Genomic DNA, 144,179 nt, shown 5'->3' with positions numbered 1-144,179 from the left:
TGTTAAATTGCTGCTCACTTGCAGAGACAATGACCTCTATTCTGTGGCACCCACTTAATAGCTAACGTGAGTAAAACTTTGCGATCACAGTCAAGAGTTCGTCCTGTTTGCGAAGCCATTATGATCATTATTCTAATTACCTATCAAGTCCAATTCTTGTGTGTGGTGCTGCACAAAGACAAAGGGAATATTGTTTTTGTCTCCCAAAGTTTGCATTCTTAACCAAAGAAGGAAAGCATTCAGGCACCTAGCAAATTGTGTAAGTCAGGGAAGGGTATAACTTACCCAATAAATTAATAGACAATGTTTGTAAGAAAAATGTCTAGATGAAAAACTAATGTACTCCTGTCAATCTAAACCCCCTATATCCTAGCAAAGCAGAGTGCAGGAAGGATGAGTATCTAATAGCCTGATTCATAGGCAGTAATTTCTTTGGAATATTGTGACGGATTTACTTGACATTTCCTCATGGCATTGACAGCATTAGAATGATCAGACAATTTCTGCTACGTTACGGCAGGAAGCTAATTTGTTCTTCTCCACTATATGTTGATAAGGAACAAAAAGAGGTTAAGTGCTTGAATCTCTCTAAAATCCAACAGGATTTAGATGCAAATCTCAGGCATCTTTTCTATAGTGTAATGTAAGAATTTAAACAATACCCTTTTCTATTTTATTAACCAAGTTTCCTGCTGACAGCATCCAAAATGAATTTGAAATCTGGTATAACGTAGAGATGACTCTATAGAAAAATATTCTTTAATTTAATTGACAGTATATCTTTACATGGAAATCTTATCAAAATAAAATTATATATCCAAATTAATGTATTGCTGCATACTTCTTAATAAGACTCTCGCTGAGCAAAGCTGTGTGTTGAAAACGAATTGAGAGGCTTCAGATACCCAAAATAATCTACAGTCCCTGTGCAGATGAAATTCCCAGTGTTAATGTGGCAGGACTAGAAAGTCATGGTAGCTCTTGTTTGACATAAGCAGCTATTTGGAAAATAAAGGCTTTTTTGGGTTGTGGCTGAATGTGTGCCAATTGCCACCGATATATCAAATTCACTGGACAGCAATATGTTGGCTTGGGTTCCAACACGTCTGTATTGAATTAGATGGCTTGGCCCCATGGACTGATCTACTCGTCTTTGTTTATATGCTTAATCTTTCTGTTCCTGCTGCCACTTCTCGTCATCCATAGAGCTCTTCAGAGCCAGTACTTCTCCCGTGTTTATCATGTGTGCTTATCAATCCTCAGCTTGGCTATTCTCAGTGTTTCTGCTATATAGATAATGACTATTCATCACAACAGCCCTCTTGAGAGCCCACTGCCTTCTGTCCATGGCCCAATAGCCCTTTTCCTGATCTGATGGAGTTGGAGTAAAATAGGAGATTGCTGCTCCCTTTGCAGAAATATTTGTGCTTTTATGGTTATGTGCCTTCTCTTCTTCTGCTTCTACCATCTATTGTTACTTCTCTTATACCTAGATCTCAGGTACAGAGCTAATTTTCCCTGTTACAACCAACCCTCCATTATATGGGGTGGTTTAGCCAAGGCACAGGTTAATTGCCCCATAGATTCGCACCAGCCCCTTCCTACATGCAGGACCCATTTGGGCTCGTTAGCTCATGTGAGAATGGCCGAAGGACTTTCAAGGTCAGCTCAGAGCTGAGAATTGCTTTTGTGCTACATAAAGAGCAAATCCTGAAGCAGAGTATCCCATATTCTACCCATATTCTCTGGATTTTTCCATTATTCACGGAACCCAAGTCCCTTGTTATGCTGCATAATGGACAGGTGACCTCACTCATTCTTCAGGCTTAATGGAATGAAAAAGTCAGGCCTGGAGTCCTAAGGTATCGCTGAAACACAAGCAGCAGAAGTAATGAGCATATTGCCTGCTTTGCTATTTGCTGCAAGCTGGAGATCAGTCGGTCAAATTAGTTCCTTGTGGAAGCCCTGGGAAGAATTCAGCTCATTCAGGTCTGAAAAGCTACTTGCTGCTTACTAATACAAGCATTTCACAGCGTGCGACTCTCTAAAATATGATGTATTTTCTCTTTAATGGTTTAAAGAAAGGAAACAAAATATCCTAAAAAGAATAAATTAGTGAGAAAAGACTGAGCCCCAGGTGTAATTTGATCTGACCCAGACTTTGCTTACACTTACAGTGGTACAAGTTACTGCATTAGACAGAGTGTGCCAGCTCTTGCTCTCTCTCGCTCGCAGGGCTACAGCTTGGAGGATCTTGAAAGGCATGCACTGAATGCTAAAAAAGTTGGCAGTTTATTAATGACGGTTCTGCTAATATGTTTATGCAAAACTTATCCTTTGATTCTCTCAAGGCAAATGCACGCAAAAAATGTTAATGATCGGCTACAAAAAGTATCAGTGACTGGGAGCTCTTATTTTACTAATAGCGCTGCATGCGTAGGCAGATGTAAAGTTTAACCGTGTCACTGGGGAAGGCCAAAGGGCTCAGGCCCGCACAGGTGTTTTGGCACTGCTATCCCATGCTGGCGCCGAGACCCAGACCTTCCCCACCTAACGTGAGGGGTGTAATAGAAGTGCTTACAACTTAGTCACCTGAGCCACTGGGAAAAATAGGCAGTGATCGGGCAGTGATTCAGACCTTGACCGCCCTTCAGAGCACCAGGTCGCTGTGCACTCCCTGCGGGGGAGCCTGCTTCGAGTCACCTCCCCGGTCAGATACCTTCAGTGCTGAACCAGTGGGACCAGCTCTGCTACGCTACTGGACTGCAAATGAAGATAATCGGCGTCCTGGTGAATGAAGTCCACAGGCAAACCTGGAGAGAAATTATGTGTGAAATGTTGAAAAACACTTTTGTTAACAGCTAAAACATTAAAAAAAACTAGTGCGTTACTCTCTGTGAGTGGTGGATCGAGACATTGGCGTAACCTGGATCGAAGACATTGGTGTAACCTGGATCTGGTAGCTGAGTGGCTGTTGACTGTTTATGCCACTCAAACTATTTTCACTTCAGTGTTCATACGTCTCCTTAGGATGCTGTTTTTTTTTTTTTTTTTTTGGTTAATGCTCTGAAGAAATATTCGGTTACATCTATTTCTTGAAAGACCACTGGCTCATGTGCTGTGTTCATTCAGTTTTTCTTTCTGTAAGCTATTGAACACAGAGAGGATGCAAAACAAACAGAAGAAGTTATCTGCAGATAATTAAAAAAAAAAAACCTAAAAGGTTTAACCGTTGATAAAGTATAATTGTCTAACACCTACAGTTCAATTAACTTATACCTAGAATGGTGCTATCTGGTTTTAGAACATACCGATACAAAAATTTATTTGTGGCTGCCTGCAATGAGGTTACAAATAAAATAATTATATATTTCCTTTTGGAATCTATTTTATGAAGATGATTCATGTCGGACAGCTAAATGCTATCAGTGTTGTGTCAGATTTTACTGGCTAAAGTATTTTTCCATATGGGATAGTGGACTGCTCTCATTAATGGCTGAGCTGTAAAATCTTGCTTTCCCTCTTATTATATTGGAAAACATCCAATGTAGCACACAGTACATGTGTAAGTCATTACTCTCTTTTTAAGCTCCCCCCCCAAGTATGGAATGTTACTGTATTTTAATATATTGCAGAAATAAACAAATGCTATACATGTGGGGAAGGAATATAAATCAGACCTTACTCAAAGGGCAAAATGGCTAAACAGAGTTTACTGGGCCTGGAAATCTCCAGAACATGAAGGATGCAGTGCGATGGGGAGAGGCTGTGCTGCTGCACTGTGCTCCCGCCTCACCATTTTGGCCAAATCCAACCAGGTTTCCAGGTCACGCAGGGTTTTGTAGGCTAGTTTTTAAAGGGCTGAGTATATCTGATATGATTTGGGTCGCAGCGTACGTTTACAGGAGATGGACAGGAAATTTGGCACCGTGAGGTGAACCCTCAACCTGCGGCTCGGGAAGCCGCAGCAGTGTTGCAGGCTGTGCCCATGTGCCGAGTGCTGCTCGGTTCGGCGGAGGTGGCCTCTTTCTCAGAAGGAGACGTGGCACTGATTTCTGGCAATGCTTCACGTGATTTAGCAAGGCAGGTTCTGGCAAAAAGGCAAGGGAGCCTGCGGATGCCACGGGGACACGTTAGGCATCAGTGTCTGAAGATAGCCCTGCTTCAGCAGCCACTGACTGCCACGGTGCCTCTCTGAGGCCGAGGCGGGTGGTGGGCTGTGGGGAGATGACCAGCCATGTCACCAAGGAGGTGACTCTGCTAGGCCAGTGTGAGCGAGCAGCATCCATCATGGTGGGACAGGGTCACCCAGACCCGCTCCCTACTTTCAAAGTTGCATTTGTATGTTTTTTATATGGAAGAGTAAAGGCTAGTGAAGGTTAGATGCATAGACATCCCTGTAAGCAGGGAACCGCTAGTGCCCGTACTACCTGTTTTCTCCCCGTCTGGTCCTCTGGATCACGTATTTCTCCTTGTGTTAGCGGTCCTGTTTCCAGAGGAGGTGGACTGTGGTGAGGCTGTTCTCCAAGGAGCAATCTCTGGTCTGTGCTAGCCCTCAAGCCATTCCTGGGCACGAGCTGGGAGTATGTTAGATGCCAGGCAACAGAAAATGGTTTGGACAGTCCTTAGCCTGTGCCCCAGTCCTGTTTAATTTGCTAGCACGGACATAGCCACACCTAAGCACTCTGTGTAGCTAATGCAACTGCCCAGCTTTGGCCTTCAGATGCCTTGGTGGTGGCCGGTCACCCAAATGTTAGGTATTGTATGTAGCTCCTAACCTGGAGATACCAAAGTCCTTCTTTGGATCTGATCTTGAATTTGCCATGACGAACTCTCCAGCCCAAGCACTTATGCTTTGATCAATTCTCTGTCACAGAGGGAGTGAGAAAAAAAATATATTCAACCCACAAGAGCCTTTTCTCCCACCTGAATCAATGCATACAACTTCATTTGACATCAGTGGGAGCTCTGTCACAGATCAAGAGCAGTAAATGGCCTAATGGAAAGAATAATAGTATTATCATACATACATACTGCTTTTCATCCACCTTGCAGTTTTAAAGCCCTTCCTCTTGGTGAGCTTGGTGGTCATAATGCTCACTCTCAGCTAATTCATATCTTTTAATTATCTTTTCTAAAGTGCTCTCAAAAATCAGCATGAAAGTGGAAAAGCACACAATATGCAGATTTGGAAGTTGAAATGAGATGCTCTAAAGCAGGAGCCTTTCTGCCTTTGAAATGTAATAGGCAATATATGTTAAAAGAAAAGTAACTTTTATTGAAAGCACTATTATTTAAAAACTGTGAGCTTGAGATTAAATTTTATCCATACGCTGCAATGCAATACTTATTGACCTCTTAAGTTGCTTTATATTGTATTTTTCTTCTGCCTCTTAAGGCTAAGAGGTACATATTTATAAGACACTGGATTATTTGCCAATGCAACATTTTTATTGTATTTCAAGTAGGAAAAAATCTATTTGTCATAGGATTTTACTTTTAGTAGTGTTTTTTCCATCAGTGTTCCTTCCTTTTGGGTACCTTTCATCTACTGCAATATTAGCATTCATGATGGAGCTGACTGTTTCCTTCTTGATATTCACTTGAAGCTGGAAAATAAAGTGGGAGAGAGTAAGAGAAAGACAACAGAAATAGAATATATGTGAGGGTTACTTGTTTTGTAGCATCATCATGATGTCCTAAAAAAAACTGTTTCTCTTCTCAAGATTTCGCTATTCTTTTGATGCCTCTGTGGTTCAGTGGGCGCTTTAAATAATCACTGTTTTTTTCCTTTTGTTTATATAGCAAAAATGTGCTGTCGCTCTTAGAGATTCAGTGGTCTCATTCACTTACAGCTCTAGAAGCGGAGTTATCGGAAAATACTCTTTAGGATATTGTGCGGTGATTCAAACAGCATACACGTTAGGGAGACAAGTAAAGCTAAATTATTTTCTTTACTTACTTTGGCATCAAGAAAAATATAAATAATCATCCTGGTATTGTAAGCAATCATTAGGAAGACAAGGAGTTTTTCGAACACATAATTGATAAATTCTCAAAAATGAGGTTTTTTAAAACAGTGTGATAGCGTTAACACGTTGTTATTGATTGATTCACAAGAACTATTCCTTCTATGTCAGGTATCACCATATATTCACATTGTGGAAACCTTCCTACACAATGAATAAATAATAATAGCCTGAACATCTGGAGCCAAGATAAAAGCATTGACATTTATTTTCAAAATGTACTGAAGAGCTAAAATTAAACACATGCTTCCCCTCCCTTAGCAAATTCATCTCAATCTTCAACAGGGAACCAGGAGCACATCTGTATGTAAGACAATGGAATGGAGGAACCGAGACTATTGATAGAAGACAATTGTAATGGTAATTGCTGTTTGCATTTTGTCTCCTCCTTGGAGATGACTGAGTTGTTACTAACCAAAAGTTCAAGAACGTTATATGTAAAATTGCATTTTTGGGGTGGCTCATGAGAAAAGTCTGGGAGAACCTAAAGGGTTACTAGGACGAGGGGGATATTTTGACAGGAAACGTGTTGTAATGTGCTGTAGTCCTTAAACAAAAGAGACAACTTCCTTCATTGCAGTCAAAGAATTCATTCAGGAATTCTGAAATTTTAAGAGTGAACAATTACGAATTAATTCACATGAGCAAATGGCACACCAGAAAGTAGGCTATTTGGTAGAGCTATATTTTCCGCCAGGAGAGCTGGAGAGAACTTAGTCTGTCTGGTGAAGCTTCAGGATAAATGAAAATATATTAAAATGTTTCATATTTTCCCCACAAACACCTGGCTGTTAGAAAGCACACGGCAAAAAGCCTAAATGACTTCTGAGCAGCTGTCAGTCATTTGGGATCCTGCCAGTCACAGAGCAGTGGGGAGATAAGCAGCTATGACAGGCTCTTCATTAAGGCCCAGAACATATTATTGTCAGGTAGCAGGATACCACTTCTTGGCAATCTGGCACCATTCAGACAACAGAAAGGGTTGTCAAGACCATATGATATTTTTTTCCTCCATTTTAACCCCTTTGAACTCCTATTACTGAGCAAAAACAGTGTATTTCCAGCTTCTGGAGTGCTTCTCTTGCAAGCCTCTGCAGCAATTTCTTTTGCAGAGGTCACAACTGAATCTCAGAGAGGTTAAGTGCCTTTCCCAGGCCTCGAGCGCTGCAGCTATCAGGGCTATGGGGAGCCCTCAGAGAGATGACGGGGAGAGGTCACGCAGTAAAACAATCGCAAGTCAGGAAAGGAATCTGGGCCATGTGATGCTCAGACCCCTGCGCAGCTGCGCAGCCGGACGTAAGCTCGCCGTGGTGGGAATAAAAAAGAGGACATTGTTTCTTTAAACTTCTCAGGGCCCGAACATTTATTAACACAGAGCCGTCTTCATATTTTTCAAAACGCGGTCAAGCCCAGTGTTTTCCTGGACATCTGGAGACCACTTTGAAGGAGTTCATAGAAAGCAGTGAAGGCTAATGAGCCTTTGGTAGGCTTAAATTCCTTATTTCAGCATTGCTACCTCCCCTGGATAGATGTCTGCAAGTCAAAATAATTGGAAAAAACCCACTGATCTTACCTTTATCCAGGAAATAGAACGGTGTAGCAAAATAATCAAAAATCTCAAGAAAGATCCACCAGAAAGATGTTGTTTTTTTCACTCCTCTTAGAAAGTATGAAAAAAGCTGAGATCAAAGGTAGTTGCATCAAATTCCTTAAGCCGTGTTTATACATAAGGTTTTCAGTGCATTCTACTTTTTAACGTAGATTAGGATTGGAAATGATTCAAAAACTTCTTTGAAATGAGGAAGAGCGCTCTGAATAGTGCCACAACATTAGGAATATCAATATCAGGGTGAGGAAATGCACAAAAAGAGGGTCAGATGTAGAAGAGGGGCTGTAAGTGAAGCTGTAAAACCCTTACACGTCAAGGATGTTAGGGATGACTTCTGTAGCTGCCCCTAAAGCCCGCTTGTGGACACAGGGAGTAGTCCTGGTCACCTGAGAGCCTCAGCCTTGAGCAGAGGGAAGCAGCAAGGACAGGCCAAGGAAAAGGAGATTTATGCAAAGCTTCTGGCAAAAAGAACCCAAAATAATCTCATTGTAAACATTCTTATTCCTTTTACACTACATTTTTGATGTAAGACAGAGCCAGAGTATGCATTTGACTTACCTTTTAATATGGTTTTTCCTTTTTTTTCTCTCACTTCACAAGAATACTCTTATTTAATGAGCTAAGATAGACCTGGGAAATGGGGTTCTTTATCCTCTGTGCGGAGCTCAGATGCTCAGAAGGAAGAAAAGGGAATCTGTTAGCAGTTCCTTGAGGCTAGGATTCATTAAAGTAGTTCAACTTTTGCAGCTGTCATAAAGGTTCATCAGTGGCATTATTTCACCAGAAGATTTAGGTCTGTTAGATTATCCCTAGGGAGTGTTAAGAGCTCCTCTGCAGACCTTATGCAAACACTCGGTCTTTCTTTGTCGGGAGAGAGGAGAGAGAAGCAGGTACCAGAGGAACAATATCTGCTTGGAAAGAGCTGCTTTGCAATTCATTCCCAACCATTTCCGACCAGCTAAGTTGTCTTTGCACCATTTGAGTGGTACGAAAGAAAAGTGGCCAGGCACGGGATGTATCTTAAGGCGTGTCAAGTGCGCTTGCATCCAAAACATGCTTGAAATACAGCATCTCAGCCCTACTGTTCAGAGTGGACTGTATAGGTCTTGGCTCAGCCCATCTCCTGAGCACGTTTTACTGTAACCTGTTTTCTGAGCCCCCCTGAAATCAATGACCCATCGAAATGTACTTTTCTACATTTGCAGGGAGGGCAAAGGAGATACTGAAAAGCTAACCCAAGGTCATGGCACTGTACGTTATAAAACCTCAGAAACTTTGATTGAAAGTCTTTCCATTGGCAAATGTATAGATGGATAAATCCCTCTTGGGGCAAACAACCATGCGCACCTGCTGCTCTCTGTGCCGGGACAGGACTTGTTCCCAGGGCGGCCTGGCAGTGATGGAGCAGTCCGGAGGACACCTGGGCGAAGGCAGAGGATTGCTAGGGCAGTCAGAGCGTGTGGGTATATTTCAGAGAAGCTCCAGGGGAAAACCAGAGTGGAGGATCCCTCACCCATGTGGTTTCTGGTGTTACGCTCCCAGCATCGTGAGCACACGAGAGGCACCAGCACACACAGCCTGGCGTCACTCTGCCTCCCGACGTGGTCACGTAACGTTCAGGTCAAAATCTTCCCAGCTATTTACCTTCATGTTATCTTGCAAAGGCATCCTTTGCTTTCTGCCACCCTTAGCTCTCTGCCAGAGCTCTGACTTTCTAGGTTTCTTGTCCCCTTTAACATCTGCATTTCAGCTTGTTTTTCCCTAGATGTATTATGTTTGATTTTCTGAGTGAATGTCACTTTGTTATTTTTCAACTGGTATTTGAAGACTCCTTCTATCCCCACCGGTGTTTGCAACAGTATCGTTTGTGAATCTTAATAAACCCAAGTGCAGACTATCAAAGATGAGCACTCAGATTTTTAGGAATTCAAACCTGCACTGAACTAACAAAACAGGAAGGCAAATGCTCTACCCGGACCCTCAGCGGTGAACGCAGATTCTGATGTGGCAGGGAGGCTTTGGGGCTGTGTTTTGCCTGCTCTGCAAGAATAAAGTTGCAATCTATTTAAAAAGCAAAAAACATCAGCAATGATAACACCCTCCCAGACTGTTTGTATAAATTAAGAGCAGTAAGGATGAAAAACCATAAAGATGGAAGAGGAAAAACCACCCATCTAAAATTGTGACTGGAAATTCAGATGTTGCTTTTGCTGTTAATTTATGGGTTCTAGAAATGAATGCATGCTTACATGGTGTTATAAATGATTATTTGTGCTGAGTGGGTCAGCTTGGTGGCGTACAGAGAAGCTGAGCGGGGAGTAAACATTGCCTAAAGGAGCCGCATTCCCAGCCTGACCCTGCCTAGGGCACAGAGAGCTGGCCTTTAAAACAGGAATGATCCCTGGGCAACCCCTGGGGCCGTCGGCATTTTTCTGGGGGGCCCGGGGGCTCCGAACAGTACTTGGAGCTTGGTTAGAGCACACTTATGGGGCAGGCACAGACGGCACCGCAGCTGCTTTCTCCGCACTTGAAACAGGTGCCCACTGAGACAGTGGGGTCTTGAAGCCCATGCTGTTCCCTTTGTATTGCATCCTAAAGGTATTTGAGGGTCCTCTTTTCCCTTTTCCTGAGGATGTGTTTACCACCCCCGTTTTAATGTGCATATACATTTTCTGATTATCCCTTAGCTATTATATATGCTAAGTGAACGGTGATTTTTAAAACAGCATTACTTCATCTTTTCAAAAATGTCCCTTTTTCCTTTCTCTCCTCACTTTTCACATCTCTTTGCTGAATTCATGCTGAATGGTCAAGGGCAAACTCAATCTCAATTGCTATGTATGGTAGGCTGAGGAGCAAGAGCTTTCTGAAGCAAGCGTAAATGTGGAAGATCTCTTGGGAACAGAAAGGCAAGTGGACATGTAGTAAAAAGAAAAGCTAGAATGGATGAAAAATAAAATGCCAGGGCTGACTTTATCATCATCAGTGAGTACCTGTTTAGATTAGGACAAAAGATATTACTCTAAAATGCCCCAGCTAGTATGTTCTAACACCTTTATCGTTCATATTAAAGAATACTTTTAATGGCAATATTTTATTGCATACTTGAAGGTACAGCTGAGGCTGAAGTGAAGGCTAACGGGGAGATAACTTTCCTCCAGCTGGCTAATCTGTGCTAAAATAGTTCTCCTTGCCTATATCAAGGGTACAGATCCATGACTGCAAGCAGTTGTGGTAGCTGAAAAAGTTGTCCCTCACCAGATGATCTGCAATACTGATTGAGTGTCTGCTCTTAGTTCATCAAGAGAGTGGACTTAAGTAATTTTCCCAGTGGAACATTTGTGGAAAATCTTAGCCATGGTTTAAGGTATGCTGTGTAAGGCAAGCAGCTACCATGGCCCTGTTAGGCCTTTTCAGTGGAGGATCTGTCAAGTTTATGTGCCACAGGTACATCTCTTGAGACGCCACAAGGAGCCAGGATCTGGATCACTCATGACTCCCTTGATCCTTTAAGAGGCACAGTACCTATGTGAGGCACTTCTGATAGGCAGCCTGAATAAAGCCCCCAGTCTGTATCTAATCTGAGCAGGCTGATGTAATGCGTGATATGAGCTAGCGTCTTCATGAGATAGGAATCTAGGAGCTGCTTAGGCGGCTAAGCCTTATACCAGACTGCCTGGTAACATTGATAGGATGGGGGAATTAGCCTGAGGAATAGTCAAGGCTCTTTGATTAAGGGATTGCATCAATTGTCATAAGATACGTTTGCAATAAAGATCTGTGGTTCCTTCTAGTAGGCCGGTATCAGCTGTGGCTAAGAACACTATCTTGCCATCTGTTCTTGGCAGGAATTGTACAATCCTTTCTTTCAAGTCACAGATAATATTACACTTACTCAGCCTTTGTCAGCTCAGGACTTGACCAGTATAATGCTCTCTGCGGGATGCTGCTTGCTGTGACCATCTGGAAAATGAAGCTGATGATGAGAATACAGCTGCTTGCTTATTCAGTAGTATTTCATTCTACAAATGTCTTACACATCTGCGTTATCGTCTGTCCAAGCTATTCATTTATCAGTGTGGTACAAGGTGTTGCTTTCAGTCTATACAATACCATGCGTGCACACACAAAACTATGTTAAAGGAACAATAAGTTGCAAAGTGAAGTATAGCTAGGAAACGTCAGAATGAGAGTGGACTGTGAAATCTTAGTTTAGAGGCTTTGTAGGTAGTCTCTGGACTTCCTTAAATATATGATCGTTTATGATGGAGTATTCACACCTCCCATCTTAGGTTACATGGGCACAGCCTCTCTCTGTTGACTAGATTTGTGACTTCTTTGTCTGAGTTGCCTCTAATGCAGATTGCTGCAATATCCTCTAGTCACCATGAATACTTTGTCCCCTCAATGGTCACCAGACCCTCACCTCATTCCTTGCACAGAAAGGACGATGCCCACTAAGTGAGCAGTTATTCAGTATTTTGTTTCTCATCATTATTCAACGCATAGCCAAATGCCTCACTGACCACACATTGTCCAAGTGTTTCTCAAAGGCAGATTTGTTCCTTTCCTCATGGACCTCTCTGTGCCACTCATCACTACAATGGGGGTATTAATCAGTTCATTTTCATAGCCTCATCTGTGGGGGAGATGGTATTTTTATCTTCATTTTGCCAGAACTTGGCTGCTAAATTCTCCAAAGGTCTCATCCGCTCTAGGCATGCTTCACCCTTTCACAAGCTCTCATGTACCAAATGCACTGTGAACGCATCGCCCCTGAGGGCTGTATTTGGCCAAGGCTGCAGGTCATTCCCTGCTGTCGCAGCATCTCCTTGCTGGAGGCCAGGGCAGCTTTCCACCTCTGGATGGATGGAGGATGCAGCATCTGCCTCTCCTGGGTTGTTGGCATGCTCTTGCGCAGTGCCCAGGTTGCATGGAGAAGAAATGAGCCCACCTCAAATGCAGAGAAAATAAGCACAGGCTTAAAGACAGAGGACCACGTGGAAAGCACCTGAGGACCTGGAGCTTCATGAGGAGGGGAAGGAGGGAGCTCTCAGAAGAAAGGACGCTGTGACTGGAGCAAGACCACTGGCTCCATCCGGGCCCTGGGGGGGAACATGGAGATTGCACAGAGGACTGGGTAGGAAGACCATGCCAAGGATAAAGGGCTCATAGGTTAGAAAATAAGAAGGCCAGAAAGGTAAAGTGACTTAGACAAGACAGCAGGGATGAAAAAAGAAGCAGAACAGGGACTGGGAGAGGCTGGAGCATGTCCTCTACCAAAGTCGGGGGCAAAACCCATCTTGGCATAACACAGTTAGCAAGAAATGGCTATGAAATTCACTCACAAACTGTGTTATCATCCTCACCTTTTCGCTGGTCAAAGGATTGGATGGCAACCTGTTCCTGCTATCAGTTACTCCCTCAGATCAAGTGTCTGAGTCACTTGAAGTCCTGGAGTATCAATCTACCACAGACCACATCTAACCTACCAGCTTTGCAAAGTAGATCTTACCTGTGGAGACAAGGTGCAAGCTAAAATTCAATTTACAGTGGAAAAATCTTTGGAGCTACTGCCACACTAACTGTCATATTTTCCCAGTAGGGTTCATGTAAGTCATATCAGCAATGAGTGTGTAGCTGTTTTGTACGCAGTTACAACTGCATAAGGAAATCGCACAGTCTATTTGCACAGCCAGTTAGCTGCATAACTGGCCTTTTGTACACAAAATCTCTGATTCAGCAAGTTCTTTAATCATGTGTCCTACTTTAAGCATGTCTCTGAAAATGGGGCCTTATGTCACGTAACTCTGTAAAATTAATTTTTGCACTAATTTGCAGCTTTTTCTATCATTTTAAACCTCCTGTTAGATTTGTCTAAAATTCTGTGTTTGAAACAGGACATCAAGCCCACATAAAAGTTCATATAAATTACTACGTTTGTCAAACAAATTAATTTTTACAGCTTGAAGTGACACTACAATCATTTTCCATGAGAAAATGAATTTCCAAAAGACTGCCTAGACCAACCAAGGTTTTATACCTTGTTAACATGCACAGTTCTATGCTAGTGATTCAATGCTGACTGCTGAGAAAAGGGAAAAATTCTCTACTTCGGCTACTATTAACATCTACTATTAACAGCTTTCTTAAACACTTCCTGCCATTACTGATAAGATTTTTCGCTAACTTTTCTAAAATGCTGTCTTCCCTCCTATTCCTTGTCATGTGCATTAGAGTCTTCATAACTTGCTTTCTCAGAGATCAGTGTTTATATCTGGGTATCAAAGAGCACATTCTCCGCTGTTGGGAGGTTTTTGAGGGCAGTCAACCCTTGGCTCACCTGGTGACTCTCCAAGGATGTATGCCAGCCCTGATGGAAAGAGATGACAACCTTCTTTACAGATCTCTCTGTAGAAAGCCAGTTCGGGAATCAGATAACCTTTGCATTTTCTAGGCTGCAGTCTGAATAGGCAAACAAGGAGGAAACCACTGTCAATACATGCAAGGCTAAAAATAGGCACACCAAAAGCCTCAGCAGAACTCTGGAAAACTTCTGAAGGTGGAAGTAAGAGTTATTTATAAGGCTGGGAATTGAGAGGGGAGAAAGAGGTCAGTGGAAAACTTTATTTACATAGTTGGGCTTCCAGAAATGACTTTCCTGTGCATGCAACAGCACTAGGAAGTGTTTCTGCTCAAGTTCTGGCTCAACTCTCGGCTACTTTGTAGGCCTACAAAACATGCTCTGCAATGCCAGAAAGCAAGTTTCTGTGCACTCCCAGCATTGCAAGAGGGACAGGACTCAAGAGCTGGGACTCCACTTTTCGTAGTGGAAGAGCTTTTAACTTCTGGGTACAAGCTGTGCTAAAGCACTTTTTGTAGTCTGAAAGCAGGTTAAGCTGCCTCTGTGGACACGGCTCTCGGTAGCAGGTAGGTAGACAGAGAGAGACGCCCAAAGATTTAGTCATCTTCCCTACCCTAAACTGCACAAAAGTGAGTTTTCTAAGTTGGTCAGCCAGGATGGAGACAGACCTATCTCCACGGACTATAGGTGAGATTTGATGGTTAGTATTGACTTAGGCTATATACATTAGCACTTAGTGAGTGCAATAGGAGCAAGCTGAGAGAAGAAGAGGTACTGGAAACTTGATGTCTCCACTACAGACGTAGGCAGGGGTCACTCTGGTCTAGCTCTAGTTTTGTCCCAAGAACACACCAGATGTGCCCCTGGGGTACATCTTTGGTTTAGTTTCATCAGCATGGTAAATGGGGATGACTGGGTGATGTATTTCAGAAGTGCTCTCCCAATGCAAGCAAAAATGTTGCTTGTAGACAAATAATTTTTATACAACTGAAATAGCTACCACGATAGCTATCCCTCCGTCTAAGTAGTCCAGTGCAAACATGAGGTGTGAGACAAAAACAGAAAGATCAATGTCATTTACACTTCCGAAATTTGAAAAATGTATAGGTTTTCCTGGGAAATATGCTCTAGGTGACCCTGCTTGAGCAGGGAGGTTGGACTAGATGATCTCCAGAGGTCCCTTCCAACCTAAACGATTCTGTGAATCTTCACTTCACATTTTCAAAGGAAATAGAAGGAACACTTATTGCACAGCAGACCACCAACATTTTTTCTATCTTTGCTCTTAAAATATTAAATATTAAAATATTTTAGTTACAATCTTCCAAGGCAATTTCACTTGAGGTAGGCAAGTAGCATGAAAACTTTCTGCACTGTAACAACTTTAACAACTTCATATAGTGAGAAGCCTTAGGTAAGCTTAATCACAGATGGATCTTCCAGTACAATGTAATGTTACGTAGTATAAATGACCAGTAAGTGTGTATCTAAATAAACATTTCCTTTTGGGTATATTTTAAATTAGTTCTTTACATTAATTAAGAGTTTAATTGCAAAACTTTGCTAGTGAATTTCATGAGGAACTTAATCTAGTTTGCTATGTATGAGAAACAAGCCAGTGGTTGTGCAGATGCACTGCCCCGCTTTTTGGTTTCACCAAAAATTGAATGGACATCCTTGAAAGTGAAAGGATAAATGTTCTTTAACCTTTCGAGAAGTTGCCTATGCAGGTTAGCAGCAGAAGGAAATGCATGTGATGTTTCTATACTGCAGAGCTTGGAGATGGCCAGCTCATTTCCTCCAAGCCACTACCCAGACACTTGCCAAAATCATTGGAAAGCATCCGCAGGGAAAAGACTGGTTTTTCATTTCAGTGACCTGATTTACTGCCTGACCCCACAGACAATTGCATTGGCCCAACTGTGAGACAGCGAGCTGCAGTGAGGAGGTGGGAACAAGCAGTTGGGGGCAGGAATCATTTAAATCAGCTTTGCTGCAGGAGGAAATGAGTGAGCAAAGGAGCAAAGAGATGGGAACGTCTCTTGCTGAGGCTGGAGCTTGAAAAGCAGCAGTACTCCTTCAGCAGCTAATTTAACAATCTTCTTGCATATCAAAAGGACCCACTAACTTCTGAAGTGCACAGAGTAAATAATTGATCCTCATGAAGGAGACTACAAGGCCTCAGCCTCTAAGCTGATGGGAATTTTCCTCATAGGAGGCCACGTTAGTCATTTGTAAGGCAGGACTGTAGATGCTTCTGATGCTGAGTGATTGAGCTATGACATAATGCAAAAGTTAATTATATGTTAATATTTTAATGTTTCATTTTACTCCCTGCTTTTCATTAAACCCTTTAGTATCTAAAAAAATCAATTCTTCCCAGTCACTGTTGCACTTGTCAGAGCCCTCTGCCCGAGACAGCTTGGTTACAGCGCTCATCCTCCTTGAAGCTTGGATTTCACAGTGTGAAGTCTTTGGGAGTGAAAATATTGATATTCTTTTTAAAAATAAAGGCTCAGGCTGTTAGGGGGTAAGATGCTGCAAATGGCACAATGGAGGCAAGATGGTATCAGCGGTATCATCAACTGCTTTATAGGTAAGGTTGTGACTTTGGAGGGAAAAACTGGTTATACATACAAGGCTGTATCACAGAGACTTCATTTGTGCCAGCCTTGGTGCAAACACCTCATCAAAAGAAAATTCCTATCCCAGACTATTTAGTCAGAGTCAGGACCTAGTAGAAAATACCATTTGACTTAGAACACTTGGAATTAGCCTAGATAAGGCATGTGAAAATGGTCTGTGAATATAATATAAACTGTGGAGTTTACCAGTAAGACGGTGAGTGAGTCTGGCCTATGAAAACATCTCTGAGCCTCTGATTTTCATGGCTGTGTATTTTGGACCAAGCCTTCAGTCCTATGCTCTGGACCTATCTGCATGCCCCAACAAATTTAGATGAAAGGTTTTGTTGAACACCTGAGCCAGCAGGAAAATAAAGACTTCCAATAGAAGTAGAGCTGCAGTCTCTTATTTTTACTAGCTACATATATCCGTTCCTGAAAAAGGAGACAAAATAATGTTTGAGTTTCCTGGGGACAGGCTACTGGACCCGGGAACTCCTGAGCATCACAGCGGTGACTGCTGAGACCAAAACTCTTAGTGATACAGGGCAAAAGTACCTTCGTTCCCCTGCTCAGGGGTTTGAATGCACTCAGTATATATTGCTCAAGCCTCAGTGGAGTCAGTCCTCTGAACCCAGTGCACTTCTGCAGAGCGTCTTAGACACGGCTCAGCCCTGCAACTGTTACTGAAGAAAATAGTCAGGATCACAAACTCCCCCCAGGACTGGCCAGGAGAGTGCCCCAAAGCCTGGCCTTGCATGCCATGCGTGCCTCCAACCCCCTTCAGTCAACAGGGGAGGCAGGTGCAGAGGAAACAAGGGTCAAGCCTGGCCAATTAAGTGTTCACGAACAAAGTGGCAAGGGGAGTTGTTTTCTGGATTCCTCCTGAGAGGGAGCATAAGGTAAATCAATAGGAAGATAAAGGTGATGAGATCACTCCTTCTTTTTACGGTGAGCCGGTTAGCTCCTCAAGCCACAGCTGACCCCCCTGGTGCTGGGTCACATCTTGTGCAGATCAAGGAGTCGGGTTAAACCCTTGCACTTGCCTGATGTCAGTCAGAGTTGGGGCTGGGAAATGCAAAGCGCTATTTCACACAGAGGGTTTCTGTGCCCTCTGGAAGACAGACCATGTTGCACGTTGTCAATTTAGTGAAATTAAATGCTTAAGCATTTAAGCATTTGCTTGCTGAAGTTTTGGAAAGAATTTGAAGAATTGACGCTTTGGAAACAGGAAGATCTATTTAAAAAATAGTGCTGTAGTGAGAACCTTGGTAAGCTCTGTTAGATTTTAAACTGTGGAAATTGCCACTTTGTCATCTGTAATGCTTCCAAAATCCTCAAACTAAGGTCAGGGGTGGTACTAACAGTGATGCAGATTATCTGCTGTTTGGCTGAGATAAACAAGTAGAAGTAAAATAGCTCAACTCATTAACCAGCAGCATCTGTTTCTATTTACAGTTTTCCCACTCTGCAAGAATGCTTCCTCACTCCTTTCATCAGAGCAGTCCACTCAGATCAAATTCTCCAGTATTAGTAGAAAGTTTAGTTAGAGGGTGAGTTTTCCTTTGTTCCACAGTACCAAAATTTCCGGGAACTTAATAGCCATCATTATTTCCTCTACAGATGAAGAACTAAACAATAGGACATCGAGAGATTAAATGACTTAATGAAAGTCACACAAAAGACCTGCGCTTTTCCAGCCTTGCTTTTGGCGGTCAACGGAAGTCGATATACCAGAAGCGGGCTTACCTCAAATTCTTTCTGTTTTCTGTAGAGTGAGATGAATATCCCCAAAGACTGAGTTCTCTGAAGGTATTTGTCTCTCCTATTTTTTACAGAGGGAACCTAACTTGGGTACATGAGAGGAACTGGAGACAAATCGAGCCTCCACTGAAGCACTGTCCAATACCTTTATAATGATACTAATTGCCGTTCCTAACTGTGCTGTTCTATCTGGGATCAGGATTGAGCCTGCGATGGAGCATGTTTGCCTTTCATAATTTGTCTCTAAATTCTAACAATAATCTGCCATAACTGCTGTAATAGGCTCTTAAAATTAAAATGCTGCTTAACAGGAAAATGAAGTTCTAGAAATATATTGCAAAATTAGAATTACCCACAAAATAAAATAATTTTGACATGACATATCTGGCTGTAAATTTGCCTTGCAACAGAAATATTCATAATTACAGTAATTTGCAGCTCAGCCTCTTGCTGTAGTTATATGATCCCATAATTGCTGAGTTGTCTGCTAAGTGCTGGTTGTGCTAGCTAAACCAGTTTGCCGCTTTAAAGGAACAGACTGCAAGCCAGCTCCAGTGCATCCTGAAGTCATGGAAAACTTCCCAGTGACTGCAGTGAACAGTGGGTTGGACCTGGAGCTGGAAGAGAGGATATTCAGTCTCCTGCAGATCAGTGTTTCTCCAGCATTTATTCAGGAGTGTGAAATATTGGGTTGCAGGCAGATATTGCTTATAATTGTGTAAATTAACTCTACTTTAAATCACTTTCTTTTAACTGAGTAGTTCTGGATTTAAATTGCTACAAATGCAAAAAATGCTGGTCAACATCATGAATAAACCTCTGGTCTATAGGTAGGATACAAAGCTGTTTGTTGCCTGAAATTGAGAATTGAATATGCACTTTCATACCTAGGAGCCTGAATTAGGAGAGGTACAGTCAACAAATATTGCTTCTAGCTTAAATGAAGGTACCAAACAAAAAGATTGATTATTTGGGCTCTATAGTAATTCATAACCTTCAGAAGAAAGTCTGCTCATTGCTGATCTTATGCAAAATAACATTAACTATGGAAGTATCCTGTTAATAACAGCAGTCGGCAAGGAACTTGCATAGGACAGGAGAGCCAGAGGTTCAGGTCCTTGATTCCAGGACTGCTCTGCATTTAACATTGCAAGAAATGCCAAACCACTCCTAAGATCCTCCACTCCTAAATTCCAAGTTTTCAAAGCCATCCTCCAGCTGGCAATGTCACCCTTGTTCCATGAATCTTGTTTCAAGAGAAGTCTATATTCAGCAAGAATAGAGACTGCATCACCTACATGGCTACTGTTGTCTCCCGGGACATGGACGTTGTGGGTTTAAACCCCTTTGCACTGAGGTGGGAAGAGATTTTCCACACCCTTAGAAAATCTTCTTTCTACTGAGCTATCAGAGACAAGCTACGCTGCAGGGTCATATAATATGTGATGGTAGTCGAGGCACATAAATACTGTAAATAAACACAGGTTTTGGTTATTTTATAGGGGATGAAAAAAGTTTTTTTTTTTTTTTTGATTAATGATCACTACTATTTCAGATATTTCTCTTCTACTATGCAAAATAAATGTTGACTACATGCCATCTCATATTTTGACACTAGGTAGAGAAACTTGCAACAGATACGGTTTATATTTACACTAATTTTATAGCCAGGCTTGTTCAGTTGTCCTTACTGAGTATAGTTTTGGGGTAACTAACTTCTCTGTTGTCAGTATTTCAGTAATGACCACCATCTCTTAGATAAAATTCAGTGACCAAGTTGTCAGAGTACCAACTTAATTCAGCTAAGAAACATAAAGAGTAAAACTTTTCTCCCAGACCTGGGAAAAAGTATTAACGAGATAATTTATCTAAGGCTATAGGTGGGCATTATGGCCTAGCATCACAGAGCAGCCTGAATCCTATTACTGACGGGATGTCCGCTTTAAAACGCTCCGTCAGTCTAAGCCCATGTTACAGCTTTTCATTATTGTAACTTAATACACTGTACAGCTGGTAGGATCCTAGCACATAAAAATGTAACCAACTTGCATGGACTCATCGCTACGCTAATCCTGCGTTAAGTGCCACAGCGCTGTATACTACATGCTTCGTGGCAGCTGGATAAAAATACTAGCATTATTTGAGGAGTGAAATATGATGGAGGAATCCTAAAGCTGGGACTCAGCCAATAGACTGATGTAAATCCCCTCCAGAGACTCTTTCAGCCTGTAACATCGGGAAGGAGAGTCCAGATGCACGCGCCACACACTTTCCCTTGCAACAGGCCAATATATTTTAGAAGGCTGCTTCTCCTTCTGACCCATCCCACCCTGCTTTTCTCATCTTTTACGTCTAACTAGGTCTTCTGTCACTGGAGTTTGTACAACAGGCAAGCGCTCACCTTCCTGTCCGCTCTTCCTCTTCCCTCGTAAGGACTGGGCCAGGTGAAAGGGTCCAGCAAGTCCTCTTTAACCTGCACGCCATCTCAGCCTGTGGGTTCGTAAGCCAATGCTTGTGAATAAGCCCATCACAGTCTTTCTTCTGGAGGTAATGGCCCATACTGGGATTACTGGGAATGCAGTACAGGAATGCAGGGGCCCAGACTCTTCCTGCAAGCTGCAGCAAGGAAAATGTCTCTTCTCTCCTCCCTGCACACAGACCATTCAGTGCTAAATGCTGTCTGTCAGCCCCTTGACATACAAGGAAATCATGTATGCTTTGCATTCATTTCATTTGCTATAGTAAAAGCAATGCCATCAGCAGTCAGAACAGTGTGAGAGCTGAAGGACCAGCAGCAAGAGGTGAGTCCCCACCACCCTCTCAAAAGGGAGACGTTTTGGACTAGGAACTAATTCTCCAGCTCCATCTTCCATATTCTCCACCTTTTTTGTTTCAGGTAAATCTTTCGGCTGGCAGTAGTCCAAGTGCCTCTTTTAGGATGGTTTCTCTACCCTTTCCTCCATCTCTCCTTTTTTTTTTTTTTAAACCCCCATCATGCTTGCAGTTTTTAATTGCAAGCACCTCTCTCCCAGCTGAAGAGCTATCAGTACTGGTTCCTAGTGCCAGATACACTGGTATCTGTGCAGGGAGACGCTGGTGCCCACAGAGACGGAGCCCCCTGCACAGATAGGCTCAGATAGGCCGGCAAGGAGGCCCATGAGGACCTGCGGTGCATAATACTAAGGACCAGCAATTTCCTTGGCTTTTACTCCACTTTATTCCCGGGTGAAGTTTATGCTTCTCCAGGGACAACCAGCAAACATTGTGTTAAGTCATCACCTCATATTATCTTTTTCCCCCCTCTCTTAAAAAGAAAGAAAGAAAGAAAGAAAGAAAGAAAGAAAGAAAAGCTACATGACAAGAGGTTTGTTATATCAATAAGAAAAGCAATGTAAACATTGACTTTATGGAGTCTTCTGCCCTGGGCTGTATGCTTTGTAAAGCACTTTTTCAGTCAGTGCCAGGCTGGGATTACCAGATTCTGATAATCTGCATGTACAACGAGCTGAATAGCTGGACAGTGCAAATTGCATTGATTTTTGTCATACTTAATGAAAGTTATTATTCTGACCTTAACGCTTCCTTAACTTTCAAAGCATTGGCGTGGTGTTTTAGCTCGATGGCTCCATGGCCACATACTGCTTCTACTGAAGACAATAGGAATTTTATCATTGACTTCAAAAGGAACAAGCTCAGACTAAAGGAGTCAATAGCAGGCTACCCTCCTCCTGGGAAAAAAAAAGGGCTATTTTATCAGATTATTGCTGACCGTGAAGTACCACGGTCCACGTGATTGTACCAGTCATACGTCTGCCCTGGGACATCATATGTCTCTGCACATTTCCAACCAGTGCTAGACTTTTCAGAGCTAGAGTGGCAAAGGGTAGATCCACAGTCAGGCTCCTTTCCAGTGTCTGTTTCTTCTAGTATGAATCCAAAGTCCAGGTCTATTGGCAGGGACTCCATAAAATGTCAGTAGTGCTTATGTTTCTGTGGTCAAAGGTAAATTGAGTCATTCTTTTTAATGAAATGTTCCTTAATTTCCTTTGTTCATCTGAATAGAACAGTAAATAGAATATACATTTCATAGAGAGATTATAGGAAAGGAGAGTTGCCAATATAATCTTGCAAATGCTAGACCTGAAATAGCCTTTTGTTTGCTCTTTTAAACTACATCTTTTCCTCATGCCCGCTATAAATGACAGAATAGTGTTTGTTTAAAAGAAATATCTGACAGAAGATACCATGGGAAAAAAATGTATTGTTAAATCTCAGCCAATGTGTGCTAAGGCTCAAGCAAGGACTGTCAACACATACTATCCTAATTCAATGTCTGCTCTTTACAGCAAAAGAAGGCAGTGTGGAACTAAGCAGAAATTAATTAGAGGAGTGAAAGGAAAGAACAGAGCAAATTTTACTGTAGTCCCCATCTAATGAAAGCTGTAAGGCAGTTTATGGTGAAATCATCACTCTTTTGAAGTCACAAACAAAACTCCTACCGATTTCAGCAGAGCTAAGCTTTCATTGGAGAGGTTTATCTTGTGCTATTTCAGCACCTCAATAAACTAGTATTTGTATTTTTTTCAAAACCATGCGTTTCTTGGTCTGCATATTTCAAGTGACTTATCATAAATAGTGGGAACATACGGTGTGACAATGTATATTTCTCAGAGCTGTGGTATGTGTATGGAGCTTTTTACTTCTTGCCCCTCGCCACAGACACACTACATAATCCAGGCAGAAGACTTCACATTTCTCCTGGCATAGAGCGATATCAGCTCTGAAAGCGGCCTTTCCTGTAGGCCCTGGCTCTTGGGATTCCCCAGGACTGAAGGTACCCACAGAGTCTATCTGCAAATACCTCTTTGTTTGGCTCAGCTCCACCAGGGAAAACAATATGTGCCCCATCCCATCAGATTCACTGAAATCCACTTTAAACTCTGGATACTCTCCAAGTGAAAGCAACTAGTTTTACTGTAGCAAAGCAAAGGTTTGCACTTTTGATTACAGGTTGGAAACATGGCTATGCAGGCAAAGCATAAATATGTATAAAAAGATATATATAAAAAGAAACTTAAAACATGTTTGGTATCAGTCTCTGCCCAAGCTGTCGCTTAAACTTTCTCTGAAGCATCGTGTTAACCACAGGAGACAAAGCCCCAACTAGTAGTACCTGGTTTCTGAGGTACTGTTTTATTTAGTACCCCAATCTTCCTAGTCTAGCATTGCACCTTACAGTATCATGGTTTCACTGTGTGCCAGTTAATCTTAAGAGTTCACAGGATTCATGGGAATCCTTTCTTTTACTGAACAGTCTAAGGAAACCTACATTATTGTTGCAAGAATGTGAGTATACTGTAAAAGCTGTCTGTACCTGGGATGTATAGTCACTACCAGCCTTACCTTCCTGTTTAGGAAGTTAAACTCACCTGAAATTGCCCTTCCCAGATGGCATGACTTGCCCGGAGAACTTCTGATAGCGTCATAGCAATGCACACATTGCTTATCATAAAAAGAGTTACATACAGAGCATTTTGACAGCCTCTGGACTTGTGGGAGAGTAGTGCTGGCTTTCTGTGAGACTGTGTATGATGTTATAGCAGGTGTGGGACTTGGCAAGTCTTTTCCCCACCTACCTTACGTCAGTATTATAAAATCATCATAACTATTGTACTAGTCACGGCTATACAACCACCCTCAGCAGCCGCTGCAGTGCAGGGTTTCATCCTGGTCTGCAGCAGAACCAGGAAAACCTGGTTCCCTGTGGTTTTGTGTCTCACAGCTGCATCTGTGAAATTCAGGAGTTATGAGTACAGAGTTTTTATACAATATCCGCCATATCTCTTTCTCTTCTACTCTTCTCTCCATCCCCATGTCCTATCAGGAGCAAGTGTCACACTATAGCTTTTCTCCTCTACTTGCACTAAGCTTGTAGAAGCTGAAGATGTTTCAGATCCCTACCTTTTTGTCATATATGGTAAAAATCATATACTGTTCAGAAGTAATTGATGAGGTTGGAGAAACAGAAAACCAGGAAAATTATGCACTCGCAGAAGAAAACTATCTAAGTTTCAAGTCTTTTGGGAACTAGGTTAAAAAAGTAATACATTAGATGTAGGGCTTTCATATTACTGCACCTTCATTTTCTACCATACTGCTGAAGAAAAGCAGTAAAACGGTCACAGTATATTATTTATAAAAAGGGACACGGTGCTAGCACAGTGCTGCTGGGCACCACGGTGGCAGGGGCACCTGTACTCTGTACAGATCCCTTATCCCTCTTACTCATAGCTAGCCTGCAGCAATGGCTCTAATTACTGGGCACACTGGAAACTAAAGGCACAGCATTAAATGTTGTCTGTAGTGTGTTGCCACCAAAATCTGGTACAGTTTGAGCCAGCTTGCTAGCCACCTGGAGCTATTCAAATGCCCTTTTGAAAGATGGGGTTTTTCGCGGGACAGAAGAAAGCACGATTTCTTCCGATCAGCTGCTGCAGAGCTTCTAAGACGTCTGGCAGTCCTGCAAAACTGTGAACGTCCTGGGATTTTCTGCCCACATCCTTTCCTTTTGATATCTTTTCTACTAATTTCTTAGGTGAGCAGGCAATTTGCAGACAGTCTGGTACTGTCTGTAGGCAAGTAGAATCCCTTATATTTAAGAGCACAGAATGGGGTCTGGTATTTTTTGCTAAATATGCACTGTTTTGTCCACTAGCTGATTATGTGGCTTTCTAAGAAATCAGTGGCTCAAAGAATAAACACAGAAATAACAAAAGAACAGATAGACCATAAATCCTATAAGACTCATATGGAAACATTTGCCAAGGTAGGTCAATGCGCTGTAGACCAGTTTTAGCAGGACTCCTGAAAGGTAAAAACGTTAAATTGCTTTATTTGTTGCTGGCTTTTCAATCTGCTTTGACTTATTTAAGGAAGTGGTTAAAAATATACAGAAACAACTATTATGGCAGCTGAGACAATAGCAATCAGGTTGTGGACAGAAGCAACATGGTTTATGCACGTTTATGCAAAGCTCTAAATGCTTCCTTTGGCAGATTGCAAATGTTTCTGACTTAATCCCAGAGCTTCCTCTTACTTATTACAGTTTTTAATGTTAAGAAGTAACAAATTTATGAGAACTTTCAAAATGGCACAGTGACACCGATCATCTTAGAGAAAATTAGTTTACCTGAGATTTCCTCGAACAGCAGGAAGATAAATAGAAACTTTCTAGGAAGTTCAGTGAAAGATGTGCTATCTAGGTATCTAGGAGTCATAGCTTTTTTTGCACCATAAATATCTAAATAAGACTGAATGTACATTTTTGATAAAATATTGGTATACTTGCTCTTCTAACATACTGTGCAAATTCTTCAGTACCCTTCAGTATCTTTCTCCAAAACCAGCACGTTTTCCACAAAGATTCCCAAGTTTGCTTCTCCTTTCTCAGTCCCCTGTAGTTAAATTTGATACCTTATCTAATTTTTTTCAGCTTTGCTAAACAGCCACAACTGATAGCCAAATGTAATTTTTGGACTGTGTTTTCAGCCAAAGAAATGGATTTGGGGCTCTGAAATGTAAAAATTCAACCAGGACACTTGTATCACATGTGATTGCAAGCCTTCCCTATAAATAGCTGGAGCAGGAGAGCACCTGTGCTTTTTGCTCCCAGCATTTTGATGGATAGCTTTGTTGGCATCTCTGCAGTTGACACTATACTAAATTCAAAAAAGAGGCTGAGTCAGTCCTAAGTAATGGAATGCATCCAAATTCTCCTTGGCTTTGATTCTAACAGAGAAAGACATCATTTTCTTGTCTCCTTCCAGATTAAACTCCATTCCATTTTCTGCTGCCCTCAAAGCATACTCCTGAAAATCCCACAGATGCATTAACATTCAGTCAATGAGATATTTCTAGCAGCTAGACTACTATGATGTTTAGATTACTCTTGGATCTTCTGTAGTTGCAAGGCCTTGATTTTAGCCTGCCCTTGTATTGCAACAATTGTCTTTAATCTTGACAGTCCCGAATATAATCTTGACAGCTCATATTGTCTTGTATCCTTGCTAGCTGCCCCATCCTATCTTTAAGGCTGTCACTTTGATCTTCTGTTGCTTCCCGATAAGAGGTTTTTTTTTTTTTAAATAATATTTATAATCACCATCCCAATCATGAGGAATCTTCAGTCCTCATGGAGACTCATGAGGAATCTTCCCTCATTTCACAGCAGATTGTTTGGAAATTGCTCTGAGTGCAGTTGAGAAATCAGAATGTTCACGTGTTCGTCTCACCTTTGGTGCACAACAAATACATCACCTCCAACTGGTAATGTAGCAACAATTGCATGATCAGACCTGGGGGAGCCGGGTGAAAGGAGGGAATGGCATGTCGGGGAAGTGTGGGAAGCGGGTTCAGATTGTGAGCACAAACTCTCTATATCTGCTAAAGAGATCAGCTATGAATCAGCTAAGATTGTTGCTTGAAATCCTCGTCTTGAGGATTCAGACTTTCACTCTGCAGAAAGTGTAAGCTATCTTCTTGCTGCTTGAAACTTTTGGTTCAGTTGTCTGCAGACTCAGGAAGATTTGCTGTGACAGTTTACAACGGGTCATATTTTCAAGGTTTTTTTTTACAACTTCAGAAGACAGACGGGTACTTTCGTCTGGAAATGGACAGCAACAACAGCACACGCTTTCAAGTGTGCAGAGCATAGGCACCGTTTTGGTGTTTAGTTTTCATTGGCCTTTTGTCCTCTTCAAACTCGGTTCAGTTGAAGTAACTCAAGGGGCCTGACCCAAAGGTCAGCCCCAAAGGATCAAGCTTCTTGAGAAATTGCCGCCTACCTTAAACCCCATCAAAACAGCTAAGATAGATTGGTTATAGAGCCCTCCAGAACAGGGTGGCCAAATGAAAACTGCCTGTTGGAAATGGCCTTGCCCTATACTCGCTCCCAAACTGCGCTCAGGTATCTTTTGGGAGACTATTAGTGGTCACAGTCCAGCACAGTGCCGAGAACCATTTGGAGGATTTGCGAGCACAGATAACTGAATTACAGGGGCCAGAAATGTTCCCTGTGACTGTTGAATTCACAAATACAGGAGCTGACAGAGGATCTCCACAGAGGAGGTGATAGGAGCGCCCTGTCCACAGGAAAACCTGGATCAAGGTTGACACCATATGAGACACTGGAGAATCCAAGCATGAAGCGCAAATCCCCAGGAAACAGGCCTCATTAAATCTGTTGCTCACAGAACGACTTGTTTAGCTGATGGCACCTTATTTAGAATTCACTCCCACAAGCAACCCATTTCAGATATAATACAGCAACTTTCAGCCCTGGATGCCAGATGCATGTGTTGTTTTTTTTAGCATTCATTTAGCTGTTCATATTTTGTTCTCTAGTTTGTTTGTATTAGCTACCACTATGACTGGTGTTTCAGACATTATAATTATGTGCATCTTTATCGCTTAACATGTGAATCAGATGATTTATCATATTTGCTGTTTGTGGGCATGACTGAGAGTTCAGTCCATGACCTCCGGAGCTAAAGCCTAAAGATGTTAAAATCTTAGCTGGAGTGTGAAGTCTGTCAACTGGCAGCTGTAAAGTCTCATCTTCCACAGCACAAAGAGAAACAGAGGACATACACTGACTGTCTGGATACTGGATATCTGCAGACTAGCCTGCTGCAAGAATAAACAGCTTAAAACTGTATCAGTGCTGAGCAGAAGACTCTGAGGAGCTGGAAACTTGAATGCCCAGGAGAACTCTGAAAATTGCAAGCAGGAGACTCTGTCTCTTGGGTAACGAAGGATGGAGGCTGACATTCCTGCTGCAACATTATTAACATCTAGTGTTTGTATTTCAGTGGCACCTAGTGACCCAAATCCAAGATTAAGCCCCTATTTACGTAAAAATGAATATGCGCGCACACTGTGAGTTTATTGCATGCATACACTCTTTCTAAGAAGAGAGAGAAAGGTACACAACTTGTCCCGTGAACAGCAGGAATAATGAAGCTTGGTTTCCTACAGATTCTTGTCCCACATCCCCTGCTACACAGAAGGCTCCCTTTCTTCCCACTCTGTTGGCTGTTTTCCCCTCACCAGGGTAACCTTCCCTCTTCAATTTCTTTGCCCCTTCTTTGCCTGGGCGTAGGACACGTCCTGGCAGGTCAGTGCCTGCTGGCTCCACTGTGACTAGTTGGCCACTGCCGCCTCGAATGGCTGAGGGGATGCCCATTCTTCAGTGACAGCAGCATGTTAGGACTTTGCCCTCTACCTACCTGTAAAATTGCATGAACTGTACGACCTTCATATCTTTGAGATCTCTATCCCAGCCTGAAAGCAGCCACCAGGTTAAAAGTTATTAAAGGGAGACTGACAGACAAGCAGATGGACAGCCAGGCAGCACAGTTGTGTAAGCTTTGTTTCCTTAGGAAAGCAAGCTAAAAAAAGAAACCAAATGCAGTATTCACCCATCATTGTCTAAAAAAACCACTGAAATCAGCTATTTAACACTTTGTAAACTAGTGTAATGGCTCAGCAGAGTTATTTATTCTGCTAGAAAAACCTGTTTCTAGGCCTCAGAGGATTAGCTGAGAAGCTGAGAGGCAGCATAACCTCTCTGTGACCCTCTCTGAGAAGAAGCTGGTCTAACTGGAAGTCTGAAACCAGTATTTTGAAAGTGGTGGCAGCTAAGAATAGATGGGCCAGTGTTGGTCTAAGCTAAGGGAAGTTTTACAGCGAAAGAAAATAATCCAAACATCAGAAAGGAAAAAAAAAGAGTTAAAAAGGAGAAGAAGTTAGAAGGAGTCTAGAAGACAAATGAAGGAAAAACAGAATTAGCACAGCAATCAATTTATTTCAGTGTGTTCAGGAACATGGTAAATAATTTATATGACAGGTCAAAGGTATGTTAGGACAGTACATATAGACAGAATAGCAAAAGAGGAGTTTGCAGAATGCAGATTTGCTCTCTTGAACAGTTTTTAAATCAACATGAAGCATCACTGCCTCGAAACAGAGCAGATGCCACAGCAAAGAGCAGCTGTCAATGTCACTGGAGCCAGGGTTGAGCCTGCAAATCAGTTTTCATCTACCCGCCACTGTTTGGTTTGGGAGGTCAGGTCTATGTGGACCATAGCGAGCGGTCCTGGTTTGTGTGAAGAAAGATGGCAAAATTGGGAAGGAGCTCTCAGATGCCCAGACTGAACCTGACTCAGAGCACCCGCAGCTTATGGGACCTGACAGCAGCAGGATGCAGAAGTGTCAATTAGCAGACATTGAAAGCACCACGGGGTTTCAGTTAGAAAATGCCTTACTATATACACACGTATACTGAGGAATAAAATCAACATTCTTTCCTTCACTGGATAATCACCTATCACTTTAATCCTGGTATCACGTAAGAGCCTTAAATTAAATTATAGCTTATTGTACTTTCCCAGATAAGAGCATTGTTCATATTAATGGTAGGAATAATCTTGTAGATTATATGAGCCCTCTCTTGGTCAATGTAAGATTATTCTCAGCAGGCAACTCTTGAGTATTCTGTCCTGTCTGAATTTGAGCGTCTCTCTGACTGACCTTCTATCACTTTCTCATGGGCTATATTTCACTGCTATTGTCCAACGCATCTTCAAAACTGTTTGTCCTGATGCTTAGTCTCAATATGTTTTTATCTTATGCCATTGGTTCACATACCTCCCACCTTTCTCTAGGTTCCTACTGAGAAACGTTAAGTTAGACATCCAATTACTCTGGGCTCCCTCAACAGTCGATGGAAAGACGTGATCAGCTTCAGAGGATGTAAAGGTTGTGGGTGAAGGTTCCTCTTTTCTCCCAACAATTTTACAACAATCACACTCCTAATTCGGGTACCTCATTTAGAGGGAGCTGAATCTGGGTCAGAAATGTCTTCTTGCCTCTTTAAATAGTCAGAGCTTTCTTGTGGTTTGATGGCTTGACTGCAGACACATGCAAAACAAAGACATATTATCCATAGACTGAAACTCCAGCCTTCTCCAGCATCACTTTTGTTGCATTTCTCCGGACTTTTTCTGGTTTTCCAGTACACTTCTGGTAACATTGTGTCCCGAAATTATAACAGTTCCTAGGGACACTCACAGCAGAGCCTGGCAACACAGCATCCTTGCATATGTCACTCAAAAATGTTATTTTGCATCCATTTTGTATTTCAAAATCAAATCTAATTTCCTGTTTACTAAATGTGTGAACTAAGCAATTGTACTTCTTTCTGGAAATGTTCAGTTCCCCTGTGTTATTTCCTAGACCAGACTGGTTTCCACAGCACCTCTTATCTTAGCGTCTGGGCATTTCACTTGTATCTTACTAACTTCCTTTTCTAAGCACAAAGTAGAAAAGTATTGTCTCCTGCAGTCCACGCTAACGGGGAGTTGTCGAAGTCTTCTCACGAAGTCTTCTCCTTTGCCCATCCTCACTAGCTGCCGAGAAGACAGCTGTCAACCAGAGAGCAAGTGCTTTGGACGTTTCTGAGCTAGACTTAGCATGTATTGTTGATCACGTTTGTTTCTTGGCTTCTACAGATGGTTTAACAGAGATGACTGAGTCACTGGGGAAATGCTGGCCAGGGGGTGTTTGCTGCAGGAAGCAATTTCCTCAGCTACAGCAGCACCATATTTTGTCTCACAGGACAAGCACGCTAACATACTGCTACTTACTCAGGTAGGACGGGTCACTTGACCAACACAGTTGGAGGAGCATTTTGACAGTATTTCTGCCTTCCTTCTTTTATTAGCTGAGAATTCACTTTGCGGAGAGATGCGGCAAGTAATGCTGGTGGGTTTTAAACTTTCTTCAGTGCTTCCGTGCTGAATTACTAATAAAGGTATTAAAACTGAGCAGAAATAAAGCAGATTCTGATCAATAGAAACATGCTTTTTTGTTTGATGCCCTATTCATAAATAGCCTCTTACTAAGAACAATTAAAATGCCTTAATGAGCTGTAAAACTGGAAAAGAGACAACGTGACTTGATCTTAAAGCAGTGAAATATTGCAGGGCTGGTTCTTAAGCTAAGACCAAAAGCTCATATAATTGCTAGCACTTTTTAAAAAATATTGGAGAAGTCCTAGTCTGGCAGTATATGAAATAACATCGCTTTCTTCATGAAAAGAACTTAACACGGTTACCAACTAAAGATCAACATCATCCTAAGGCTACATAAGACTGCACCTTAGCACATACTTCATCTTTTTGTCTTTTGAGCCTGCAAATATTTGCACATGTTGACGGTTAAGCTCTTTGGGGTCTAGTGACTTAAAGTTAACAGTCAAAGGGACTATTCACATGACTGAAGTTAAGCCTATGACTATTTGTTTGAACCGTCAGGACTTTACACATCTTTTAGTCTACCAAAATTGACACAAGCAATTTTTTCTAGTGCTTGAACTGGAAATCTCAAACCTACTTTCCGCTGTATTTTGTCACAAGGACATTAATTCCACTTTCCAGTGCTAAAGGAATTCAAAGAGAAGATGCCTGAATAATTATAAATTAGGGAAACAAACCAAAGAACTCATATAAATGGAGGCATTAAATTTACTGCTTTACTATTACTGTAAATAAGTTTGCATGTCCTTTAGTAGGGATGTAATGTAATATAGGTAATCCTTGCTATTGGAGTTATGGGAAAGCACATTAAGTGACTACTCATAAAATGTGTTTGCTTCTGATGTGTTCCTGACCAGTCTGTGCTTGCTTTCAGTAACCAGTTCAGTTGCGCTACGACTAATGCATATACAAAGAAAAGTTTAAGTTTGCTCAAGTACTATCCAACAGAAAAATTCAGATTTGCACAAACAAATATTTGCTTCCAAGGAATATATTTTAAATGGGAAGAAATACTGTTGACACAGTTGAGAAGGAGATGAAAGGAAGATACACAAGATTCAGACAATTAAATGTGTTCAAGGAGGCTTTCTCTGCACCCTTCACAGCTAGGACAGCCTATCTACTCCCAGTTACTGTGTGATAATATAATGACAAAAAATATGTGGCTGTGCTCAGTACTAGCTAGTTACACGTTTTGCTTTTCTAAAGAATTTTGCATTGAACAAGCCTCGCGGTTCAGGGGAAAAAATTCAGATTGCTCTTTATTTATTCCTCGTCTGAGATGATAAGAGTTCTTCCTCATTACAAAGGACACATTCACCTATAATCATTAAAAAAAAAAATCATACATAAGTTGCAGAACTTTTAGACAACACAAAATTACCACTGTAGTCAATGGAAGCAAAGCACATTCTTAAATGAAGCATTTTCCTATATGCTTTCCTCTATCAAGGTTAGGATCAGTGAAAAGAAAACAATACCACACAATCTTTGTGACTGAGAACTACAAACTAAAAGAACTCAGATTTCCAACACTATTAAACACTCCTGTGCAAATGTTTATGAGTGATTCATAAAAACTAAGACTAATCTAAAAAACTGGTTGACTTCCCAATTTGCTCATAGGTTTTCCAGAGGTAAAAAAGAGAGAGTCTATTAACAGTCAGACCATTTTTCAATGATTTGATCATCTATTTTATTTGATCTCCAGCTTAATTATATATACCACTTGGCTAACTAATAAAAGATCAAACAGTTAACAATCTAAGACCTGTATTCTGCAAACATCTAATTAAGAAAATGATTTCAGGCTGCAATAGAAGTGCATGCATTACAGTTGTAGGTTGAGGTAGCTGGGAAAGGCTTTCCAGAACTTGGCTCTTGTGTAAGAGGCATTTTCATCAGTTGACTACAAATGCAAATGAAAATGCAGAAGTAAAGAAGAGAAAGATGGCAACAGTGATAAAATCATGGTGTTGGCTTGGCTGATAACACATTAGTCATGGGATGGAAGAGGATTTACTTTTAACTGTTGCTCCTGTGGTAGAGGGCTACGCATAGTCTATGTACTTACAGTCTATGCAAACTAAACTGATGATAAAACAAAGCTTCTAGAAGTCTTTCACAAAATCTGTATTTGAATACAATCTTCATGCAAAGGACTGTCTACTTGGCCACATTCCCCAAGTGCAGGGATAGAGGAATAAGGAATATTTTAAAATGACTTTTCCAGATGATCTGGAAGGACAGGACTTCAAGATCATTGGCACTGGAGACCTAAACGACTGAAAGGAGGCTGGCTTTTTTTCAGAAAGATTGCTAGGATTGTCAATTTCTGCAAGCATTTATGTAGTAGGAGCTTGTGAGAAAACTTCTCTCTCCAAAAGATTCAACATAATTTCATAAGCATTAAAATAAGGACAAAAAAAAAGTCTCAGTAGGCGTTTTGGAATCAGTCAGTAAACCCAATCAACCAACTAACCAGCCAAATAAAAACAAAACAAGAAAGGAAGATCAAGACTTGACTTGAACTTTATAGGAAAATACAGAAGCAGAATTACAACTTTTTCAGAGCTGAAAGATGAGAATTTTCTTATGAGTACTTCTCTAAGGAGGAAGAAAAATAATTGCACACACCTTTGCAAATCAACTTAAAAACTGCAGTCAGCAATATTAATGAATACAGAAAAACTTTCTGTCTGAAGTCACAATGGCAGCTTCATAACATAAAAATGTCACTTCTCGTTAGTTTAAAAGATTATTTATGAAGCAGTCACACAGGGTTTAAAACACACCTCAGATTGATTTGCCATGATCACAACTTTGTCATGAGTAAAAAACCCATAGTATTCCTGTTGGTTTTGCAATTACTCTGTACAAACATGAACGATCGCATAAACTAGGTTGAATGCCTACAGTTGCGTCCCACAGTAAAGTAGTCTTAGAAATAAAGGATTAGAATACTGCTTTTTCTCGTATCCTTGGGGAATCTGTGGTGGCAATAAGCTTTTTGTTTCCTCTCCAAAGAAATATTACACATATGAGGGAGAGATCTCTAAATATGTAGACTCTGTCGTGTTCTCTTGCACTAACCTAAATCATAAGATTGCAAGGTTAAAATAGATAGAGTTCCTCCAGGCACTCGCTCTCCCTACCTCACAGCAAGGGCTCTGTCAAGCCCATCTGTGCTTGTTCATTTGGGGAAGCATGTATATAGGAGATGCAGTCCAAGGGGATTCCTCTATACTGGCAACTCTCCAGCAGACTTCAGTGTCCAGCTGAGGTAATGAAGGCACTGCAGTACTGTCTGCCCTGTAGTGATGAGCAGTGACCACTGTGAACAAGGTGCTGGATCCAGCAAGCAATGACAGAGGCACCTCTGGTTCTAGCTATTTGATAGGCACAGTTTATTAAAAAACAGTAGATGGACTCATTTGAAATAACTATGGAGTCATTTCACTTATCGTGAATCACCCGTAGCTGAGCGTGGTCAATTTTGCTGTTGCCGAATTTTGAAATATTTGGTATTTTTAAAATGAATTATTTAACAAAATTCCTCTTCCCAATTTGAACAACCAAGTAATACAGTTTATAGCAAGTAAGTTGTCAATTATTTCAACTGTTGAACAAAATGTTTTCATTTTATAAACCTTGATGGATATGATATGGATATAAACGGATGGATATAAATTTGAGAATCCCACTTTCACGCTTAGATTACAGCAGACAGGATACTAAAGAGAAAAAAAGTGTAAACATATACCTGATGAAAAAAGATAAGCGAAGAAAAAGATGTGTAACATGACATTAATATTTATAAGGAACCTGTGAAAATATTTTATCATCTAGGCTACTTCAGATGTGCTTTGTCTAGACTGTCATTTGGATTGTTAACTGGCCAGCAACCACAGAAGTTAACACTGTTGTTTAGATTTCATTTTTTCCCTTCAGTTTATTACGTAAGAACAGAGCTACGTAGAGCCAACATGTTGTTCTAATAAGCTTATTAGCCCAACAGAATGAAAGGTAACTACCTACATTTAAAATGAATAGAAGTTATTTAGTGTGCATGTGCAAAAGTAAATGTTTAACCAGTTATAATACTCCTCTCTTAATTCTTTTCCAAGCTTATTGCTTTCTATTACTCTTCGGAAAGTAGCTGCATACAGACTTCACAGTTCAATCATGTTGGAGCCACTTATGCACAGATTTAATTTTTTTAAAAAAATTTACACATATTCATAGACAATGTGTTTTAAAAGTAGCTGGACTTTATTTAAAAATTCAGAAAAATCATTTCTGAGCTGGGACTAATCATAGAAGACTTAATTCCTCAAGGAAACTGTTCTGGGAAAGTTATAAGCTGTCAGGACAGGAATTTATAATGGAAGCTAGCTTGCAGTCTTGGGCTCTCATCCCAAAAATGTTTATATACACATAATTTTCAGCATATGAGTATCTCATTAAACACACACATAAGGTCTCAGTGTTGCAACATGTTCCATGTAGACAGATCACGATGTGATGCTCTGTGATGCTTTGCTGAAGTCTGTGGGGGGGTTACATGAAGACACCCTCCTGTAGGGAGCTCCTGATAGGTTCAGCTGGTAGGGTATTCAGGCTGTTTTGTCTTGCACTGGCCCAGGCATACCAGGAAGTTAGTTGTGTTAGAAGATCCGATCAATTATCAGATTAAAAAAAAATATACTGTTATGTTCTCAAAAAAAGGCAAAATCTTGATTAACTGTGTGTTAATCGTTTCCTAGTGTTATGCACTGCCTGTATATAGACAGGGAGCTAGAGCTGTGAAAGGACCAAGGGTTGCAAATCTTCCTAGAGACCCAAGTGAACGTCTGCATTCCACATATAAAAGAAATTAGGCTGCAAAAGGTGTGATTTTCAAAGCCACTCCTGGCCTCACACTAAATGGAGAACTAGATGAGCTAGTTAACAGGAAAAGGCAAGATGGAGGGCTGATATTCAGATCTCCTGTTTCAGGAACAGGCAACAAAAGCCCCAGCTCCACGCGACCTTGAATCTCCCTCTTCACAAAATGGAGCCAGAAAAACAGCTTTTCCAGAATCTCAGTAATTAAACCCCACACACCGAATATGGGAGCCTCAAATCTCCTTTCTGCCTGGAGGAACTTGAATCTACATCTCCCAGAAGAACTCTCTAATGACTCAGCTATATGATATAATAGGTTGGATTCTCACAACGTCTCCCCTTGGAGCTCTACCACTCCTCATGACATACTTAAATATTCACTGCAGTAAACACCAAACTCAGCTCCTTCTCCCCTTGTCCTGTTGCCTGTCTTAATCAGCAGGTTTCATAACCAGGCTATAGAATTAGTCTGAGCCAGCCTCCCTCAAGTCCTGTGAACATTTAATTGTTCTAAGCAAACTGGAACAATTTCAAAGGAGTGATTGAGACATCTTCACGAAAGTCTATAGCTGGAGATTAGGATGCGCTGCTTGAAGATGGGAAATACGAACCTCTGCCCTCCTGATAGTGATGAACATCCTACTCACCAGATCACTGAGAAAACGGGGAGAGGGCATGAACCTTTTTCTGTCTTTCTAGGAGAGCAGGACGTGCCATTTAGTGAGCTGTGAAAACGCTCCTAGAGAGCGTCCTGCAGGCAAGAGAGGTGGAGCAATGCGAACAGCACGAATTGCAGTCAGGTTTGTGTGGCAACAAGATACCGACCCTCTCGGCACTCATCACCCTTGGGCCGCTCTGTTAAGTTAAATTTAACAGACATGTAGACGCTTAGGAAAATCCCTCGGCAAACACGGAGACATCTAGTGTCTAAGATGGTAGCCAAGGAAGGATCAGGAGAATCTAAATTTTGGACAGGGAGCAGCTACAGCAGCAGGTAGCCACCAACGTGGCAGGGAAGTGGCCGAGGGGCGCGTCGAGCCTCGCTGCTGCACTCCGCGGCGGGCCACGAGGTCCTTCCTCCCTCACGAGACGCCGGCGCAGGAACGGCGAGAGGCAAGACTGATGGGCTTCCCCTTGTCGCACAATTTTAAGAACAGCCGTCAACGGCAGCGTTCCTGAAACCGGGGCTCGGCTTCCGACGCGCCCACACGGGAAGCGCCTCCACGTCCGCGCCGCCCCGGGCGGAAGGGCCTCGCGCCGGGCCGCTGCGCTCGCACCTCGGCGGCGCTGCCCGCGGTGACGCGCGGTTTTCGACGCTCGCGGCAGCCGCGGTGCCCCGGGCAACGTCCCCCAGAGACGGCTGCCGCCTGCGACACTGCACCCACCCGGGGGGGAGCCCCGCCGCCGGGCCAGGGCCGGGGCCGGGCGGCCATTTCGGGGCACGAGGGGACTCAGCCCGAGGCGGCACAAAGGGAAGCGCAGCCCCCGGGCGGGCGCCTCAGGTTTCCCCCATTCACGGGGCGGGGAAGGAGAAGGAAGAGGAGAAGCGGGGGGGGGCGGGAATATTCTGGACCGAGAGATGGGAGGAGGACGGAGGTGATGAATAACTTGAATAAATCTGCAGCGCAGCGGCGGAGATGGGGGAAGGGAGGCAGCGGCGGGTCATGTGAGGCAGAGTCATGCTGCGGCCCCGCGGAGGGAGAGGCACCCGGGGCCGGGGGCGCCCGCCCTCTCGCCCCCTCCCCAGGCCGGGAGAAGGAAGGAAGGAGGGGCACCCTGCCACCGCCCCCCTCCTCTTCCCTGCCCCCCTCCGCCGGGCTCGGCGCCGCTCGGCAATTTCCGCCGCTCGAGCCGAGCCTATTTCCGCCGGCTGGGGCCAGACGGGCTTTATGTCTGCCGGCGGGGCGCGCATGCGCGGCCGCCGCCATCTTACGTTGTCTGTCGCCTGCCCTCCCCTTTGGCGAGCTTTCCCCTCCCCGCTGCGGCCGCGCGCAGCGGCGCCCTCCTCCTCCTCCCGCGCCGTGCGAGGAGACGGGGCCGGGCCGGCGAGAGACCCGCTGTGGCAGGGAAGCCGGGAGAGAGACGCGGAGCGGGGAGGAGGAGGAGGAGGGGGGAGAGAAAGAAAAGGGCAGACGCACATTTGGGCGGAGGACTAATTCCCGGCGCGGTGCTGCGGAGGAAGAGCCGGTGCCGCCTGTTATAAAGGGGGAGGCGGCGGCGGCGGCTGGGGGGGGGGGGGGGGGAAGGAAGAGCGTGTGGAGCGGAGCCTCCTCCAGGGACAGCCAGACACAGAGGGAGGAGAGCGCGGCCGCCCGCCCGCCTGGCTGGTTGGCGTCCCCCTCCTTCCTGCCTCCTTGCCTTTCATGGACTCTCTCGTTGAGCCGCCGCGGCTTTTCTTCCCTCCTCATCCCGTCTCGCGAATACCCAAAATGATTCAGCTCCATGGCTGCCACTGACGGGGATGTCCCTGCCCGGCTCAGCCTGCTGCTGCCGCCCTGCCGTGTGCCGGTCCTGTACGTATCTGCGCCCTCCTTACTGCTGCTGCTGCTACTAGGGGCATGGCGGGGGGCGCCGCGGGGCCGAGCCTCTCCGCGGGGAGCGGAGGGGGGAAGGGGCTCGGCCCCGGGGCTGCCCGGCCAACGCGGGCATTTCCTCCGCCTGCTGCCCACCCCCGGGAGAGGAGCGGGGCTGCTGGTGGTGGGGGGGGGGGTTGTAATGGAAAAGGGGTGTGGGGTGGGGGAAGAGAAAGTGAATGGCGAAGGATTGGAAGTGTCACATTCAGAGAGGCGGCGGAGGACCGGTGCTCGCCCCCTCCCTGTCTCGGGGGGGGGGGGGAAGGGGAGGCGGGGGGGGTGGTTGGCAGTGCCGAGCCGTCTCAGCCCGTGTGTGCTGGAGCCGGGGCGGGGGGGGGGGGTTGTGTGTGGTGTCTCGCTGCCCTGCCGTGAACGCCGAGCTAACTGTGCGTGTGTGTGTGTGTGTCTGTGTGTGTGTGTGTGTCTGTGTGTGTCTCTGTCTCTCTCCATACCGGGGGATTGCACGCTTTAAATACACCCGATACAATGCACCAGCCTGACTCAGCCGCAGACATTAGTGCTAGGAAGATGGCGCACCCGGCAATGTTTCCTAGAAGGGGCAGCAGCAGTAGCAGCGGCAGCAGCTGCGTTACTGCTCCCACTGCGCCAGGTACCGGTGTTGGGAGCGCTGCCCTCGCCGCCGAGGATTATCAGCCGCCTTTGCTGGTCCAGCCGCTGCCTCCGTCCCCTGCAGCATCTTCATCGGCGGGTCCACAGCCGACACCCCCTCCTCCACAAAGCCTGAACCTCCTCTCGCAATCTCAGCTCCAGCCGCAGCCTCTTGCACAGACTGGAGCTCAAATGAAAAAGAAAAGTGGCTTCCAAATTACCAGTGTGACCCCTGCTCAAATATCAGCCAGTATGAGTTCTAATAACAGCATAGCTGAAGATACGGAAAGCTACGATGACCTGGATGAGTCCCACACTGAAGACCTGTCGTCTTCAGAAATCCTGGATGTTTCTTTATCCAGGGCCACTGACTTGGGAGAACCGGAGCGGAGCTCCTCTGAAGAGACTTTAAATAACTTCCAGGAGGCAGAGACTCCTGGGGCTGTTTCTCCAAACCAGCCTCATCTTCCTCAGCAGCACCCTCCTCTGCCACATCACCCACAGCAGAGCGTTGTGATCAATGGAAACGTTCACCCCCATCACGTTCACCATCACCACCATCTTCACCACCACCATCACGGACACCATCATCCATCGCATCCTGGGGTGGGCAGTACACCACTTTCTGGAGGACCACCACCTAGTCCATCATTTAGAAAACTCTCAACAACTGGAAGCTCTGACAATGTTATATCAACTGCACCAGTTTCTGCTGCATCATCCACTGGTTCCCCTGCATCTGTCATGTCTAATATCCGCACTACAAGTACTCCTGGCAATTTAGGTGTAAGTCCTGCTACCGGAACTAGTCCCTTAAGTAATTTGGGTGGTGGTAGTTCTAGTGTGGCAAGCAGCATGCTTGGTACTATAAATTTAAGTAACATCCCAAGTACTGGTAACGTAAATGCTTTGTCTGGAACTAGCAGCAATGTTAGTGTGAATATCTTGAGTGGTGTTGGCAATGGTACGAGTGCTTCCTCTAATGTCGTTAACAATGTTACTAATCCAGCTGCAGGAATGGCAGTGGGATCAAGCCAGCAGCAGCCCGCAGCTGGCACATCGAGGTTTAGAGTTGTAAAATTAGATTCTAGTTCTGAACCTTTCAAAAAAGGTAGATGGACATGCACTGAATTCTATGATAAAGAAAACACTGTTGCAGTTACAGAAGGAGTAGCAGTAAACAAAGCAGTAGAGACGATAAAACAAAACCCGCTTGAAGTGACTTCTGAAAGGGAGAGCACCAGTGGGAGTTCTGTTAGCAGCAATGTAAGCACACTGAGTCACTATACAGAAAGTGTGGGAAGTGGAGAAATGGGAGCACCTACTGTGGTACAGCAGCAAGCATTTCAAGGTGTGGGTCCGCAGCAGATGGATTTTAGCAGTGCTGCTCCTCCGGCAATTCCAGCATCTAGTATACCACAGAGTGTTTCTCAATCGCAGCTTGCACAAGTACAGCTGCATTCTCAAGAAGTCAGCTATCCACAGCAGAAGCAAGGGGTCCCACCTCCTGCACAGGCCAGTCTAACCACTGTTACTGGGGTTCAGCCAGCCCCAGTTAATATACTAGGTGTATCCCCGTCTCTGGGCCACCAACAACCTGCCATTCAAAGTATGGCTCAACAGCAGCTCCCGTATTCTCAGCCAACGCAGCCTGGGCAACCTTTGCCAGTTGTACAACAGCAGCAGTTGCAGTATGGACAACAGCAGCAGCAACAAACAGTTCCTACCCAGATGACCGCAGGTCACGTGAAACCAGTAAACCAAAACTCTGTTACGGGGGCTATGCCAGACTACATTCAGCATCAGCAGATCCTTCAGACTCCAGCGCCTGCCATGCAGCCCAGTTCTGCAGGAGTGGGAGCAGGCACACCGGTTCCTGTTGCTCAGGCACCGAGCATGCAGCCTTCCGTACAAGCACATCCTGCTGCTGCTCCAGCTCAGCCTGTTGCACATGCTCCGGCATCAATACCTGGCGTAGGTACCAGTGGCCAAATGCTCGGTGTTGGGCAGCAAGGAGGTGTAGCCACTGTGGTGCAACCACCATCTGCTGCAAACCAAATTCCACCCCCAGTTATGCCGTCAGCAGCTGCTCCTCCATCTTCACAAGTAGTGCAGCCTGTGCAGACAGGCATAATGCAACAGGGATTACAGGCTAGTGCTTCAGGCCTTCCTCAGCAAATGGTCATTGCTCAACAAAACACTTTGTTACCTGTACAGCCACAGGCCCAAGCAGTGGAGTCTGTAGTCCAAGGAATGACCAGCCAGCAGCTGCCCGCCGTTAGCCCTATACCTTCTGCCAGCACTGTTGCTGCACCGAGTCAAGCTAGTTCAGCTGTACCTCCTGGCATACCTTCTGCTTCTATAGGTTTGGGGCAGCCGCAGAGCATAGCACAAGCGTCGGCTGTACAGAATGGGAGTTTGGCTCAAAGTGTTAGTCAGCCTCCATTGATATCAACGAGTATAGGTATGCCAGTAGCACAGAGTATGCCACAGCAGATGCCACTAAGCTCTACCCAGTTCCCTGCACAATCAGTAGCTCCGTCAATTGTAAGCCAAATTGAAGATGGCAGACGTCCTACAGAACCTTCCTTAGTCGGTTTACCTCAAGCTGCCGGTGGTGACAGCGGTGTTGGAGCATCAGCTGTTTCAGACAGCAGTGGTAGCAGCATGCCATCCTCTGCTTCCCTGTTTCCGCTGAAGGTACTGCCATTGACAACACATCTTGTTGATGGTGAGGATGAGAGGTAAGATTGCCTGTAACTGTACTAAAAGATACACGGTACGATAGTTTGAGATGCACTAACTTGCAGCTCTTATTGCAGCTGTTCTGTGAGATGAAGCACTGTGATATTTTTGTCTAATTCGAAATATTGTTTATCAAGCCACAGTGCATGCATATATATGCATGTGTATATGAAGATACTTGTTTTTCTTTTAAGGGGATGGGCTGTATTGATTATCCTCTGGAACTGCTGCGTGGGTAAATTGTGTTTAACAATCTGTGACAATGTGTATATTGTTGTATAGAGGAAGACAAAAGAACGCTGTGGAATGTGAGTATGCTAGTGGTAATTGTAGTTTAGATTTTTTTATTAGACTGAAATAATTAGGATTTATTCTTAAGTAGACTTTTTTTTTTTTTTTTTACAAGCCTAGGCTTCATCCTGCCTCAGCCTCTCTTTTCAAGTATTGACCTTACTCAAGTTGAACCAGTTGCGAGCCTGTGGTGTATATAGAAGCCTTCTCTTTGACAGCCAAGAGACGCTTTAGGCAAATGAATATGGTGGGAAAAGGGAGGTTCAGCAGCACTGTTGTGGCTCTTTAAATGGAGCTTGGGGCACTTTTGGTCTTGGTGGTTTTGCTTCAAAGTATTAATCCATTGTGAGAGCAGCTCAGGCCTGTGGAGTGGCGGTGAGCCTTTGTATCTGATGTGCCTATTCTGTGCAGTCCGAGTAACAAACAGTACACGTTCTCCCACCTTCACATTTTCAAATAAATGAGAACTGGTTGGTCTTAATGGTGCATGCACATGCATTTGAATGGTCTGGTTTCTCTGACAGTGTGTGCGAAGAAGCTGTGTCAGTTGCCAAAGGCTCTTGCGTGTGCAGGATAAAGTGGTCTTAACAGCGATTTTTAAAGTGCTATTGTTTAGTTATGTCTGTAAATTCCTTATACTGCTGAGGACCTGTTGTGATAATGTATCTACAAGTGAAGAGGAAGACTGTGATTCTTCTCCCAAATAATTTATTATCTAAAAAGAAACCAAGTTACTGGGAGAAGCAGGTATTTTGAGATAACTTACCTTGAAAATGGGAGGAGGATAGAAAAGAACACTAGTTAAAAAAAACAAACAAACAAACACTTGGATTGAGGGAAGGAGAGGAAGCAAAGCACTGAACGCTTCTTAAGGTGGGGAAGACTGTCAAAGCAATTGGAGGTGAGGTGCTTAAGTTATGACACCAAGAATATAGTTTAAAACAGGAGAAAAAACAGTGGACAAACTGTATTTAAAAAAAAAAAAAAGCTTCATGGGAGAGGTTGGGTTCTTAATATTGAAAATGCTAACTCCATCAGCAGTCTTTGATTATGCTGATCATGAGGTGTTGACTGCCTTTGTGGCTTTCATCACTTCTTTCTAAGATGCCAGAGAGCTATAATGAATAGCAGCTTGTCTTCCAGGAGAGCTAGAAGACAAGTTCCAACACTGTTCCATTTTGATTATGTTTTTAGTCAATAAGTATGTGAAGGTGGTAGAAGACAGACTGAGGTGTTAGCGCCCACAGTGTCACCATAACGCTACTAATAGTCAGTTTTCCTGGAAATTTATTTCATTTGCTTTTCTTTCCTTCAGTCTTTCTAAACTGGAACACTGATCTTCCTCTCTCTTGGGGCTTTTTATTATTTAAAAAAAAAAAAAAAAGAAGAAAGCTTCCAAGAGGTTCCAGTTGAGTAACAGAATCATAAGCTTGTTGGTATTGAATGTGTTTTGAGAAATCACATTTAGCATGTGACTGTACCTAGATTTTAAGAGCACGTGTTAGCTGTCTCTCGTGATTGGTAGCTTTTTCCCAGAATGTTTAAGTCTCTCAGGGTAACAATAGCCAGAAATGCCTTCTTCCTCTGTTATTTGGTTGGCCAAAAATCACATCCTTTCTTCTTCCATGCACGTTGTGTCTTTGTTCTATCTGTCATCTCCAAGTAGACTATACTTTTGTTTAGCTACAGTTGGAAAATCATTTGGTTGCTTTACATAGAGCAGGATATGACTCTGTACTGTTAAATGGAGACTTTTTTGTTTGCATTACAGTTGTGATGAATTCACTTATTCACTTCTCTGTATACTCAGAGAGATAATTTCTGGAGGCACTTTCTCTCCATGTATCTGCCTGTAAAGTAGAAAGGAAAAAAAAAAAAAACCCAAAGTGAGATTGTTTCCGTTTCCACTTCCAGGGAATCTCATGTCAAGATGTTGTACGTATTGTCTTCCTGGCTCTGGAATTACTTTTGGTCTGGAGCTTGGATCTTGTCACTTCCTAAAAGTAGTACAAGATATGCTGTTATTCTCTTATCTCTGTGGCCATTGAATGTCTCTGGTCAGAGTTCTCTTGAGAGATTTTGGCCATTTGTTAGATTATCTTTTACCTCCTGCAAAAGAGATAATTTATTATATAAGTACATAAGTATTTAAAAAGTAGATATGCTGTAAATATGTATGTGAAATGAGGGTGAAATATATGTGTTTTTTTGTTGTTCAAGATAGATATCAATACATCCAAAGTGGTTCTAAACCTGGCTGTGGAAAAAGTAGGAAAAAAAAAATGCAAGTGAAACATGTAAATGATGACATAAGCGGGCTGGTGAAGCAGCTGTAAAATTCCATTTAGTGTGCCTTTAAAAAAGCATCTGAACCATGTAATATCTTGTTTAGATTAACTCTCAGCTTTCATTAAACTCATATATAATTGTGTATAAAGATATACCAGCATCTTTAAGTCTTTAGCCCTATCCTATTTTTTGCAATACTGTTTGCAGTCCTTTCTATGCTTATTATTAGGGCATTATGTCTTTTAAAAGCAGACAGCATAGAGTGCATCTGCTTTGAACACAATAACCATTATTTCCCCAGTACGAATCTCTTTTTAATCTTCCCTGCAATTTGAAATAAGAGATTTTTAAAATGAACTACTTGACAGAATGCTGTATGGAAGATTAATTTGCGAACTTCACTTCTTAAAGAGAAGCTACAAACAGTACTATTACCTTTTCTGTATTATAAACTAGTACCTCTGCCTATTTTTCCTTCAGCTTGCCAGGTATGCCTTATGTTTTTAAATGTTAGTAGACTACCTCTTTTAATATAATAATAATAATCTTCTAAAATGCAGGCCAAATTTTTCCTGAAGTTAAGTATCTCTCTCTTTTTTTGAGTCATGGTATGGATTTTGTTTTGTTTTAAACACATAATTTTCATATAGTTACTTCCTTAAGACTTGTGGCTCTTAATGAACTGCATAAATTGAGGTATTAAATCCTGCCCGTTTAAAAGATATGTTCTTTTGAGCTCAATGTTTCATCTTTAAGATTGAAGAGGAGATTTCCTTTGTTTTATTTGAATACTTTTCAAATATTTAGGTATGGAAAACATATTGCAGTGAATTTTTTTTTTGAACTTATACTTTATGTTGCAAAATGAGTCCGTTTTATGTCTTTCTAGACAATGCTTCCTTATTCTACAGATACTCTCAAGAAGAATGTGTGCAGATGACAAGAACAATTCTTAAATTACCTCTAAAGTAAGAACTTAAATACGGTAAAATACATGGATTTTTTTTTAATAGGGGCTACTGTCAGTGGATTTAAAAACAATTTACTTTTAAGCTTTGCTTAGCATTACTCAAAAGCAGATTTTATAAATGAAAGATGAGAGCGCTAACAACTTTCTGCCCTTGACAGTGTTTTCTGTTGAGTTGCTTTCATTCTTTCCTCTGATACAAGTTGTTTTCACCTTTTTGTGTGTTTCATCCAGCAGTGAAGTAAAAGGGAAAGGAGGAAAAGATGATAAACGAATAAAATTGACATGGAAATTTGAAGTATTGTTTATTATCCGACAATCTCTTATGTAGTTTTCTCTTTGAAGATAAATTTATATTAAAATCTGCTTACAACTGGACAGACAGCCAAAAAAAATTCTGAAGGACATGTTTTATGTATAGCACGTATATTTTGTCTGCTTATTAAATCTATGGAAAGCGTGGAAGATTAAAGCTGAACGTGTGAATTGAAACACGTGTAAACAGACTTTCAAGACTCTCTAGTAGTAATCTCTGGTAACTAGTAGTAGCTTATAAAGGAAGAGAATACAGTCAGGAAATTGGTAAAGTGTCATCTTATACATGACACTTATACATGAGTGTATTGTATGAAGATCTGTCAGGTACAAATGAGTGGTTTTTGTTACAGAGGTAGATTAATATTTGAGGATGTTTATAAGCAGTAGTGGATTAACATATTGGAAAGTAGAACTGCAAGCTTCAATTACGTTTTTTTTATTTTTGTGTTAACTGTTTTGCAAGCTTTCTTTTGCTTTATAAGTTGGTGTTTATGTGGATTTGGAGATTTTTATCATTGACTGTATATTTGGGAAAGAGGATGAAGATATTTTAAGAAGGTACTACACAACAGAGGCTTGCATGCATGCATTTATGGTAGTTTCTGTAAGTTGCATCATTAGTCCCCATAGTGGCAGTGTTACTTTCTTCCATTTTTCAGAAGTTAACTTTGTTTTGCAGATATGCTACCAATTTGAAAATTATAGAACCTGAATTGTAGAAGACTTTTTAATTTGACTATTTCTGAAACTTGAAAAATATTTATCCTCAATAGCAGTAGGTCAAATGAGTGAATAGAGAGAGCATTTCAATGATGAAGAAAATGTGGTTGCTGTTGTGTCACGCTGCCAAGTTCAGCTTCTAATTTCATCTGATGGAATAAAATATCTCAATTGTCAGAAGTGACTTTGTTAGTTCTCTGCTGTAAATAAAGAAGAATAAGGAGGAATTTCAGGTCTTCACTTTGTATAACTACTGGGCAGTTACAGTTCGAAGAACTGCTCTCCCATATATCTCTGCAGCAGTCTTGATTCTCTGTGACTCTTGTGAATTGAATTCTGTGATACTGGACTCTAGTTTTCCTAAACGAGCACAGTTTTGTCGTGTATGTAATGACAGAAGTTGCTCCACCTTCATTGCGTGGTTGTGGTAAGGGTGAAGGAGTGAGCTTGACAGAGGCAGAAAGGCTTGGTAGCTGTTTTGGATGGGCCTTTCTCTGGGGTCTCATAGACACGTTCCCTCTGTGCCACGCTATGTTTCATACCAAGGATCGCTACAGTGCTTGGTGTTCCATTGTCTTTAAGGACAGGAAGAATCAGCAGACTTCAGGGGTTGTAAAAGCAATGGTTTTAACACTGTAAGTGAAGGCAGGCTCTTGGAGATGCTGAGAAATGTGCTTATCCAATTGATAACCTGTTTTCAGAAAATGTTCTTTATCACTCTAGTTTTGGCTGCTCTCTGGAAGTTGTCAGTGTATAAGCAGACTAAATCATCTATGTATGGGTACACGCACGCACATGCACGCACACACAGACACTGAAAAAAATCCACAAAAACCCTTGAGATTTAATGCTGAAAGCAATCTTTACTTTCTCAGGATTTGCCGCCTTAAAGTTACAGGCTAAACTGGAATTTAGTCATATGTTGCTCAGTTTGTGTATGGGCAGTGAAGTGTTTCAGTCTTGACAAGTTATGATAACTTAGATAATGCTGCAGTAGAGTAATGACTGTAACATTAACTGGTAGCTAGTTAAGCTACAAAAAAAAAAAAAAGAAAACCATTAAACTATGCCTTGCTTAAGCATGAGTAAAAAGACACATGGCTGGCACAGCTATGCTGCAAAGAAAACTATACTAACTAAGCTCTTCGCTTTACAGAAGGTTATGCAGAATGTAAGCTGTGTGCAGACAGGCCTAAAAAAACTTAAGTAGTAGATGAAGCTGTAAACTCGAGTATTACTAGCATAGTATTATGAGAAGAAATTATTCACACAAGTATCAATGCAATAATAGTAAGTGTATTCTTACCCTTCCTGGAGTGATATGATGTGATCTGGGTGGGTTTGTAGTATGATATATAGGTAAACCACAATTAAGAATAGAAGAGAAGAGAATAATGCTTCTTTATTTTCATTGATTTTATGATCTGGTTATTTTCTGTTCTTGATTAACTTAGAATAAAACATGCTATGTGTATTATAATTTTACAAATGACTTTAAATGGGCCTGTACTTTTCATTTACTGCACTTTGGGCATGCAGGACTACGCTATGAAGCAAAAGCATGCTTTAGCAGCATATTAAGCAGGGACTGCAGGTAGGAGATCCTGATTATTCAGTAAAATATTTTATGGTAACAGTCTATAAATAGGGGACTGGTATATTCTCAGTGTAATTGTACAAGAAACCGTAGCCTAAAACTAAGATAGCAAAGAGTGACTGGAGGAGAGTGACTGGGATGCCACTCTGAGTGTTTTAAAGTAGGCTAAAATAGAGTTGTGAATTGCATGGTAGAAGTGCTGTGTAACGTGTGGTATTACACTGGGGCAGCTAATTGTCTTTCTGGCTTTAAAGTCTTACTCTATAACAACTTAACTCTTGGTCCGTCTTTGCATTTGCTGACAAAGATAGTAATTGTGCCGCTATCTGTTGTGGTGCAGAAACCCTTATCAGCTCTTTTTTTTTTTTTTTTGGTGAGCCACCAAACACCTGTTACGCATTATCAGTGTTTGAAGCAGGGTTTTGTTTGTGGTTACAGTTCTATGCAAAAGTCTCCATCTTCCACAGAAGCTGGAGAGATTTTTCTGAGAAAGAATTAGAGGTTACAGAGTTTGGCAAGCAGGGATTGTAAGAATCGCATACGTGCAAATGCTGGAAAGTATTACTTGTGATAGATTGGATGTTTTTTCATTGTTAGTTGTCTTAAGAACTAACTGATCTGCTAGTGCCTCCTAAATGAAGGTTTCTGACTTTGGTGCCATGCAGAGCTTAATGTTTCTCATCACAATACAAATATAACATTACACTTTAATAACTGAACTTGTTCAATTTTATGAAAATACTTGCACTTTCAAAGTAAAATCACAAATGCATGTTTAGGTAGACTGGAACAGTCACAGTAAACTCCTTTAGCGTTTCCCCTTGAGCCAGCAGTTCTTTTGTTATAACACTGTAAAACTTTTTTGGCATTTTATTATTTTTTTTGTGCTTCGGAGGCGACTTGTGAATTTTTCTGCTCCACAATTTTAACTTACATTTACTGGTTGTGACTTCATCTAAGTTGTTTTCGTATTATTGGTGACTTAACTATTTTTTCCAGTGAAACTCAGGAGAATTGCTAATTAGTCTTTTTATTATAATATTTAAAATTAGAGAAAGTGTATATTGAGCCTAAATACTACTGTAAATTTTAAAATAACGGCTACATGAATCCTTTTTTTGGAGGGGGGAACAGACGTACAAGTCATTTAAACTGGGCTACGTAAACTTGACAGTGAGTTCTGGTATATAAGTATTGCTCCGTGGGTATATATGGAGTCAAGTTCTTATCGCTGAGCTAGGCATGTAAAAGATATGTTTAGGTATTTGCCTATATTTGGGGACTCGGGCCAATGTGTGCTGTGGTGTGTTTAAAATTTTTCTTCTTGTTTAAGTAAATGCTTATTATGCTGCTTTCACGAGGTGCATAGCATCAGGAAAGCTTCACAGACTGAGTACCTTTGATCGGGACGTATGATTAAGTGTTTTAGGCGTTCAGGCTTGAAGTTCTTGTCCTAGTTTGTATTTCTTCTTGCAGTGCAGGGCCAGCAGTGCTATAAAAGAGTCAAGTTGATTTTTCTTCGTTCAACATAGAACTACCTCCTAAGCAGATTTTTTTTTAATTATTTATCTTCGTTGCTAGGGGTTATAGGTTTCTTACAAACTGAAATGGGGGCAGAATTTTGAAAGTACCACAGAAGAACAGAAGCAGGAGATAACACAGCGTAAGGGTTTTCATCATTAAAGATTAGGAATTGAACACATTTCTAAAAATGACTGTAATCCTTGAAGTGCAACAAATGCAGGTACCACAGATGTTTGCTTTTTCTCAAGACGACTGAGACTGGCACTTCATATTTTATTTTATTAAAATTTGAAGGGTATTTTGGTAATCTATTTATATACTTTTGAATAACCGGTTCTTTTCAGTATAGTGAAGGAGCACAGATTTATAATTTGGTAAAACAAACACCAGAAGATCTTCTGTAAGTTTAGGCTTAACTGAAAGATGCAGATGGGCCCACAGTCTACTGAAAAGATGTAGACAGTATTTCTAGTAAGGTATAAGCTGCATCGCAACTAGAAACTCTTTGTAGACTTTTCTTAACCTGCTGCTGCTGTGTGCTAAACTACTGGGCTTAACTCCTGTTAAGTACTTTTTCAACCTTCTGTTTTTATGTGTCTTGTTGTAATCAGTGCAGGTATCCAGCGAGAGCTTTGCAGGACTGATTTCTTCAATGTAATGAAGATTTTGAACTTCTGTATCTGTTGCTTAAGTAACAGTATCAAGCTGCTGGGTGAAGTATTAGAGACAGTACTTGAAGCAGCTGAGAACAGATGTCTGTGTGCATTTAATTTTTTGTATGCTGCTGTAGTATAGTTATCAATCTCTATAACCCATCTTTAATAATTTCAACACAAAGTGCTATTGGTATGCGTTTCTCTGTTGCCTGAGCGTTACGCTCAATTCATCCTTGTCAGATTAGGGAGCTACTAACCAAATGTAACTTACGTTTTTTGCAAATGCTGAGTTTTTATATGTAAACTGATATCTTATTGGTCAGTAATAGTAACAAATAGTTACTGTGAGCCAAGTGTTAATCTTCTATGCTTAGGTATCTAGTCAGCAGTCCTTTTAATTGCAGTGTAAATAATCTTGTAAGTACCTGAACTTAATATCTGTGGTGAGTGGCCTGTGCTATTTCGACATGATGTTTACAGCCACTTAAAGGATAAATAAATGTATGGGATAGAAATACCTTCTAATATTTTTTTTAGTAGCTTTGAAGTTCAGCTGCGCAATGTAGAGGGATGAAATCCCTGTCAAGATGAGAGAGAAGTTAAACTCCCTTTAAGCTTCCTCTGACCTTCATTTCACCCAACTCTGTCACAGTTGTGTATAGGTGAAAGAGAGATGATGACTGGTAGTCATAACTTATATGAAAAGAACTGAAGAAACGAAGACAAGAACTGACCATGTTAAACTTGTTTCTAAATTTACAGCGCTGTTGCAACTAATAAGGTTGTCATTTAAGATTGCTTAAATAAGTGTCTTCAGTATCAGTTTCTGTGCCTGAGCTCTCTTCAGACCACTCTGAGAAAAGCCTTTGTCTTAGACTGGATGAAAATGTCACTTCTCAGAGTACAGATTTTAACGCAGAACCTTGTTTTATTCTGTTCTCCACCTTTTTTTGACTGTAGGGAATATAAATCAAGAAAGCGAAAGAAGATAGTGATAAAAATAAAATCCAGTACTTTGTGTGTGATTGCTTTGATTTTTGTTTTGACTGCAATTCTGAAATCTAGCTCTGTTAAAGAAGAGCAAACTAAAACTGCTGGCAGAGTCTGAATCATGTGTCCCTTGTTTAGCGTATGTTGCAAGTGAACTGGGTTAAGCTTAGTCAAAAAACTAACTTCCATAGATTTTTCTGAAAGATTACTTTCAGCTCGGTAATTCTCCTCTGACAAATGGTGCTAGGATTTCTTTTGAATATTAATTTCTGTTGATGGTTGTAGTGTTTTTGTCCTAAATTTGTCTGTGTACTGGGCTTAAAGACTAAATAATTATAAAATGAAGGTCTGATTAACTAGAGGAAATATTATTTTGTCTTTCATTTCTTAGTTTCAAACATTTATATACAGGAATGGGAGAAGTGGAACTTGTTTGGAATGTGAGCATGGTATCTAAGAATCATTACCAATGTTTTAAATGTGCTTTAGTTAGGCCATTACGTACAGGACCCACATTGCATTACACTGATAGCTGTTTGTATTGCGGAGTCCACATTCCATTCAATGTGATCTATAGATCTGCATCATTTGAAAAATCTGAAAAATCATGCTTAAACTGGATGTGTGTTTATGTAACAAAGTCTAATAATGTATTTTTGTAGCATGTGGAAAGGTTGTATGCTTCACTGAGGAAGTCCATCTGTGGACTATAAACAGTCTCTTAATTCTTACCTCCATGTTGAGCCTGACAAGCGGAGTGCTTTCTTTTGATCCCTGATTTGATGCAGGTTCATGCGGTAATGCCTGCCTTACAGAAAGGCACGTAAGGAGAAGCAGAAGGACTTGGGTTGTTCAGCAATTGTCACGTGTAGAAGCCTGCGCAAGGAGCTGATCGTCACCATCCCTTGATGTCACTCACAATTCAGGATTTTCAGAAACTCATAGGAATAAGCTCTGAAAATTTCTGAAATATGTCAGAAAATGATTTTATAATAGTACGTGGTTTATATTCAGCATTATTATTTTTATTTTTGTTACAAGCTGTTCAGTGATAATCTTGATCTGACTTTAACTTGAAATATCTACTGAACTATTTGACTCAACGTCAGGGAGGAACTTCTGGGTTTAAAATTCAGTGGGCTACTTTATCTCTGTGTGTATATACATGTGTATGGGAACATTTCAAAATTTATTATTTTACATTATTGACTTAGAAGGAGCAATTGCTGCTCTTCTGGTTCCATTTCTTACACTCTTACAAAATAAAACTAAGTGACAATAAAATAAAAGGAACCATGAGTTAATGACTATGTATTTAAGTACTTGTTAAATAATTTACTGTTCTACTTGGATGAATTCAAGGTATAAACGTACCTCTTTAATCTATTGAATGAGGTTATTATGTTAAGAATGGATCAGCATATTGCACTGCCAAGTGTTTCTTTAGTAGGCCTAATATCCTAAATTGGGTGAAATGGCAAGTTATGAATAACTCAAGGGAATGGTGCAAGATGTGCATATGCCTCCTTGTTCTTCTCTTTCTTTCCAAGTTTGTAAGCCTGTTTACAATTCCATAATTCCTTGCAAAAGAGAGGGGTTCTTCAGTACGTATCTGATTGGAGAGGGAGGAAAGATGACGTGAAATACACGTATTATGATGGTTTCATTTGTTCTTTTTTAGTGTGGAAAGGGTATATGAGCATTTTTAAGCTTTCCCTTTGTGAAAAGGCATTGGGCTTATGTGTGTTTGTGAGCTAACTATATGCAGTTGTTGGTAACGTAGCCTCTTATTATTTGTGTGGGTAGTAGATGAAAGAGCTAGTCATGAACTGGGGCTCCACTTTGCTGGCTGCTCTATAAGAACCAACAGAAAATGTGATCTTTGTTCAAAAGGACTTGCTATCTCCTGTACATGTTATTTCCGAGCTGATTTGGGGATGGATACTTTAAAGGAGCAAAATCTTAAATGTTTTCAGTGGTCTGTGGGGGGGGAAAAAAACCAAACAAACAGCAGAAAAGCAGGACAATAATCTATATATTCCTGTAGAGGTGTACTTGTTAATAATGAAGGACGCAGTCTCTGGAATATTAGTGCACTGGATTAGTTGTTTGAGCTGCCATTTTGTCATGATCAGGGCATGGGTTAGCTTCTGTAAGGTTTTACTAACTGCTTTTGGGATGTGAATATTCTTGGTGCTGCTTGCTTGTGCTGGAGCCCAGAGATGTCACTGAGCAGTCTTAATGCATTGGAAACTAACATGTAATGGAAGAAGGACCTGCAGGGGAGGATATTTTTGGCTTCTGGAAGAGTACTATAATCTGTGGAACAAGAAAAATAAATATTAACGTATTATAGCGGACAGTTGTGACTAGCAGTAGTTACCTTCGCTTCTTTTTGCGTTTATCAGACTCCTGGAATCCAATCTCTGAGAATCTTTAATGTGTATTTTTATTATACAGATGATATTTAAAATATTTACAGCATGCTTTTCTAGTGGATGAAGGTATTTTGTCTGAAAGTGTTGCTGAAACAGTCCTCCTAACTGTTTTATGTTCCTTATATATGAACATACATTGAAAGAATTTTATATCTTCATATAGAAGATTGCCTTGAGATTTACTGACCTAAAAAATTTAAGAAAATCGTGCAACCCTCCCCCTTAATCCCTATACTTGTTAATTGGAGAGGCATATAAGCAAACTTGATTTCAAAAAAAAAAAAAAGCCTAAACCATCATTATATTCTAGGACTATAAAGCATGAACGTCTTTAAAAAAAAAAAATCACCTTTAAAATAGACAACAAAAAATAAATGGAACAAACTGAGCATTGGGATACCTTTTGTTCAATGACAGACTTTACATATGAAATTCAAATTTACATGGAAGATCAAGTCAGATCAATGTAAGATCCTAATAATTACTCAGAATCCAAACCCGCCTTTCCACATCTTTGACTTTTAAAAATATTATAATTGAATGAAGGCATAGGTACTGTAAAAAAATTATTTTCTCAGAGTTGCTTTAGAGCAGGAGTGCTTTATGGTAGGAACCATGCATGCTCTCTGGGACTTAACAGGAAAGTTAATAGCTTCTAGCTTAAGACCGTAGTCTTATGATATGTAGACAACTCTTCGTATGGTTTTGTTTCTTTGGTCATTGCAACAGTCTCATGGATTGCGTTCATGTAATAATATGGTCATTTAGCTTGTAGAATTTGGCATAGACAACTTGGCAATGTTAGATCTGTGTTCAGAAATGTTCAAGGGTAGTTTTTTTTCCTGGGTAGTAAATTGTAGCATGTGTATGTAGAACCTCTTTTGGTTATATGTTAGAACTTCTTAAACCATACCCTCCTCCCCAAAATCTTTTACCTTCTTGGATACCCTTCTTAAAACGTAACCAATGTGCCAAATTACAAAAGTTGATTTGTTCTCCCCAGGATTATCAGGGTGGGCAAAGAATTCATGGTAAAACCAATTCTAATTCTGTTTTTTTCCAAAACCAAATTTGTTTGTATGCTTTTCAGTTCAGTGAATTTGCTGTCTGTATTTCAGGATAAATTTACACAAAAAAGATTTTATACATTTGTATAGTAATTTTCCTATAATAATTATACAATATTTCTTCCAGTGTGGAAGTGACACATCCAGTGTTCATCAGTTGCATGTTTTCAAGCACTGACTTAAGTTGTGTGCTTCTGAAGATGATGTGAGGTAGAAGAAACATAAGGCTGTCTAAATCATGAGGCTGCTGGAAATAGCGATGTTTAGCTTCATACAGAAGAGTTAAAAGTAGTAACTGCCATTGGTAGTTAAATCTGGCTTAAGTGACTACAAAGAAAAATGTACCAAGCATAATCACTGGTAAAAGTAGGTAGTGTTGTATGTGTGTGTTTTTTATTTAATTTTTCATTTTCTATGAAAGAAAATCTAGCCACATCTGAATATTATTTAATTATAGTGTCTGTCAGTGAATGTGACCAGCTTCTATGTGACTGTTGTTTAGTAGTAAACAAAGGTTTGTTGTAATCTCAAACTGGTAAGAAATGATCTGTTTGAAATGCAGTAGCTGAAGAGAGATTTGCAATTGTATTTTCTGGTGAAGTGAGCAGTTTTTTCTGTAGTATATTGATGATAGTGGGCTGAACTAAGATTGCATAGGTAGGAAACATCAAAACTAAGACTAACCCTTGAGTGCTGGCTTTTCAGAAAACTAAACTACAAAAATTATGTTAAAGCATAAGGCAGCAGACACCTAAAGCTCCACGGTGGCTGCTGCTGACGTGGTAGCTTGGTCGTCTTGAGGGACAGACCTGACTTAATTCATCTGAGTAACTGATAAACGTAGTAGAACAGCCCCTGAAGAGGGGAGCTGCCTGTCACTGTGTGACACTTTTGTTTTTGTGGACAGCAGAAAAAGGTGGGGAGCTTGAAAATCCTGAATTCGGGCTTACTTTCTGGAGCAGTTTGTGCTGCGGAGATCTCTGAACCATAGGACTTCTACAAAACAGGCAACTAGAAAAATAGGAACGTCTCTTGCCTTCCCAAGAGATAACTTGGAGGGTATGGAAGAGTTTCTTTCTACTTCCCTCTGAGAGCTTGGGGCCACAGAGGCCCGGTGCCACAGGAAGAAGTGACTTGTGGAGAAGCTTTTGGTGAGCTAGAGTGAGTTTACTACAGCTTGGCTAGCGTGACCAAGTGTTGTGGGAGTGCTGTGTGCTCCTGGAGATGGCTGTTTTAATTGATGCCTTGGCTGTTGAGGCCAATGCTCACGAGGATTGTAGGCAGTGGAAACAATGGGTTTACATTAATTGTAGATTTACCAGTTTAGCATATTTTATGTACATATAACTTGCATTTTAAGGTTTCCTAGTGTATTTGCTTTTCATGACATGAACTGGTTGTGTTCTGGCTTCACTGTATTGCTCTTAATATGTACTTAAATACTGTCTTGAACACTTCTCTTCCTGTCCTGTGCTGCTTGAGGGAATGCATTAAGGAAAGTTCTAGCCCTCTTATTTTAAGTCTTGCAGTCGTTTTGCTTCCACACTGGGTTGTGAACTTGTCAGTTGGTCCAGTTGAGTTCAGCATCTGGTGCTCTGTGCTTGAGAATGCTTGATGAAGAGTGCGTACCGTGGTTCAGGAAGACTAGACTGTTGGTGAATTTTTGCAGCAAAAACAACAAAAGGGTGTAAGAGAGAGCCTAATATGAGAAATTAACCAAATGTTAAGTTTGTGCGTTGCTAGTTCATCTCCTCAGACTGTGGGAAGCTGCCTCTTATTATTTTTCCCTTTTGTCTTTTCCTAGAGAGTCGCGCTTGCTTGGCCAGAAGTCTTTTGTCCTCTGGGGCTGGATTTGTGGTGCTTGTAATGTTTGGTGTCAACAGGAAGCGGAGCCGCTGTTAGGGCAGGTGGCTTTCCTTTTGTCTTATAGAAACACATACATTCCCCAAGTAACTCCGGAGGATCTTATCTAGTTGCTTTTGCCTTCCTGTTTTTTCCAATCTTAACCAATATTACCATGGTAGATTAATGTGTTTAATTTAGTTTTCTAGATCTATTGCATGGAATTGCTGCCAAACGTCTCAAAATGATCAGCTGATTTTTGGTATGGGCAAATACAAAACTCTGAATGGCTATCTTGTAACCTAAGCAAGAATTTGAGCCTTTAAAATTGTAATGCTACATGAATTAAGGCCTGCTGCATCACTGAAGCCTTTACTAGAACTTTTCAGAATAAGATTGTGGTGTTGAGTTTTTTTTGAATGACTTAAGTATGATCTACAGGGATTAGAAGGAATTTAAAATGAAATAATAAAGTAATACCTAAAACAAAAAAGCAAATCTCTAAAGCTTAATGGTAAATATAAGTCAGACTTAGAATTGAGACAGTGACTCATAAGGAGCCTAAAGCTATGATGATTTTTTTTTAGCTTATTATAAATGAAAACTAGCTTAGAACCAGATCTGGCCCTTCATATGTGGCCTCAGATAATTCAGGAAGAAGATGTCACCAGTGAAGTTGAAGCTTGACTGACACCAAGCTAATGATCAAAAGAGTTAGCTTATGGAACTCATTGTCGCAAGATATCGTGGCGGTCAAGAAATTAGCTTTTAAAGAAAGAAGTGTGTGTGTGTGTATGTTTATTTAGGGAAGTATACGGAGTTATGGTAGTACTCAGGAAAAGGTACATGATTCTTGGCTTCAGCTTCTAGGTGTTCTTCTAGCTAAACCAGGGGAAACAAATGCATCTTTCTGAGACAGGCTTGCTATAGCTACCTTGTACAGTGGCTTTCTTCTGAAGTATCTGGTGCTGGAAACTACTGAAGACAGGATACTCCTACATACTTCTTTCTTCCAAACTAGAAATAAGCTCCAATATAAAGTTCCTTATTTATTTTAACTTCACTGGGAGGAGGGGGGGGGGGGTCAAAGTAGGAGGGCAAAACAAGGAACTAATGGAGTCAGATGGAAAAACAGAGGTACCGTACCCTTGACTTGTTTATAGAAATGTGAACGATCAGATTTGATCATGCAGCTGCTAAAAGCTTAGCTGGATTGCAATGATGTGTTACTGATCTTATGGAGTAGCAAAAGTTTGTGGTTGTTGCACCTTTAAGGTAGGGGAAAGACAGCGGCTATGATACTCTTTCAAAGTGTCGTTCGGAAACTAAGATATGTCATCTAAGCAAAACTAAGATATGTTAACAACAAAAACTCATTCACAATGATTATTTTTCAGGAAGCTGTTCTCGTGCTTGAAAAATGTAATGGTCAGCACAGCAAGGCTTAAAATAGTACTTTGGATGCTACAGCACTGACATTAGAGCCCCACTGGCAACCATCCAAGAGGCCTGTAAAAAAAGAAAAACATTTTAAACACTATAGTAAGCTAAGCTTCAAAAGACAGTTTCAGATTTTTTTTAAAGTATGTACCTATTCAACAAAACATTTGAGAGAGAAGTTGAAGTCCTGTGAGGAGTCACATCATTAAAAACAACCATTGCTATTGGAAAAACAAGATAACTTAAATTAATGCTATTATAAGAGTGCATGTAGGGTAGCTAATGGCAAGGAAATGCCAGAGTTGTAAGGAGTAATGTGGAAGCTGCAACAATAAGGTCCAAGGAACAAATTTTTGCACTTAGATTTTTCTTTTCCCTTCTTACGCATGCAAGTGTTTGAAAAAGATGCACCAGGCCTTTCTAGGATAGTTCTTCTTTATATAATTATATGGTTAGTGGTTATGGGAAGAATTGAAGTATGTCGCTTGTCATTTACCCTTTTCTGGACCACTGCACGACTAGGAGGGGGACAGCCTCTGTCTCCTTCTCCTCTGCCAGTGATTCTTGGTGGTTACGTTCTGCCTCGAGGGAGGAAAGAGACCTTCTGCTGGGATATCCCCTCTTTAAAGCTTCTGCGAGTAACTCCTTTTAGCTGTTGGTAATGCGTAAAGAGGTGGTAGCAAGCGTTTAAAATTATCGTATCCTTAAGGTTACAGCTATTTGCAAAGGAGTCTTGAGTAAAAGATCTGAAATGTTTGCTGTGTTTCCCCTCCCGATGCTGTCAGGTAGATGCTGTTACCAAAACTGCTCTGAACTGTCTTCACGGTAAAAAAGATGATAATGCGATTTCACTAAATATGACTGTGTTTTGCAACCAGAGCACTAATGCTCATTTTGAGAAAGGTGTTAAGATTCTGTGAGATTTGGCATAATTTTTTCAAAACATTCAACTCAGAGTGCTTTTCTCATATGAATTTACGCTGTTCCAGATTTTTTTGTTTTGCAAGTTATACTTTCTCATGTTATGCCTTATTCTTGTGAGTAGCACTGAGGAAGAATTTGAATTTAAGCTACTCGCTTCCTTTAGGGCTTAGTGACCTCTGACATGTTTGCAGATCTGCTGAGCATCTGCTATGTCAGCAGTTCTAGAAATTTGGAAGTCCTGAAAAATGTGCTTCAGAAGTTACTAGTAATCTGCTCAGTTCTTTTATTACTTTAAATAAACTGTCTAGTTTGTGATATATTGAAAATAGCTTTCTTTTCGTTGTGTTGTATTTCTGCTTTAACCCAGTAGACTATTTACGCAGTTAAGTACAATGTGCATATCTTGCTCAGTCATCCTGTGGAAATGAATGTTTTGCTTCATGAAGTTGTGCTTGGAAAAGATCTGAATACGGTCCCGAAAGAGTATTGTTGTGGGAAGGGCTCAAATTAAAACCTAGGTTAAGAAAAATCCTGAGTACCATAGCCACAGATGAGGAAAGCTAGATATCAGATGAGTATTCCTGTTGTATTTGAGTTATAGCACCTGTTCCAGGAATCATGGTTTACAAGCTGGAGGAGTCTGCAGACTTTTCCAGGGGTGTGCTTGGTGTTCAGAGGAGGAAGAAAAGACTTTAAAGCAGGGTGGTTTTTGGAGGCGGAGGGGGAGGAGGCAGCGGTTATACAAACAAAACTATTATGTCACGAGTAAAATGAGTAATAAACTTAGAAATGCAGAAAGGCCTATTGATCTTGTTTTATTATGTGAAAAGATTAGCAAAAGTATTTTACATTAATCCCAGTTAATAAAACTGATAAGTGACTTTGCTTTTGAGATCTAAAAACTGTTAAGGTATCTGGAACGTTACCTGCGGGTGGCAACAACAGGTAACGTTGGAGGAAATTATTTTGTTTGGCTTAAAATACTAAAGTAAAAGCACCAAATAATATGCTCCAAATCATTACATGGCATTATAATTAATACGTAGGCCCAGTTAGCAGATGTGTTCTTTAGGCATTAGTTTACTGTCTTGGCATGAAGCTCTGCAATTGGTCTTTTGTCTTTTTTATTCCCGTAACCTGTTTCACCTCGTCTGGAACACCTATTCCTCTAGTGCTAACCTTTTCCATAGCCTTAGTGAAGCAGTGTGAATATGTGATTAGAAAGTGCTGCATAACACTGAAAATAGAATCCCGATTAGCTGCTAAGTGTGTTTTACTTGCACTTTGACTACTGTTCATAAAATTAGATTCATTTATCTGTTCCTCATTCCAGGTAGTCTACAATTTGCATTGTACTTCACAGTATCGTATACACAATAATACTATGTTTTGGGAGCACGAAGATGATGAAAAATAATTGTACGATAAGTTTTGAATATCTTAAATGTCTCAGAAAATGGAGACAGAAGTGTTGGAAGTGGAATAAAATATCCAGAAAAAAACAGCAACCATAATTGTTATCTTGACATTACTTACCACGTGCCATGTATGTCTTACTCATATGTGCAGAAAGAGGGGCCAGGTGTGAGCGTTTTGTGTTCTTGGAAGATAAACCACGCCCAAAGGGTTGAGGAGCGGGAAGCAATCAAATGTACAAACTTGTGCATAGTTTTAAATCATATCTGACCCTCTCTTTGTCTAACGTAACTTGATATCTCTTTAAACTGTCATAGAAGAAAGCATCTGAAGAAGTCGATGGCTTTATTGATGTGTTTTTTTTTTTTTTTTGGAGCTGGTCTGTATTACGGAAAAGACAGCAATTCTGTTTGTATGTTGATGAGCAGTGCGAGACACAGCCTTTGAAGATCAGGAGCAAAAGCTTGACCATAGGGCAAAACTAAAGCTCATGAAGCAGGTAAAGTAGCCAAAATACAAGACAAAGAAGGTATGCTGGTAATCAAGACTAAAAGTAATAAAAGTGATCTTCTGGTGTAAAGTCTTTATAAAAACAGAAGGGGCGGGGAAGATAAAGCCAAGTATATATAGTTCAGTCTCTGGACTGTAAAATATATACTCTTCCTCCAGGCATTGCTCTGAGAAAATACTTTTGTGAAACAAGACAAGGAGTTGTCTACAGGTTATTGGAGGCAGCAGATATCCTGTCGTTCATAGATGGCAGAGAAATACTTATATCGTCACTAGTCCTGATGTTTCTTATGTATATCGTTTACTGGATCTGGACTTTCTGCTTTTTGAGGCAGAGAAGATAACTTTGTGTAGTGTTTATTGCATTAGATTTGGACTCTTGTGTGCTGTAGTAATAAGAAAATGATTCTGTGTGGTAAATAGGAGGCATAAAACTGTGTTAAAGAAATACAGTTGCGGAAGTACCATTCAGTAGTTGGGGGGGGGGGGGGGGAACCTCAGCATGAATAAGTTTAATTCAGGTTCTGTTGAGGAAGCTTCATTCAGACCTTTCCTAACTATGGGTTCTTGAGTTCATGATACTAAAGAAAGAGAAAGAAAGAAAATACAGACCTCTGGTTGTTTAGGTCCTACCTTTGCCAGACAAAACAAATATATACGCACCTATATAAAACTCGTCTTAGTTGGTGGTTCAGTTTTGCTGAAGGGATAGCTATATTTTCTATGACTTGGTAAGTAATCAAAGATGATATTTCAAAATGGGTAATTTTAAAGCCCAGTGAGTGGGTATGACAGGTTCGCATATGAGTGTGCACAGTGTTGTGCTTATTACTGTGCGTACCTTTGCATCTCTGTAATCAGAAAACTGATGGCTTTCTAAATATTGGCATAATTAGTGCAAACAAATGACTCCATTTCCAGAAACGATACTGAGAATTGCTCCATTGTACTGGAAGAGTCAGCATGAAGACTTGCTTCTGATGTGTTTCAGCCTTGATTGAAGAGCATGGTAGAAAATAATACTGAAATTTCTGCCTGCTAATTTGGAAGTATTGATAACCTTTATTTAGTAGGTTTAGCTCTATAGTATTGAGAACTGCTTGGAGAGCGCTATTCTGGAATATTTCTGGAAAAATAATGCCCTGATTTTGCAAGAGCACTTGGAGACCTGTAACGTAGACAGGAGGAGGAAGCATTTTTAAGAGATTCAGTTCCAGAGGAGGATTGCTTTGGTGATGCTTCCAGATGGGATTAATGGAGTAATATACTACTTCATGCTTAAAACCTTGTTTTAAGCTGCCATACTTGTTCAGTACTTTAAATTGGCTATTTTTTTTAGAAGCATTTTCCACATGACTGACTGAATTATTTTTATTTTTTTCCTCCCTGAACGGATGAGCTTCAGTCTTTTCTTTTTATCTTCCAGCATTGATGGTACCATGGAAATATATTCGTTTTTTTGTTTATGTAAGAATTGTATTTCTATGTTCTGCTTCCCACGTACAACAGGATGTGTCTATGATAAACAGTTCAATAGTATAAAGGGTTAAACAACTGTAATGTGATTCATACAGTACAGAATCAGTTGCTGCCATCTGTGGCCAAATAATTCTGTAGGACATTGGCCGCTGGGTGGGACATGGTATAACAACTTAGTCCCAATAACTCTTATAGGTGCCTTTGCAAAAGCTTATGTTACACAATCAGTTATGATTTCATCAGCAGTGTTTGCCTAAAGTATGTAATACTGATTAATAGGCTATGGGGATGGATTGTTACTGCTGCTAGATGAGAACTTAAGGTAAGGTGCTCCTAGTAAACTTGTTAAATCAAGTCATTAAAGAGAAAAAGAAGCATTGATTCCATTTTGCGTTTGGAAAAGAACCGCCACCGTTTGTGGCTTGTGCTGAAAAAATGATTGAGTACATGTAACTAGGGGCTTGAGACTAACGGAAGAAAATAACGGAATAAATTTGCTAAATTTCTATATTTAAATATTGTGGTTTGGTTAATCTGTATGGCTTAGATCATTCTCCCCTGCCATTAAAGAACTTTGGTATCACTTTATTATTAGTATTTTTTTAAACTGTGTGTCAAGTGAGGATGAAGAGAAAGCTTGGAGGAAAACATAAGGGAGGCAGAACAGCGCAGTGCAATAATTCTTCCTACGTAAGTTGCTTTGAAATTGGTGACTCCTATGTCAATGCCTGAAAAATGCAAAAATGAATAGAAACACTTGCATGTTATATAGCCCTCAACTAAAACCTTGTTGCTCTTGCAAGTATCAGACTTCTTTCAAAATATAAGCTCTAGTAATAGCCAAAAGCTTTAGAAGCTCCCAAATGGGAAAGAATAGAAATGCACGACAGAAGTGCAATTTCTGTGATTGCGTCTTATTAATAAATTTATTATTCATCTGGGATGAGACTGAAACACAAATACGTTTGCATTGTTTGGAACTAGCATGGAAAATCTGAAGTGTTCTGAGGACTGTGGAACCTGATTCAGGTACTTGTGTAACACTGTTTTTCTATTTTGGTTCTGATCATCTGATTTCTCCCCCCCCCCCCCCCCAATGTTATTAAAAGCTTTTCAGTTATTGCACAAAAGGGCCTTATGCTGCATTCCGGGATCAAAACAAGCTGTTAAATTCTTCTGTTTGTACTAATAGTCTATTTGCCCTCTAAAGGTTAATATAATCAGTTTAAATAATTAGCTTTCTAATAGAAAGCCTACTTAATAATTAAAAAAATCCCAACACCTGAGGTTTAATGCATGGAAGCTTAGGCTGGGGGGAGGAGATCAACAAACAAATCTTTTTGCTCAACTTTTTTGTTGATACTTGATCTTGCAATCCAGCATAAGCCTAGGAAAAGAATTGTTAAAAGAGGATGTTTATGATTTGTTATATAGCTATATTGCTGTATTGCATCTAGGTAGGATTAATGCCCAAGCATTTTGATAAATGCTTATTACTTGTAGGTATTTGGAGCCTGTTTTCCTCTGGAGGAGAAGGAAGAGTGCTATAGCTGTGGTATTTTGGAGTTTACTCGTAACTAAAAATTAATTGATATTTTATATTGTAACTGCTTGCTTGTACGTTTCTGCTTTTGGCTGAATGATTCTCTGAGGGAACACGAGCAGAAGGCAAAAAAAGGTGAATTGCTCTAGTTTGATACTGACTTGATTGATTGTTGTCTGAACCTCTTGCCTAGCTCTTGCACCAGCTAGTTCACGCTCAGAGGGGCAAATGAATTTGCTGCTGTTGCTTGGAAAGTGTTTGAGCTTGCAGCTCTGTTCTGTTGCCCTTGCTTCCAGTACTTCTGCTCTCTCTCTTCCGTTTTTAAAGAGCTGCCTGATTTTGTTGTTGTTTGTCATTGTTTAGGAACCGTGTCCCCTGTATCTGTCTTCCTGTGACAGTTGATCCTTTTCACCATATCAAAACTTTGGCTTTTTTGGAGGGGGGGGGCGGGGAGGTGGAGAGCCAAACCAGCCTCCTTATTTTCCGCACCAAAAGGGAAAGAGGGGGCTCTCTTTGTTAATACTATCATTCAGTATAAAGCAGAAGAGCATTCAAATGTTGTAGACTGAATCCCTTGTAATGTCACCCGGTATGTAGTCCAGTTGTTCTCCTCCGGCATCGTGAGCTTTTGAACGCGTGTCAACCCTAGCCAGGTTTAAAGGAAAGTGCTCTGTTCGTCTTTGTTACGGTAACTCATGTTGGTCTCAAAGTTGACAAAATTGTTGGGTTTTCTTCCCTCCCTGTGTATATGATTTTGCTTAAATAATGCTTTGAAAAAGCAATTCATAAGTGAACTTGGAAAATTATCAGGGGTTCAGGCTGCTACTGAGCTTTTACAGATATGTTTTTGATCTGTTTTCTAGAATTTGCCATTTGAGGTTTATTATGAACGAGCTTAGACTCTGGTCCGATTTGGTGTGGTGTTTCTATGCTGATTAACCAAAACTGCTGATAAAGGAGAAGAGGCGAAGGAAATGCTTAAAAACCTTTTGGAGGGGGAGGGGAGAAGGAGGGGAAAAGATAAGGCTAAAAGGAGTTACTCTAAGTGGCTCTGGCTCAGTAGAATATAAAATAGCTCTAGCTATTGCTGTTCACAACCCATATCTCTTCAGTTTATTTTCCACAAATTAAGGTAGCTGAAATACTTAATTCATATGATAATATTGAAGGTGAGGATATTGTTATGCGACATCGTTTAACATACTGAAAGTCCTGTAATGAACCCCAGAAATAGGAATTTGGGTACCTTCACTTGGAGGCTTCTGCTTTTTCACAGCTATGACTTTTGTGTGCAAGTAGGTTCTCGCTACTGTTTATTCTACGCTTAGTTAACACCTCATTCTTAACACTGAATTTTTTTTGTATTCCGAAGATTTTTAATAATGTAAGCTCTCGCTTAAAACACACATGTACTTAAAGAGTTTTCTTTAAAGTCAGTGGGATTATTCTTGAGTCTTGTTACCTCTCTTCCACTGTTTGCAGTATAGTGTTTTTTGTAACATTAATGTGGCTGTTGGTTTGTTAAACACTAAAATGGACTTTGTGGCATTAAAAAAAACTTTAAATATAAAACCGTACCTTATTATACATGCTATAAATTTAAAATATGCAATGCCTATGCTAATTTCAAAGTCTTGGCCCAGTTTACATAAATCACTGTCTTTAAAGAGTCCCAAGTGACTAGAAATGTTTACTTAACAGCTAGGGAGGAGCCATTTAATCTTCTATGGCTTTACAAACCCTTCAATTTTGCTTACGCATTGGAGTTAATAGTAATTAAAAGCCAGCACTTTTTTTTGTATTTCCTGTGCTAATATTCATGCTTCAAGAGGCATTATATTGTTTACTTTCTCTTATTTTAGTTTATGTAGTAGTCTTGCCATGTGCTGTTTTCAAACACCGTGTGTCCCAAAGCATCCTGTTGACTTTAAGGGAATTTCAATAAAAAAAGGCATTCCTGAATATTACTTGCCATCTCTGCGCTTTCTGGAACTAGCTCTTTGAAGCTTCTGCTTCTGTTCACGTTTTCTTTTTTCATGTCTTTTGCGGTTTCCTGGGTCAAGTCACAGATAGGTACAAGAAAATCCAAACGTTTTCTGTAGCTATCTCTTGGCTTTCCAGTTGCAAAACAGTAGTTATTGATTTAAAAAACAAACAAACAAAAAAAAAACAAACAAAAAACCACACACAGTTCATGCTTGGATTCAGAATTGTATCAGCTGGATAAGAATTTACCATCATTATCCATTTTGCACCCTTGAAACGAACTTTAAGATGCAGGCTTTTTATGTGATGTCCTGTTTTTGCTGTGTATGGATTTTTAGTTAGGAATCAATAATAGACTCTTCCCATCAGTTAAGATATGGCTTATTGCCTGGAAGAGGCTCTCAACTAACAGAAAAAGGCTTCCCTTAAATCAGGAAAAATTGACGTGTGACACATGTCTAAACAGAGTTTCTTGCCTTGATAATGAGGTGTCAGAATGATATGTTAAATGTACAATTACTTATACAAATGGCCTGTGGTGCATTGTGCCTTAATGAAAGCATCATAGTTCCTGCAATGAAAAAGCCTGCTTTTCCAAAAAATTAGTATACACGTCTCTTAAATGCAGCTGCTGTTTTCTGTAATGAAGTGCCATTGTTCCCCACCTCTGAAAAATGGGCAGCAGGAAGGGAAGGAAGGGGAAAATCCATTAGTTCCTTACCTTAATATCCTTATTATTCTGTTTGATAAATTCGGTACCTTTTAAAAGAACTATTTATAAAAGTATTCTACGCTGTGTGGCAGGAAAATATGATTACTCATTCAGCAATTTAAAAAAAAATTAAAATTGGGAGCTGTAATGTTAAAATAGGAACTGAAGGCGTTGCTTTACTAAAACAGTGGTAATAGTCTTTCTCCATTTCAGAACTGAAAATGAAAATCTTGGATATTTTAGGCTGATATGTAAGCTGCAAACCTGACTTGTATTACTGTCTTTAAGCTTGCAGTTAATTCTTATTTTTCTCTGGAGCACCTTTAATTTACTTCTTGGTGCATGCCTACCACTTGGTTTTTGTTTGTTCTTTTCCCCCAGAAACATTTTCAAGGAATTTGGTTTAGCTACTGCTCTAAGTTCCAGTTGCGTACTCGTTTTGAACAACAGCTTGCTTCTTCCTAAGGCTATGCCTTACCTTTCTCTGCTTGCTGTCTGCATCTCTTCCCCCTCCTTTCCCTGTTTGTTTGCTTTATGTGCAGCTTCAAATAGGACATCCTTTTGGCGAGGGGGAAAAAGGAAAAGTGTGGTGAATCTACTGCAAGTATCCTGTCTCTGATAAGCCCCGTAGTTCTGGTTCTCATTACTGGGCATATTTAGTTTATTGAAATCTGGTACTGTATTTAATTGCGAGTTTTACTTAAAAGTAGCGAGTTTAGCAAGCTTTGGAATTTATACGCAGTTCTATATCTTAAGGATTAATATGGTAAGTATTTGATTTTATCACTTTAATTTAGTACTCTTTGAGAGAGAGAGAGAGAGAAAGAGCACGTGGCTTTATATAAACTACGATTTCTTGAAAGACTATAAAACGCCTCTTGTTTCTCATCTTCTGTAACTAATGCTTGTCTGTCTCATCCATACATAGCCATATCATTTCCCTCTTCTTGGCATCTTCTGTCATGGGATTCACAGTGCAATCAACAAAGCTGCCTTGAGTTCAACTTTGGGATTGTCTGTTTTTTAGATGCTCGTTCTTGAGGAGGTATGTAAGGAAAGAGAGTCTTGGTTTTGTTCTTCTGTATTCTTCTGTACTGTATTTACTTTTCAGTGGTGCTCACAGAGGAGAAAAAGAAGCCCATAATAAAGAGTCAGAAGTATGACAGAGTGCCTTACACGAACCTGTTGACCTGGGTTTGTCTCTTTGCAAACTCTTCCACTTTTCATGGTATGCTGTTACCCTATTGCTCTAGGCAGCAACGTACAAGTTTCTGGACAGCTGTCACCCTATGCAGGCACTGGAATTTCTTCCAGAGGAAGCTGCAGCCATGTATGCATAGATCAGGCACGTGAGTGTGGAAAGGCATGTGCATTGGACTTGCTGTATGCTCTGAGGTAAGTCTTTTAAGGGGTCAGTAGGCTGTCCATAGGGTACTTCAGACCTTCGGTTTTTGGGTCTGCCAGCACTGGAAAGGCTGTGCTGGCTGTTTTCCTTTCGTCGTCTTGTATCTACTGAACTAGTAGAGAGTGTGGCATATCTGGGTGATGCAGTGAAAATAACATGCTCAGACTCTAGTTGTACCAGCAATTCAGAACTTGTTAGGTTTTTTTTTTTTTTTTGTGGTTTTACTTTGGCCGGTGAGCAAACCAGAATGGGTGCATTGGAGCCAAGAAAGTGGAATATGCTATCGCATCCTTGTTCAGATCCATGCAAACTATTTATTTTCCTCTTTGTTAAATTTATATAAATGGTTTTGGCAGATAATGCAAGGCAAAACAAAGGTGGAGGAGCTGACAACTACATATCCTTCTACGTACAGCTGATTACTTTTTCATGAACTTCTATAAAGCTCTTTTGAAAAGGCCAGGTTGTTAAATTATAAAAAGAAATAGTAGAAAGCTGATATCTGCAATTATCTTCCCCTTGCCAGGCCTTGTACTTCAGGGTCTGATTGTATGCACGTGACAGCAAGAGTTTCACAAATCAAAAATCTTAAAAATGAATAATGGGAAACCAAGGTTAGGCTTATCAATGTTATGGCTGGGTTTTCATATATTTCAAGTGTCATCCTGAATATGCCACGATGCAAAGGAGAGCAAGCCTATGGATAAAGTCAGTGTACAAGACAACCTGGGGATTGTAGCCTCCTCATTGAATTTACCAAACAGAGATTTAAAAGTTCTGAGATTCTAAACTATCTGAAAACTGTAAAACTTTTTTTTATATGCCGCATAACTGGGGAAAGCTCAGCGAATTGTTTAAAGATAAAATTCTACTGCATTTCTACAGAAATCTTAGGTTAAGGTGGCTGCCAAATTCTGTTTCAGCTGAGCTTTTTTTAGCTGAGGTGTGTGTTGAATTCTTTCTAAGAATATGTACCACCTTTCATAAATGCTAATACAAAAGTGGTTATGATTTCTATAGAAATATTTTCTACTTTTTGTGTTAGGTAGATAAGCATAAGGTAAAGGGAATTTGCCCCGCCACCCACCCACCCACACTCGCACCAAGGATTGTGGAGAAACATTTTCAAATGTAGTTCTTACTTGTACTTTTGACTCATCTGTTGCATTCTGTTCTGTTGTAGCTTTGAGTTTTTGAAAAACCTTTTTGTTTTTAGTTAATGCTTTATTTCATTATGTCTCTTGGATGGTATTTTTTCTAGCCACAGAGTAGTTTTACTTCCTATTTTTCTAAGGCATGCTTGTATTGGTGGTCTCAGAGGAAGAATGCTTCTGCAGCTGAGCCAAGGATACTTCAAACTGGGCACTTGGAACCAATTGCGCTTGGAGGATGCTTTCAAAGCATCCATCTCTACTGCTGTTGGTTAAAAGGGAAGGAATTTGTAAAATGTTGGGTGCCTAGAAACTCACAATTTCATGCTCTTCCCTCCCAATACGTGCAATTCGAAGGCGTGAGGAGAGCCGTTATATTACCAAATGCCCTTGGAAAGGACCTAACTTCTTCTAAACACTTAATTTCCAGCTCTGTTAAGTGCTGATGAGTGCACTAAACAGCCATAAAATGATGCATGTCCACATTTCAAATTAAAATTGCATTAAAAATCTGACAAACTGATCGAGCTCTTTGAAATACAGCACAAGTAAGACTGTGTACTGGTTACAAATTTTGAAGATTGAAAGCCGTCTTTCAGAGTCCCCTGCTTTGATTATTTAAACCTTGATAATCTAGTGTGTGTGTGTGGTTGTGTGTGGGTGTGTATTTATTGTTGTGGGTGTGTGGTGTCTTTTTTTTATTTTTTTTACTTAAGTTGTCATGCTCCTTTTACTTATCTGCGTTCAGTGCATCTTTCTATGTTGAAGGAGCTTTACTTTCAGAGTTTAGTTCCTGTGATGGCTTCCTTACTTTCTTTCCTTTGTAGTGGGATGCCAGACTTCTGGTACTGTCATTCATGCAGTCTGAAGTAGTAAAATGGAAGTAATAACAAAAAATGTTTTGCCAACTTTGCATATTATAAATTTAATAAGAGCTCTCTTGTCAGGCATAATCACCTTTGCTTTTAATAAATGTTTTCACCGGTAGACATTGCTGTAGGAGATTAGAATGGCTCTTAAATATTTGGTAAGTAAGGGAGTGTTGAACAAACTATATTTGAATGGTAGAAGAGGCATTGCATCAGGCTTGCATCAGGTCATGAAGGAAAAGCTGAATTGTACCTAAATAGCATGACTGATGCAATATTCAAGGCAAATGTTCAAGCCGAAGTATTATACCCGTAACACAGGCTCCAATCTTGCAAACAGCTTCACCAATGGAGAACTTCAGTGCTGCCGAGAGCATTCACATCAATGGAGTTTGCTCCAGTCAGGTGTTCTGTTACAGGGGGACTGTAGGATGTAGCAACTAAGCTTAAAGGTTTGATTTTTGTGTGTCTGTTTTTTCATTCAGTATTTTTTTGTTGTTTGAGAAACAAACAGCATGTTCTTTGAGGATTAGAGCTAACAAAGGTAGGCCTTTGAGGGCTTTATCTCATGCTGCTTTTGCTCTGGCACTGTGGTAATCCCAGACCCTTTCCTATTGCCATGCTGCCTTCCTTCCTCTCCCCCCCCCCCCCCAAAAAAAAAACTCTCCCAAATTTAAGCTCTTCCAGTATCTCTTTCCTCCTCCTGCACTGTAATTTCCCTCTTTGTTATATGTACCTTTTGGCTTGTTGGCTATAGGAAAGAAACTATGCCGCTGCTGGATCAGTTCAGGATGTGCTACCTGGAGAGCTGTTGCTGTCTGTCTGAATGAGTATTGTTGGAGTTCCCCTTGATATCCCTCTCCTTGAGCCCATGGGGGCAGTAAGAGGTCCTTGCTTGTCTACTTGGTCATCAATTTTCATGAAACCCTCCTTTCATCTTGGAGGTGTTTGCTGTGTCAAAGTTGATTTAATTTGAATGGTGGATTCAAAAGTTATTTTGTAGGGATGATGCATCATCCCTATCTGTTTTGTTGTCTTTTCTCGGGAAACCACGTCAAAAATTAAGGTAGAACTATGTGTAATGGAACACACAAGAACTAATCTTGTGGGGTCTTGAGTGTTTTATTGCTTTGAGCTATTTAAGCATAAAAACTAGTAGTGTGCAAGTTTACAGAGTTCTGAACTTTGCATTTCTTACTGCAAAATAAATCAATTTCTGGCATCTTTGAGTCATTTACTAAACAGAATGAGTATTTCTAATAAAGTATGCAGAAGTATTTGTAGCTGTGATAGTTATGAACCATATTCTTTTATAACTTATTTTTTGTATGTAATGTTAGCCGCGAATCTGAAGTGGATTGTTGGGCGTGTTTGAATTTCTTTGATCTTGATGTTAAGTCAGGTTACTTCCATTGAGTTGTGTGCCTTATGACTAGTCAGTGAGGAAATGGGTTACTTTGAATCCCTGTCCATATAGTGTCCTTTTTCTTTTTTCTTTTTTTTTTTAAAGCCTCAGATTAACCTATGCTTACACTATGTATTCATGCTCCAAATTAGCGCACAGTAATAATTCTTCGCACTTGCTTTATGATAGATGAAGAGCAGGGTTGTCAGATGGTACTGATTTCTCTCATTGCCAGCTGCCAAGCAGACTTCATTTTATTTTATATTAATATTTAGGAGATTGCTCAGAATAACTAATTGCTGTAGAAGAATATAAGTGGTGAAGAAGGAGGAGTTTTAAAAGATTCACTTTCCTATAAAATGTTTACATTCTCTCAGTAGCTTTGTTCTATCAGTTTATTAAATTGTGGTTGCTTACAGTTGTTCAGTCCAGTTAATGGCTCACTTTGTTTAAAGCCAACGTTGTCATGGTTAAAACTTTGGCTCTTTTTGACAGTTGTCTGCCAACGTGTATTCTGCTAAAAGCTATTGTGTTGTGATCCTCTATGCGTTATTTTGGGATGTTCACAGCAGAAGTGTTAAGCACATGGGGACTCTTGTCCCCGCTTTTCCTGATAACATCTAATGTGTACTCTTATGCATCTCTTGTCTGAATGACGGGAAGTATTTCACTGAAATGCCTATATCTTGTTTTTTGTACTGAATTTGTGCCCCCCTCCTCTGCCCCAAATTCTCTCTGCCCCCAGCCTGGATATTGAAAACAACCTGCGTGTCACTTGAATTCAAAATATACCTTCCACTGCAGGTTTTTGTAACAAATTGCAGCAAGTGTGAAATCAACTTTGTAATTTATTTTGGCAATGATGAACTGTCGGTATTTTGTGAGTGCTTTGCTTTTCCATCGTGCCTCCCCTCCTGGTCTACATACTTGAAATGTACCAAAAGATGGGAAAATGTTGATTCGTGAATCAAATTGTCGGGTCACAGTATCAAGATACACTACTGGAAAACCAAACTCTTGATTTGTATAGCAAAGATTTGAATATTTTTGATATTTTTGAAAGCTATGTCCAGTTCATGTGATGAAGACGTAACACGCTTTACTGGTGCATTGCAGCGTGTCGTTTAGTGCTTACCACAGTGCTCTCTACAGCTTCTCTTCAACAACGGTGTAAAGACTATGGAGTTGCCTGTACAAGCATCATTAGGATGCGTTTTATCAGGCACCACATACGATTCTTCTGTCATACGGATTGCTTAAATATGTATGCAAGCTTTATTTTATAAAAGAGGATAAAAGAAGCCACTGGACTGTTCAAAGGTAATCCCCTGGTAACTTGAAAAAAGAGGCTGCCAAAGCTCAGAAAAGTAGTCTGCAACAATAAGCTACATCTTGAAGTATGAAGTTGGCAGTTCTATTTGAAGAATTTTTCTGTTGGGCTAAGGTTACAATAGAAATACAAAATTCAAAAATATAAAATTACTTGATATTCATGTGTGAAACTTACATTAAAAATTACTGAATGGAACGTTTGCCCAGCTAAAAAGGGAGGGGAAAAAAAGCGGTTATGCTATATTAAACTCTGGTCTAGTTGGCAAAATGCTTACGGGGTTTTCAGTTGTGTAGATGTTAAACTATATGATTGAGACTCGTGTAGAACTTGGAAACAGGTATTTGGAAGAGTAACTCTAGTTAAAAAATAAAAATAATTCTCCATTGAATTCCATACGGTAAAGCTTTAACTTTACAGTGTTTAGAGAGTGAATTTTGAATATTTGCAAATAATGACTTTTGAGTATCTGTGTTGCAATTTCCTTTAAGTTGGTAATGTCAAGCTTTGTCACATGCCCTATGCTTTACTCTTTCTACTTTGTGGTAAAATACAAGATGGAGTTCTACTTAATTTAAGAGTGTGTAAAATTTCTCATGTAAATTTTTCTGCTTGCAGAAATAATAGCATGAATACCTGTGAGACTGACTTCTATTTTCATTTGGTAGCTAGGAAGCCCATTAAGCAGAAAATGAAATAGTTTGTGTACAGAGTACAGCTAAAATATGACAGCTTTAATGCAGACTTCTCAGTTGTGGTGCAAACTAATTTTAGAACCTTGCCTTGAAAAGAAAATGTGATAGTGAAGGGAGTCTTGTTAGTCTTTCATAGGAGGGCTGCTGTTAGTTGAAGGCAGAAGCATATTATTAAATATAAAAGCTGTTTTGAGGGGACACTGGCCTTTATTTTTTTTGGAACAGAAAGTTTGTAGTTGGATAGATCAGGCAACTAATTTCATACTGAAAATGTCATGGCAAGAGCATCTTCTGGTGCATGTGGCTGTCAAACGTGCTTTAAGATAAAGCATGCATGCTGTATGTAATAATCATGTACAGAGGTGTTCAGTAATGAGTCAGGTGGTCTTTATGATCAAAAGGCCTTGTAGTCTCTTGCATGTTTGCCTGGGTGTTGGGAGAGGAGTGTGTGGGAAGCTCTTCTTACCTGCCCTGGATTATGTTAATTTTTGTCAATGGAGCCTTGACTAAAAGGGGAAGAGGGTCCTGTGAGGCTAAGGTATAGATAAACGCTGTCCAACCCAGATCAGTCAGTGAGTTAAGCCTCTATTTTGGTACAGATGTTTGGGTTTTTTTTCCTGTTCTATGTAATTTTGTGAAAGCAATAGGCTAGACTAATCTTGAAGTAGATCTCCGTGTGTGTTCATACATATTTTGTTTTTGTTGTTATATATGACTTAATACTGTTTTTTGCAAGCAAGCTGAAATAAGTGTTAATATTTCAAGAGATAAAGAATGACAGTCAAACATTGCACACTGGTATGCCTGTGAAGAGGCACTACCAAAGTTCATTGTGTCTAGTGCAAAAGCTGGGAGTTCTGGCAGATCAAAGCAGGTGGGTGAAGGTGCTTGCATGGAGAAGAGTTACAGGGCAACTCACTGTAAACACAGTTCAGCTTAAGCAGAGCCAAACAGCACATGTGAGATAGTCTTTACCTCAGCTGACACGTGTGCATTTTATCATAAAAACGATCTTATTCCGAGACACATTCGTAGAGAATTATGCAATTTGAATTCAGTACTAAGACAGATGAATCTGGAGTGCTACTCTGGTAAGGAAAGGGATTAAGTCAGCAAATCTTCACAAAGCATTTAATTCGCTGATTAAAGACATCAGTGGAGGAACTTTTTTGTGTGGCATTAGTGGTAGAAGATAATCTAGAACACATTTTTCATGTACTGTTAGCACTTATGAAAAATCAAAAATTCCTGTTCTAGTTCTATTATCAAACGTAACTCTCTGCACACGGAACTTTGCTTGGATCTTGAACCTAAAAGCCATACCTCCTGCCATGGAGGTATGATGATATGCCTGCGTGTTGTTTGCAGGTCAGGACCTTAAATTGGTTCCTGTCTCCATTGTCACCAGTTTGTGTTAGACAAAAATAAGCCTTAGCTACGTCACCCTACTTTTTAAGTGCTGGAGAGCTAACATAGCTTACAGTGACGTTTAACATCCGTTTGTGCGTCAGCAGTAGAAGTACATTACTAGGGAACTGAGTCCGGTTTTGTCTGTATAGCTCTTATTGCTGCAGAAAACGAGAGAAGAAACAAGCTTGTAGGTCAGATTACGGGCGAAGCGTGTAAGATTGAGAGTTAGAAAGTTCTTTTATGTTAAAAGATATAGGAATTAATATTTGATGTGGAAATGAACATGCTGAAACACTGAATTCTGGAACGCATGTTTAGAGTACTTTCTAAAGTAAAACTTTTTTAAACTGAAGACTCTAAAAAGCAAGTTTAGCCTTTTTTCAGTGCATCCGTGTTACTTTTCATTTACATATGTAATATATGTTTATGCAGATATTTCTACGAAAGGGATATTTTTGCTGTATTTAAATTCTTCAGAGATGCCAGACACCAAAGGAGTGTCATGAAGGAGAGGAGCAAGCCTCTCCTTCTCAAAGGAGAATAGCCTTAGAGCTATTTTTACCTGAAAATTCAGTTTGAAAAAATGCAGACATCCAGTCTGGTGTGGCTATTGGAATCGTTTCTTTTAACATTGCTTATCTGTAGTATTTCAACTTCCAGGTTCCTACAGATAAACTGGCTGAAATACTCTGACCAGGGAAGTGTAGGAAATATGTGAAGATTGAGAACTCAGTAAGAGAAATGATGCTATAAAAAAAGCAAACCGAAGCAAAAAAATACTTTAAGGTAAACTTGTAAGCATATGCATGTAAATGGCATCAAATTAAATAAAATATGTATTAAGAGTTGAAAAGGAAAATACAAGGTCATGGTTAGTATGAATGAATTACAACTTTTGTTGTAACTTCTTGAAATAAGTTCAGTGTGTGTGTAAATACAGTCTTGATTGCTGTAGTGTTTATGGCTGTTTTTTTTTTAAAAAGAAAAAGAAGAAAAATAATTTCTTGATCTTGTTTATATAGTTCATACATTTTGGCCCAATAAATGAAAGCATACAATTTCCGAAAAGTTAAATGAAGGTTTGTCTTTGTGACAGATTTTTATATTCATGTCAGTTAAGTCCATTAATCTGATTTTAAAATGTTTTACCTAGGCTACAAAAGGCTTACTTTCAACTGTACTTGGCATACAAAGTTGAAAAGAAGCAAAAAGCACATAATAAAGTTGTTTTAAGTATTTTTGCAACTTAGTTTTAAAAATAAAAAATGAAAACATCATTATGACATTCAGTTTAATAAATAGTAATTTCATTAAAACTGGGCTATAAAGTTGTATCTTTTCATGGGAACTATTTTTACAGGATACTATATGTTATAATTAACCATTGGTCCCATCTTATTTCTCTAGTGTTTTCCTACTTGTCTCTGTTCTCTTAATCCCAAGAGATACTAAAATATTTCTCAAATGAGAGATACTAAACTATTTCTCAAATGTGCATTGCTGTGACAGCTCTACACAGTTTTGAAATTCTCTATCATGCTGAGTTCAGAAAAGCCTATAGCATTTTTTTGTCCTTTCTTTAACTGGAAGTAGGAAGGTTCTTTCAGGGGTTGATAGTTATACCAGTCTTGTAGGTAGTGTTTGGCTCCTCCTTTGATAATTTAGACAACACTGTGGTTCTTATTGATGCGTATTGGCCCTTTAAAGAAGTTGAGCAAAAAACTTTGCTCGAGAGCTGCCAGATGCTTTAAAACAAATTCTAAAATTCAGAAAGTCAGAGTTACTGTCATCTTAATTGCTTGCAAGATTAGCTTCTTTTAATGATGGGCTGCATGACATTTGATCTCTTCAAATCAACCCTTTGATCAGTTGTTTTGCTGCCTCCTCTTCCTGAGGTGGTTGATGTTTTCTTTTGTAGATGTTGTAATGTTCAATGGCTGCTGCTTTTCCACCCCCCATCTCCCCGGAATCTGGAAGCTCTGGGAAATTTTTCTTAATTTTTCTTGAACGGTGTCAGTAGCTTTGGGAATTTAAGCATTCAGCCTTACACCTCCCTTATTGCTACTTGAATGTGCGTGTTGTATTGATGCAATTTCGAAGGGAATGGTACTTTACAAGAAGAACACGTTTTAGTAATGTTTATTTTGAAAAAGGGCTCAACCAATTGCTGTCAGCCAAATCCTGCAGTGGATTTTCAGCCTGCCCGTATTTCTAGAGGTATGACTAAACCAGTGAATGACAGCGGGGCGACAAGTTCTATTTTAGCAGCTATAGATATTCCATATGACCCGTAGCATTTTAAAACTAAAATAACTGCATGAGGCTTTAAGATTTCAATCCGAGGGCTAAGGAATTGATCTAGTTGCAGTACTTTGAATAACATGGGAGCGTTTACTTTTTGTTTGTGGACTCTTTCACTGAGATCCTGCAGTAGTGTTACAGACACTGGATATGCAGTACTGTAGCAAGTAAAAAAGAAAATATTGCTGCTTATACTCTACAGCACTTACCAAATACTTGGATTCAGTTTTTTGCTTATTTTGCAGATGGTCTTCCACAGGATTTACTCACAATTGTTTAAACTTTTCTTTGGCTATTCAGCAACACCACACTGATGCAGAAAAACGGGGATCACTCTTCACTGTCTCTTGAATTATTGAGTGGCAGTGATACCTGCCATGCAGAGAGCATGGAAAAAGCACTAAAGGGAGTTCTGTTCCCAGAGTCTCTTATCGACAGTCAGTTCACTATGGAAAAGAGACTACAGGGATTCCTTTCTTCACCCAAAGAAGATCAGAGTATTGATTACAGGATTCTTTACCTTCTTCTATGTGCTCCACAAGCAGAGCTATCAATGCCTTTCCTGAATTCGTCTTGACCTGAAGATCATCTACGCGTGTCGTTCTTGTGTCGTCATAGCCAGAACTTCTCGCTGCTCCGGCTAGAAGGATCCCATCACAGCCTGCACCTGAGGTAAAACAGCATAGTCTGTATGGTGACTGAGAGAGGAGCTGGTGTGTGTGCAGCTGTTTAAGCTGGCCTTACATCCCATCTCAGTAGTGTGAGTCTCTTTTGATGTTTGATACGAGGCAAGAAAAGACCTCTCCTGAAACTCCTATAAGAGAGATTCAGGTACTTTGGGTGATAGATCTGTTCGAGATCTCTTTTCCATTATTCTAAATCGTAGAAGAGCAGAGGGAGTACTTAATTAGCATTCTTCCTCTCAAAATGCAGAAAGATGTAGTTGTTTCAGCCTGAGCTGCATATTCATGTATAGGAATCTGTCAAGCTAGTGGTTCTGATAGCTAGAACAAAAAATCACAAGCTTTAGTCATTCTTTAGAGTTCAGAGCAAGTCTATACAAAGGAAGAAAGAGATATATGACAGGATAAAAATTGGAAGTAAAGGGTTCTCTCCCTCTTCGAAAAAGAGGAGATACTGTGAGCTTGAGATGTGAGGAAAGGAAGATTTATGAACAAGCTATTCCTAACAGCATGCTTCAGAACGATCTTCCAGAAACAGTTCTGTTGTCAGTCCATTTCCACAGGGAAAATGGCAATGGACAAAGTCTTCATAAGAGCTTTTTTTCTCTCAAGTTTTATGTTGGCTCTTTGTCTCTTCTACTGAACTGCTACTTGAGTCCAGTAAAACCAACCAATATCCTCTTTTCCCCAGCCTGATTAGATGGGAATTCTTGATTTCATAGTGTATGTTACAGCAAAGGTGATCTGGAGTCTTTTTTTCCCAGTGAATAGGGTTGTTTCCCCAGTGATCAAGGATGTCTCCAGGGGAGCCCTTTCTTGATATTAGAGAGGCCTCAACCAGATTACTGTTTGAGAGGAACCTGCAAGAAGCTGGGTTGTGCTGCTTCACCTGGATTGATTTGCTCTGATATGTCCTATTGCTTAGAGCTGGAAAAGTAAATCAACTTTGGAAGTGTTAGTAGAGTTTGCAGACTTCAGCACCTGTCACCTGAAATTAAGCCTATAATGCTATATGTGGCATTGTAGTTGCGTGAAGTGTATTTGTGAGTAACGTGTATTAGCAGCTTGAAGAGTTACTGAGAGTCAAGGTATCTGCAAGCTACCTGGTAAGAAAGAACCTTCTATTCACAAGGGAATCCAAGAAGAAACACACTTTAAATTTTGTCCTTTTAGGATCGTTTTCTAGCCAGCGCGTAGATAGCAGTAGAAATTCTTTACTTGAACATGCTTTATTACCTTTTTTTTTTTTTATTTTTTATCTTGTATGAGCTGCCTTACTGGAAGAGTATCAGCATCATCTTAGAGACATCTGTTGGCTAATGATGTTTATGTATATGTTAGCTATTATTCCTTCTGAACAGAACAGACCCTTTTCCACAAAAACATGCATGTGGGTCCAGAAGACTGAACCTGGCTCTCTAAGTTTTTAAAAGTTCATCTTAAAAAGGCAATGTTTTGCTGAATTGAAAGTATTAGCGATACATCTTGCTCTGCTGTTGTTGGAATGGAAATACCTAGGCAGAAGTCATGAAGCTCCACTAAAAATTAATACTCAAATTTCCATGAAATAGCCCTGCTATTTAGAGCAAAAATTCTTACATTAAATTGAAATACCATCACCATATTCAGTGTCCTCAGAAGAACCAAGAAACATGGTATCTTTCTGCATGCACAAGTAAAGAAGTTTCTTTGGAACCAACTTGCTGATTTCTCTTCCTCTTCCCCCTTCCCCATTTCAGTTAGTTTAGGATATCAAATTCTGTCCTTGATGGCCTTATCTACCACCTGTTTGAAAACACAGGGAAACTTTCCTGACTAATACTGTGACTGTAAAAATTAAAGATGCATATACATATATATATATAGATAGATAGATACACACACTTAATAAGCCATTGTGGTGATTTTAATGACAAAACCTAGCTTTTTGTTCCTACTTCATGGATTATTTGGAGCAGAATGAAGGGAAGTTTCTTTGGGGTAGGTGTGGGGGAAGAAGCTTATGTTGAAGGATACTCCAGATACCGAACTTTATAAAGATGTTTTGGCTAGATGTTTGCTCTAAAAGAGGAGGAAAAAACCTACCAAAATTGCCCCAAAACAAATTAAGTGAAATTACATCAAACATAAAAGGCAGATAAGTAGCATACCTTCTTGGTTAACTGTTGGATCATGATCTCCTTGGTGTTTTGTTGAGAGCAATAGACAGCATTGTCAATAAAATGATCATGCCTCATCTGAGGCGTATAGCTCAGCAGCTACCCATATGCAAACTCCAGACATTGTTACTGTTGTGCAAAATATATTGCAATGAATAAAAACCCAGTAAATATTCTACACGAAAGACTATGCATATATGTATGTATTTTAAGTCCTGTGACTTTTCCCCTTCCTATTTTGTTGTGTCTTGGCTCCATGCTACTGATAAAATGTCACCAGAGTCTGTCAGCTTTCCGAATTAATGAAGAGGAAAACTTCTGCTCTCTTAAGCATTATTTTTTTTTTTTTGTTGCTGTTGTTGAAGCAATAGGAATTAATTCCTAGGAGGTCTAGGTCCTCAGGATAAAGGAGGAATATTCTAGAAATCCAAAAACCTGATCCAGGAATGTGGATAGCTTCTTCACTTCCGCAGCTAACATACTTGTGCCTTATATTAAGTAAGAGACTGTCACAAAATAATTGTCACTGCTGTCACTGTGTATTTGATCTGATTTTGCAAGTAGAACAGAAGACTTGAAATTGGATTTAGGCCTCTACAGAGACGTTGGGGATGGGGTTAGGAAGTCAGTGGAAAGGGAAACCTTCAGGTAAGTATGATCGTTTCTTCTTAAAGTGACTTTCTATCTAGGATCGTGGTTAGATGTTCACTGCATTGCAATAAATACCATTTTTAATTTTCTTGATTTAAAAAATGGGCAGAGGAGAGAGATCTGGAAACTTTTTTTCTTCCAGAAATGAGCCCATACAATTTTTATTCCCACCTGCATCTACTTGGAACAGACCGAGAGAGAGCTTTCTGGACAAAACATTTTATGATTGGTCTCATCTATTGCAGATGTCATAAGTGTCTTGAAAGTTCACAGTCCAAAACTTTGGGTTTTTTGGCATCAGAGCATGAAAAAAAACTGCATGTCTAGTATTCATCTCTTGTCATCCTCCCCTATTACAGTGCCTCTATGTGTATGTCTCTGTGTGGCAGAAAATGAGGGAATGCAGATCATTATTCCAGAAGTTACCAACTAGCACTTTTCCTTCCCCTCCAGTCTTTCTGCCTCCCTATCCTGGAAGTATGGAGTCCCTGCCTCAGCCTACAGCTTCATTCTTTTTCCAGCAGCCCACAAAAGTAAAGAACCAGTGTGAAAGGTTGAAGAAAGAATCTGCTCAGAGGACTGAGTCTCAAGCAAAAAGCTCCAGGTTTCAGATTCAGAAAAAAACTTCCTTTGGGGAAGGATCTGCTTCCAGGATTTGCTCGTCTCTTTTTCCTTGGGCAAACAGAGTTCTTGAAGCAAACAACAGGGTTGCAGGTAGGTAGGGCCCCTTTGAACTGCCATCTGCACAGGTGTGAGGGATGGACTTTATGCTGTTTCTTTATGCTTTTTTGTTAATGTTGTCTTCCACTTCTCCAGGCTGAGAGAAGGGAGAGAGTATGAGCAGCTTAAAGAAGAGGAGAGGAGGGGGAAAAGAAACAGGAGGGGAGGGAGAGGAGCAAATATGCTGGGTACTTAAAAAATAATATTTTCATACCTCTGTGTAAGCTTCCTGTTCATGGGGTCAAATTTGTACTTCAGTTCGCTGAAGAAACGTGTTTTTCCTCTGACCCTTTTCTATAAGGGAAAGCTAAATAAGAGCAGAAACTGGTGGCTAAGGGCTTAAGTAAAGGCCAATATTTGTATATGGCCCATAGCCACGTGGTTTTCGTCCCCTTCCTTTCTCTTTCCGCCCATGGTAGCTTTGGATAGCCAGTGAAGTGTGGGCCATCAAGTGGTTTGAAAAGCCTGCTTAATTCCCAGCACAGAACAGGTTGGTTCCCCAGTTTTAACTGTTTAAGTATGTCCCTCCAGAGGAATCTGTGACTGCTGGGTTTGTCAAGTCCTGTTCTTTTGTCCATGTGAAGGAAGTAGGCTGGGATGCTCTGATTGAGGGGATGTGCTGCTTAACTCATGCAATAGGCAATTCCCAAGGCCCAGCCAGCGGTGTCAGTAGAATCAGCTCAGGTAAATTCTGTTTTCCTCACTTCAGGCTGTACAGAGCGACAGCCTCTTGCTTGCAACCGTCAGAAGCCCAAAGTCAGACCTTTCTCTCTCTAGCTATGTCATTGCTGACGCAGGAAGCTTATCATAAATTTCCTTTCACCTGAGAACTAGTAATGAAATTCTAAGGAGATTTTACCAGTTCTTCTTTCATGCTGAGTCAAGTCATTTGGAACTATGTTACGTGCATTATTACTTTGGTGCATCTTGTGACTCTTCTCTCCCTCTTCATTCCCTCCAAATTGCTTCAGGATACCTTCTAACCTTTATACTGCATCACAAGCCTTCAGCAGAAGATCTTGAGAACCATTTATGGTGCTGGAAGATGACTGGGTTTGGATCTTGGCCTCCCTTAAGCAGGATCTCCTGACAAAAATGGGATTGGGAAAGAAATGACTTTTTCCATGACACAGAGAGAGCCTTTGAGCCACCATAGAAATGGAGGCCTAGACAGAAAATTACTTGTAATACACTATTCTCTAGGGAATTTGTTTGGCCTCCCATGGTCCTTTTATTATAATGTCATGAAGATGCTTTTTTTTTTTTAATCAAACCCTCAGCCTGATATCTTGCTATTGAAGATCAAGTCAATAAATCTGCATTTAAGAGTTTACAGTTCTAATGATGTGACCACAGCTGGCCATCCCCTGCGTAGGAAGTGCCAGGTGAATTGGTGAAACGGGATTCTTTTGTGCTTCAGACTGATGTCTTTATAAAACTTTGTCTACTTGTAATCTCTTTAGATGATTATAAAGAATATCAAAAAAGCTTGTGAATGTAACATTTAATTAGGCTTCCACTTCCCTTTTCAAGTTTTTTTAAAAAAAAAAAAAAAAAAAAAAAGGTGCCCAAACTGTCAAAATGGCAGTCTGGAAAGCATTGAATCTTTTGAAGTTTCTTGTGGTTTTGTGGAGATAAGAGGTATGGAGGTGCTGAGAGCTGCAAAAGTGGAAAAACTTAGATTTTTCTTCAAGAGTGAAGAGTTATTTGTTAGAAAGCAGGAAGCTTTATTCTCCCCCCCCCCCCACCCCCCCTCCAAGGAATTCTGTAGTCAACTTAAATGTGTTGCGAGATTTGTGAAATAAAAACCTTATGTCTGGCAGTAGTGAACAACGCACATGCGTGGCCATGTACTTTCATTCTTTTCAACGTAGGAAATTACTTTTGAAGAATAGGACTTACTTTTAATGTTCAGATTAGGAAAAGGAAAAGCTTTGTTCTGAAGCTGAGCGCGAAGGGGTGGCAGGAGGGTGAACTGGCCCCTCTGGCAGTAGGTAAAGAACATTTTTATTTTCCTGTTTTCTGCTTCTGGCAGTTGGAGGGAACTAGTCAGATGCTTGTGCTTGAATCCAATTAATTTCTTAAATCACTTACCACGAAACATTGTTTTTAACTAATGCCTAGATCTTTCATCAAGTTCACCAGCATATTTAAATTGTTTAACAGTCTTAACGTAGCCCTGAGGCTACCACTTCATGGCAATTGTGATTTCTTATTATGCTGGAATGCATTGCAGTCTTAGTACATTCTAAAAATAATTGTTCAGATGGTGCTGTTTAAGCACATACTTATGTACTGAGCCATTTGCATTGGATTCTCTGAAATTGGGTTCTCTGTTGGATGGCCTGAATGTCGTTTCCCCCCCACCCCCAATCACACTTCTTTGTCTCACTCCTGTGGTTATTGAGTAAAATGCTGAATTTATAACGTGCTATTTTTAGGAAACTGATAGTCAGATGCATGTTTCAAAATATGCAACCGCAGTAACACTTGTGAACTTTGAGGTTTAAAGAGAAATCAGTTTAACTCTTATTTTCATCAAATTCAGTATGGCTTTAAAAAAATATCAAAATGTGTGTGTGGTGACTTTAAAATTGAGTAGCTATTTATTATAGGTACAGGTACTTTGACTGACTGTGAGCTGAGCAGGAGTAACCTAAAAGTTATAAGCTAAAGATCTGTGAGTCGCAGAAATAAATACTAACGTGTGGCTTGAGGTGTGTGCCAGTAGCACTTTTAGTTGAAGAAAATACTTAACGCTTATGTCTAACTCCTAGTCCGTGTAAAGTTTGTTATATTCCTTATTGATGTACTTGCCTCAGCCACAGCTTTTGGTCATTTTAAGAATATTAAGACTAAACATTTACGATAAAGTAAAACAGGGGCACTGAGAACTGCTTTTAATGGTATCGTCTCAGTTGCTGTCTCTAGGGTAACGTAAAATAACTTTACTGTTTCTCCTCCCCTCCATAGTGACGATTTTAAAATACAAACTTTGACTGTTGCTTTTGTAAAGTCAATATTTTGATACTTCTTGTGTATCAGCACTGTGTAGCATAACATCCAGCTTCGAGTCTTGCAGCTGGAATCCTGGATTCTTGGTATGTTTTTAGAGAGATGACTCTTGCCTTTTGTGTTGCTAAATATTAATAAAGATGTCTAAAACCATTTTCTTCTTGTTTATATTATACTTAACCTAATTGTATGAGTACAGAGTGACTCTCTCCTGATGGACTGCAGAATGCCGGGAAACGGAAGAAAAAATTCCGTACAATGTTAGGATTCCAAACCCAAATGCTAACAGAATTTTACAAGAGAGACTTGTGTGTTATTCCTAATTTTCCTCCTCTTACTCCCTTTAAGGTTCCTTGAGCATTTGCACTACCCAGCTGATTTCACATAGCCCTTTATCCTCTTTACCACATGCCCGCTCCTTATAATTCTTAGTCGTGACTATTGTGATATGTTGACAGCTTCCTATCTAGTCAGTAAAGTCATGGCTGTTGACCTCTCCTCTTTTTCTGTCCCCAAAGTGATTTTTTTCTTTTCAACTTGAAAGGTTTGCTTTCTTCCTACCACCTCCTGTCCCCTCTCTCAGGTTTCTATTGTGACCCTTTCTCCGTGATAGGACACTTAGGAAGTGGTGGAACCGTCTGTAAACGTTGGGAAATTCCGGGAAAAATCTTGTCAGTGTTGCTACTTCAGCCAGAGCTAAACCGTTCTCATTTGTGAGAGATGCTTTGTCGATTCAGAGTAGTTCCTTAAGGAAGGGACACATAACCAAAACCATGGTCCTGCTTTGAAAAGTAATTGTTTATAGATGAGACAATGAGAATGTGAACAGTGCGGATTCTGTGGTGCGTATGTTATATTCCCTCGTTTTAGTGAGGGAGACGGGTGTCAAAACTATCAGCAATTCACTATGGATTTCTGCAAACCGACTGGCTCAGTCAGCAGTAATATGCTGTAAATGCAGATTAGATTCTCCATTTCATTTCTCCAATCCCATTTACAGGGCCTGGGAATTTGCTCAGACAGAGGGATGAAGAGCTTTTTTTTCAGCCTTTTCTTTTCTTTTTTTTTTTTCCTCCTTTTTCTTGAGGAAAGTAGAAACTTTGGTTTGGAGAACCTCTGGTGAACCCCAAAAGACAGAACATGATTTAAGGGTTAGTTTAGAGGAAAAAAAAAATATATATATATATATATTTTTTTTTTAAATTGAAACCTGGAAAATGCATTTCGCAAACACCAATGCGTACAAGCAGTTGAATCCTTCCACTTTTGTTTCCTGCGTGGGCTTTATGAAGAATTGGCAGCTGCACAGCTGCTAAACCAGGTCCATAAATCATTGATATCAAGTTGTGTGGAATCCTTTTGTAGGTGGGTGGTTTCAGGAATTGTTATTTTTTGCTGCTTAGGAAACTGTATTGTCTGAATGACATGAAAGGCATTACAAATTAAGTACTAAAAATGTATTTAAGTCTGTGTTAGGCTGGGGTTTTTTACTGATGACTGTGACACTTTTACTTCCTTGATTGCTGACTGCATTGTTCTGAAGAATATAAAGCTACTGTTCTGATAAACTGTCCTATATTGTTTCACTTCCCTGTCCCGCTCTTATTTGTGTGGTGATTCTCTTCCTCCCTTTCCCTAGTCGAAACTGATGTTTCTTGCCTTTTCCATGTACCAGTCAAGTGAATGTCAGGAAAATATGTGGGTTTTAGGCTTCTGTTACAGAGCAGTAAGTGAAAAAATCTGTCTTGCACAAATGGCTCTCTCTTCTATGGGGAGAAGTAATTGTATTTATCCAAACAGAATGTTGTAAGAGACTGTACAAATGGTTGAAGAGGTTTATGGCTTGGGGTGATTTCCTTCTTGGTAACTACTTAAATAATTGTAATCTTATCAGTATCTGACTACCTCTTGCCTGATTCAGAAAAGGTATTTCATCTGTGATTCTGAAGTAAATGACATTTGAACAAAACATTTAAAAAAAAAAAAATCTTTTATAACTGTAAATATTTTTAACCTGATCATTTACTTCTGAAGATTGGACTGTGACTTGAAATTTCACGAAATTCAGCTTTGTGCTGACCTGAAGTTTACACATAGGATGAAATTAACTTATTTACAGCCCACACTAAAAACGATGATAATATTAATGCAGAAAGGCTATTAGCAAATCTAACTTGTTATTCAAGGAAGTCCCTTGTTAGAAATTAACTTCACTTCAAGTACTCTTTGGTATTACTGGAGTTAAGCGTAGGAAAATGAGCCATGTGTTTTGGAGGGTTATGCTTTTTTTGATGAGAAGTGAAAAGATATCAAATTCCGCTATGGAAAAGTTGTAGATTAAACTGTAGATCAGCATTGCTGATTGTTTTAACACTGATGAGAAGATATGATTGAGTTTTCGGCAACTCATTGTACTTCTTCAGTACTTTGTCTTGATTAAAATTTGCTTAAATGGCTAGCCATTGTGAAAAAGTAAGTAAAGCACATTGTTCTGTATTTTTTTCATGGGGTTATGGAAAGAATAGGAAGACTGCTTGGAGCTGTCATTTTACAGAAATTATTGACAAATGACAGATTTTTATTTTTATCTTTTTTTCCAAACTTGGTTTGGTATGGCCTGCGGAAGGCCGTAAGTCATAAAATCAGGAAGTCTCAACTCCTTGAGTCAGAAGTTTAATCCTCTTCTCATTCATTATGTTGTCTTATAAATGTATATGCTGGTGTTTACTAGTGAGGGAGGATATTATGCAAGGTTAGAAAATGAAGTTGAACACAGACTAAAAGGTAAGTAATATAAGAATATGAAATAAGAGTCTCTGAAAAACAGTGGAAATTACTTTGAGTTCAGATAGGCCATAATTTGGGAAAGCTTCCTTATCCATTAAAGCATTTCAGGGGAATTTTCACATACCTGCTGCTACTCTGGGTGCGTAACTTCTTCAAATAGTAAAATTTGAAATGCATTTTAAAATTTCTTCCTAATTTGTGGTAGTATTTTGCATTACATACGAAAGCAGGAAAAATTGTTCTGCAAAGTATTTTTGAATAGGTGCATATAGAAGATGGAGAGATACGCAGATAAAAGTAAGTGAAGAACTGTAATCAGTGCAGTTGCTCTGTACAGATGGGATCTTCCTGGGTAACCTCAGGACTGCAAAGAAGTTAGGGCTGACTTGGGTACTGGAGTAGTGCAGGAATTGAAATAACAAGCTGTCAAATAGTGTAGGAACCCTCCGTTAACAGGTATTAGTCCTGACAGAAAATCACTCGCAGCAGCTGAACTTTTTTTCTGTAAGCAATGGAGCTAGCGCGATCTGGATTTCTATAGGTTTGACTCTCATGTGGTTAGATTCTCAGGTGTCTGCTAAAGCATGAACTCTGGCTTGAAGGTTTTCTCTATGCCTTGGTCACTCATGTTTATCACCTGGTGGGATCTCAAAGCAGATGATTTAATGCTGCGACTTTTGCTAGGGGGATGTAGGGATGTGCATAGGGGCTTCTGGATGTGTCCGTATATTTTTGTACAACTTTTAAGAGCTTATATGGCTTTGGAAGCTGTAACCTCCATCAGGTCCAGTTGAAATTAGGCATCGGTAGAAAAGAGCTTACCCTTTTTAAAGGTCACGAATGGAGACAGTCACATAACAAGAACTTATATTAACTCCTTTTCCAATAAATTATTGTAAACATGTGGATGTACTGTAGCAAACTCTTTAGCTTTCTATGTGTATATATCTTCTCAATTTTAGCTCTATACCATTCTTAAACATGACAAGTATTTTTCATACCGTGTTGAATTGATCCCTGGACTTTTTATAAACAGCCAGCATTTACAAAACAGCCAGTAACGTTATTTTCCTTGGGTATTTTAGGAAACAGCGATGTTTTCCTTTATTACGTTTGTGCTGAGGAGAGTTCCAAGCAGTGCTTTCAGTACTGACATTTTAGTTCCAGTTGTACTCGTATTGATGATATCTTTTTGATACCGATTTTCCTGTATAAATGTTAAAGGCTTTAAAATTTATTTTTATCTCGTCTTTTTTTTCCAGAAGGTTGTTTTCCCCTATACTTGCATGCGCTTTGGAGACTTTTTTCTGCTGATCTCCTTTATAAGAGTACATTAGCCAGGTTTCTGAAGTACTTTCTTTTTAACTAGCTCTTTAATTTTTTTTAAGCAGCTATGCAAATGAGAAAGATGAACAGTAATACTGTGTTTATCCAGAGAATAAATGGCTAAGAAAATCAAGGAAACTTTTTTTTTTTCCTGCCTCAATCCCCACATTGTTCTCCAGAAATATGTATTACTTGGAAGCCTCAAATATTTCTCTGTGGCTCAGAGTCAAACCAGTGTTTCCAGTGTGGCAATGCAGAACCTGAGCTGCAGTCCATTCCATTTTTCTCTCCAGGTAATTTTAGCACCTAAACATCTGCTTGTAGCTGGACTTAGCCATTCTTTCAGATTAATTTTGTGCCTCCTTATAGAGTCAGAAGGTGATTTTTTTTGTGTTGGGTGTGTATGGTGTGTGGTTTTTTTTTTTTTTTTTAGTAAATTTGGTGGCAGCATAGTAATGATACAAGGAGCAGTGCTATTTCCCATTCCTTTCAACTTTGCAAGTTAAGCAGTCTTCTAAGGGCTTTAACATCGTATAGAGATAGTTGAGATAAATCTGGACTCTTGATTGCCTTTACACTTGAACAGTGAATGGCTTGCATTGCCACGTTATGTCACCTTGAACTACCATCTGTTTTTGTTCCTCTTGGAGCTCCTACTGTTTCAAAATCTGGCTAACACTCAATCAGTGTACCTCAAAGAAATTCTCCTTTTTCTGCCTTTACCTAAGTAGAGAAATATATGCAAGATGTTGTGACTTGACAAGCTGTTTGTATTTGTTTTGTTTGCACGTTTTCCTTGCACTGAATTCTAAAAATCTGCAAAATTCTAAATTGCAGATACTTGAGGACCAGCTATGTGTGATGCCTTAGTTTAGTGAATAGTCTCACAGATTTGATTGGCATGGGATATTCAGTTGTCCCAAGGAGAGTCCTCCTTGAAAAATCACGTGAACTGCAGTGGAGTAAGCCACGTACGAACTGGCTTTCTGCAAGGACGGTATTCTTGTTGCCTAAAGGACCTTTTTTCTGCTCTAACTAAAAGCAAATATAACAAAACTATCGGGACTCCATATTTCCTTCCCCCTTCCTCCCTCCTGTGTTTCCTCTCTAATTAATTTTTGATGTAACAAAGAGAAAATCTTCCCTTAGCAAGTCCCCTCCCCACCCCCTGAGAATCCTCCCAGCTTAGATAACCCTGGAAAACTCATCACTTCCAATATGATTCAATGGCCTAATTTATATAGTATGCTCTAATTTAGATATATAAAAAAGCCACAATGTCTCAAAATACACTAATTTTTTTTACCTAGACTTAGAGTGACCATAATGTACTCTAAATGCTCTTTATACCTTCCCCCTCAAATCCGAAGTTACATTTGGTCTACGTAAGTCTGTGCTTCAGAATGATCACTTTCCTCCTTTTTCTCTCAGTGCCAAGAAGGAGGCCTTGCTTATTGGGTGAGATTTGTGGATAGTATTTCATTACAAATATTTAATAATTTGTTTTGTAAGGCAAAAGTTACTCCCCAATCAGCTTGTCTTTCCTTGTTCTTATCAAAAGTTGAAAACTGTTCCCTCAAAACTCTGGTCAGAGTGAATGGCGTAAACGTTCACATAAGGATTTCATTAAGAGAAGAACTCCATGAAGATGGAGTTTGGCGTCTGCATAGTATAGACAACAAAAACATACAGTGTTTCCCCTTCAGCTTGCTTAGTGCTCCTTTTTCAGTAAGTAAATATTCTTGAGGAGAAGAAATTAAAATCAACTAGTACTACCCATCAGGTTTTTTTTTAACCATGACATACAAAAGAGCCGTCTTTAGGGACTGAGCTTTTTATCCTGCTTTTTTCCCCTCCCAGCAGAATTTTTCGTAAAGGAATAATTAGTATTTGCGAGTATTAAAAGTAGAAAGTCTTCACTAAGCCCTTCTCCCCTTGTTGCATGGTGTCTGTCTATTTAGCATACTGACCTTATTTTTTGACTGGGTTTATGGTACTCTTCTGGCTGTGCGTGTTTTTTTTTTTTCCTCCTCTCCTATAAATGCAGTAGGAAGATTTCTAGTTAAAACATTTTAAATGTTTATATGTATTTTACTCTACTGGTAATGACAGCTTCAACTTTGAGTTTATGTTAGACTTCTAAAAATACTCATACAGGGAAAGGAACTGAATATATTTAGTGCATTTTAAAAAATTTTCATGCTATTGTCTATTTATAGAAAAAAATCAAAATAGTATATTTTTAACCCATGAATATTATACAAGTGTGTATATATAAAAACACAGAGTTCCAAAGAGTCTATAGTTGAATAACACTATACTGTGTTGGTTTTTTTTTGTACACTAGATGAAAATAGAGTTTTGGAGATGATACTATATCATATGAAATTTGTACTGATGACAGGTGAAGGAAAAATGGTAAATGAAATTCAGGTGTCTTAAACTTGCATAAAGAACCAGTTCATAGTCCTAGATACCCTTATTGTGTAGGGGTATATATATATATTTTTTAAATGAAAGCTGAAACCGGAAGAGCTCAGAAGCTGAAGCAACGAACGTGATCACCTGCAGGAAGCAGACTCAGACAGCGGATTCCGTGAGGCTTCCCGCTGAAGGCACACCTCTAAGTGTGTGTGAGGAGTTAGGGTTAAGGATGTCGATGACTATTTTTGAAGTGAGACCCTTCAGTGAAAGAGAATATTGTTTTCCACAGCTTCAAAATCTTTCTTCTGTGCGTTATCTTCTAAATTGCTCAGGAGATTAAAAACATAAGTTTTTATCAGTGCAAACCTCCTATATGCTATAGGAACATGATGGAGTATTGGGAATTTTTTCTTCTCTCCTGTGGAGGTTTTCTCTATATTTGGTGCTGATGCAGAATGTCACTTCTGTAAACACCTCAGCTTTGCCTGGGGGCTCAGAACTTTAACCTCTTCCTTCTGGCCTTAAATTCCATCAAAACCCATATGTAATCATTAAACAGGTAAGTGCTTTAAAATAACTTTTCCCTAGCCTTTCAAAAATTGTTATACCTCACTTAACTAATTTTTAATGATTCGGTGCCGACGTTTAATTTAGTCGCTTTGCCACCATAAGGAGCCGTGCTCTGTCACTACAGTGGTGGTGCTCCTTTGTCACTAGATTTGGCTGCAGGAAGAAGCTTTTTTTGCCATCTGTTACTCCTGTGTGCTGCTTTTTTGACCTGACCTGAATGTTCTTGCCCCGTTAGGGCAGTGGGGTTTAAATGCTGAGCACAGGCTGATTAACAAGGCATTAAATCACTTAATTCTTTCATTTTTAAATAAAGTATTAACATGATTTTGGTAGTCACTGATTTGCCTTTTAAGCAAAAGAGATGGCTTATGTAAGCACTATGGATTGTTAACTCCTTTTGTGGAGTTTGGTGTCTTTCAGCTCCGTATCCATTTTAAATTGTGAAGTTTTTTTCTTTTTAAACAAAAAGCAAACAAAATACTCCCCAAAAGTTGTGGTGTCTGCTTGCTTATGGTAACTGTTGCAGTGCTGTAAAGCAGGTATTTTACTAACTTCCTTAAAGGCAAAACTCAGTGTCATGAATGACTAAACAAAAGTGTGCAAGCTTGGTTCAAAACAAGAATTTGCAAATTTTACATAAGAGACTTCTTCGATTACTTAACACCGCGAGATTTATTTACTGAGACATGGCTTTACCACTCCAGTCACTTAGCACCCACATGAGCCAGCTCGTTGCTTCTTGGAGTAAAGTGGAGCAAGACTTGAAGATGGTGGAATTACAGCCTTTAGAAGTGGTAATGAAGTAAATAACCTGAGCCAAAACTTAATGTTTTGGTTATTTTTTAGGTTCTGATATGATGGACTTGATTTTTTGTTGGTCACAAGCCTGGTTGTATATAAGACCAAAGGTCCCCAGTTTAATCCCCTCCCTCCCCCCCGCAACAAGAAATTTATTTAAACTTTAAAAGTCATGACACTGCTTGAGCAGGGGGGTTGAACTAAATGATCTCCAGAGGTCCCCTCCAAACTTGGCTCTTCGGTGGTTTTGTGACTCTGTGAAAAGTGGATTTGAATGCCAAAGCGACTCTCTTGCCTCTGTATGTTGTTACAGGTTTTTGTTTGTTGTTACAAATCTGATGTTATGGGAACATCGGTTCAGGATTTCTATTTGAGGAGATGCTTCTGAGTCCTGAAGCCATCTATAAAAAAGACTTTCGTATAGAGCTCTTTCCTCCTGCTAGGAACTCTAGAGAAGTCATTAATAACACTTTAATTTCCTGTTCATGGGGCGGGCATACGAATAGTTAAACCTCTAATTCTTTGTATAGCATTAACAGAGGACCCGTTACTGCAGTACAGTCTCTCTTTGAGACGTGGCTGCTAGATTTTCATAGACAAATTGTGTTCCTTACGGATTAACAGGTATTATCTAGTACTGCTACCAACTTGTGGTATCTTATCCTTTAGGAATTTTTGTCTTAAGATTTATGCTCTGTGACCTGATGTGCTCTTGAAGGGCTTATCGAGACTTCTGGTAGCCTTAATTGCCTGTTGTACTTGTCCTGCAAATCAGAGTACCTTCTGAACTGTAAACATAGGTTTATTTGCCATTGCTCTTGTTGGCAGGATGACGGGGTAGGGCGGCTTTCTGACCTGCCCCATGTTTCTCCCCAAAGCTGTGTTAAGTGGCGTTCCCGCCCGTGCTGTTAAGGGGAGCCAGTCTCTCATCTCTCCTTTCTTCCGGGGACGTGTTACAGGTTTTGATTTATAAAAGAGGTATTATTTTGTTACAGAGTGCTGGAAGGGCAGTGTAGTGTGTGGCCTGTGTAGGGAGAAGAAAGGCTGAAGGTTCCCGGAGAGAATATTCCTGAGGACCCTTCGTGATTGCACAAGACTTGATGCAGCAAACACAAGTACTCCAGGCTTATCTCCCCCCGTCCCCCTATCTCTTGTATGGAAGGCCATTATTCATGTTCCTGGAGGCCAAAATAGGATAGAAAAGCTTACTGCATGCAGGTGATGCTTAAAATGCAGAAATACATGCTTGTGCTGATCCGTTAGTTTGGGAGCATCTCATGCTGGATGGGTTGTAACATTTTAATTCCACTAACACAGAGCTGGGGCTGGAGTTCTTATTCTTTCCTATTCCTTTTTCTGCAGCTTATTTTGATGCTATATAGACTGAGTAAAAATTCTTAGCGAATTATTTCTTACAATAAAGACACGAAAATTTACTTAGGTCTACTTGTTGATGTCAGTGGCTTTTAAAATAGGACTGGAAGTGTGAGAGTAAGAAGAGGTCTTTGCTGAGTCATAAAGCTTTTGTTTGCCTTGCATCATATGCTTGCTTTGGACTAAGTACTGTGCTTGTCATTTTATGTGGAAGGCGAATCTGCATTCAGATTAATTAAAAGAATATTTCATATATTTAGTTGCATTAAGTTACTCAGTTTCCCTGCGACCTGAGTGGTGAAAGTATAACACTTTGACTAGAGAGGTTTAAGGTCACGCTTCTAAGTATAACACTTTGACTAGAGAGGTTTAAGGTCATGCTTCTCTGATCAACAACACTGAAGTGGATGACATTCTTTTAATTATTTCTGTATTATTTCATTCTGAGAATTTTAGGCCGTGTATAACTGTTCTGTAAATCTAAAGATACCTTTTTGACAGTTGTTATGCCTTCATGCTGCTACAATTAACTGTGATACTCAAGTTCTAACATAATGGGATGTGCCAGGACTTGACAAGTTGGACCAAATTTAACCTTTTTTTGGTAGTGGAATTCAACCATACTCAAAGTATCCCTGTACATCGATATGTGTAATTCTGCATTGGTACTGATGCGTGCTTTGTTTCCTTTCTGCTTTCTTTTATATTGGCTTATTGAAAAATAACGTAGGTTTATGATGATGATTTCAAAACCTATGGCTTGATCTCTGCAAGCATGTATAATTCATTTCAAAAGGTCTATCTGTGTTCTGTCTTGTGCCTGTGTTTCCCCCACCCACACTGGAAAGGTTCAGAGTTCATAATACATTACATATGTACTAAGGAAAATATAGCGTAGATGTGTAGTGCTTGGTAAATAGAGATTTCAGTCCTATTTGGGGACTCCAGGTACTATGATGGTATAAATATTAAATACGTACTGTTTCTAAGACTATTTAAAATTTGAGGGAACAAATTTATTTATTCTACTAGAAGCAAGTTATTTCTTCTAAAAGTCTTCTACTTTCTTTTATTACGATATTGCATGTTAAGTAAGCCTGCTGTTTTTAAGACTAGGGATTTATGTGCTTTCTCCTCAGCCCTTTTCTTCCTCTGCTCAGTACTAATTCTGGCTTTTAGCTCTGTGTTTTTAAATTTCTTAAAGTACTGTCTTGTAGGCTTTTTTCCTGCCCTTTTTCAAGGGGTAATGATGTTCTTCTGTTTTGGGTACCCACTTCCACTTGGTGGGTATGGCATCTCTCTTGCCACTTCTTCCTCCCTCTACCCAGCTGTTGTAATGTTAACTTTTAAATGAATTAGAGCTTCCTCTCTCATGTTCAATGCAGGAAAGATATTCTCTGTCCTAGAAACTTTACAGAAGCAGTGCTAACAAGTCAGTGTCTGCACAAGGGTGGCTTAAATCTGCTGTATACAGTTCCCTCTTGTGCATGATTCTTTGCTGCACGTAGGTTCACGTTGAGCTGCAGGGTGCTAAGAGATGCAACACTTCCTGTGATAACAGTATAGATGGAAAAGCAATAATGATGAGGGAAAGATCAAAGCAAAAATAAAGCAGTGTGTAATGTTGGGAATATCTGGTATAAACTAAGCATATGTTTGTGTGGATGACTTTCTGAAGCTTCGTGCTTAGAAAACCTGCCTAGCTCATATTTGGGTTAATCTCGAGAGAGAGCATTCAATTCCAGACGGTTGGTAGTCGGAATTTTTGTAGTCTCGTTCACCACTCAGGATACATATCATTCACCTGTGTATTTCAAATGCATCTCTCATAGAGTAAATCTAAAATTTTCCACCGTTTTGGCCTGGCCTAGCAATAAAATGTGAGCTGCTCCTGCTGCTGTTCAGCCAGTGTATTGCTGCTCGCACCATTTGTCAGAGATGATACTTCTGCGCAGAAGTATCCTTTAACATCAATAAAACTCAAGGACAAAGGGTGTTATAGTTCCATAATAGTTGCTGTTTTGCCAGATAGTAAATGATGTCATTGGGATCAAATAATTTGAAGGCATTGGGGTTTTAATTTCAAGAAAATGAACAAAGAACCCCTCTACTTTTCAGAATTAAAAATTTGGAAACAAAGAGGGATCTGAAAGAGCTATCACCCCACGTACTGGTAAAGAGGAACAGCATTAGGGTGACCAGAGAAGGCTGTGTGTGGGAGGCAATGGAAGAGAGTAGCTTTTCAGTTCTAAGCTAAGGAACGCTGCCCTCGTTCCTCTTTGTCTGTTCCTCTTCCGTTTTCTGGATGACTAAATTTTCTTTTTCTTCCTTTGTGCATGAAGAGATTGGCATCTTTGTAGCTGTTGTAAGAGCTAGTAAGGAAATCGGAGTCCTCTCACCTTCTAGGCATTAAGTGCTGCTTTACAAATTCCAAATAATGTTTTTAGTTTAGTTTTCCTTACCTTGCAAAGCTACTGTACGATGAAAACTTCAGCTTTCCTCTCATCTCCCACCCAGCACAAATGTTTTGCACTTGTTAATCTTTTCATAGTGCCAACTCTGTAAATGTCAATAGTGAATGAGAGAGATGATTTATCAAAAGTTTAAAAAAAAAATCTGATGACAAAAATCAAAGTTTAATATTAGTTACACTGTGTAATTCTGTTGTGAATCATGTGTTAAAGCAGTTCAAAATCATTTGTTTGCTGACAGACACAGCACTCTGCAAATACTTCATGGCAGATAGTTCAGTTGCTTAGCAATAACATTAGCAGTCATGAGTGTTTATAAAACAAATATAATATGATACGGTCAACAAGGTATGTGGTGCTTTTTGTATTGCTTAAGTGTCCTGATAACTCTTGGAAAGTGTTTAGTAGAATTAGACATGAGCAAGCACCTGGCACTTAAGAACAGCGACTTGAGTAAGTAAATGTGATAAGTTATGCTTGTGGTCTCTCTTTTTAAATTTTTTTTATTATTCAATCTGAAGCTCCGCAGTGTAGGACATGTGTGTCCGTGGTGGTTTTCCAAAGCATTTACTTTGAATTGTGAAATGTTATTTTCATGGTTTTGATAAATACTCTTGGAATGGCTTTGCATGCTCGATCTGAAAATGTTAAAGCTGTGGGTTATGTGACTAAAAGGCTCCTCTCCCCACCCGCACACATGCCCAGAGGCGCGACGGCAGGGGGGTATCCCAGTAACCTCATCAGAGACGCAAGCCCTGGGCCCGGGAGAGCATCAGCCCCGTGGGCTGGGGGGATGCCCACCCGATGGCTCAACGGGAAGGTGCCCCGGTTCACCTTACAGACTGAAAGGTGTTACTGCCTACAGGTATGGGACTTACTATGTCATCTCGTTAAACTCCATTTTTAACTGGTTTCCTGGGTGAAGAGCTCTCTTGTGTGTACATGAGTGTGCATGAAGGTCTAAGTGCCAGCAGCCGGGGTCAGGCCATGGGCCATAGGGGCTGTGTGTCTGGGGTGCCAGCAACAGGAGTGAGGGTGCGTGTGGCAGCTGTGACGGCTAGCAAATATCAAACTGGGCTAGCTGGTGGGTAGGGTCAGAGGCCAGGGAACCAGGTGTCTTAAGTGACTGTAAATCTGGGCTGAATCTGTTTGACCAAAGCAGCCAGAGCAGTGGGCTACTGGAAAGGACAGGAGGCTCAGGCCAGCTACTGGAGAGGCTGAGAGGTCTGCTGGGGTCAACAGACAACCCCGTGCGTGTATCTTCATGAAGTGATGGGAAATGAGGGATCCAAGAGCCAGTTACAGGTGTCTAAGGCCAGATACTGGCAGGACGCCCGGCACGTGTGTCTGCGTGTGCGCAGGGGCTCTGAGCACCAGCAACTGGAGTGGGGTCCCAAGGGCTCATAACGTCATCCGAGGACCAGCAGCTGGGGAGAGCCAGGATCCGGGGACAGCTACCGGGTAGACAGGGCCTAAGCTCAGCTGCTGGAGGGATCCATGCTCTGTGTGTATGTATTTTATAAACGTATAAATCTATACAAGTGTATGTATATTTACGTGTATGTTTTCTACTAATGGACTTTCATCCTGCTCAGCCAGAGAGTGGAACAGGATGAGGCCATTGGTGCTGTTTGTATTTATGCGAGTGCTGTGAGTTGGTGTCAGTCTGTGTGGCCGGCCGTGTGTATCTGTGTGCGTGTTGTATATGCATTTTTGCGTTTGGGCCTATGGGGAACACGTGCTCAGCCTTGCTACTGGATGGAGCTGGGGGCTCGGAGCTGCAGCACCTCACCTCTGTCGGGCTGCTGGATTTGACAGCCCCTCGCAAAGGCATCTGGGGCCGAGAAGAGGTGCTGAGGCTTTCTAAAAGCGCTCTTCCTTGAAAATCTTAAATGAACATCTTAAATGAGATCTTCTACTTCAGAAGATACTGATCCTGGCTTTCAAATCTACTGTGATAGTGAAAAGCACACAGAGTAAAAAAAAAACAACAACAACAACCAAAAAAAAACATAACAGCGTGATTTAAAATGTTACGCAAGTAGAACAATGGAGAATTTTGGTAACATAAAGAATTACAGGTGCTGTGGCTTGTCTTGCAGGAAGTCGGAAATCTGAAATGACACCTTTTATAATTTGCTTTGAACACACTACTTTTGGAAGAAAGTGTGGTTTAAAGTAAAACTTTAACTAGGCGTACTGTGTTCAACAGCATTTATTCCCCTGCTAGACTAAGTGGATTAATGACATCTTTTTGGCAGTATGTTGTTGTCAGTGATGGTTAAACTTAAGTTTTTAAAGTATTTTATCAAAATTTAGGGTCTCAGACCTGACCTTGAAGCCTGTCCTTCCACCTCTCCCAAGAAAAACCTAAATCTAAACAAGAACAGCATATAACTAATAAATGTTTTCAGTTCCTGGGATAGTCCTCTGTTTTGCTTTAGTAAGCAGAGGTGGTAAAGCGTATTCAGCTTGTAATAAGTATCACCTTAATGACGTAAAAACTTAATCTGAACAAAAGCCATCATTCATAAAACCTTTCAGATGTTTAAACTGTTCTTTAGTAATGTTGTGTTTAATCTTAGGCAAGTTGACAGCTTTTTTTTAAGAAAGATTTTGCCTTGGTGAATACTGTCAGCTACCTGTTTGGCTAGAGGAAATAACCGCGACAAAAACATGAAAAGTGGAAAGCTACTCCCAGTAAGTGTGCAAATAAATGTTTGATGTTGTTATGCTGCGTGGAACCTCAGATATTTTGCTGCAAGGCAGCTTCAAAATGTCACGAGCACTGTGTGAATGGGTTGCTATTGTATTCAGCCATATTCTTGTACCCAGTACAGATACACCTACAGCATTTAAAAAGTGTGGGGTTTTTTGGTGTGGGTTTTTTTTTTGCCCTTTTTATTTAAATATGGTTACGCCTCTGGAGAAGCCCAAGTTAGATGCTCAAGCATCACTTTAATGTCTGTCCTATGTAAAAGGAACTGATGTAGGGGGGGAAATGGAGAAGACTGCTTCTTGTATATATTCTGCTGAAAAACCTGAATGACTCGTGCTGCTTGAGGAATGGTATGCAGCCTGGTAGCTAAAGACTGATGTAACACGAGAAATGGGAGTTAAAGGTCTCTGCCATCTTAACATGCACTGTGAAGTAAGTAACTCAATGGGATATGTAAAAGTGGAGTCTAATTTCTGGGATGAACTGGGTTCAGTTAAAATCTGTAGGGTGGAAAGGGGTTTCTGGCTGCCTTGTGAAGATGGAAAGGTCGTCTGCTAAATTTAAGTTAAATATAGATTTAGAGAGTGAATTTTTGGAAACTAGGAGCAAAGTACCCCATCTTTAATAAAGCGAAAAAAACATATATTAATTTCAGCAGAGGAGTCTTTTGGAAAGAATGTGTTATGCAAACCGTGTTTCCAAGGAGTCTGTAGACAAAACAAAAACCTTAAAGCTCTTAAGATGCAAAATGGCTCTTGTTCTAGTGCAGTTATTGGTGCACGCGTGTGTGTGTGTGTATATATATATGTATGTATATATTGTGTATATATTTTTTTCAATAAACTAGCCTGGAGGATTATATGTATTTTTGGTGAAAAATCTCTTTTTGTGGGTACACAGGAAGTTTGGCATTCAGCCTTGTGTGACGCTATTGTAAATAAGATGACTTGATGGTGCAGATAACTTGTCAACTTACTGTATCTGCCCTTTCTGAGTCTGGGCCAGGTCTCTGCAAGCCCTGGAAAGGTCTCCGTTCTAGACAGTGAAATGGCAAAATCATTTTGATACCTTTTTGTTTGCTGTGGTTTTGCATGGGGGTGTGTCCTTTCAGTTTTTGTTCTTTGTGTACTTGGATACATGGCATCTCTTATTTCTGTGATATTTCCTGGCTTGCTTAGCAGGTGACTTGCTGAGATGACCCTTATTCATCTCCAGCTATCGGAGGCTGTGGCTTCATGATAGGATTAAAGCTATGGTTCAGAAGTCACCCTCTTTGACTACTAAGTACTGAAACAAATGGTTTCCATGTTATCTTGTAGAAGCTGACAAAACATATAACTGGACTTGCAAAGCATGTTAGTATTTAATCATAATAACAAAAAAGTAGAATCCCTCACCTGAATATTTAGATAAGGACTTTTTTTGTTTATGTAGTGTCTGCTTAATGATTACTCACTTTAAAATGCAAAACATCAGAGTTTGGGAACTATTGTCTGTGATTTTCTGTATTCAGTTTCATGATAATGTTTTCCCTTTTACTTGCTAACGTACATACGTGCCTGTATGGTCAGGCCTGCCTTTACTGGTCTTCATAAAAGCTATTAGTTCTTTCCTATTCATGCTTGCCAAAAAGTCTTAAGCTAAATTAGTTGATGAAAATGTCTCTATTCTACTGATGGTGAGTCAGAAGTGTTTATTTAAAGATGATGAATTTAGTAATCATCAAACCTTGTTTAAATCACCATGCATACTAATTATAGATAGGCTAACCTACATTTCTGAAATACAGAATGACCTAAAGCGCAAATCCTTCCCTCTTAACTTAAAACACATTGATTTCATTTGGAAATGGGTGACACTGTAATTCACAAAAGACAAAAGCTATAATTATCTAGAGGCAAACATGGAATTTGTATCTCATGAGGTGGGGAAGAGAAGAAGTTGAATGAGATTCTTGCTCTTTTCTATGTTCTTTAGGGGAAGACTCTTTGAGTTCCTTTGTGCTATATATAAAGGCTTTAACTATGTAGCGTTGGCAATGCTTTCTTGTCTTTTGGTGTATAGTAATTTTTTTCTAGCTCTGCCTTTTCAACTTTGCTAATTTTTATTTTCTTAATTCTTGTGTTTTCTGTTGACACTTTTATTAACTAATATTTGAGGATCATAGTTATTCTGTTGACTATAGCAAGTGTATTTAAGAGTCAATAAATAATTGAGACAGTGAGACAGTCGGAGGAAGAAAAACAATGCTTACATCTAACTTGACAATTCATTCCACGTTTTATTTCAAGTAATTGAAGTAACTGTAGTGGTATTATCTCTCTCTAACTAGTATAATTTTCCATTGCAGACTAATCCTCAGAGAGGTAAATATTTTAGAGAAGAAAGAAAAATCTTCTTTTTTTGTGTACCAAGAGGCAGTTACTATGGTAGAACTTGACTCTGAAATTTTCATCCTTTATTTTTTATATATTACATGTGATAAGGAAATGCAGACGCAACAGTCTGGATATGTCCTTTTTGAATCTGGAAGTTCCATTTTCTTAGTGATTGTGAAATGTAACAGCAATTTAATGGTCTTGCATCTTGATGTGAAGCAGCAGCACTTTTTGGAAAGCAACTCTCTTGTCATTGCATAGATCACTTGTTAGTTTAGAAAAAAAAAGATATTATTTCTATTTCTCTTAAAACTAATGGAAACTGGAGTACTTACAGTAAGAATCTCCCCCCCCCCCAAAAAAAAAAAAAAAAAAAAGAAAAGGAAGAGAGTAAAAGAATTTGAAATGTATCTGAATAACTTATAAGTGAAGAATCCATCCAACTGTTTGTGGATGAAGTGCTTTCAGTCACTGAGGCCTAGATCTCTTTGTACAAAGAGTTTTAATTAAAAACAATTGAGAAATGACTTTGAATCAGAACAGCTTTTTAATATGGAAGCATTTAACCTAAATGGACTCTTAGATATTAGGCTAAATGCTAATAAATAAAATTAATGCAGAGCAAGTATTCCTATTTAAATTACTGTCTGTATCTGTATTCAGGGTGTTTGTGAATGTTATTAGATCAAGTTTTAAATTAAAATAATAAGTCTAGTCTCTATTAGTATAAACAAGGCCTTAAGTATACTTCATTTTGAAAGCAGAATGTAAAATAAAATACATGTTTCACTGTAAACAAAATGGATGTTTTATGGGCTGAGAGTATTTTCATTGCTGCTGTGACTTTTGGTTATTTTCCAGTAGCTATGTGATTAAGATGCCCCCAAGAGAAATGGGATAGGTGGCATGTGAGATCAAATAATGTTAAATCTGTGAAAATTGGTGTTTCTCAGAAATACTTGGGGACGTTATATACCACTAGCAAAGAGAGATTCTGGGTAGCAGGCTTTGCTGCTGAAAGGCAGGTATATGCCACCACCATGGACCATAGGTCACGTGCCTCACTACTCCTGCTCCCTTCCCTACCAAGCCCTCCAGTTTTAGTTTTAAATGTAGATGCAGATAAAGGTAAGGCTGTTTTACTGTGTTTCTAGCTCCTGAGAGACATGGGAAAGAAATTATTCTGAATGGTTACTTCCCTGACAAGAATGGAATTGTTGTGAAAGCTTTTCTTTAAAACCTCCCCAAGATCTAAGGATTAAATGTAGCTAAATTTTCTGATATCAAGTCTGAGCCTTCTCATTTAATGTTGGAGGGAAAAAAAGGAGGGGAAAAAAAAAAAGAGGCTTTTTATCTTGATGATGGGAAAAATCAAACTTCCAGCATCTGTCTAATTCACTTCAGTGAGTTCCTGTTGTGTCCGGTCACCCACAGTGTGGTGGGTGGGTTGGTCTCTCCCCCACCCAAATGACCTGAATCTCTCAAAACTTTGTGACAGCAGGGGATTGTCACCTCATTAAACTTTTGCATGGCTTTGGAGCATGGACAGTCAGCGTTTGAGAACAAACGAGCATCAGAAGTATGTTTTGTGTGTGTGCGGAGTCCCAGTTTATAACTGCCAAGTTTAGGCAACTGCTTATCTCTGGGCTATTCTTAACTTCAGCAAATACCTATTGCAAACATTTCTAGTACATCTCTAACCTTCCTGTTAGAGTTCAGTCTGGAGTACAATTTCTGGCATAAAAAAGATGAAAATTCCAGCATAAAGTTGTCCTGTAACTTGGTGGTCACAGTAGAAGCTTCAGTCTTCTCTGACTTGTAGAAGTTATACAGTTCAGTTAAGTATGTGGCTACTGTTGGCTTTATCATGCAGTCAAGAGTGTTTGGGATTCAAAAAGTATCTGACTTTTATAGACTGCAAACATGCTCAAAATGGTTCTTGCTTTACATGGATGTTTTGAGTGTTAAATGTGATACAGAGTTAAGACACGTCTTCAGCTCATTCGTACAGGCATAATAACATATTGTTTCCTGCTTTCTTCTAAGTCTCTCTTGGGTCTTTTTTTTTTTTTTTCCTTCTGTGCTACAGACATGGATCATTTGTCATTGCATCTCTAATTTCAATATTTCTATTCCCTTTTTCCCCTTTATTTTGCTTCTGGATTCCAGAAGCAACCGCACAGAGCAGTACCCCATGAGTTGTTCATTAAGTATGTATCCTCACACTTTAACAAAATGTTTAAGGCTGCCTGAATTAAACTGCCATTATCTGAACATTTGGACTGCAGGCAGTGCTTCATCTAGTTAATACATTATGAAGGAAATAGTCTCAAGTTCTCTGGTTGTTAAACTCTGTAAAAAGAGGTCATTTGACTGTTACAGAACAGCAACGAAGTGCATGAAAGGGTAGGTTTTTTAACCTAAAATTAGGACCAAGATGTTTTAATGTATGCCTGTTTTGTGTGTGCATGTGCATGTACATGAAGACTAAGGGAATGTGATTTTTCTCCTTAAACATCCAGGAGAGAAAAGAGTTATTTAAGCTAAGAGATACTAGCCTGATAAATAAAAATTGTAAACTGGTAAAAGAAAACATATGCCTGATGTTAAAAGCTGTGGCCGCTGAAGAGCTGCAATTCTGGTTTAGCTTCTAATCAGGAGTGCCCAAGCCAAATAGCTGAAGTAATTTTCAAAATACAGCTGGATGCAAGTATGTTCTGAGGAGGTGTGTGGTGTATCGGCGACTGTGCATCTAATGGCCCGTGCAGTTTCTTTTGGTTCTCGTATCTTGCAGCTGTCACGCTTGGGGACCCAGTTGCTGGTTACTCTGATGTTCTCTTCTTTCTGCTGGTTCAGAGAATAACTTGCTCTGTTGCAGTTGATGGTGGGAGATGACAAGCAACGGGGCCTTTGCTCATCTGAATTACAAGGGCCACATAAGTTCTGCACTATTTTTGTTTACTGCCGTTCAGCGCTGCTGAGGCTGTGTCTTTCAGATGGCTTTTTCCAAACTGTGGTGGTCTGCCAGGGTAGTGCTTTTGAATTTTGAGCTTTGCTCTCATTCAACTACTTCAAAAGGCCATGAACAACCTGAAGTAACTTTTGAAATTAGCCCTCTTTTGAGCAAGAGGTTGATCTAGATGAAACTCCAAGGACTTTTTCCAGTCTGAATTTTTCTAGGATTCTCTGTCTGGTAGTACCAGACTGCTGGGCTTTATGTTATACTTTACAGTTAGTAAACTGGCTTCTAAACTTCAATTTTAGGTAATTTTCTTGATTGTGTTTTTGTTGGACCTACCTTATCAACACTTGTTCCCATACTTTGAAGGGTACAGTAGAAACCTCAGTTCTCTCTGAGTTGTAAAGCTCCTAGCAAAAGATACAGTCAATTAAGAACACTTGCACTTCAGTATGCCTCTTTCTCGGAGCTCTTATGTTCCCATGTATTCCAGTTGAGGTCCACTTTTAGAGAGTTTTCTTGTCTTTTCATACAAAGTCGGTAGTATTTTTCCCACCTACTTTCCCACCTACTTGGGAAACTAACCAGGAAAAGGTTATTAAGGCAATTTCTTGAAGTAATTGAGTAAAAGATTGCTTTGATTACTGAAAGTGAAAGTACTATTTTGATCAGAAAACTCCCACAGCCTATCTGTGATACTAAAAATACTGGAGTAGACAAAACTCCAGCTGAATGTAATAACAAAAGATTCAGACTCTTGTGTCAGATCTCGTTATGAGACTTGACTCATTACTAAATTTCAGAGTGTAGATTTCATAGAACAGCTAACTTCATTGAGTTTGCAATTTTGCAGGCACCTCTCTTTCTACAGAATACAGTGTTGCACTGCATGTGTAGGTAAGGCAACTGGTGGTGGTGGTGGTGGGGGGGAAATGTAGACAAGCCATGCAAAAAAGTCTCTGTCGCGCTTCTGTGATTGCCTCTACTGCCTCTACTACATCTTCAGACCTTTGGATTTTGTGGGCTGGATCTCTGAGTGAATGGATCCACAAAAGAAGTGAGTTGGAGTAATTAAGTTTGAGGTGATCCCAGATCTTTTCTTTATGATGTAGTCTTGTCTGACAGGCTTTCATGCTGCTGGGCTGAGTAAACTAACAATAGTTTCCATTAATGCTTGACCTGGCAATGTGTATGTTCTGCCTCTTCAGAGAGAAGGCCAACCCACTAACAAAACAGTGCTGACATCACTTTGATATTAGTGATGCTTTTGGCAGATGAGGAGCAAGCTTTTGCCATGTTGGCTAATGCTCTATTAAAACAAACAAACAGGAAAAAACAAGGAAGGAAAAAAAAAACCCCAAAACAATACCCTTAAGTGTTTGGTTGTTCATAAAAAGGAAAAACACTGAACAAGTATTCACTGGTATGGTGAAAATGATGACACATTTGAGTAAGCTGGAAGAAAACTAGTAATCCTATTAATTTAAGGATTGTCCTAATCTAAGAAGGGACACTGACTTTACGCTGGGGAAGGAATCATTTTGTCCTGTGAATGTCTTGAAAGGAAAACATAGGTGTCTGTCACATAGTGATGCCTACCTAAATTGAAGTGCTCTTTTTTCTTTTTCATCAATTGTTGATGTTTTGGTGTGACACCAGAAACTTGCTACCCTCGTCTGTGGCTCTGTCATCGGTCAGAGGACTGGGAGAAAGCAGTGTGTTCTGTTCTGGTAGCTTGACTGTGTTGGGTCAGTCGGTTGTGCTCTGGCCTATCTGGTGTGGCACTTTGGAGGTTAATGCTCTCTCAAAAAACTCTGTGTGCTCTGAGGGCATTGCAGATCGCTCACTCTTTCCACCTCCATTCACAGGTGGGTTTGAGGAATTAAAGCTGCGATCCCTTCCTGCACTTACAGAAAGGGTGAAATTTGTCCAGGCTTCCCCTGTGTGCATGCAAGCTTAAATATTTACTCAGAGAGAAAGCCAACACAGTTTTTGGCCCTGAGGGCTTTGTAGAGCTGAAAGGAATAGCGAGCGACTTTCTAGTCGTCGTTAAAAGGAAAATAGCTGGTTTACGGAGTCGTCATCGCATCCTGGGACACCCACTTTCTCAGAGCGATTAATAAGAGGAGATGACTGAAGGAATGCAGCAAAGCGCAAGAAACTACTTTCAGGTTTTTTCTGCTGTTCGCTGGTACCTGCCCGTGCCTGCGAGTTTTCTGTTGGGACAGAAATGTTTATTCTGTACGGCAGAGACAATTCATAAGAGCATATAGAAACGTAGGAAATATGTGTGTCTGGAGATGGGGAGAGGAGAGTAACAGGCACACCTAGTAGAGACAGATGTGCTAGAAGTGTCATCCAGCTTCTCATCTCAGGGATTGTCCTTTAAGGCAATCTGAGAGTGGGTTTTTACTGTAATTTGAGTTTTATCTAGAAAATTTAAAAATGCTGTCAGTGATTGTGGTCAAATGCTGGGATGTCTCTCTCCAACGTCTGTATAAATGGAGATGTTTTTAAGCCTTCCTCTTTGTTTCGTTACCTGTGGCAAAATCGGCCTGTTGTGCCTTATCTTCAACTCTGTCTCTAAGCTGTTTTTAATCGGCCAGATTGGTTTCTGGAGAAATTAGGGAGGGCTTAAGGCAACGCATGCCATTTTAGTTAGTTATCTCTTTTGAAATGCTTTTTGTAAAGTGACTGTTTTCAGTGGACACAAGAGATGCAGAAGAGTAGTTCTGAAGAAAGATTATTTTCAATCATAATACTTACAAGAGATGCTGAACGCTGTAGTGCTTTTAGTAAAAGTCTTTGTTTGGCACTTAAAGAGGACTTTCAGGGGTCGATATCCTAACTCCTAGGATTAAGAAAGTTGAAAATGCTAAACTACATCAAATCAGGGTTTTTTTTTTTTTTTTAAGCATGACCTTGGTGTTGACGCTTATCTAGTAGCGCTACCTAGTGGTCTCTGCAGTGCTGGCTCTTGAAGTGCAAGCTGTGGAGCTGAGAGCAACTCCTCAGTGCCACTAAAAAGCTCTAGTTTTTGCCTTGCTCCTCAGGGGCCGACGAAGTAATAGATTTAGGTGTGGCAGGAAGCTCAGAGGACTTTCTGAAGAGCCCAGTGCTGTGTGCATCTTGGAGGATTATTTTTGTTCCCCAAATCTGTGGCTGTACAGAGAACAGATTAGGGTTTAATATCTTACGGTGAGCTATACAGAAAATGTGAAATGATAAGGCTGTGAAAGAGGGACGTAGGTCTAAATATTAGCATAAAACTGCTGTGTATGTGGTGGGAGAGTAGTTGTGGAGGGACCGGCTTTTGCCTTTGTAAGTGACCACAAGGTGGCAGGAGTGAATTATTACAGTGTGGGTATAGATTCCTCCTGACCTCTGCCTTTACAGTTATTTTTGGAGAACAAAGTATTTATGGCTTATTTATAAGCAGCTAGTAGTTGGTATATTTAAATAAGCAATTTTAGCAATAAAAGTACAGTTTACCTTGGAGACTTTGCTTCTCTAAACAGAAGCTCTGTAAAGATAACATGAACAGAATTATCCTCTTCTAAACAACGGAAGCAATGCTCATGTGAAAGCTGTGTCCTCGGGAGCTGTGAGAAGCTGCTCTCGTGACTTCAGCTACAACCAAACGTGGTGTCAGAGGAAAGCCTTCTAAAGGGGAAGAAGGTGAAATCCGTAGTTCCCTGAATAATGGCTGTGGGGCTGAGCAGTGAAAGTGCAGAGTGTAAGACATGGGCAGGATATGCTGAATTTGCGGAGTTTGGGGTCTTGATTTTTTCCCCACGTGGTGTTAATGTTCGTAACTGTCGATTTAGGTTATATTAAGTTACTTATTTTAATAAGAGCAAGTTTCGGTCTGAAGACTATTTGATAGCCAATAAAAGCGAAACTGCTTTGGAGATGAAAGATTTGTCTTGCACGTAGTGATAGCCAGGAATATAGCTGTATCCATATTTGACCACGCTAATAACAAATGGGAGGTAGATCAGAGGAAGAAATGATGACATGTCCTTGCGGGATGGAGACGGATGCAGACTTTGCTGGCGTGTGACCATTTGGTAAATGTTACTCATAGTATTTTGGACATAAACTTCCGATCAGATTATGTATGGGTTCTTATAGTGGGTTCTGGTGGAAGTAGCTCATGGCACAAATACTGCGTTTTCCAACAGCAAATCTTGATATTTAGCATTTATGCATGATAGCTACTTTTTTACTTTTCCTATAGATTAATTCTGCAGAGTCCTGGTCAGGGGTTTTCTGTTTAAATTTTATATATGTTCAACTTTCACTTTGAAGATGAGGATGGGGAGATGAAGTCATTAGTGGCTTGCCTAACCTCTTGGAACCAGCTGTATCAAACTGAGGAGAAGAGTAGTCACCTCTCCAAGCCCATCGATCCCAATCGTGGGAAGCAGCAAAGCAGGGAAAGGCAGAAAGCGCTTCAAAAGAATAGTAACTGGGTTATTTCTGGCTAAAGCCACGGTGTCAGTGAAGTGTATTGGAACAGAGTTATTAAATACTCTTTGGTACTCTTGGGAAAGAGTCTTAATTATTGTTACGGTGGAATAACTCTCTCAAATTATGCTTGGGAGAAAAGTCGGTGAGTGATCCTATACCTTATTCCATATATTTGCTCTACTCCATACTTATTCCCATACCTTACCTTTATCTGTCAAGGAGGCTTTTCTATCTCCAAGTGAAATTCCGCAGTATGGGATGTCACTGAGAGGCAGAGTTACAGGGATGTTCAGCCTTCCTGCGGTAGGAATGGCGACTTTCTGGTTCCATAAACATTGTGCAGCTCTGATTTATAACTGTGTGCCGTGTGCTATATGGGAAGTTTCAAAAAATGTATGTTATCTTGTGGGTTTTCATCAATCATCATATGGGGGGTCAAACGGTAATCGTTCTTTAAAAAAAGCTGCACGGCTGTTTTAGCTGCTTTCTTGTAGTGCTGATATCAGTGGCAATTTCCTCTAGCTATAAAATTAAGTTGATGCAGAAGTAGAAGAATAAGGAATCCAATAAAGTTTTTTTTATTCATTTAGAACAATTCTGTAGCAAAACTGGATAACTTTCATCTTCAGATGATGCTTTTTTGTGTGCAGATGCACAAATGTTTCATAGGCAACTGAAGTATTATATCATGAGCGTTTTAAAAACAAAACAAAAACCCCAAGTGGTGAATAAAGATAGTCTTGCAAGTCAGCATGGGTAACCAATTGCTTTAAAAGTTGACATGGAAATGCGTTTTATGCAGTACCTTTTAATTCCAGTGAAAGCTTTATAAAAATGTTGCGTGCTCCACTGTGAACATGACGCTACTGTATTGGTGCGTGAGAACCAAAGTGAGACTGGAAGCTAACCAATTTTAACTCAGGCTGGGCAGAATATGAGACAAATAATGAAACAGAAGGAAGACATTAAGGTTCCAAATTTTCAAATAGCTTTTATTGTGCAATTAAAGGATCTGATCTTAAAAATCTTTATCCAGCTATTCCTCTTGAGAGCAATTGAAGTTACTAGGTTTTGGGGGACTTTCTGGAGCTGCAGCATCTGGCTGTTGATGGTAGACGATGTGAATCTAACATGTTGCTTCAGAGTTAGTCTGTATGGCGTACGATAACATGTAATTTTTCCCTTGCTTTTTCTCCTTTTACCTTTGACTTTGTTAAAAGGTGCCAGATTTGTTTTTCTCTGCTATGGTTTTCATCTTTTTATTCAGCAGGCGCGCTAGAAGAAATAGATTTTCTGCATTCTCTGCGGAGACATCTGTAGCGCAGACAGATTACGCACACTTGGTATCCATTGCCCTCCCTTCTTCTCCTTTTTACAATTTCTTCATGCTTGTAAGACGATTGCCAGATGTGTCTGCTGGGGTGGAAAGAACACCTGGAAAGTTTACTGTGTGCCAGTCTGCTAAACCAAAGGGGAAAGTGCTGGAAAGGATAAAGCAAAGAGCGTGGGGGAGGCAAGGCAGGAGAAGTGGATGCACTCAGAACCCAGGAGAATGAAGTACAGAAACGGAAAAGCTGTGAGGCTAAGCGCCTTCCTAGTCAGGGCCTCATCTTTAGTAACGTTGTGAAATGAGAGTGCCATTAGGTACCGTGCCTGAGGCTTTTAGGTACCAGAATTCTCATTTAGCCCATTAAATTGACTTTTTTAAGAGCATCCCCTTCTGAGTTTGACTTATGCTGGCCACTGGAAAAAGTGCTTTGTAGGAGGGGAGTATATTCATAGAGGCTAACCCTAGTGCAGATAACTTCATTTTGTTGGGCTACTTTTGTTTTGCGGGGAGAGAAGGGCAGGGACAGAGTACCTTAAGCTAGGTGCTGTCTTCTGGACATGTAGGCTTCCCTAGGCTAAAGCAAGCTTTGGGAAACACCTCTTCATATCCAATGCAAGTAGTTCTTTTGGTAAGATTGCAAGCAGGCTTTTTTGTTTCTATGCGCTTATCTTGGAGGGTTCCTTTGAATGAATCGGACAATGTCACAAGTGAGCAATCCACGACCTAATTATACTTTTTTGAAAAAAATAATTGGATAACGCTGTATCAGTATCCGTACCCCTTCATTCGTAGGCACCAATGATAAAACCGCTTTTCAAGTAAGTGTGAAGTGTTTAACAGGCTGAATATTAATTGTACTTTCTGTTGTGTGTATCATGGCATTACAGCTTGGATCATAATTTTTTTTTCTTTTTTTTTTCCGCTCTGTTTCTTGCTGTCCTTTCTGCCTGCCTGCTTATCCTCTGGAATGTGGCTCTTCAACTGTTCTGATACACTTCTGACACAGGTAAATATCAGTCTGTTTATATCAATGTTTACTAAGCATGTCCTCCGTGGCAGTGTGCGATTAATCTTTAATGGGACATGCCGCACACTTAGCTGCAGACTGGGAAAGGGCAGTCCTGCAGCCATGATGCTGTGGATGTCATTAGAAAAGAAAATTAGCCAGGAAAGTGGCCTGAAAGTTGCCTTCCTATCTACTACTCTTATTCCTCTCCTCTGGGAAATACCCAGATAGACAACAAAGACATGAGCATTTGTCTGCTTTTTGCTGCTAGTACTTTGTGTCCGTTGTTTCCTAGAAGACTTTATGGTGATAACATAGTTGGTGCGTGCGTGTGGGGAAGGGGAAACCAGCCTAGAATGTGTAATGCTTATATACGCACGTTTTTCCCCTCTGCCAGCTACTCATTTCTGTCTCCGCCTTTGTATTTTTCATATGGTATAGCAGGTTAATAGTTTTTGGTAGGTTTTGGTAGGTTTTTCCATCAGATCAATGCAAAGGAGAAAGCAACAACATGTGGCAGGATGAAGCAGGAGAGCCTTTCATGGCAATTAATTGGTGCATGTTGTGATACACAATAGTGGAATGCATGTAGTAGGGTGAGGGGAAAACGCTATTTAACCTGTATTGTTAGCTATGTTCATGTCTTTTATAAAAATTCGGGTTGTCAGTGGAAAACCTATTGACATGAATGACTGAGAATGTCCTTGGATTTAGGTCAGTATGCACCTACCGATAGGCATCACAACAGATGTTTAAAGGGATATTGAACTGTTCACTGAAGGGTCAAGTAATACACTTACATTTTTCAGGCACTTTGGAAAAAAGAACTCTTCTTATGACTTGATAAGTTGATTTTTCAGGAGACTCTTAAGTCTTAAAGCACAGAGACTTTCTAAATATGTTTAGAACCTATAATCCTTACCTCTTTTGATCTATTTTTCAAGGAACGTGTTAAGTGTTAGTCATTATTGACGAAAGCAGAAATGCAAATATCTTAACTAGAGTTATGTCCGTCTGTCCATCCTCCCTCCTGCCATGCATGCGTGCTCTCTGTTCTGTAAAGAGGAACGAAAATAGTGCTGTATTATTTGGAGCTAGCACAGTGTGCCATTCTTTTGCACTTTTTTGTGCTTGCTGTGATTGAATTGGTTGTGACAGTGCAAGGACAGGTGCAGGCTTTTGGCTTTTAATCAGTGCACCTTTAAGCTCACCTCCACTGAAGAACAGCTGCTATAGTGGTTAAAGCAAGGGCTGCCAGCATAGACACCAACTTATAGTGCTCCTGGCAGCAGAACTAGCGTGGCGGAGAGGTCTTTGCATGGCAACAAAACACAAGACAGAGTGTTTCAGAGATCTGTAAGTTGTTTAGGAAAGAGCTACCTTAGCACTGCTGCTTTAGCCCTTTCCAGGGGGGTAAACTGAGCCATGTAAAGATCTTGGCTACCGTAACTGTGCTACTTGCAGGTACCTCCAGCACATGAAAATATTTTCCTACTACGTGGTATCCTGGGCATGAGCTAAGAGCCATAATAGGCTGGGTTTTTATGCTTGTATACAGAGAAGAGACCACTTGAAATTCTGACACCTCTCTTCTGGATTTGTTCTTATATACCCAAGGGCTGTCATCCTAAGACAGTGATGTTGCTGCACTGGGTAGTAAATTGAAACCTTACTTTACCGAGAGAAATTGTGGGGTTTTGGCAAGATTTAGTTTCTTCATCCCTCCTGCATTTCTTTATTATATTTCCCATATCTCACTCTTCTCAAATATTCACAATTTTTCTGGAAAAAGAAGCGTTCTTTGTTTTTCAGATAATGTTTTAAATGTATCAGAAATAACACTTGCTCTTACCTTTCCTTGGGTATTTTTATCTCATAATTCTTTTATGCCCTTCTATCCTCAGGCAGTTCCTGACCCTTCCCTGTCTTTAATGCCCTGCTCTCCTTGCTATTTTCTCTGACTTTCTTCCTGTTCCTTCCCTGCTTCTGCTTGCTTTTTTACTTCTACTTATTATTTCTAGCCCTTTGTTATATCTTTCTTTAGGTTACTGAGGTGTCTTTCTAGTTTCTAAACCTGTAGTTGGATGGTTTTCCTATGATACTGTTACTTAATATTCAGCTTCATTATCAATACCTTATTTCACTTCACTTTCTGTTTCATTAGTAATAGTCCATGTAAAGTAATCTGTCTGCCTCTTTAAGATAGAGTAGGACTCTTCCAAACCTCCGTGCGTTTTGGACTCCACAATAACCTCCATAGCGCTTACCTGATTAAGGCTATTAATTTCAAGAAAACTATTGCTAATTTAGTGACTCTGCAACTGAAGTCCCCGTTCCTGGTTTAAAAGAGAGGATTTTCAGCACATCTGGAATATTGTCAGTTCTGTGCTCCTTACTGATAGGGGAGGAAGCGAACATAGAGTCAGGGGCCCTTGAAGAGATTGCTTTGTCAGAAGAAACTAATTTCAGAGTTGCTTGCTTTTGTTACGTAAGCAGATAAGAAAACTGAAGGTTGTGACTTCTCATTATTTCTGAAATAAATGTTGCTGAACACATTCAATTTAGAATAGTACTGAAACTAGATACAAGGTAGGAACTGTGTAGGAAGTGATGTTCACAGTAAAAACAAGTATAGGATTAGCGCTGTTTTGATAACTCTTGAAGTAACTCATGCTTAATATTATGCTTAACTTTTAAGGAGAAATAATTGGTGTTGCTAACACACCAGCTGGTGTGGTTTAATCACTTGTGATGGGCCACAGATTTGAGTCATTGTAGGAAAAGCTTAATGTGTGTCAGGGACTTGAAATGGCAAGGTATTCTTCAGTTTGCTATCTGTGGTGTTATTTTACTGGTGCTTTCCTATGAAAACTGTCTATTTAAGAACTTACATATGTTTGCAGAAGCCAGTATATTTTGGTAAGGTTCACAGAACCGTGAAAGTTCCTGATTTATATGAGAACAGATTATGTGCAAAATAACGTCAGACTCTGAGGTTTCGGCTTCAGCAGTAAGTTACACCCTTCTTCCTTCTGCATGCATAGCGCGTTCATTGCGCTGCGTGCTCTTGATGGTAATTCCTGCTGCAATACCTGTAGTCCTGTTTATCTAGAAGCTGACTGATGTGGCCTTGTCGCTACAGTGTTAAGCTCCTGGAGGTACTAGAAAAAAGTAGGAGTTTATTCTAAACGTCATAGAATCATTTTTAGCTGGACTTTGCCTTGCAGAGCCGCTGGCCTAAACGAAGAAGACTGAGAATCAGCATGGTGAAAATTTGTGGGGAGACGACTGACCTGTGAAAATGGCAGAGAAATTTCACTCTCTCTGGTCTCAGCACCTTGCTTGGGAATATTGAAGGCTGTATTACAACTGTTGTGCTCACAATATCGAAGAGGGGTTTCTCCCACCGGAATCTGTGCCTAGGTAGTATCTCCGAGGTGGGAATGCATTAGTCTGTCTATGCACTGGCCTTTTTCAAGGCAGGTTAGCAGGTTGAAAGCATGATGGCAGCCTCAGAATCCCAAGCTTCTTGAGCCTGAACAGCTCCTTGAGAATATGGTCGGAAGAGATCTGAGCCAAAAACTCTGTCCTTAATAACAGTTAAGAGCTACGGTGTTGTAAACCTTTAACTTCTTTAAGATGGATATCCATAGGTTTGGAATTGTCCTGTGAATGTTTTGGATGTTGAGGAGCAACCACTGCTCCTTCAAGAGTCAGGAAGCTTACCCTCCTTGAGTTGAAAGGCTTTGTGTTGTATGTGTCTGTCGGAATTAATTTACCCTGTGAGGGTCTATTTCATGGATTTATGTGACTGGAAACTTCGTAAGTGCTCCAAAGTTTTCTCTTGCGTCCACAGGTTTAAAAAAAAAAGCATACGTGCATGTGGTGGAGGTTTCCTTCCCCTCCAATCTAACCAGATATCCGTAAATCCTTCATTATTTGTTTTGTATTCAGCTGATGAAACATGCGAAATAAATTGACAATCCCTTACAGCAAAAAAGGCTGAGCTGCTGTTATTGTGCTGTGTCAGTCCAAGTTAATCAGGCTACTTGTTAAGCAGAGATTCTGCTGGTTTGGATTTCATAGGTGCTATAGCAAAGGAAAAGAAAACGTGCTTTAGAATAGCATAGCATTGCAAGGGTAAAGATGTCTAACCTAAAGCAGAACAGCTCTTAGACTGGTCTAGTAAACGTCATCTGATTTGAAGTTTGAAGCTGAACTCTGCAGTGCAAATGGTACTAATCAGTAAATATTCTAATTGACGATACATATTCAGTCCTAATGCTCTTGATCACCTCCCTCCATGTATTTTACTCAAGTTTTCTAACACTTTTTTTTTGTCTTGATACTAACGTGGTTCCACAGTTTGAATGAACTCTAAGGCGTTTTCTTCCTCAGCGTGGTTTTAAGCTGAGTGACTTCCCTTGGTGGCATGTGAACCACCTGTCTGCAGGCTGCTCGCGGTGGCTCTCGGTGAGGGTTGACTCCCTGTAGCTGCTCTTCATGTTTGTAGTGTCTTCCAAATTGTTTCTAACGCGTACTCTTAAATCAGATCTGCCCTAGAGATTCAAATTCGTATCTCTTTAGCAGCCGAGGTTGTTGGTGCTTCATATTTGGTTGTTTGAAAGCTGTTTCTTGCCTGGGTAATTAACTCAGAATTAACCAGCCAGAGTTTTACTAAGGATCAGAATGACGTGACGTGAATTTCTGTAAAAGAGAAAAACAATTAGACCAATTCTTGTCGGGGGAAAGAGGGATCTCTTGAGAGTTATTAAACACAAAGGACTCTCTTCTAGCAGGAACTCCTTCAGCTGCAAGTTCCTGATGGGTAGGAAGATATTGTAGGGAAGTTGCATCTATCTGCCCGCCTCGTTTGTTTGTTTACATATTTTTAATCTCCCGTGGGCCTCTGCTTCTGGCTGTGATGAGGGATGGATCCTGCAGGCTGGATGGGTGTTTCTGAGCCAGAAACGGATGCAATTCTTTTATGTTTCTTTATCTTCCACAGAATCTGGAGAGGGAGGATTTGTATTCTGACAATCTCTGTTATAGTGCCAAGGTGAAAATATAAGTTGAGTATATAACAGGTTAACTGCGTGAAATTTTAAATGCTTATCATCTTGGTTTAACTGAACATGTGTTTTACCTTACGTACTGCTTGGTGAGGACTACGAAGGATTTAAAGGAATATTCCTAAGTGACCCAGCTGGGATGCTAATAGCTAAGATATGTAACAATCTTTCTCTTTTGAGTTGATCTTAATAATGGACTGAAATAAAGCTCTCGTAAGTAACTGTACTTCATAACATTGACTCAAAATGAGAGGAGAGCCAAAAGGTACAGTAGTGACTTTTGCTGCTGCTGTTTGGGAACGGAGTACTTCCTGGGCTTGGCATCTGCACGCTTGTCTTGTCAGTGTTTTTTCACCTTTTTTGTTAGTTTTCCTTTTGATAATCCAGCACGCATCACTCCACCTAACGAGTATTTGCTGAAGTGAAAGTTATGTGCGTTGGTGTTTCTGGCTACGGGCCTTGTGAAGCACTCTGTGCCGAAGCACACCGTTAAGATTGATTAAAATCAATAATAAAAAAGCCTAAAAAGATGCATAAATTGGGATGCAAATGTTATCTGGGGCATCTCCCACAACAGTCAGCACTGCGAATTCGTATAAACGTTTATTTGCTCCCCCCTACCCCTTCAAGTAGTAGTCTGTGGAGACCATGCTGCAGTCACAAAACGGTTTTGAGATCCTAAATATTGGTGGCTTATATCAATCCCAGACCACCGTTTTGATAATTTTTTTAAAACCCTTAAATATGTTAAGGACTGTATATTTGTAATTTTAAAACTTCGAGAAGAGTTCTGATTTTTTTAATTTGGTATGTGCTCTGCTTTGTCAAGCACTGGCATTCACATCAGAATTTTAAATTCTTTGCCAGTTCATTGCTTCAACATCAACGTTGACACTTTTACCATAGGGCTTGAACCTTGTTATGTCTGTGGTCTGAAGACTGACTTGCTGGATTCTTCAAGAAGCTGTGTTTGGAGTGGTCCAGTACCAGGAAAACGCGAAGTGTTTCCTCCACCAGGGTACAGCAGCTAACTCAGTGGTGTGTGACACACTCTGGAATTAACGCTCAAGTGCTGAACTTCATTCAGACTGACGTAAACAGTAAATCTTGTTGGCTGAATGCCCGCTTCATTCACTTAGCAGGTTAAATTCAAACGTGGGTTGATGTATTATTATTTTTTTTTTTTTTTTAATGCAAAACTGTCAAGGAGTACAGCAAGTTAAGTGTCTTGAAATACTCGCTCTCCACCCCTTTGGGCATAAGAGCCGTTGAGGGGGAGAAAAATAAAAACACTAGGTACCCTGATGCTATCATGCATGAAATTTTGTTGTTTTTTGTTTCATTAAATGCTAAAACTTACCCATATCTGACATCCTAGTGTGCCCACAGTGATAATTCATCTGTGCGCAATCTGTCACTTTATATAACAGCCAGAATGGTTCAGGACAAAGGAAGGAAAGCATAGCCCGGTACTGAATTCTTGAATGTGACAGGAGAAGAAAGAAGATCCTTGTACTTCAGGCATTTTTTCAGTTACAGCTAGAGGCTATTTTTCAAAGCAGTAAAAATGTTCCCTCACTTGCTTAATCCAGTTGATTTAAGATTCCTTTGTGGTTTCTATTACCTGTAAGTTGTTGACCTACACATAACTGAGCAATATTTTTAATTACTGGAACGCATTGTAACTAGAATTGGCAAATTTATGGGAACCTTTGCAAGAAAAATCACACAGTTACTGGAGTAGCTGTCTCTGGAGTTATGTTTTAAATTTTTATTTGGTCTCGATCTGGTAACAGCCAAACATTTCTCAGTCCTTTGCTGTCTTTCATGAAGGTGATAAGTGGAGCTGATAAGAGTCCTCCAGGGCACAGAACTGCTGAATTAAAACAAAGCAAAAAAAAAAAAAAAAAAGCAATGGGTTGGAATTACGACAATGTGCTTTTAGATCAGTGGTATAGAAACCACTTTACTTGGCATGACTAGCAAATTAACATCAAATGAAGCCTAGGATTGCTGCCTTGCAGTAAGGAAGTTGCCAGAACTGGGACTAAAGCATGAGGAAGGCACATAATATCTGACACAGGAGCTACCTGTGGGAGATGGGAGCTTTGGGAGCCTAGCAGCATACTTGCTTCTCTGCAAAGTAATGCAGCTGAATATATTCAGTAGTCCGGCATCACACATGTGCATATATACATATATGTTGTGTGGGTGTGTGTGTATATATATATTCACCTGTATGCACACACGCACATATATTTTCCTTTCTTTTCCATGCTGACTCTAACATGACTTATGCTAATAAGCAGAGCAAATTACAAAGATTTTGGTGTAAGCCCTTGAGAAGGATGCTGGAAAGACAAATGATTTTTCAGGATCTTTTTATATATGTGTATGGACTTGAGTTGATAGTGGTTTTTTTTGTTTCTTTCAAAAATTAGTCTCAGTGCATAGATCTGTCTCTTCTTTTTTTTTTTTTTTTCCTTCCATATAATCTAACATTTATGGCTCTTCTGAGTATAAAGAAAACCCAGATTTCAGTCAAAGCAGTGCTGGAGTTAATATATTGGGTCGGACGCGCGCTGCCTTGCGCTACAACCACGTGCTGAACCTTGTTTTTAATCATCTTGACGCAGCACCTAGAAGCTCCTTTTCAGGGAGCATCTTGGAGCAGGAAAGGAGAAAACAAAGACTGCTCAAGTATAATGTTAATGTGTTTAGCTGCTTTCATCCCTTTCTCACCCTAACATGCTTATTCATTATTTTAGGCACCCTGGAAAATGTCTGTGACCAGAGCTTGTACTGTCTACACAAGAGTTATGGATTAAAAATATTGATTGCTAAAGACATAATGCAGTTTTAAAGAGGAATATAGACAATGCAGAGCTGGCAAAAAGGGTGTTAGAGAATTGGGAGAGAGGCAGCTTAATAGGAAGCCTTCAGGCCAGTTGCCACAATGCCATGGGGTATGGGCCTGGCTGAGGGTGACTGCCAGTGATACCAATCCCATGGGTCAGCCACATAGTTTACAGAATCGCCACAGGAAGTTGTAGGATAAATGATATAAAATTATATTACCAATAGGATTCGCCAGGGATTATTCTTGTACCAAGTCTCTGACCAGGAGAAGGTTTATAAGGATGCTACTTAGTTATAGCTTTCCTCTTAGAGCTTTTTGGAATGAGTTTTGAGCATTTCTGTAGCCAGCTTAAGGTTTTAGCTCTTTAAAATAAGCAAGAAACCTTTCTATGAGTAGTATTTTTTTCTTGAATATTCAAATAATTCAATAATACTGGGTCAAGTGCACTGACCATAATTATTGTTGATTCCTTTGCTTCTATTCCTTGAAGGCTTTCTGAAAGTCTCCTTCCTTTTACAAATCATCCCATCCTCTTTTTCTATATGTAGCTGCATGACGTTAGTCTCCATTTGCAGTTTCAAGAGCATATGTGCTTTCAGAACCAGTGTCAGCCTCATCTGGCCGGTGTATCTGTCTGCTGCTTCTCCGAGGATCGAGATACTGGAGTACAACTGCTCTGCCGTCCAAGTGATCCCACTTCAGTGGCTTTTTTTGTGAGGATGAGAGGAGAAGGCTCAAATGAGCCATGAGGGTTGTCTATGTCTGTGCTATGTCAAGGGAAGTGGACTTGATAGAATGAGGAAAAAAATCATAATAAAGTATAACTTGTTTAAATCTTATTATGGTTGCTTTAAAAGCAATATGATACTCTGGCCTTCCTAGCCAGGCTTACCGGGCACTTTGAAGACCAATTAGAAATGTTCCTCACTACTTCACAGTTGATGGTTCTGATGTTCAGCTGAAATCTGAATTCCTTCTTGGCTCTGGCAATGGGGAGATAACCTTCCCCCCCCCCCCCCCCCACACACACACACAAATTAATGTGTTATCTTTGCTTGCTTTCCTCCTCCTAACCAAAATAGTCCTTTTTTGGTGACGTTAGATTTGTTGGTTTGAATAGGTGGAGTGGTTTCCCCTCCACCCTCGGGGGAACATGCTCGATATCGCTTTAGAAGTAAGGTAGTAAGTAGAGGCAAGCCCAGGTAACGTTTGCTAGGTTTTATTTCTTTTCATGTCTCTGAATTTTTGTGGTCTTGGTACTGTGGTACTTACGAGGTGGTATTTGCCTGATGGAAGTGTGTAAGAACAACCAAACTACTAAACATGGTGGCCTGTACCACGGGAGATCTTGCGGACATGCTTGTAGTTAGCCTGCTATTTCCATGATGAGAGGTAATCTCTGGCTGTCTGGCTCATGTGCAGACTAGGAAGGGAAACCTTACTCATTCACTTACCGTCAATATGCTGTAAGGTGCAAACTTTCATTTGCATTAAAAATATCCTCCATGACAGAGGAAAGCATGTTACGTTTACAGTAAATCAGTGTAAGGTAGGTTAATGATCCACATATACTGAAAGGTGCTAAAAATTTCTTATGCTGTGAGGAAGAACATGCAATATTTGACTTGAGTTTTGAATTGGTACATGATCTCTGAGAACAAATGAGTACAGAGGATGGTGTTACCTCCCTCTCATCTGTGGAAGACGTGCTGAGAGACGCTGGAACGCTCACCACCGCTTCTTGTGGCAGCAGTAGTCAGGGATGAGGTTTGCCTGGGTAAAATATTTCTTGGCGTACCTAGTACTGTCAGTTTTGTGTCTAATTACCGTTGCCATTAAGTACTAGAACTTTGATTTGAGAAGTGGCACAGCTCAGCGCTCTGTCTGTAAGCAGAATTAACTGCCTATAGCAATTATCATACGCTTCACCAAAAGCGGGAGCAAGCTGAACTAGCTGTAGCACTGGCAACGTTGGTGCTGTTGAAAGAAGCAGCTGCCTTTGTTTCCCAGACTCGAGAACCTAATCACGAAGATTTTAATCTCTCCTGATGCTTTATGTAACGGAGCCTCACGTGATCTCGAGAGCTGCAGTGTCGTCACTGTTTGCCCTTCTTGTTTGTGTTGATCGTGACCAACCGCTCTTCAACTCGGCAGACTGGGAATAGAGGCGGGTGGGTAATCGTTAACGGGCCAGGCTTTGCGATTCTCGCGAGGGCTGCGGAGCTCGGGGCTGGCAGTGAATAGTGGAACGCCAGCACTAATCTTGCTGCTGCCAAGGATTGCAAGGTATTTCTTGAGGCTCGCCGTCGGGGGCAGCTAATCAGCAGGTACAAAATAGATACATCAATGAAAGTGGCGTTTCTCCAGGAGCAAGGCTCTGGCAGGAATAACCATGAAAGTGTTATTCTTGGACCTGGAACAGCACCTGAAGAGGTATTTAGAAAGCTTCCATTTTTAGGTACTCAGTTTACTTGTCTGGATGGGTTTTGTTTGGTTGGCTTTTGTTCGGAGCGTTCTTAAATGTTTTGGGCAACTACTTAAATCTTTCTCTTAAGTCAAGGTACTTGTTAGAAACCATTTCAGACTTGGAGTATAACACCCCTTCCAATACTCCTCCAAGTCCTGGAGTTTACTTATTCCCTGAAACGCACACCTCTTTAACCCTCTAATGCAATATTTGAAATAAACCCTATTATAAACTGTTTACCAATAAAGTGTTTTTATTTTTTTCAAAATCTGTTGTTCCTGTTATTCCAAATTTTAAATGAGGCAACTCTACACCAAAACCGAGAATTTTAACATGATCCAGAACTTGTAGAATATTTGATGACAACTTTGTATTCATTCAAATATTTTTTATACATAAAAAGCAATGGTATTATATACTGTCTTCCATCTTTTTTATATATATAAAGAAAAGTTTAGTATATCATTTGTTAAGTGTGTTTGGAAGGACCTTGAAATGCAGCTTAGTGCAAGTTACGATGTTTATTCATCTTACTTTCCATATAAACAGTGAAATATGAAATGTATGTTTTATTTTGATCCAGTTCCTTTCTAATGTTTAAAAGAAGTATCTAGTAACTTGATGAATGTGGAAAAAAATTACAGCTGAGTTAAAATATGACAATGAAAAAGTGCCTTGACTACTTCATCTGCTGTGTTCAAAGGCAAATACCCTTCTGTGAGAGGAAACATAGTAACAGAATATCTCCCCTGTTTTCTCTTAGTGTTCTTCAACAGATCCTGTGAAATGTGAGATTTTTCCTACCGAGATAATTCAGGAGACAGGTTTTGCAAACGCTTGTCTCCCCTGCACCGCGCCCCCCTCCCCCCCATTTAAGTAAGAGTTGTCTTTCTGCTTTTTATGCAGAAACACCTCTCTATTAGGCAGTATATGTTGATGGTGTAATGAGGGGTAAACGATAAGGAGTTAATTGCTTCTGAAGACTTCAGATCTCTGAAATGCTGCTTTTACTTTGCCACACCCATAAAATCAAGAAACCTTGTTGTTCTTGCATAAATTATCACAAATGGTAATTAATATATTGGTACTGTAGTAGTAATGCCTGTCCAAAAAACTTCCCTCTATGAATGGTGCTTTTAAAAATAATATAAGCTATACATTGGAAGACTTATGAAACAGTTGCCTTTAATTCACTTTGGTCAACAATTCTTGATAAAGTACTTGAACTTCCCAGTGAATAGTAAGTGTTATACTAAACACATTCATCTGAGCACTTAATGAGGAACCAGCGTAATGGACATCGTAATTGAAATACATGAATGAAGACAGGCATTTTATACCTGAGTAATGTATGTATGCATACTGCAATGTCCTGTGTCATTATATATAACCAAACAAGGAACGTAGTAGCGAGAGGACTGTTCTCATCGTGAACAAATATATTCCACAGAATGCCTAATGAAAAAGTATGATGGAGTGGAGAGGCTGTGGGATTTCATTTACCCTTTCTGCACTGTTAAAAGATGGCTTGCTGTAATTAGTTTTTTTAACTGATACACGTAATCCTCTTGGACGTAGCACCTCAGCTACAAAATGTGCATCTGTAATTTTATGAAGAGGATTTGCATGTTCTCTCCTATATTTGCTTTTTCTACCAGCCACTTCCTATTTACTTCTTATTTGTTTTTATTTGCTTTAGGTTTCTCTTGAGAAGATGCTGGTTTTAGTGCAGGTGCTTCTCTGTGAATTGGGATAGGATGATTGCCATGTCACCCTGGATTGTAAACTAAGGAGAAACCGTTCACCTGTTTGCTGCTGTCCTTCGCTAGTACTGCATATGGTTATAATTATTCTCTCCCAAAACTGACCCTACTGAATCTATCGATTGAATCCAGAAAAGCACTTGACTTTCTCCAGGTTAGCTACATGTGAAATTTTTAGATGCTTAGCTGGCAGAATGGAATCCAAGATCTAGAGTTTAGGCACTTAGGCCCCTCCATGGTGCCTTGGAAAAATGATGTGAAAAATACCTGTGCGCTACTGCTGACTCACCCACTGCTAGGCGGCTGGCAATAGTGGTTGCACTGGTGTGAATGAGCTCTTACTTCTTCTCTCATAGTCCAGATTGCAGACAGGTAGCTGCGTTCACCTGAGATGTGGTGTCTGGGATCTGCCTCCCAGCAGATCGGCACATGCTGTTGGTTAAGGCAGCGGCCGCAAGAAGGGAGCGCTGAGTGCGAGTGCCAGCTCCTGGGATGGTTAGGGTGGGTTGCAGTTGGTTAAAATACACAAACAGTACTGAAGGCAAAGATGAAAATTTATCTGTCTTTGGGCAATTACATTTAGTTTATCCCTGTTTTGAGTCCAGTTACATTTAGTTTATCCCTGTTTTGAGTCCAGTTACTCAGGCTTGTTAAAGCATGCTTTAGGAAAGGGCATCTAGGTGTGTCTCTGAAGATATCAAGAGAGAATTTTTTATGGGATAGTCCTCCTCAGTGAATTTTTTTTTTGCAGGGGGTGGACTTGAATTCATCATTAGACAACTAATAGATACACTGTAATATGGAAAATGAAAACAAAATCTGGCAGCCTCTTAAGCCTAATATTTTCTCCGTGGAAAGGCAATTGTTCGCTCTAGTTAAATCAGAAACCAGAAATTTGGTAAACCTCGTGAGCCTGACAGCTTTCAGTCTGTCAGCGTAAGTAATTTCCCGCCCAAGCTCTGAATCACTCTTACCGTTCTTTTCCCCTCCCGTCAGTTTCCCAACAGCTTGTTTTAAAATGCTGCGGCTTTCAGAAATGGGGCTGAGAGACAGGTTTGGGCAAAGAAGTTCAGCGCAGGAGCCTATCTCAGTAGCCTCAGTGCTGCCATGTGACTTAAACATTGCCTTACGAATGTTTTTGTTTATAGCTGTCAGGATTGCTTGCGCTTGAATTGTTACCTGCTGCTACCATCTACCTGCCCCAGGCCTCGGGCAGTTAGCGCTGGGGAGGAGTCAGAGAGGAATCCCCCTGCCTAGCACCCGACCTCAGGCAGGCCAATGCCTCCGCAGATGGGACGTTGCCTCGGGTTGTTTTTGGAAGAGAAGATTTGGCCCTGCACTGTGATCCTATTCCCCTGGCGAGGCTGGAGCGGGCACTTTAAATGCTTTATTATTGCAGAGGCTTTCTGGTGTTGTGGTTTTTTTTTTTTTAATTTGACAGCAGTGTGGCTGCTCGCTGCGGGGATGCTGAGAGTAGTCGCCACTGGGCACCCGAGCTGGCATCTGAGCTAACGCCCTGCTTGAGAATGAGGAAACGTACCTGGGAGCTGTTCTGGACTCCCATGCGTTACTAAATGGGTTACTCAGCTGGGATTTCTGGCTGGTGTGCGGTGGTTGTTTGTTTTTTTGTTTGTTTGATTTTTCTTTTTGTTTTGGATGTTTTAGCCATAAAGCCTCAAAGTGTTTTCTTACAGACAGTGGTTTTGGGAGGATGAGAGAACAGTTTTCGAGAAGTGTTGTGTGCCTGACCCGGTATGTACTACGCAAGTTCAAGCTTTCATGCGTACGAAAGACTCTTGGAACAGCTAATGAAACATATTTTAGGTGGTTATTCGTCGGTAAACAGGCACCAGCAGTACAAGGGAATGGTTCGGACTGCTTCATAAATAGGGTGCCATTCATAAATGTAGCCAGCTCGGTGTGCTCTAAAGATGATTACCCAGACATTGAATGGTAATGAAATAATATGCTGTAATCTTTCCTTCGCAAGTTGTGTATTACAAGATTAAGGGTATGTCTTCTGCTGTTTGCAGAGCACCTGGCTCAAGGGTGGCTAAATGTCAGTGCTATCTGTCCCGCGTGGCCACGTGGCCCAGGTGCTATGAGCTCAAACTACTTGCTGTTTTTAAGCAAGAAGATTCGATGCTGTGGAAAATAAGGGCCCTCTGCTGTCTGAGACTCCTTCAGTCATAGGAGTGGAGTACTGGAGAGGAGAGTACAAGAATCCTGCTTGGAGCAAGGAGTTTGGGATATAGGCTTTCTTTAGCTGGTGTGGACCCATGCTGGCCATTTGCGCTCTCTGGGCTAGAAGGTGCTCAAGGAACACGTTCAAAATTTGCTGAGCTGGCACATCTCTGCTCCAACTCTTCTTTGGTGTGCAGTGTGACAAGATTGTAGGAAGAAATGTTGTGTTAAAGTTGGTACTATGTCTTTTAAAGCTGTAAAGAAAGTCAAGTGTAAAAAAAAAAATCTACGTATCTATATATACAGATATATAGACATCTTGAGGTAATTCTTTCAGCACTCCTCATTTCTGTAGTCTTACAAACTGCACCAAATGTTTTGCATTCTATTTCAAATCCATATCGCTTTACAATCTCTTCCTTATGTGAAGAAAGCTCAAATGTTTTAATAGGGGAGATGCTCTGCTGGGATTTTTGCAATTGTGAGTCAACGGGATTTGTGTCCTTCAGTCACTTAGGCTATGCATAGATTAAGAAACCTGGGAGTACTTTCCTGCTTGCGGGTGTAGCTGTACCCACCTGTTTCCCAGCAAGCTACTGAGCTGAAGCAGTGGCATGCAGCAGGTTCCCCTCGTGCCCTCGTTTCCACAGGAAGGAAAAACAAAAGTACTGGCTGAGCAGGTAAAAAGCATCATTCAGCAAATGCCTGGATAAAGGCAGCAGGACCTTGGGGTGCACTGTACTGCACAATAAATCTGGTAAACCAGGCTTCTGGAAATTCCCCCCAAACTTCCTGGCTGGGCGGAGCTACCTGGTCTTTGTTTCCGATAATGAAAATTTCTGTTCAGGTATAAAAATAACTTCAAATTCACAGTCTGATGTATTTTGCTTGTTTAAGTGTACTTTTCCTTGGCCGGAACAGCAGGTCTTGAATTTTCTCTCTCTCTTTAAGAAGTTTACAAAAGATAAAGCACGTGTTCAGGCACAATTAGTGCGACTTGAGCACTCAGCAATTAAGAAACATGCTTTTATAACCTTGGCTGTGCTTTAGGGTCAGGAGACAGAGTTAATTTGAAACATATTCATTACAACTCTTTTTACAAGGAACTGACAGGGCTTTGAGATGTGGTGGCCCAGCAAGGGAAAGCAAGTGAAGATGTTTCTGTAGGCTCAATGCTAATGGGTATCTCCTTGCATTGGAGAAACCAGTGGTGCGTTGCCTCGTTTCTCCCTGAACTAGTAAGCTCTTGCCGCGCGATTCAAGGGGTGTTGGGAAACGCAAGTTAAAGGAATTTTTCCTTCGTAACAGCTGGGAATTTCACAGCAACTAGCCAACGCCTGCTCTGGCGTGGCTTAGAGCTTTTGAGGTGCATCCTGTGTTTGGAACATGTACTTGAGCTTAAGACTTTTGAAACAGGTCTTCATTTCTCTAATGAATGTTCTGCAATAGTTTTTTTAATGAAGTATTAGCAAGGAGTATAAGAAGAAATCGCAGAGAAGGGTCTAAAGCAACACTTCTCGATTAAGGATCATTTTCAATTCTGCATATACTTTTTTTAACCCGTGACAAAGCATCTCCATTAGGACATCAAGCTGATTGTTCACTGATAGTGTCTAATACCTTTTGAAGCTGTTTGCCAGTGGTTACAAAGACACAGAAACTGTAGTATAATAGACGGCTGGATAAAGGAGGAAGGTCTGTGATACTAGTGTCTCTGAGGAAGGAAAGTGGAGCTTGAGCTCATGCCTGACTGTCTTCAGAGCGTCTATGCAGAAGAAAGGAGTGTGTGTGGATATATAGGTAGATATATCTATATATATAGATATATATGTATGCAGGTTACAGGAAAAGTTTTATTTGCTCTCTGTACCATTGTGATGCCGAAGTTAATTTATCATAAAATACAAACCTGTGAGTTAGATCTGCTTTATTCTAGCGCACATATAAGTGAGTGGTGGTGATGTGGGTTTATTATTATTGAATAGAATGGCCTTTAAAGTGGCTCTGTATAATAGGGTGGTAATAAGTGATCTGCTGTCTCACAAGCTGAGTAATGGTTTACCTTCATCCTCCTTCCTGGGAGATGGGATTTCATGTCCCTGGTGCTCCATTGTGGTACTGTGATCTCTTGTTTTTTTCATTCATTCATATGTATCTATGTGCATTTTCTGTGACCATCATTGACTGTTTTCAATCATTTCTGAAGACGCTGGAGTAGAGAACCTCGTTCCAAGTTTCCTGAAGACCATAGGATGACGCTTTTTAACTGCAGGGGGGTTGGCTTTGTTCCTAGCAACGTTGATTTGGCTTCTAATGCGATATACTTCTGTGTGAAACGTAGGCTCAATTTCAAGTGTTGAACAGTGACCAGCAAAGGAAAAACAGTATTCAGTAAGAGCAGGCCAGCTGTTATGCCAAGCAAATAAGTGTGTGTGTGGGGGGGGGGGGGGGGGGTTGTTTTTTTTTTTTTTTTTAAGAGAGTGTGACTAAATTATTAGCTGATTCAAGGTTTCCAATGTAGTTTCACAGGGAACAATTAGAAAAAGGAGAGGAGGTGGGAAAAAGAGGAAGGAAGGGATTAGCAGTAAAAAATGCATGACAGGCCTAGACTTTATAGGGGACTGAGGACAGGGGAAATGGAATGACTTAAAGTCCACCACTTCCCCCTGCCCCTTCCGCAATTAGCACCAGGCAGTAAGATGTAGTGCTCCCACTTCATGTGACTTGGTTATAGCTGTGTGACTTATCAGGAAATAGTCAGAAGGTATTAACAGTGTGTGTGTGTTTTTTTTTTTTTTTTAAATGACCCTTCTCAGTTACAGGTTAAGTCTTCTGATTGTCCTCATTTGAGGATGAAATCACGCTGCGGTCTATGCAAGCTGGTGTGTCTGCATGATGTTGTCCCAGAGTCCCTCCTGGCTTGTCTATTTGGGCATGTTGGCCCTCTGTGGATCAGAGATGCTGTTTAATATAGAGAACTTACACTTCCCAAATGCATGTTGTGTCACTGTGCCAAACCACTTCCTGTACTTGCTATGTTTCTTTTGTTATGATAGGTGTAACTTGAAATGCTCCAGTGACTGACTTTCCTCTCTTCTCCATTTAATTTTGGAGTACGTAGTCAGAAAATCCACTGTCGTGGAGTTAGGAGAACAAGTGGGATTACATTTTAGTTCAAGTGGTTTTTTAGTCCGAGATGTTCTTCTTGGCTTCAAGAAAAGCAGTGCGCGTTAAAGCTACGGATAGAACCGCTGAGCTGAATGTTCATTTTATGAGTGAAATCTGAAATGATTTAAACAAAGTTTCACAGAAGGGAAAACTAAGTTTCAGCTGTATGCTTGGTGTTGGGAAACTTAAAGTAACATTTTGCCAGTCTTTTCTACATCTGCTACTTTATGGCACTCCTCTTGGCACTTTACTCTCTTGCCGTCTTGGCTATAGCAACAGTACAGCGAGTGAAGTTTTTGTGTTCAGCTTTCTTGAAGAAAACTGATTCCCAGCTGATTCAGCAATCTTATTTAAAATGTTCAGAGTACTGACATAGTTGGGTGGATGCCTTCTCACTTGCAGTCCTTGATTAAGAGTGGTTTAAAGGATACTTTTTATTAAAGCTAACTATTTTGGGGTGGGTTTTTTTTTCCATTTTAAGCTTTGATATGAAGGTAGGGAAGCCTGCGATTCCCAAACTAGGTGTTACTTCAAATGTGTAAACCTTTAAATTAAGTTGATGTAGTATGTGGATGCAATTCCAGGGACTGAGTTGTCATAAACCTCGCTTGACTCCGTGAGGAGACTTTGAAACTTAACCTGATCAATACGCACAGACCAGGTTCTCTAATGCCAGCTGTATTTCCACATGGTCACCTGTGGATGATCTCAGGAAAAGAGATGCCAGAGGTCCCTCTTCAAACATGAAGATTGTTTTAAGATAGCTCGTATTTCCTTGCAGAGTGCTCCCTGCCAGGTAAGGAGCGAATCCTGTCTGTTAGCCTGTATCCAGGTACTCGATACCAGCCTTAAGTTTTGTTTTGTCTTCATTAAAACTGGTAGAATCACTATAATTCTCTCATTAAAGCAACTGAGGTTGACTTAGCAATTATAATTCCTTCTAAAAGAGAAAGAGGATATCCCCAGAGGAGCCAGTGAGAACTCCTTGTTTGTTTTTGTGACCTTACATGATTATCTTTTTACTTTTAAATGCATCCTTCTGTCCCCCTGTGCCGAAAGCACGGTATGATGCTCCTGTATGTATTGTGGCTAGAGATACTCTCAAGTTATTTGTAGAGCCCTGGTAGGGTGCATGTGTTCTTTCCTCCGAATATTTCGTTCTGTTTGTGCATCTGGCAAAAGTAGAATTACAAATACAGTGCTTCATTTCACTAGAGGTCTGTCTTGCATAGCTTTCCCTCTTTTTCTGTTCCTGCTTTTTCATAAAATCAAAAAACAATTCCTAGTAAGCCAAATTATGGATGGAAATAACTTTATTACTAGGGAGGAAAAGCACACAATTAGGAAAGCTGACAGAGAAATCTGTAGTACCAGGAGGTGGTTCAGTTAAGCAGAGGTGCATAATTTGGAATCTGCAGAATTCACACAGGAAATAAAATGCATATTAATCTTTGGAGCTGAGCAGTAGGTCCTCCTTGACTTGGTGTCCTTAAATCCAGATGACAGCTGTAAGCTTTAGGCTTGAAAAGAAAGTTGACGCAGATTCTGTGGTCTTTATCAGACTACCTCAGTATGATTTATCTTGGTCCTTAGTCTATGAAAGAATTTTTGGTTTATTGTAGGAGGGGAAAAAACTCATTAGGCAGCTTCTTCATTCTTATCTTGCGTCTTTATTCAGTTGAGGAAAGAATCACTACCTATTGAAATAAATAATATGTTATCCCTTGATTTCAACTTCAGCAAGCATTTCCTCTTTAGGCTATTAGTTTTAAGCATTTTTCCTGACGTTTAATACTGTGGAGGTTGCTGTCAATATGCAAATAGTGTTGAATTTATGAATTTTAGGGCAGCGTAATGTTTTTGTCATCTTATTGACCGTTTTTTAGCTTCCAAGTGAGGTGTAAAATCAGATGTTTTGTGGAATCCAATTACTGTAGTCATTTCTGGGGTAAGTAACAAATTTATTGTTGTTTAACCTATTCAAGTCTTACATTTTTATAGTTGAAAAATATAGCTGAAATCCATTGAATCTGAGCCTATACAGTACAAGATTAAAGCGTGCTGTGGCAGGAATTACTGTTTTGAGATAAAGTTTCTGGTGTGGTCTCTTTTTGTAACATAGTCAAAAGATAAGATGTATTTCCAGTTGAGGACATGCCTGTCTAAGGTCTTTAATTTTGGCATCTAACGGGAGCATACATTGACAAGGTACTTGAAAGATAAATTAAGAAGTGAAAGTTTTTTTTTTTTTTTAGACAAGGACATAGAAATACGCCAAGCCACACACTTGCATGTAGACAAAATGATTCTGTGCTGCAGCTTATTTACCTCATTATGTGCTTAAGAGGAAAAGCATTTTTTAAAGTGCTTAGCGTGATTAAATTAAGACAAGAGGAAATTATTTAATAGGTGAAACGGCATTTAAGAACTAAAACCCTTCAAAAGGCAGAGCTTGCTGAAAGTCTTTAGGTATGGTGTATATATTTCAACTTAAGTTAATTTATCTCTGAAGATCAAAGCATGCTTGTGAGCTGCCTTTTTGGCGTAGTGTTGTATTTTGCTGTGCTTATTTCTCAGTAACTCCTCTTTAGTCTTTTTGTATTACTCTATGCATTTTTGTAAACACCTGTGATGCTCCATAAATGCATATGTTTTCTAAGCATGTGATATTGTGTGCGAGCAGACTCTGACCAAGTGTCACTCGCTGCAATTCAGGGCTGACACAGATACAAATTAGGCCAGCGTGGTCCAGACCGAAGTAGCTTTACACGAATGAGGAATTCTGCTGAATTTCTGCTACCAGGAATGTAAAATTGTAGTCTTTTGCTGAAAGAGATCATGTCTGGTATTACACAGTGTCCGTTAATGAGGTGAGCTCTGTTAAAGAGACTGAGGGCTTTGAGTAACACCATAGTCATGCTTGGACTCCCTTCTGGCGCTGTAGGGGAGAATTAGTGAGTCACAACTACATAGCCTAAAAAAATTGAAGCCCATGTTGAATATCGTGGTGTGGAGGAGGCAAGAGGGGAGACATGTATGAGCGAGAAAGGAGAAAGGGAATTTGAAGGAGTGTTGCCATTTGCTGTTCTATAAACTGTCTTATTCCATAAATAGAATAAAAAAGCAAACCCACAGCAAAGCCCCAACTTTTAAATGGGACATTTCCTCTCTGTCCTTGTCAGGCAGATGAAGGGATGTTGAAGTGAGAACCTTAGTGAAGACTCCTGGTAGCAAGCTCCCTGGAGAAGGAGTGCATCCCTCTGAGATTTTTTTTTTTGGGGGGGGGGGGGGGAGAAATATCATATTCTGTTTTCTAGATGATCTGAGGACTCAGTGGTCCAAGGCTGCTTGTTTTTCAGCTATAAAAGGACTCTCCTGATTTTCTTCTTTTTTGTATGGTGAGCAAAGCAAAACGTTTGTATTAACATGCAGTCCTAGTTACAAAGCTAACAGCTTTCTGTTGAATCGCAACTCAGGCTTGTAGGCATCTAAAAATAAATCAAGGAATTTGCTAAAAGCCCACTGAAGTTAATGGAAGATGGTTAATGAGTTCAGTGGGAATTGGATTTAGGATCAAATCTGTATCTGTTATTCATGAAGACTTATTAATATAGACTACATGAGGGCAATATTATTGTTAATTTAGTCTGTGAATCACAGCATCTTTCTGTCAGAAGTGGAATGTTGGCATTTAATAGTTTCATGATTTTTGATTGTTATGGCAGCAAACAACATGTTATCTTCCTACGATGCATCCGTGGCTTTATTTGGGGGTATATTCTGGTACAAATGACTGTCTTCTATCCCGCAGAAGCAAAGCGGGCATTTCAAGTGTGTGTTTGTTCACGCGTGTGGGTTCTATAATTTTGCCATCTTTGGGTGACTTATTTTTGTAAGGATCTAATGAGAGGAGATGGGTCTTCTCCCTATTTGCTGCCTAATCTTCTTTCTGAGTCAGAGCTGCAGGGGGGGACTGAGATTTCCCCTGAGCTTGTACCCAGCTGCAATTTTAATTCCACTGTCCTGAGCAACTGCCGTGGTGAAGAGTCATTGGAGAGATTACTGACTTCCAGGGCCTTTCATAAAAGATTTAATTTAGATTGAGTCTAGGGCAGAAGTTGATACAGATTCCCCATACAGGTGATGTGCTGTTTGTAGCTGGGTGTAAAAGAGTCTGATTCGTCACTGCATTTACTTGCTGTTAAATTTGGAAGTCAAAACCAGCAACTTTTTTTTGAAAACTTCCTTTAATTTTCAGCCTGCTTGGCGGTATTGCATGCAGCTCCCCCAGGTAGCCCAGAGGGCAAGAGAGCTGTGCCCTTTTGGGACACACATCCTGCACGGTACGGAAAAAACATGTATGTGGTACTCAGTATCCTTAAATGTGACCTCTCTTGTGAATAGGATTAGTTTGTTTGTACTACCGTGCTGGCATTATTGAATGAAAGAATAGTAGGCTAGGACAACAGAAATAAGCTAAGAAGGATGATGCAGATACGCAAATGCTAAATTTAGCTTTAAGATGATTATTTCTTGCCTCCTAGCCTTCCTGCTTCTGGGAGAGCAACACCTGTGGCGTATGTGACTTCCAGTTCTTAAGTTTGCTATAGAGACTCGAAGAGGTTTTGGAGTTTGAACTTTATTCTATGCCTTTAGGTCACAGGTGAAAGCGCAGGCTTGGAAAATGGTGTTTTCAGAGATTTTTTTTTTGTTTTTTTGTTTTAATGAAAGTGTTATGTGGTGTTCAAATTCAGCCTTGAACCTGTTGCTAAACTGTTATCGGTAGAAAGAGGCTCGCTTCGAATCGCTCTGTAGTGATAGCGTTGCACGACACGGATATCAGAGCCGTAACGTTTATTGAGAAATTCACTGCTGTCAAGTGGGAGAAGAATTTTTTTCCTAGATAATTAATGTGAGCTATGCTTTTTAAAACCATGGATGCTGTATGATGTGATCCAGAAGTGAGTGAACGGGCATTTCCACTCTCCCTGTGTGGGGATGTCAGACAGCTCGCTCGAAGTTTGCAGGTTTGTGCTGGGCATGCATTGTCTGAGCGATCTGATAGCCGAGCGCCTTCCTGAATGGTTTTGCAGGCTAGTAAGGCGGAAACCTGTTTCGTCTGCCTAGAGGACGAACACAGATCCTCGACGGTCTAGCAGATTTGTAGGCTTTCAGAGTTTTCATCCGCTGGCTGCGGGGCGTGTGTAGGTCTTGGTTTTACTGCGTTTTAACACGCCGCACAGCCCGCGGCGTTGCAGGTGGCTCTCGGCCGGGGGGAAGCGGGAGCCGGGAGCTGCTTGGGGCCGGCAGCGGGCGCGGAGCGGCGCGGAGCGGGCCCGCTGCGCCGACAGGTGGCGGTGTCGGCGAGGCCACGGGCGGCCCCGCGGCGCGCCGCACGCTCCCGCCTGCCTGGCCGTTTTGGGGCTGGTTTATTTTTTTATTTTTCCTCCTCTGTTTTTTTTTTTTCATTATTAATTATTTTTGCGGGTGCAAGCAGACGTCTCGAAGCTCTCCCCCCCCCCCAACCTCCACGTGAAGGCCGGAGTGTGGAGAAGCAGGGGTGGGGGGGAGGCTGCGGCGGCCGGGACAGTGCCGTGCTCCCCCTCCCCACGGCCACGCGTGCCGGGCCGCCCCGCGTGGGGGAGGCTGCGGCGGCGGGTCCTTGTTGGGGGGGGGACCTCCTAATGAGATGCGGCGGGGGCGGGTCCTGAGCGGCGGCGCAGCCAATGGGCGGCGGCGGCGGCGCATAAATTATGCGGGGGGCCGGGATGGCCGGGTTTTGTGCGGCGCGGCGGAGCGCTGACCCGGAGCCTCCCCGCGCAGCCCGGCGCCGCCGCCGCCGCCGCCCGCCCCGATGCTGCTGCTGCTGCTGCCGCCGCCGCCGCCGCAGAGCTCCGCCGCCGCCCGCCGCCCGCCCCGCGCAGCCTAGCGCGCCGCGGAACCCCCCCCCGTCTTTCTCTCCCCCCCCCCCCCCATATATATATATTTTAAGGAGAGGGAGAGAGAGAGAGATTTGTTTCTCCAGGGAGCGTTTCTGGCCGCGGTTGCATGAATGCCCGATGTTGTAGACCAGTGGCAATGGATCTAGGAGTTTATCAACTAAGACATTTCTCAATTTCCTTCTTATCGTCCTTGCTGGGCACCGACAGCTCCTCCCTGAGGCTCGACAGCAGGTAAATGGCCGCTGTGCCGGGGGCGGCAGGAGGCAGGTGGCGGCCGGGCCGGCTCCTTTGTCCGGCCGAGCGGAGCGGAGCCGCTGCGCGGGGGCTGCGCGCTGCCCTGCGCCGCGCCGCGCCGCTCCTGCCGCCCGGTGTCATTGAGCTCCATCTTTGTGGTTTTTATTAAGGGAAAATGTCCGGATATGTGATCTCGTAGCGGGCGGGGGGCTCGGGGCGGCTTTACAGGTTGCTTTGCTGCATTGAAGCATCTCGGTGAGGCGAGCGGCGGCAGCGCGAGGATGACTTTCGCAGCCAACTGGCTACCGATATCCGCGTCTCTTGTCTCTTAAATAATTCAGCCGCTGCTAATGTTCTGTGTGTGTTTTTTCTTTCTTTCTTTCTTTCTTTCTTCCAGCTCCTCTGGTGCAAGTGTGGTAGCTATCGACAACAAAATCGAGCAAGCGATGGTAGGTACCGATTGTGGCATGAAATCCTGTTATGCTTAAAGCTGTAAACAATATCGGGATGCGGCGGGTGATAGTTAACCCTTGCATGCATGCTGCTTTATAGTGAAGCAGCCGCGGAGGGGGAAAGGGGGGGTGCCCGGGGAGGGACATGGTTTTGATTTTTTTTTTTTTTTGGTTTTACTGAGGAAAGGTTTCCTGCGGGGGGGACCGCGCACGCCGCTCCGCCGGTGCCGTAGCGGGCTATGACGGCATCGCTTTCTGCCTCCTGCCTTTCCCAAACCATTGATCCTGGCTGCGTGCGGCGGGGGAGGGGCAGCATAGGAAACCGGCGCTGCTGCTTGAGGGCTTTTGCGATTGGAGGGGGGGGGGAGGCATGGAGGTGTTTTGAGGTGCGCTTTTTAATTTTTTTATTAAAAAAAAAAAAATCACCGCTGCTTCCCTTAAAGCATCCCGCTTGGGGCGATCTGCGCCAAATAGGAGCATCCCCAGCGGGCGGGCTGCTCGCCGCGGCAGGGGCGTCCTCGGCCGCTTTGCCCTGCGCTGGCAGCGAGCGGGGACGGGGGCGGCGGCGGCCGCCGCCCGGCCGAGCCCGCGGCTCGCTGCCCCAGCGCCCATTTCCGCCCGGCCGCTCTTTGTTGCTGGAGCGGCGCCGGGAGCCGCTCTCCCGGGAGCCTCTGCCCGCTGTTGCTAGGCAAACTCCGAACCTTTAACTCCCGGCTATAAATAGCGCGGCCGCTCATTGGCGGAGGCGCGCCAGGGGGGCGGTCGGCCCGGCTCTCTGACGTCACCCGCGGTCGCGAACGGCCGGCGGGAGGGAGGGAAATGCGGCAACCTGCGCTGAGAACTGGCTGTAGCCGGTGCGCCGAGGGCGGGGCCCGGCGGGGCGGGGGCGGGGCCGGGGGCGGGGCTCAGCCGGCCGGGGGCGGGGCCCGGCGGGCGCGGGCGCGGGAAGCGCACGTGTGCGGCCGGGCCCCCCGCGGCGGGGAAGGCGGCTGACAGCCGAGGGGCTGCTGGATGTGGCCGGGGCAGCGCTGGTCGGGCCCCGCGTGTGGGGCCCCGCTGATGCTAGGAAGGGCCCGGGGCGGTGCAGCGCTCGGCGGGGCACGCTGCTGCCCGAGCAGGGCTCGCTCGGAGGCGGCTGTCTGCTGGGCGGTCCGGTCCTGGTGCCCGGCTCCTTTGCTAACGTGGGTCTTCCCCTCTGTGTTTCAGGATCTGGTCAAGAGCCACCTGATGTACGCGGTGAGGGAGGAAGTGGAGGTCCTCAAAGAGCAAATCAAGGAGCTGATAGAGAAGAACTCCCAGCTGGAGCAGGAGAACACGCTGCTAAAGACGCTCGCCAGCCCAGAGCAGCTCGCCCAGTTCCAAGCGCAGCTGCAGACTGGTTCCCCGCCTTCCTCTTCCCAGTCACAAGGGACAGCGCAGCAGCCCGCCCAGCCGGCGTCACAGGGGTCAGGGCCCTCCGCGTAGTCTCCGGTGTTGCTGCCATCGTGGTTGCTGTTCTCTGGAGTACCCAGAGTGAGAAGGACTAGCGGGAATCCGCCACAGCCACTCTTCATCCATTTCAATGCACGCTGCAACCCAGACTGAGGACTCCGTGCCCTGCATACGTCACCATGAGAGGTTTTCTTTTTTCTTTTTTTCTTTTATCCCCGGTATTGCGCACTCATCTGTCTCTCTCTACCCTTCTTTCCCCCCTTTGGCTTGAAGGAGTCTTTGTTCTTAGGTTGATTGAATAAAATAAACAAACTTCCTCCAGAGAATTAGCACAAGTACACTGGGGACTTGAGCAGCTTCTGCAAATGGCTGAGAAATGGAGCTGCATGCCTGAATTTTTTGTTTGTTTTTAAATCTTCCACTCATCCAGTGATGTAACTGATACAAGTGCTTTTCAAGCATGGAAACGTGAAGAAGTAGACTGGAGTAAAAAGTGATGGCTTAATCCCCCATAGTGCACTGGGGTTCCAAAGGGAGGACTGGTGCATAGGATCTAAGAGGAAGAGGGAGAAAGGTAAATTCAGTGTTTAACACTTAATTGCCACCTGAAACCTTAAGTGCAAATATTTTTGCACCGTTTTCTGAAGCAGTGGACAGGTGCACAAAGCTGTATTATATATAGAAAGCAGGTAGGTGACATACAGTTGGGTCATAGGATAATTACAATGAAGGTTATTTGCCTACTGTATATTTGTGTATGTAGTGTAATTACTTTGTAAAATAGAAAACTGTAACTATTTAGGTTGTACAGATTGAAGTTTAGTTGTTTCATTGGCTGATCTGAAGAAGTTTGAAAAGTCTTTTTTTTTTTTTATGCTACATAAATAAGAATGCACCTACGCAACTGTTCAGAATTTGGCAGATTTATGCTGTTTGTGTAACTTCTGAATTTCCCTGGCTGCTGGTTATCTTGAAGTAAATCTTTGTTCATTGTAGTTTGGTTTAAGACAGGAAAAAACACTCCAAAAATTATCAGACCTTGCTAGCAAAGAATAAAATAATTGGGTTTCCCAGTTTGGATTTTTGCATATGATCTGTATAGTAGTATGCATATGTTTTTGTGCATGTTCTCTAAACAGTTGTAACACGTCAATGTATTTAACTGTTGCACTTGTCAACTTTCAATAAAGCATACAATGTTGATAAATCACTGTTTGTATAGTGTAATAATGTTAACGGCAATAACTTTAACATGTTGCAATTCAGTTTTACCTCGTTAGTAAGGTTAGGAACCATAGGTTTCTGTGCATGGTTCTTTCTGACTTCTGAACTTTGTACCAGTTTCAGAGACTTGCAACAATGTACTCAAAACGTAGCTGCTACTTTCCACAGTTTTTTAAAAATGCAGCAAATGTAAAAGCATGTGGGGGGGGATGTTGGGGGCCTAGTTTTTTTTCTTTTTTTCTTTTTTTTTCCCCAATCCTGTGCAGTGCTGAAACCTGCTGGATGCCTTCTGTATATTTAAAAACGGATAAGCAGAAGCACGGACCTCTTCTGTACGGGCAGCAATAGACCCGTAAGCCTTGTGCAACTGTTGTTCCCTGGTGACAAACTGCACCTTTGCCTGGACATGGATAGTCCCGTGCTGGGCAGCGGGTCTGAACCACTTAATTCAATGTGACAAATGCTGAGGGTGTTACGGCTTCCTGAATAGGTCAGTCTTAACTCCGTGTTCCCCTTAAAGCTTTTAGTGATTAGACTAGGCTGGAAGTCCAGATGTCCAAGAATTTCTCACTTTCACACCCACAGCTCTTATCTCTTACGCAGATTGTTTCACTTTTGTGAGTTCAAATTGTGTAAACTTGGACGTAGAATTAATTCTGCCTTGTGAAATTGTTGAGAGTTTTTTCCAGTTCAATGGGAAGATAAAATGGTTTCTCTTCAGGTTGAAAAAAATGTCTCTCCTTTTGAATAATGATAGTTAGAAACTTCAGTGAGTTTAAACATACAAATCTACCTATGAAAGAAGATAGATGCGATGTGATTGATAGCCTACAACTGGGGCAGCAAAGAAGTTGGCTATTTTACAGTGGGTATGAAAGGATATGATTCCTATTTACGATGTTCAGAATAGATGAGATAAAACAATCAACCCTCTAATAGAGTAGCAGGACAGTACTGTTACCTTGAGGAAACTACATGTGTTAAGGTTTGAATGCAAGAATGACGTTGACTTAATGTCAGCGTTAATTGCAATGTTTTTATAGGGTCTTTTATTTGACAGCTTACTCCATATGATGAAAATGAGACGTGGTGCTTGTGGAACTTCACAGCCCTGAGAATAGCCAGGCATAGCAGGGGAAACTGGGGTGCTAAGATTTCAAAGGCAGAAGGACTAATCTTTTTGTGTGATTTATAGCTGAATTCTTGCTTTTGAGTTCTGATCATGCAACAGTTCTAGGCGCTGCTTAGCTGTATTACAACACGAGGAGGTGTGTTACCTTTCTTGGGATTAGTATATCAAAGTAAATGGATGAGTATGCCTCTATGGGAATGTGGACTTAATTTGTAGTTTATGTTCTCAATATTTTAGTACGTAGTTTAAAGGTATTCTTAAGGAGGAAACAGCAGAGAAATGCTAGATGCTTTTTGATGGATTAAGCTAAAATTAGAAATTGATGATAGCATTTGTAACAGAACAGCACTTGAATTATCTGGAGCTGACAAAAGGAATGCTAATTTTGGTGCTTTTTAAAATGGCTTAATTATCTTCAGTTGCTTTTATATTCTGAATGTCTCTCTAGCACTTCCAGGCCATAATGCTCAGTGTATTAAAAAGTCAATCTTACCATGCTGATAGACTTTTTCACCTACTTCACTTATTAAAATTTGTACCGTTTTTTTTTTATGTCATAAATTTTGACTTCGGAGTTTGTTCTCTTTACTTTGTCTAAAGAACAGCTTGAGCATGTTCCAAAAATAGGGATTTGGTTTTATTTTATCTTGTTTTTTTACTGTTTTAATACAGTGCCTGGAAATTTGAAGGTTTTAGATTAGGTAATAAGTTGATAATTTTAGTACAGTGGGCTTCAATATTAGCAAAGCTGATCCTTTTTTTTTTTTTAAATGGAGAATTGTTTTAATTTTTTCAAAGTGATGGAGCTAGTTTTTGGAGCTGCTTAGTAATTGCTAAAGTTAAGCAGAGAAACTTTGTCACTAGGACTGTCTCAGAGGTAGCTCTGTCAAAACTGAAGCCTTTCTCTGTGAAATTGACTCAAATTGACTAAAATCTCACTTGAGACCAAAGCAAAGAGTCGCCTCTTCAGTTTGTCATGTTGTAATACTTCTGGAATGAACTGTTTTGATTTTTTTGCTTTTGTTCTAGAACAAATCATTTTTTCAGAGCACTTTAAGTCAAATGTTTTCGACAGCCAAGAATGATCCTTCCCCCCCCCCCCCCCCACTATTTTTTCTTTGTAAGAATTCTGAAATGCTCAGGTTTTCGTCCACAGTGAGAACAAAATTAAGTGTGATCTGCCTTTTTGTATGACAGACTTTCTACTCTCTGCACATCTGCAGTTCAGCAGTTCTTCAGGCCGCATTCAAGTTGTTTGTCACTTACCTTCTAGTTGCTTGCACGCTTGCTTTATTCTCAGCAGCATTGCGATGGACTGACCTAGGCAAATTACAATAAAATTTTTCTCCTGTACCCGCTCCCTTTTTTTTTTGTAGCCAATAATTTCTGACCAAGAATTCCACGGCAAATCCAGATTGTCTAAATTTTGATGGCTCTGTAAATACTTAAGAGAAATGTGCTTCCGTCACGTGTCTGAAGACTGTCCAGAGAGTATCCAGGCACAACCTCTCAGTAGTAATGGAGAAAATGCAGTGCCTTAGAGATGAATGCCTCTCTCTGGTTCTTATGAAATAAATCAATGCCTGGAAGGCAGCTTCCCATCTTTCAACTAGAAGAAAAAAAGCCGGCGGTGCAATTTGGGAATTACCACCCTTGATTTCTGTAGTTACAGTGAATGTATTCAGATTAATTTAAAGAATTTAATTATTGCTCATTCTTTGTAGGGTGAAATGGCAGCAGTCAAGCTAGCTGAGTGTGAAGGCATACTTATTTAGCTTAACATATACCTTCACAAAATCTCTGATTAAGCATCTCAAATACTTTAGGAACAGTTTACATTTAAGGATGTTGAATTATTTCATGCTTTTCTCCTCTCCCATAGGGATTATGTATTTTACCTTTCTGGAGAGGTTTCTGCTGGGATGAACTTGAAACGAGCTACAAATCCGAGGCTTTATCTAAGCTGGAAATTAGCCCGATTCCAATCATTGGTGGTTAGTGATTGGTGTAACTTCACGTGTGAAGCTGAACTGCGGATGACTGCTGGAGGGAGCTCCTGGGAAGTCTGGAACAAACTGAAGAGTTTTAAATACTTGTTTGCGGATACTATGAAAAACACTTACTGCTGGCCTGATCCTTTTCCTATGATGAGTGAGTGAGAGTCTTCCTCCTGCACTTAGCATGTGCTGAGCTAGGCCAAGAGACAGTGTATGTGAAAAGCCCATGGTGGGGAGTTTCCAGCAGGCACTGGCAGCTGCCCTCCTGAATCAGGGCCCAATTTCCAGAAGGAGTGAGGCCAAGCTCAACAACAAAGTTCAAAGCCAAACCGTGAATAAACTGACTTCCTTTTATTGTAAATACATCGGAAAAGGGCAGTAGTTCAGGAGGACAAATGAGTGAAGTGGTGATGGCTTCCACGGAAACGAAGTCCTGGGTTGTTGTAGTGCATGGAGACGTCCACGGGAGAGTCGTGCTGGGCTTTGCCAGTGCTCTGGACGCAAAAGGGGAAGTTCAGAAAGCACGTTGTGAAGAAGCTCCCAAAATGAAGCAGAGCAGGAATTTGGATAGAGTGGAATGGGCAGCTGAGGAAAGGGAAAACTGTTCTCTAAAATTTTGTTCCTGAGCTAAGCCAAGTTTTTAGGTCACCTTGAAGTTCAACTTTGATCCTTTATCTCCATTGGATGGGGCTGGGTTTTCAGCGATGAGCGTGTGATAACACATAGCGGATGTGGTTCAAGTTGTCACAAGAAAGTGGCTACAGGCCAAAAAAAAGCCAAAAAAACTAGTCTAATTTGGCCAAAAGCCAAATTACTAGTCCAATTTACAGCCTTCTAGTTTGGATGGACTGAGAGCTTTGTTAAAGAGCCCGTTCCACTCCTCAGAGCTCTAAAGGCTTCAGAAAACATGGAGCGGTTGAGATGTGGCTTGTGGAAATTCAGGGCAAATCCACCTGAACCTTGGGAATAAAGAAAGGGCAGAGGATAAAATGTGTCAGCCTTTAAAAACAAAGTAAAGAGGAAGAAATATACACAACCATCAGAAAGGAAAGCATCTCTGATGAAATTCAGGGAGTTTGGGAAGGAGGGAGATGAATTTATTTGTAGGTTATTTAAACTACTCGCAGCTTCTTTCCAATGTATATTGTGGGTCTCCAGGAGCTGGAAGCTAGGTTTTTGTGCTGACCTCTCAGATCTCTGAAAAATCACATTTAAAGTGTTTGCCTGTGTTATGCTCCCTAAGGAGCTGCAGTAAATGGTCATTCTTCCTTCCATTAGTTTTATTACTGGGAACGAGACTGTTCTGCCTCTCTGCTGCTGCTTTAATCAAAGCTTTGCTACTAGATAGCCATCAGAAAAGACATCTGCAATTCAATTAGATATGTGCTTAAACTCATGATCTCTGTGAAACCAGTCACTGCAGGAACACCATGCCCTCCGCACCATGGGCTTGGCCTGGCTGTGGCAACCCATTCCTCAGGGGAAGCTGTTAAATTTTCCTTTCTGCTTGTTAGGCAGGAGAAGATAAGCTAGAAGTTCACCACCATTCAGGATCCACAGAATCTGCTCTGTAGCATCTGGAGTTGGTTCCTTCTGATTGCACCTTTCTACCTTGGGAGGCAGCATGGAAAAGCACAAAGTTGCTACAGTGATAAGTCGTGTGCGCCTTTTGCATCAGCACGAAAGCAGAGTGAGCTGGTAGGAACTTCATACCAAAAACAAATCTGACTACTTTTTTTTTTTTTTTATAATTTTTTTAGTGGACTTCAGTCTCCCGTGCTGTAAATGCATGTTCTCTTTTGCCAGGGACTAGCCCAGATTCCTGCTCTCCTCCTCCTGCCTGACTTGCCTCTAGGGCCACCTTTCTTGTTATCAGTGACTGACTTTGTGTTACAGAGGTACAGGCCTTCTGGACAGGCCATAGAGCATTGGCGAGAAGCAGCTCTTCAGAAATATTTCCCTGACTCGCTATTGAGTTAGTGCCCTAGAGGCAAAGGTACCCTCTGAGTGTTGTTAGGCTCATCTTGAAGCATAACACAAGTTTGTTTAAAAATGTTCCTAAAGGACATTAAGAAGTGCTCTAATGTTCCCGTCTAGAGCATTTCTAAGAGCTGATTGTAAAGGCTCGCAAAACCACAAATGAAAGCAGTCAGAAGGGAGGCGTGGTGGTGGTTGGGTTCTCATATTTAAAAAATAAAAAAAAAAAAAAAGTTGACAAAAACCCTAAACCAGAAGACAAGCAAAAGTGAAAGTAAGAGCTAGGAGTGAATTCAGCTTGCCTTTCACTGCAAGCTTTGATCCTTTTAGGGAGGCAACGGCCTTTGGTTGGCAGAGAAGCAGCTTTTTAATACTTAACCTGGGAGAAATGTGAATGGGGATCAGGATAATGCAGCTGAATATGGAAGTCTCAAAAAAGCATGGTTGGTTTTAAACCTGGAAAGACCTTTTGATAGTGGTCAACTCCTACATGCTTCCATACTCTGTTCTGTGCAGTCTGTTTGCTCTTTCTCTGGTGGATGTGCCCGATTCAGAGCTTTTCTCACCATTGTGAACTCTCCCAGTGACAGAAGCCTGTCACCTAGGGCTGTAGGAGTCAGCTGGGAGAGCTTGAGGATGGATCAGGGTTGCCGTACCTGTGTGTACCCTTGGTTTGCACTGCTCCTATTGCACGTGCCACCTTGATTAGAGGCAGCATAGAAATTATTGCCCCCACTGTAGTTGTATACCAGGAGGCCAGATGCCGCTGCTTTGAATTTAGGAACATATTTGCCATTTCCTTCAAGTGGGATCATGGCCCTAGTTCTCTTGGCTACAACAGAAACTTCTCTGTCTAGGACTTTCCACAAAATGCAGCTCAAGAACAAGACAAGGGACTTGCTATCATTTGAGCGTACTGGAGACTGAATGAAAGTGTTTAGCAGTGCTCTACCGCCATGGCTAAAATCGTTCACCGTAGCTGAAAATTTTGCCATTCACAAGGTTCCAACCCGACTGTGGCAATGAAAGTGCTTCACGTCTACTAGGGTGAGGTGAGAATAGGACTGAAACGCAGGTAC

At 40.8% G+C, this 144,179-nt stretch overlaps 1 protein-coding gene across 12 annotated transcripts; it reads left to right on the top strand.

Annotated features, from left to right (window-relative positions):
- Positions 1-37,948: 37,948 nt before the first annotated feature.
- TSC22D1 (TSC22 domain family member 1) lies at positions 37,949-137,980 on the top strand. 12 transcript variants are annotated; one of them, XR_011138597.1, is made up of 5 exons: positions 37,949-38,665; positions 39,221-42,078; positions 77,655-78,026; positions 81,301-81,561; positions 82,539-83,103. XR_011138597.1 is itself a non-coding variant. In XM_068929759.1 (4 exons), exons 2-3 carry the CDS (start codon positions 39,254-39,256, stop codon positions 61,041-61,043), a joined length of 2,934 nt encoding a protein of 977 aa, XP_068785860.1. In that variant the 5' UTR covers positions 37,952-38,665; positions 39,221-39,253; the 3' UTR covers positions 61,044-61,057; positions 77,655-77,779. The 12 variants fall into 12 exon arrangements, 5 of the variants coding, with proteins under 5 accessions (XP_068785860.1, XP_068785861.1, XP_068785862.1 ...); XR_011138598.1 differs by adding an exon at positions 60,935-61,057 and having other exon boundaries at positions 37,952-38,665; positions 77,900-81,561; XR_011138603.1 differs by having other exon boundaries at positions 37,954-38,665; positions 77,900-78,026; positions 81,369-81,561.
- Positions 137,981-144,179: the final 6,199 nt, after the last annotated feature.

Source organism: Struthio camelus, chromosome 1 (assembly GCF_040807025.1).
Source record: "Struthio camelus isolate bStrCam1 chromosome 1, bStrCam1.hap1, whole genome shotgun sequence".
NCBI classification, from domain to species: domain Eukaryota; kingdom Metazoa; phylum Chordata; class Aves; order Struthioniformes; family Struthionidae; genus Struthio; species Struthio camelus.
This window is presented reverse-complemented; position numbering and strand designations above follow the sequence as displayed.

Bases quoted from the DNA above. Each gene is read 5' to 3' on its own strand.
- TSC22D1 (XM_009680486.2), top strand. From the start codon at position 39,212: ATGCACCAGCCTGACTCAGCCGCAGACATTAGTGCTAGGAAGATGGCG. The intron at 42,079-135,284 runs GTAAGATTGCCT...TCTTTCTTCCAG, and splicing joins GTTGATGGTGAGGATGAGAG to CTCCTCTGGTGCAAGTGTGG. The intron at 135,337-136,545 runs GTAGGTACCGAT...TCTGTGTTTCAG, and splicing joins ACAAAATCGAGCAAGCGATG to GATCTGGTCAAGAGCCACCT.